General features: G+C 39.3%; 8 protein-coding genes and 1 long non-coding RNA gene across 17 annotated transcripts in view; 4 read left to right on the top strand and 5 right to left on the bottom strand.

The window, feature by feature from the left end:
- LOC145484063 (uncharacterized) overlaps positions 1-3794 on the bottom strand; it is a 9395-nt gene extending 5601 nt beyond the window's left edge. The window contains exons 1-2 of one of the 3 annotated variants that reach the window (XM_081462667.1): positions 3503-3794; positions 3371-3394 (exon numbers count right to left, since the gene is read on the bottom strand). In XM_081462667.1, the coding sequence (XP_081318793.1) occupies positions 3371-3394; positions 3503-3565 (87 nt within the window). In that variant the 5' untranslated portion in view covers positions 3566-3794. Of the gene's footprint in view, positions 1-678; positions 3332-3370; positions 3395-3502 lie in introns of those variants that run through there. The other 2 variants (XM_081462668.1, XM_081462669.1) reach the window with 2 other exon arrangements.
- Positions 3795-6802: 3008 nt separating this feature from the next.
- Positions 6803-22596, top strand: LOC145484062 (endoribonuclease Dicer-like). 2 transcript variants are annotated; one of them, XM_081462666.1, is made up of 13 exons: positions 6803-6992; positions 7099-7433; positions 7915-8610; positions 9712-9921; positions 10608-11035; positions 11564-11733; positions 12686-12818; positions 14526-14741; positions 15165-15338; positions 15774-17843; positions 18712-18883; positions 19697-19769; positions 20838-22596. In XM_081462666.1, exons 2-13 carry the CDS (start codon positions 7187-7189, stop codon positions 20983-20985), a joined length of 4737 nt encoding a protein of 1578 aa, XP_081318792.1. In that variant the 5' UTR covers positions 6803-6992; positions 7099-7186; the 3' UTR covers positions 20986-22596. The 2 variants fall into 2 exon arrangements, with proteins under 2 accessions (XP_081318792.1, XP_081318791.1); XM_081462665.1 differs by having other exon boundaries at positions 6803-7433.
- Positions 22597-31164: 8568 nt separating this feature from the next.
- Positions 31165-53978, bottom strand: LOC145484061 (putative ATP-dependent RNA helicase DHX57). Its single transcript, XM_081462664.1, has 24 exons — positions 51346-53978; positions 50771-50892; positions 49307-49502; positions 48568-48692; positions 47340-47473; positions 46238-46292; positions 45246-45448; positions 44462-44568; positions 43239-43348; positions 42361-42420; positions 41634-41747; positions 40303-40466; positions 39563-39639; positions 39075-39170; positions 37859-37908; positions 37131-37221; positions 36192-36287; positions 35396-35479; positions 35136-35273; positions 34654-34768; positions 33391-33452; positions 33095-33184; positions 32529-32672; positions 31165-31737 (listed from the first exon to the last, which is right to left on the bottom strand). The coding sequence occupies exons 1-24, from the start codon at positions 52801-52803 to the stop codon at positions 31594-31596; spliced, it is 4035 nt and encodes a 1344-aa protein (XP_081318790.1). The 5' UTR covers positions 52804-53978; the 3' UTR covers positions 31165-31593.
- Positions 53979-55647: 1669 nt separating this feature from the next.
- Positions 55648-65194, bottom strand: LOC145485712 (uncharacterized). Its single transcript, XM_081464334.1, has 5 exons — positions 65179-65194; positions 63909-64319; positions 61365-61581; positions 58458-58738; positions 55648-56895 (listed from the first exon to the last, which is right to left on the bottom strand). Exons 1-5 carry the CDS (start codon positions 65192-65194, stop codon positions 56711-56713), a joined length of 1110 nt encoding a protein of 369 aa, XP_081320460.1. The 3' UTR covers positions 55648-56710.
- Positions 65195-65320: 126 nt separating this feature from the next.
- LOC145484060 (uncharacterized) lies at positions 65321-75200 on the bottom strand. 5 transcript variants are annotated; one of them, XR_014048976.1, is made up of 4 exons: positions 74032-75200; positions 73187-73218; positions 70353-70402; positions 65321-65417 (listed from the first exon to the last, which is right to left on the bottom strand). It is a non-coding gene; the product is annotated as an uncharacterized LOC145484060 (long non-coding RNA). The 5 variants fall into 5 exon arrangements; XR_014048980.1 differs by lacking the exon at positions 74032-75200 and adding an exon at positions 73304-73593; XR_014048977.1 differs by lacking the exon at positions 74032-75200 and having other exon boundaries at positions 71614-73593.
- A 4971-nt stretch (positions 75201-80171) lies between these two features.
- On the bottom strand, positions 80172-81935 carry LOC145485448 (D(1)-like dopamine receptor). Its single transcript, XM_081464116.1, has one exon. It carries the CDS (start codon positions 81933-81935, stop codon positions 80997-80999), a length of 939 nt encoding a protein of 312 aa, XP_081320242.1. The 3' UTR covers positions 80172-80996.
- A 3340-nt stretch (positions 81936-85275) lies between these two features.
- On the top strand, positions 85276-98854 carry LOC145484059 (ZP domain-containing protein-like). Of its 2 annotated transcripts, XM_081462661.1 has the most exons (8): positions 85276-85884; positions 89393-89487; positions 89745-90037; positions 91040-91184; positions 92421-92777; positions 93486-93705; positions 94972-95270; positions 96254-98854. In XM_081462661.1, exons 2-8 carry the CDS (start codon positions 89424-89426, stop codon positions 96481-96483), a joined length of 1608 nt encoding a protein of 535 aa, XP_081318787.1. In that variant the 5' UTR covers positions 85276-85884; positions 89393-89423; the 3' UTR covers positions 96484-98854. The 2 variants fall into 2 exon arrangements, with proteins under 2 accessions (XP_081318787.1, XP_081318788.1); XM_081462662.1 differs by lacking the exon at positions 85276-85884 and having other exon boundaries at positions 88488-89487.
- A 7320-nt stretch (positions 98855-106174) lies between these two features.
- On the top strand, positions 106175-115509 carry LOC145485431 (histamine H2 receptor-like). The gene is made up of 2 exons (XM_081464099.1): positions 106175-106295; positions 113948-115509. The coding sequence occupies exon 2, from the start codon at positions 114017-114019 to the stop codon at positions 115079-115081; it is 1065 nt and encodes a 354-aa protein (XP_081320225.1). The 5' UTR covers positions 106175-106295; positions 113948-114016; the 3' UTR covers positions 115082-115509.
- A 7728-nt stretch (positions 115510-123237) lies between these two features.
- Positions 123238-144179, top strand: part of LOC145485430 (histamine H2 receptor-like) — a 22146-nt gene continuing 1204 nt past the window's right edge. Inside the window, exons 1-2 of the mRNA XM_081464098.1 lie at positions 123238-123455; positions 143567-144179. The exon at positions 143567-144179 is cut by the window's right edge and continues 1204 nt beyond it. Coding sequence (XP_081320224.1) covers positions 143607-144179 — 573 coding nt within the window. The 5' untranslated portion in view covers positions 123238-123455; positions 143567-143606. The remainder of the gene's footprint in view (positions 123456-143566) is intronic.

Raw genomic sequence — 144179 nt, 5'->3', positions numbered from 1 at the left:
TATTAAATCGGCCGGATGCACTTTGAGCACTTTCAGCATATGAGCACTTCGATCTTTTTTGGTTAAATTTTGACTAATGTGGGGGTGATGGGGTATAAACAATACATTGACTTAGCTTTGTACTAGCCAAAGCAGTGGAGACCATACTGTACGGCAATCGTTATAAAAGGAGAAGATAAGTTTTTCCTGGGATGTCCCATTTACGAACCGATGACCTTCCAACCGACACCCCTAATTATAGTAAGTACTCTAACTGCAAACCAGTTGATAGGCAACTGGAAATAAAAAAAAAAACACAACGCAGTAGCAAAGGCTTGTACGAGAATACCGACGGAAAATCGAGGCTGCGGGAAACTTGACGGATTCGATAGATGAGAAGAGTTCAGAACTCAAATGGAAGGTCTTTTCCGTGGCTATCGAAGGTCGTCCACACGAATCGGCAATTGCTAGTTACAGAGATGTTACGAAGTCTTGTCAGAGAAATGACGAAATAAATGGTTGTTTTCAAGAGCCATATTCACTTAAACTGTTTAAAATTGAAGTTATTGTGTCTAAAAGACCGCCTGCAAACGGCTGCGAATTGTTGGCAGATGGAAGCTCACGCACAGATCTGTGACGTAAATTAACTCTTAATTTCCTCAAATCAACCAAGTTTTCCAAAAAGGCTGACCCCCTTACCTCTCCTTTCCAAAATAATCTTCCATAGCAACAAAGGCAGGAACAATTTCCCATTTTAACCCATTTTGAGTTTCAATGTTCCACGGACCGACATCAATGATGCAGAACAAATATTTTTCTGTCTACGTATCTGTCTATGGGCGGGAGCAAATGTAGTGCTCAGGCTCCAACGGTAAAGAGTTGGGTAGTCCTGAGTGATCAAGAGTCCACTAGCGGCCACCGCCTCTCTGGAACAGCCACCTCTCTACAACGGCCACCTTTCCATAACGGCAACAGCCACTTAAACGCATCCCAACTGCCAAGATAATCTCTCGACAGCGGCCAAACAATTATCAACGACTGACGAACGGTGCCGATACAAGCCCTAGTTTTTATTGTAAAATATAAAATTAAAGGTCACCAAACTTGATCCGTACCGCGCGTCGTTGCTTTCTGTTTCTATTTAGTTTCTGTTTTATTGATATGGTTTGGTCGTGTTGCGTATTTGTACGCTAAAATGAGCATTTTTGTTTTGCAAAAAAAGTGGCACCCCTGAAAAAGCAGGTGTCATATTACACCCCTACCTCCCCTCAACGGCCACCTCTTTCTATCCCCATTGTAGAGGTTTGACTGTATTTTCATTTCCAGTTCGGCTAACGAGGGCACTTGACTTTGACTAAAGAAACACCAAAAATAGCGAAACTTCATAACTTAACTCTACCCTTGATCAAGAATTATTATGAGCGGTTCATGATATCGTGACATAACAGCCAGTTTAAGCCTTATGAAGCTCCCGGTGAAGCTCCTTCAAATTTTCAATGAGTATTTTCGTTGCTAATATATGTAGTTAACCCCACGGTGAGGCTCAGCCGCGCAGCAGATAATTCATCCTTCTTGGGACACGGATCTCGCGATTAGCTCCAATGAACCAAGAACTCACGCTATGACTTAAGTCAGGTCCACTTTCACACTAATGCTTTTGTTATTAATGTGCTTTCATCGATACGTTTTCCTTGACGCTTTTCGTACGTAGGCCTTCCTGGTTTTCGCACTATACGGTTCAAAACCTTTTCTCCCCCTCCTACGATTGTTGGAGAAATAAAAGGTCCGCATGTACTCCGTATTCCCTATATTTCAAGCAAGCAACAGCCCTTCTTTGCTTCGCCCTTCGTCTTTTTTATCACCTTGCGATTCGCCAAGACAATGTCTGTAAACGATCACGGAATGTGCGAGACTGAAAATTACTGGCCCTTCAACAGCCATCTTTGATCCCATTTTCAGCCGATAATCTTATACATGGAAACCACGGATACAGGAACAGCTGGAATGGCCGGCATCCGTCAAGTGGCCCGAGGGCACAAATAAACTTCTTAACTCAATAGGTCTCTATAGTCACCAATATCAACCGGACTATTAAAACAATAACCCTGCCAGACAAAGGCGACAACGGTCTGCGGAGATTTTAATTATCGTGTTGTCATCTTTTGTATTACTAAGTTCAGTATAGCATGTTACGATAGCCGAAGGCCAGGGAAAATGCTTAAACCTTTTAGAGTCTCTCGGTTTATTCATGAAAGAAGAAGAACGCGAAAATGAGATGGGAATTAATTCACGAAAGGGCAAGAGTTCATTTAGCAAGTTTCATCCTGTCTGGACCGTGCGCGCCGCGTGCACGTGGACGTTCACGTGCCGAATGTATTGAAGACAACTTTTTTTATGGAACATATTATTTCCAGTCTCGTGAGTCCAATTCCGTTATAAAACGCGGTATCGCACTTCTCGCTTTAGGATTTGTCTGGTTAGATATTATTATTTTTTTTGCCTCTAGGATATCTCTAAATACCACACAGGCCGGATAACTGCCTTATACGGTTAACCGAGGCTGCCGCTTTACTGCTACATTGCTCAAGCTATTTTAGGACTCACTGTACTAAAAGGTGTAAATGAACCATTTCGAATTTTAAATTAGTTCAGTGGAAATAATCCAGAGAAGGGCCAAAGACCAGTAAATTAGTTAGTTGCCTAAACATGGTTCCTTTAAATAGGCTTATATGCGTAACTCCAAAACGTATGTGGTTTTTAAGCCGTTTTTGTGGAAATAGGGTATAGATTTTAGTCTGGAACAGGGTTGGTTATGTGTGTGCACTCTGACCTAGAATGAGAATTTTCCTTGCAGTAAACTTATGTAATCTCGGCTATTTACACGCAAACCTCTTCCAGACATATGCCTCGCAGTTTTTTCAATCAGACACAAATTCCTTACGATAGCTTCCTCTGAAAATATGGGCGTCATGTGGAGAAGTTCAAGCATAGAATTTTCCACGAATAAGAATGTTTAACGAAAAGATTTGAGCTGCCCACAATGGCTGGTCTCTCAAGGATAATTTGCCTTGCAGATTTATGTTACACAACTATTGTTTCGCAATCGCGTTCTTTTCATGAGTTTTAGCGCAAACTTAATTTTAAAGCTGAAAAGAGCTTCTTCTGAAACATTTGCAGAAGAGGTTATAAAACGAACTTTCAATTGGTTTAAACGCGTGCGGGCCTATATCATGTTTTAGCAGCAACCAAAAAATATCTCTTAATCGTTTATACAAACATCGTGGAGTTAAACCTAAGAGTTTGAAATTTATCAGTCATCTCCTGTCTTTGTATGCCATAGCGAAGCTTAGGAAATAAAGATAAATTAAACTTACAACTTGTGCAAACTTACCTCCTTCGTGCCGTGTCGTCTTGTCTAACATGTAACAGTACCAGTAGTTTAATGTTAAGGAAAATTGAGGTAGGAAGTGGTTAACCACAAGGGGTAGTCCAAATATATATCATTTGAAGACATATAGATTACCTTAAATTCCTTAAACTTGTAGATGAGGTAGAGAGGATGATTTCGCCTCAACCAATCCTTCATGGCTTCAAATATGGAGAGAGTAAAAGGCAATTGACTTTCAAATATACTCTGTGGCGAAGACTTAATCTGTAATGTGCACGGTTTTGAAGGAGCAGGCCCTTGATCCGCTGTTCAGTATGTGTAGAATGTCCTTAGTCTAAAACCTCCAGGGCAAGACAAGCACTCATACAAGCAGGTTAAGTTGGCGTCTTTGCATGTGAAGCTCCTCTTGTATAACTAAGCTCCTAGGGAGTACTTGCATATAAATGGTAAATATATACAAGGGTCAAATCTACGGACCTAGACAGATTATCATTGGTCATGTAGTCGTCGCGGACAGTTGGAGTGCAGTTGGAGTGGAACCCAATTTTAGGTCAGACTCGCATACGCAAGCCATTTCCGGCTGAAGACAAATTGTTTTAAAGTCTTTAAATTAATTCGTCTACTTAAACTGCGAAATTTCACGGAAAGATTAGGTACACGTTCACGGCATGTCCCTTTATAAGCAAAAGTCATTTCGAGCGAGCATAATGAGCAAACTAAACAACGATAGTGGCGTACTAAGATTAATTTGTTGTCTTTTTTTACTCAGCTTACTTAATCCAATTTTCATGAGCGAAGAAAGCATATTTTTTTAACATTTCCGTTCTGGTGACAGATGCCAAACTAATATTGAACTGAATTATCGGATCTGATCAAAGACCCTCTTAACGTGGCTTGACCCCATCAGCAGCTTTCTAGAAATAATTATAATGCAGGGTACTTAACAAAGTTATATAACAGGGAAGGCCCTACCCTGAGGTCCAAAGGCTTGCCATTTTAATTTGAATACCCACTTCTGACGGCAAAAGGTGACCCTTTCGTATCAAGAGAAGATCCCTTGATCCTCTCTTGTTTCATATAAGCTTCGCTGTGGCTACATGCCCGGCAGTCAGAAAATTTCACCGAATTTCCACAATCACACGCTACCTCCTTTTTCAACCACCTTGGACAACACATCCCCTTAAAATCATAAATGACAGAGCCTCGGACAAATTTTTCCAGATAGTTAAGTGAAAGGGTTTTTTAACTAGCAAAACGGCAGCTTTGTAAAAGTTTAGCTCGTGAAGTCCCTACCGTTCTATATACTCCTCAAGTGCCTTTGAGTGAAATCCTTTCCAAAGACCAGGCTCAAGGTAGGCAGAGAAATCTGCAGAACGAATTGAAATACTCAAATAGACCTTGAAAAGTTTGTTCCTATCAGCCAGATTATACAAGAGATTTACTTTACTTTACTTTAGATCCCATATTAAACATGTTCACTTTATAAGACCATGGAGCGACAGTATCGAATTTCCATCAGTACAGAATTCTTCGGGTCGAAGTTCGCGGGAAGAATTTTTGCGCGCGAAAAGCAACGTCCTTTCTACCTCTCCCAATTCTAAGGAAAAAGCCCAAGGGACCCGTCTCTCAAACCTTATGACTTCAGAGCTGTTTTATACGGCACATATTCTTAATATGAACAGAGGTTCTCTTCATACAAGAAGTTTCAGGCGTATGCACCTCCTTGTCTTTAAATACCGGTTAACTAAAAATGGCTTTTCGGGCCCGAGAAGTTTCCGGGACTTCCGAGAAACGGGCCCCTGGGAACGAGGACTTCGCTATTTTCGTAGGTCGATTGCCGATCGACGTTTTCGAAAGTTTATTGATTTGTTCCGACGAGCCGCGGGGAGTACGATGTGATTGGTGCTTTCCTGAACATATACACGCCAACTTTAATTTCCAGCAGGAGAAATAAAACACACCTTTCTAGCCGTGTGACCACAGCGAAAATTGTCTTTGGGCTGGAGAAAATATTTGTTCGTCTTCACAACGCTCCAACCGGTGGCGAAGTGGATCTGTGAAGAGTCCCCGGCCCTCCTCTCTTCCCGCTAAAGTTCCTACGTTGTTACTTTTCTCATATTTGTATTACAATGTAATCCAACGTGCCGGGCACAAAATTGCACGAAATTTCCTCACATACCAGATTTTATTTTTCTCTCAAGCATCTGAGCGGGCCGGAATCCTAAATCCTCGAATTTGATTGGTTAATCATGCGCACGTGACCGGTCCAGCTTTTTACGATACGGCCCACCGGATTTTTTCCCGCTGCCTAAATTTCGCTCTTAAAAGTTTGCGGTAATCGTCAATCTTTTACCTTTTTTACACATCATCGATTAGTTAACGCAAGTTTATCTCTGTTCACTTTAAAATGGCAAGGAAAGTCACTGTAAGTAAATTCAGTTGAGTGTTTTGAAGTTGTGAGAGTTTGCTTAATTGTTTGTAGCTTGGCGCTGTATAATGGCGCGTAATCCTGTGTTTCGCTCGCCGTAAAATTTGAGTCAATTTCAGTCGAGTTTACCGCTCTGATCGTTGCTGTATTAAGAAGAATTTCTCTGGAATACACTTAATGAATTTCCTCGCTTTCTACCATTCAATTTACGGTAGAAAAGTGACGAAGTGATTTAAAAGCAACGACTGACAGAACTCGTTTTTGTAGTAAAACTTAAAAAACTTCGCACGAAATTTCACACCGCAAAAACAATTTTGGAGAACTTAACTGGTGAAATGAATGTAACTAGCACAAAGTAGCTCGAAAAAATCTGTCTTTTTAATACATCTTTTTTTGTCTACTATCTGAGTTACTCGCTCGTTGACAAGATTTTTTACAAATCGTTAGTAGACGGCGCGCTAGCCGATTCAGTGACAAGAGCTGCGTAAACCCATTTGTAATCTGTAGAACCAATTTACTGCAGGAAAAAAAAAAAATAAACATGTTATTTGCCGGCTTAGGGTCGGTCCGTATGGTGAAAAACTGTGACCTCGGGCTTGAAAATGCTGCCCTCGGCCGCAGGCCGAGGGTAGTATTTTCAAGACCTCGGTCACAGTTTTTCACCATACGGACCGACCCTAAGCCGGCAAATAACATATATATTTATTGAAATGCAAACGAGAAAATTTATAAACCGTTAATAGGGCTATTGAACGACTTTACAAAATCAAAATAAGATTAAAAAGTTCGCTGGCTAAAAAATTTCAAAAAAGAACGTGAGATTTCGGCTGTCAATCGTCAGCCTTCGACGGATAAAAAATGGAATGTAAAATGATAAAGTATATGAAATACGTTGGCAGACCAAATGTATCTGGCCAGTTAGAGCGTGACTTACTTTTAGCGTGACAATGGTTTGGACAAATGTTGCAACCAAAAATGAACACGTGTACAAATATTGTTTCCATCGGAGCCTTTGTTTCGCGAGCCATTCAGTGTTTTCTCGGAAATGTTTGTCAAAGGGCTGGAAATTTCTCGGAAAACGAATGATGTCATACTGAGTAGAATTTCGCTTAGCGAAGCATTTTTGTTCAACCCTTGGATGACTCCGAAGTTCGCTCGATCTTCGAAGGAAATATTGATGTTTCATGGAATGAGAAGGTGAAAAAGGTAAGAATCTTAACCCCTGTGGCTTGATAATATTCCAGACTGCCGATCGCCGATCATAGGCGTAATTTTAACATTTTTTATACGATCTTGGTTTAAGATTTCCGCGTTACGTTGATTGTATCGGAACTCGTAAAAGTACGGCCGTCTCTTCGGAACATCGTTCAGAATAGAATAAAGCGGCAATTATGGAAGAAGAGGAAAGTGAAACAATCATCGAAAGGGAAACCGAGCAAGAACAGGAAGAAAAATTTTTGGCGCGTCCTTATCAAGTAGAGTTATTGGAACGAGCCAAGGAAAGAAACACAATCGTTTGTTTGGGCACGGGAACTGGAAAGACGTTTATCAGCGTAATGCTCATAAAAGAACACGCTCACGAAGTTAGAGGAACATACAAGAAAGGGGGGAAAAGAACCTTTTTCCTTGTAAATACAGGTACGAGACTTTTGTTTATGTTTGAGCAAAATTAATGTTCGGGGGGGTTATGTTTAATGTAGGGGGAGTCGGTAAGGGCGTTTTTGCACACAACAATGCCGGTTTTTGTGGGAGCGCACTTTATGTCGGAGCTTAGATTTCTGGTACATAAGCAAAGTGAAAAAAAATAAAAATTCAAAGTACAACTTCAAACCCGGATCGATTGGCTTATTGATTGACTGGTACCTAACTCTTGTACTTAGACCTCGATTGGGTCATCCAGGATATAACATGTCATTCTCAGTACCTTTGGGTCCCGGCGTACAGAAAAGAATCGCGCGCGACGTTATCTATATCCCACGTTTATTTCATTTTGAGCTATTTGTTTGTCTAAGTCTTCTTTGACGCCGATTTCTGTCATTGGAAGAACAAACTCACCAGCCTTTTCAGAAGTCGAAAATAAATATTAAGTTAGCCTTTATCTATTTGTTTTTGTTTTCAGTTCCTCTTGCTAGCCAGCAAGCCAAGGCGATTGAGAAGCACACTGACCTGAAGGTAAAGCATTATGTTGGAGAGATGGGAGTGGATTTCTGGGACAAACCTACATGGGAAAGAGAGTTTAACGAAAGCAATGTGCTAGTCATGACTGCACAGATATTTGTCGACCTCCTGAGCCACGGTTATGTCCGTCTGTCTCAAGTGAATCTATTGATCTTTGATGAATGCCACCATGCTAAGAAAAATGATCCATACAAGCAAATAATGCAGTTCTTTGATTGCTGCCGGAGAGAGGCACACCCCAAGGTGATGGGCTTAACTGCATCCATAGTGAATGGAAAAGTAAAACCGTACAAAATTGAATCAGAAATAAGAGAACTGGAAAAAACTCTGAGGTCAACATGTGAAACAAGTCATGATGAAGATGTCGAGAAATTTGCCGCTAAACCCAAGGAAGAAGTTTTAACTTTCTCAAATCGAGCTGTTGACGATGATACAAACTTATTGATAACAATCCTAACGGATGTTTTGCGACCAGGCATTGATTTTCTTGGTGACTGTCGAGTGTCCGCCAGAGATGTCTTGGTGAAGAATGCACATTGGTATGCGAAGTTTGCTCTCAGGGAATGCCAAGACACCTTACAAGAATTGGGTCCTTGGGCTGCTTGCCAAGTGGCAGGATACCTAATCAAGGACTTAGGTATAGTACCCGTCCCATGGAGAGACGTTTAGCTGGGAAACCCCATGCCTCCAGAAATTCCAGTTTTGGTTCAAACTCTCCTTTAAAAATTTTTGGTCCTTGAGACCCTCCTTCCACTTGAAATTTTGAAAAACCCTTTTTGGGGTGGACATGGATATTTTCTGGCACCACACATTGGTAAATAATGCAAGGACCTAAAATATTCATGACCTTGCCCCCTACCACCTGTTGGTGCACTAAAGTGCCTACCTTTGCTCCAGTTCCCTTAACAACGAGTCGTTTTTACTTTAGACTCTCTACCCCACTATCATGTAATGGTAAAAGTTAAGTCTTTATACAAGCCAAGTGGCCTATCAGGCCAGAGCTTATCCCGGTTTCAGTAGCATGAAGCGACTAAGAATATTTCTATTCCCCCACCCAGATGGGATGCAAGTCCATCGCAGTTTATCTCCAGCATTAAATTCGCTGGTACCCATTTGTAAACCTGGTTAGAGAGAGGTACTGTGAGAGTAAAGTGTCTTGCCCAAGAAAACAACGCAATGTCCCCGGCCAGGGCTTCAACCTGGACCGCTCGATCTGGAGTTGAGTACATTAACCATGAGGCCACCATGCTTAGTCAAGAGTAATACCTGTTTGTTAAGAAGTATGCAGTGGTATTAAAATTCATGTTTTACATTCCTATGATATATATTTCAGGTTAAGGCACAGTAGCCTCATGGTTAGTTTGCTTGACTCCAGATAGAGTGGTCCAGGTTCAAGCCCCAATCTGGGACATTGTGTTGTGTTCTTGGGCAAGACACTTTACTCTCACAGGGCCTCTCTCCATCCAGCTGTATAAATGGGTACCAGAGAATTTTCTGTGGTTAACCCTGTGATGGACTAGCATCCCATCCAGGGGGAAGCAGAAAATTCTCCTAGTTGTTTCATGCTACAGAAATCGGAGATGAGTGCCAGCCTGATGGGTCATTTGTATGCAGTAGACCTGTTTCAAAATAACTAACCATTTCGGTATATGGGTACACTTTTACTAGAAAGGTTGTGTATTTGATTTGCACTTGTACACAAGGGCTTGAGACCAACTAAGGAGTAAATTTTTTTCAGACAGAGCATGCATGTTTCAAGATAGCCAACAGGGACGGATGTTTTGTGAGTTTAGTGCCTCCCAGCTGCGTCAACTACAAGGCGTCTATCGCAATTTTACATCTACCAGCTGCAGTGATGACTGTGAAGACAATGGACGATGCTACATCATGCCCAAGCTTCAGAAGCTTTTGAGTGTCTTAAGAGAGTCCAAGTATTCACTATCTAAAGGTGAGAAATAAACTTTAAGTTAACTCAGGGTTCAATTTTTTTCAATTTTAATTCAAAATTTTTAGACAGATTAAATTACTTTCTATAGTATTGTGGTTGTAAAATGACATAGGTCAACTTCAACCTTTGATTGAAAACTTCTGGGGTGGGAGGTACTCCCGTAAATTTCAGATACGTGTGGGCAACGAAGGGCCTTAAACCCTGGCGGTATTTAAGGATGAAGCAAATTGATACCCAAAACAAATGAATTGATACCCGAAAATGACACCCTGTTTAAGAGAAAAACAAAAACTACCAGTAAGAATGGGGTGAATGGATCAGCTCTATTTCTTTTCTGTGACATTTGAAGTTAAGCATCAAGAATAGACTTTGTTTTTCATTAAGCTGGGCATCCATGCACTGGAATTTTAGCTGATACTGACAGCTTACTATAGGTATCCTATCTAAGGATTACGCCAGGAACACAATGCCAACAGGAGCAAAAATGATACCCTATTTAAGGATCCCGAGCCTCCAAAACCATACCCTGTCCCATATGGCACATGACTATATACCCAATATATGGGAGTACCCCCCCCCCCCCCCCAGGGTGAAAAATCTATGTTGAGAAATAGAAGGTGTAATGTGTAATGTGTAACATCATTCCCTGAAAAGCGTTTTTGTATAGTACACTTATTATGTTGTAGACTCTGGTGAAGAGAATACGCTCTGTGGCATTGTGTTTGTGGAAAGACGCTACACAGCCCTAGTGCTTAGCAGACAGATTAATATTGCTGCCAAACTAGACCCTGAGCTAACATCCATCAAAAGCGATTTTGTGATTGGTCATGGAACAGGAGGGAAAGTCAACTACTCCAGTCACACTGAAATGAATTTCAAGAAACAGGAAGAGGTGCTCAGAAAGTTCAGAAGACGTGAATTTAATCTGCTGATAGCCACCTCTGTCGTCGAGGAGGGTCTGGACATTCCCAAGTGTAATGTAGTTTGCCGTTTTGATTTCCCGAAGAATTTTCGTTCCTATGTTCAGTCCAAAGGCAGAGCTCGTGCGAAAGATTCTAGATACTATATGCTGGTAGATGAAAAGTTGAAGATGGAAGCAATAGGTGAATTGGAGGTAATAAGTTATAATTTAACTAGCCTGCTTAGCAAGCATTCCAGCACAAATTAGAATTTCAGCATATTGGCTTCTTCTCCCCTCCTCCTATTTTAGGCACTGAGACACCTCAAACTGCACCCACAATGCGGAAACACTTGCGACGCAGGCCATTATAATTAAGAATACGTTCTAATTTTTGTCTATATTATTTTGCAAACTACTGTTAGTCTCAGGTAGTTAGACTAAATGATAAATGATTAATATGAGGCAAGTTTTTTGATTTAGATTACTAGCTAATACTAAGAGAAAGTATTACTCACTGGCTGCATAGCTTTACACCCCAGGAGTACCCTAGGAGTACAGTTTCTATGAGAAATTTACTATTGTGTAATCAATTCTCCATTTCTCATTTGTACTCAGGGTAAGAGAGGCAATGTAATAGCAGTCTCTTCAGTTGCCAAAAAATGATTTTTTTTGCTGATTAAGTTGAATTTTCTCCCTTTATTTGCTGAGCATTTACAATTTTTTCCAAACTTTCTTCTTCAGATGCTGCGAGAAATTGAAAATACCTTGTTGAGAATGTGTCATGATCGGACTGAACCAACAGATGAGGAGTGTAACGAGGCAGTGGACACGGACTTCTTACCTGCGTACATACCTTTGAAGGGGGGAGGAGCCCGGGTTACCATGAGTAGCAGCATTTCTCTCTTATCCAGGTAGGATTCAGGGGAGGAAAAAAATGGAAATCCAGTTGCCCAGTGGGCCAGTACATTTTAGTTTTCAGTTGCCCTCACTAAAAATGAAATATTACTTCCCCAATAGGCATGCAAGGGTCACAAGCAAAGTATAACTGGATCAGTTTTAAATTAATCCATGCTGCGTTGAACTCATCGTCTTGCTCATCTTGCAGTCATGAGTTTTTACTGGGACTAATTTCACCTGCCCACTGGACCACTAAGCTTCCATTTTCACTTGCCCAAGAGCAAAATGTTTAAATATTAACTTTCCCTGGACAATTGGACCTGGGTTTTTTTCCTGCCCTGGGATTGACGATTTCTTGGTCTTGGTCATCATGTTGTCATTTCTTGTAGAAAGTCTTTTCTAGTCCTTTTTAGGTTTAATGAGCCAGATGGCTTCTGAGTATTGAAGCTTAACTCCACAGCTGGCACTATTGCTACTACCTGCTCAAATGTGGGAAACATGGGTTATCCTGAGCAGGCAAGAATATTTGGTGCCGTCTTGCCTACTTGGGTAGCCAATCACAGCACACCTGAGTTGATTCATCTTGTCCACTCAAGGAATTAGCTTTGGAGTAATAGTTGGTACTGGCAAATTTAATGCTTGGGGTAACCCTACAATGGGCTGGCATCCCATCCAGGAGGGAGTTAGTTGGTTAGTTGCTTAATGCTGCAGAAACCGGAGTAAGCTCAGGTGGTTGGGACCCTCTGACCCTGAATGCTTATCAACTTCACAAGTTCACAATTATGGTAGTAAATAAAATTAAGTTCCCCCTGCATCATTGTGCTAGCAGTACAGAAATAGAATTTTAAAGACAATATGATATTAAGTATAATGGGAAATCTAAAACCATCCAAAGTATAATTGAGTAACATTTGGGCAAAATGTTTCCACCACTTACCCCCTTTTGTTTCCATTGTATGTCTTCAGATATTGTTCCAAGCTTCCAGGGGACCAGTTTACCCGTCCCAAACCTGTATACACAGTGGAGGAATGTGGAAAAGATTATTACACTTGCAAGCTGCAATTGCCCATTAACTGCCAGCTACGTGAAACCATCTTGGTATGTTGTAAAGGTCTTTGTCTTTTTCTTTGCACCATGAAAGCAATTGAAAAAGGCACAGCTGTTTTCATTTTAACTTGCAATTTTATTGTGGATTCTGTTTTTTCACTAGCCTCCCTGGTAATGACGTCTTGAAAAAAAATTGTTTTTTTTTAATTCTTAGTTGATAGACAATTTTTTCAGAGGATACCAAGTTTTTATGTCGTGAAAAATGGCTTAATTACTGCACGAGCAGGCTGTTAAAAAAGGGACATGATAAGAAAAGTACCTCCCTCCTTCTACACCATCACATCGTGTTTTTTTTTTCTGTTTGCGACAATAAATACTTCTTGCGGGATAAATTGCTGGCTTTGCACTGTTCTTTTTTTCTGTTTCATTTGGAAAAGATGCGATTTGTTATGGAAGGCAGAGCTCAACATTTCGTTGTCCTATAATTTGTTCCTTCTTTTTTTATGAGGGTGTCGATGAGGTTAACGTTTTAGCCTTTGATGATACGGTCGTTTTTTGCTATCGTAACTGCAGACAACAACAAAGTATGAACTGATTAACGTGTAAGAGATGATCAACTTTTTAGCGTATGAGGTACTTAACGGCCAAAGGGTGCTGACTTTCTAAGAGAACTAAATAACATTTCGCTCAAGAATTTATTTTCGGGATAACGTAGGTACTTTAAGCGCAACGTAGAGAGTGTGAAAGAGAAAGCTAGGGAGCTTGGTGTAAATTGCTTACAGTCGAAATTGTTTTGCTTGGCGAGGTCGGCTAGCCACAGGAGCAAATTATTACAGAAATTGTTCTTAGTGTTCAGTGTGCTTGTTTGTTTATAAAATTAATGGTCATAATGATCTTGAAAATCGCGTGTAGGAGTCCACAGCGGACTGATACTGATTGTGCAACACGGAGAACAAAATTCGTTAGTTTAAAAACTGCCGGATTTTGTTTTTTTCAATCATGACTTATTTTACAAACGGAGGTCATCAACAGCTCATGAGAGTCATCAGATCTAACAAACTAACAGTTTACTGACTAAATGAATTATTTTTAGCTGTTTACTGACCAGAGCTATGCCCCATTGAAACCCTTTTGTATTGCCTCGTTTTCTGATGGACAGTATAGGCCTGTCTTCCCTAGCAAACTGACCTATCTTTTATGTCATGTGTGTGAGGACTTCTTTTTTCCTCTACCTTTGCAAGAAAATGAAACTGTAAGTTGTTAGCAAATCCTTGTAAAGTGGAACCCCGTTGACACGGTCACCAACGGACCATGAAAATTTGGCCGTACTAACAGGGTGGCGGTATTAACGGGGTAGGGCCAAATTTCATGACTGGTCTATATTTTAAGTGTCATCTTGATAGATATACATCACAATTGCACTTCTACAAAACTGTTGTTTTTTTCAAAATAAAATCGGAATGCAGATACAAGTTTTTAAAAAAATGAAACTTCAATTAGTACATACAATATTAACCACAGAAAGATGAACATAACTGTTTCGAGTGGCCGTATTAACAGGGTAAAATTATGAACGATTATACCGGTTGGGATTTTAGATTGTGGCCATTAAGCGTATCACAGGGCGGCCGTGTTAACAGGGTTTTCTTTTATAAGAAAATGCATGGGCGTTTCGCCATGCCTGGAAAAAGTGGTCCTAGTAACGAGGTGACCGTAAGGCGGGGTTGCACAATAACAGGAATGATCTTTACCCAACAGAGTCCACCAATGCCGAGGAAGAACCTTGCCAAGATGGCCGCAGCTCTTTATGCCTGCGAAGAGCTTCACAAGATGGGCGAATTGGACGATAACTTACTACCTGTGTGTTCATCATCAGACGAGGAAAGTGAGTCAGAGGAGGAAGAAAGTGAATCTGGAGGGAAAAAGAAAACTAAAGCAGGAACGAAGAAAAGGCGGCGACGTTATGGGAGAAAGGTTAGGTGTTGAGCTTCAGGAGGCATCATTTCCGAATATGCCAGGAGTTTAAAATCTTGTTTTAGGTTTTGCTCATTTGGCTTGGTGTTACCGTTCCTTAGAAGAGGGGGCTCCCCTCTCGTTGATAGAATGTAAAGCCAAACGTTTTTGTGTTTTTCCGAAGCCTTTCCGAAGGCCGGCTAAACACCACCTTTTCCCTTAAGGTGGACTGAGAGAAAGGTCCTTAGTCTGAGTGTTTGGTTTTCGCAAACAGAAAAATGTTTCTCAAACGTTAATTTTGGTAAGGAAATAGAAAAATAAATCAGAAGCATTTTAGACAGACTTTCCACCATTCACTTTCATAAAAATGCTGAGAAAGTTCACCCCCTCCTTTCCCCTACACTCCCTCCTAAGGAAAATATCTGACATTTTTCTTCTACCCAGATCCCTGAGGTATTCATCGGCAGCTTGGTGCAGAAGGGTCAGCCCCATTTCCTCACGGTGATCACCATACGCATCACCAATCTCACCAGGCCCCAGGAGCTGGTTGTCAGCGAAGCAATGTTCCGGGATCACACTTGTAGGTTCGGCATGCTGACAAATAAACGTCTTCCAACGGTTAGTACTGGACTGTCTTCTAGTTTCATATCAGTGAAACTGGCATTATAATCGTAAGAATTATTTGTTCCATTTAGAGCGGTTTTCATTTGAATGTCGAAAAGTAATTGGTTTTGTATCACCACGCTACACAATTGGCTTAAAAAAACTCGTGCCACCTTTTTAACCAATCAGAAGCAAACCCAAAACCAATCGTAACACGTTCGCACACGTTTTCCCGCGCTTCGCGTCCGCCACATGTAATTACTACGAGTTTTGATTGGTTCGGTGGATTTTCTGTGTCCTTTGTGATTGGCTGGAGTGATTACTTTGGTTTTATGATACTCAATTGAAGAGCGCTCTATACGGCCAAAACTGCTTTCCTTTAAAGTAAGACACTTTGGCAAGTTACTTATCTTTTTGTAAAAATGTTACCTCATTTATTTGAATCTGCAGGTGCGATCATTTAAACTCTATCCTGATTATGGAGAAGTCAAGGTATCGCTTAGCTGCCAAGAATCTCCCACACCATTAGCCAAGAACGAGGTAGACTTTGCTACTGTACGCAAGTTTCACTGCCACCTCTTCACCCAAGTTCTACGCGTTCCTGTCGAAATAAAACCTGAAAGCGCGGATGGTTACTTCATCGTACTGGTGAAGGAAGAAGACGGAAGGAGAATTGACTTTGATCGCATGAGAGAAGAGCTTCAGAGGAATGTAGCCATTGAAGAAGACGTGGTGGTTAGAAAGAATTACGTTAAAGATCGCCGACGATATGCTGTTTTAATGGTACGGTTTGACCTTAATCCATTGTCACCGTTCCCGGACAAGTCCAAAGGCACAACGTATGAGCAGTACTTCCGGCAAAAGTATGGAGCATGCGTCACAAACATGGAACAGCCTCTCTTCGAAGCGAGAGAGATTTCTGGTCGAGTGAATTTCTTGGTGAACAGAAAACCGACAGGCAAAAGCAAACGCGATGTTATTATCCTTATTCCAGAACTGTGTGACGTGTTACCAGTATGTTCTTCTCTTCTCTGCGCGGCTCAGATTCTGCCTTCAATTCTTCAGCGTGTTAGCTCGCTTCTACTGGTTGCTGATGTCAAAGCTATGGTTGCTGGTGAGCGGGACGACAAAGATGAATCAAATCTACCGTCAATCGGTGCTGATGATGCTAACGATGAAAAGAAATTACTTGGTACTGATCAACGCAGTGGAAGAGAAGACGAATTCATGGAAATTGAAGATGACGGCACAGACGAAGAGTTCCTGGGACTTTATTCCGATCTCAAGTCGATGTTTCGTGGAAGCCGTGAGTCTGATGATCACCCTAACTCTGCCCTCGTCCTTCAGGCTCTGACCACCACCCACAGCGGAGATGCGATTAACCTTGAGAGGCTTGAGATGCTCGGAGACGCATTTTTAAAGCTTGCCGTGTCGCTTCATCTCTTCTGCACCTACAAAGACAAAGACGAGGGAAAACTGACGCATCGAAAGAAAAACCAGATCAGTAATTTGGCCCTGTTTCGTGCGGCGGCCAAGAAATCCTTAGCTGAGTATCTTCAAAGCACACAGCTCGCCCGTGATGTGTGGTGCCCCACGGGATGTCAGTTCGGCTATATTCCACAGGACAGCGACACCACCACAGCAGATGCAGCAATGGAGGTCGACAACGAAACAACCGGAGCTGGAGAGGTGGAAATGGAAATTGATGACGTGCAAGAGCGGAGCGCTGCTTACAGAGCGAATAGAAGGACGTTGAGGTCGGAGGTCGGCAAGGAAGTCTCCCAGGCGTCAGACACCAAGCAGGTGAACCTTGGTGGCAATGGAGAGGAGAGAAAGTTAAATGCTACTGAGCGTGCTCGCCAGAAATGTAACACACAGACCATAGGAGACAAGTCTGTAGCAGACAGTGTTGAAGCCCTCATCGGAGCGTATCTGATATCTTGTGGTTATCTCGGTGCGCTTAAATTCATGAGCTTTCTCGGTCTTAAAGTTCTACCTGAAGGTGATGCCCATGACGATTCTGATCCGTTTGCAGAGAATACCAGCCCGGGTTGTTACGCCAGATTTTGGCCTGATCAGGCAAATGCACCAAGACAACAGGATAGAGGAGACCTGATGTCTAGAATGATCGCTGGCTTGGAGAATTTTGAAGAAGACTCCATTAAGTACTCTTTCCACTCAAAACTACATTTGCTAGAGGCCCTAACACACGCTTCTTATCACCCAAATCGCATCACCACATCTTATCAGAGACTGGAGTTCCTTGGGGATGCTCTATTGGACTTCCTGGTCACGCAGCACTTGTACTTCCGTCACACCAAATTAACACCCGGTCAGCTGACGGACATTCGACAGGCCTTGGTGAATAACAACATCTTTGCAGCCATTGCTGTCAAGAACGACTACCACAAGTATCTCAAGCAGATGTCTCCGCAGTGGTTCAAAACTGTGGAGAATTTTATAAACAGACTGGACGATGAGGCTGAAGAGAAGAAAGAACAACATGGTCACTCTCATACGGTAGGAAGAAGTCAAAGGTGCTCAGTCTATTTTAGCCACGTACAAAACTAACTTTCAATTGAAAGAAAAATAGTAGTTAACTAAGATAGAAAAACGCCAAAGAGGTAATAACAAACCATAAAGAAACAAGGATGGTCAAGGATGGAGAAGATTAACACGGATTATAAAAAACGAACTTGAAAAATTTTAGCTAAACTTTTCAAGATGCGCGAACCGTGACGTAGTTCCTTTAATATCCGCCTTCCACGGTTGCCTTTTTTCATTTGCATTGCAATGTAATCCAGCGTGGATGCGAGGCAATTTAGGAAGAAAACTGCAAACTTGCCCAAAATTACCTCTCGTACATTTTGGATTATAATGTAATGCAAATGAGGAATGATAACCGTGAAAAGGGCATTGTGTTACTTCCGATTGTCGTTTCCTTTGTAGCTGTTATTCGAAGGACAGTGTTGCATGAAGACCCAAGCAATAGCTAGTGCGTAGCCTGTGTACATCTGGCTCCTCCCCTCAGAACAATTGGGGCGGATGTACGCAGGCTACTAGCGAGGAGACCATAGTTATTGTGACTTGCGTGACTTAGATACACGGAAATTCCCTGAATTGCGTGATTTAGACGCTCCCTTAAGAGTATTTATACCATGATGATTGGCTAAGATTACTCGGTCTCGCTTTCTGGTGAGTGCTTTATTTAAGCAACGCAAACGTTGGTATCGGTGAAAAGAGGTCGTTTTGTTAATGGTATTGGGTATAGCTGTACCTTCTGTACCCTCCCCCCGCCACCCTAACAAAAAATCACAAGGAGTACGTCCCCCACCGGAAATAATGTACACTCTGTAACAATCATGTGTCCTTACTGTTGGCTACGCAGGTCACTACAGACCCATTTATATTTGTCTCACAAGAAGACGAGGAAGGAATTGAGGCGCCTAAAGTTCTGGGCGACATCTTTGAATCCGTGGCTGGTGCGGTGTTTTTGGACAGCGGCATGAATTTGACCAAGATCTGGGGCGTGTATTACCGCATGATGAAACCTTACATTGGTAAGTCCGCAAGGAAACATGGGTAACATGTGGCCATCATTTTTTTTGTACAGTTCACTCCATTTCGACGAAAGATTCATGCACTCGACCACTGCCGATAAAAAATTCACCCAGGTTTAACGTGCCGAGAAAAAGCATGTTGCACGGAGAAGAAAATATAAGGCATACACACATCCCGAGAAAATAAATTGCCAAGTGCATAAAAGGGTTAAAAAAAATCGTGCCTCTACCAAATCACCCGCCCCCTCCCCCTCAAAAGTCAAATGGTTTACCCTTAAGAAACAGTTGACAGAAATTTATCTTAACGATTTGGTTAAAACTGATGAATCATTTTATGGAGTTTTCACTTCAGTTATGTTCTTATGGAAGGCCAGGGTGATTTGTCCAAACAAATGTCTTTAATTTAAATCACAATGATTTCCAACTTTGCAGCCCTTGATCCAAAGTCCTGAAAGTTCTTGGAATAGCGCACTATTTCATTTGCTTGCAAGTGTTGCCATCCGAGTTTTTAAAAGAGAACCAGGCAACTAAAGACAATGGCCCACATATCTGGAATAGAGAACTCCGCCATAACTTGTAGCCCGCGTACCTGGCGTGATGTTGCGCTCGAGTCCTTTTGTTTCTAAACGCGAGAGGCGAAGCTGCGAGGGGATTGGTGAGGAGTCGAGTTGAACTTCACTCGCGGCCTCTTCCCCGCAAGGGAACAAAATGGCAGCTCCATCGCCAAAACTCACTCGCTCGCGAATCTCGCCAGCTACGCAAGCTAATAACTTGAAGTAAACTGAATCTGATGTGTTATTGTTGTCCTTTCAGATCACTATTCAGTGAACATACCGCTCAATCCCATTAGGCGTGTTCATGAGGAAGATGAAAATGCTGATTTTGGGTACGTCTGCGACACTGTTCTGGAGTCATCGCTTTTGTTTTCATGTAGTGTTATTTTACCTTTATTAGCTGGATTCCATCATCGGCTGCGTGCAGTCTGTTTTATTCTGGAACTCAGGGAGGGAGTATGAGGCGAGGCATTTCAGACCAGAAGGGATTGGGGCGAGCAACTTAAAAATTTGATTTGGGACGGACCACTTTTTGAAGGGGTGGGTGGCGTGGGGGGAGGGAAGAGGTTGGGTAATTTTCTGGATATGAATTTATTTGCTCACCTTTAGATTGTGCATGATCTCTTTTTTGGTGGGCAGTAGCTTGTGGTTAGTAAAAAGCACTTACTCGATTTTTTCCAGACCTTTTTGCTGTGCGGGAATTTATTTTTTTTTGGAATTGCCGACCCCCTCCCCCTTCCCCCTCAAAGAAATAATGGTCTGTCCCTTATTCTTTGACAACTGCGACATCTTTTTTAGAACACTTCGATGGCTTCCTTTTCAAATGACCAATCAAAATACGAAAACTAAGAGGGGAAAAGTTGTCAGACTCCACATTTGCGTTCTGGCAATTGAAGAATTGACATCTCTGCCTTCCACAGAGATTTCAATCGATTTTCTTTAAGCAATAGACCACAAGTTTTTATGGTTTATAGGCTGATAAACCACGCGGGATGTTAGACGAACACGAGAAGAATTCCTGAATCACGAGCCGCAGGCAAGTGATCTACGAATTCTTCGAGTGTTCTGCCCATATCCCAAGTGGTTTATCATGCCTCTAAACCATAGAAATTTGTGGTCTATTGCTTTTATATAATAATTCAGAAGACACGCGAAAAACCATGAGTTTACTGGCACAATAGACCATAGCTGATTGACCAATCAGAGCGCGTACATTTATTTGATTATTATATAAAGTTTAATACGAAACCATCCGAATATTGTCAGGTAGATATCAAAACGTTGTCAATATTAAATTCAAAACTTATCAGTTGGCAACCGTTTGTTTCCTGATTGTTCGGCTACAGATTAATTCTTACTTCTTCAGTTTGACATGTATTTTGTTTTTTATTCTTTCGTAGTAAAGCGGAGAAGCTTCCCGATGGAAAAATCTCTTGTACGCTGGGCGTGCACTGGGGACAGTTCGTGGGTAGGGGAGCCAACTTCAAAATAGCTAAAGCTACCGCTGCCAAGTTTGCAATGAAGGCGCTGCTCGAAGAGAGAGCTTAGTGGGAGCATGCCTCGCTGAATGTGCAGGATTGAATGGCCTTCGTCGAGTGGAGCCTTGAAGCCAGCAGTAATGCTGCCGGATCAGTCTGCACCAAAGATGTCTTAATGAATTGCAATTGAAGTTTTTAATGTCTTCTTGATAAATTTAAACAAGTTTCTTATGTTATACACCCTATCATAGCAATTGCAAAGACTGCACAAATAAAATTAAGTTAGCCTGCTGTTACGAGTATCGTTGTAGAGCAGGTTTGTTTCCAGACAGAACTTAGGATCGCCGGTAACAGCAACAAACTAATTTATTTCCGTAAGATAACTTCACGAATTTACAGCACTAAGCTTCTTCAAATTTGAATCAATCTCTCTTACAGCAGAACCTCTCGCTCTAATATACGTGAGGCTTAAAGTTCTAGAAACTTCTATTTGGAACTAGATTAAGTAGTTTGACACAGTTTCTAATCTGAGTAATGACATAAGGATTAGAATGTTCTGGAATGTCCTTATACAAATTGGTCACGGCTGAATGACTTCAGGTTCTAGATTGTTCTAGAACTAGACTTAGACAATTTTTCGTAACACCTGCGAACAGGCTCCCGGCGAGCGCGAACGAAACCCCGATCGTTTCGCTCTCCGAATTCTTCAGTTTCGCTCTCGTCGGTACGCTTCGCTCGCCGAAATTTTTTTTCCGTCCTCGCTATGAGCCTGTTCGCAGGCTAAACTAAGTGCACTAGAGGCCCATGCAGCCGGATCTTATCCCACTTTCTGTATCATTAAGCGACCAGGAGTATTTCTACTTCCCCCTGGATGGGATACTAGTCCGTCGCAGGGCTACCCCCAGCATTAAATTCGCCTCACTGTGAGAGTAAAGTGTCTTGCCAAAGAACACAACACTATGTTCCCAGCCAGGGCTCGAACCCGGACCCGCGCTCAATCCTGAATCCAACACACTGACCATTAGGCTACCGTACCTCGCCAGTTTATGAAGTGGAACTTCCATGACAGCGAGAAGTGCCCCCTAAACGACCGTGTCCCCTGGATTGAGGTCAGATGAGTGTTGTAATTAATTAACTTGCGAAGGAATAACGCCTGTTTTCTTGACTTGAAAAGCAGATGCACGACTTAAATTGCAGCAGTAATCTTAGGCCGTTGACACTTGTAGATAACTGTAATAGCTCATCGTTAAGAAAATTAACAACGTAAAATGACAATGTACATTTTCAGTCCCAAGAAATTCGAGCCTGATGTATTTTTTGAATACTCTGTCTGATCCAAATAAAAATAATCACAATTTTACTCCGGGTGTATGGAATCATTTTAAGGCTTTTGCCGCGCAGCCACTATTTCTTTCAAGTCAAAGAGTTTTAGAGCTTTTGCCGCGCAGACATTTTGAGGTTGTTCAAAGCTACTATTTCTTTCAAGTCAAAGAGCTAAAATTGATCTGGTTACTGTGATCTACCCACTTTAATTTTTGGTTGTTAATTCCTATCTTCCTGCACACGACCCGGCACTGCCGAAAAAAAAATTCACGCACGTTCAGTGAGCCGAAAAAAGCAGGCAAAATTTAAGATCGTGATCAGTTTCTTAAAATTTGGTAAATCGGCAAATTGGTGGCGAAATTTAATTTTATTGATCAGTAAATGAGCGTTATCGATGCAAATTTACAGTGCGAACGCCAATTAACCAAGGCCGCCCGACAAACTTTTCTGCAAATTTAATGAATAAAAACCGTTGACGTTAACAATAGTTTTCCAACAAATTATCGATGAAATTGATCAAGCTGTACATTGCAAAAGCAACAGATTTGTGGCCATTTTGATTGGTAACTATTTTAAAATTTCAACTTAAAATTATCTACCTTGCTACGTTTGGAATGATCTTCCTTGGTTCGTTTTTAGAACATATAAATGATCAATGGTCGAATTTTTTAAGAAAAACGACCTTTAACCCTATAAAATTTTTCTGCGATAAGAGAGACGGTCATTCCAAACGCGTGAGGATGGAAATAATTGACCTGCACCTAGAATGCGTTTTTGTGGGACAATATTACTAAAAACCGCCGCCAATTCCTCAAATAATGGCTATTTTCCGCTCAACGCCACATGATATGTTACGTGACCTGTCAGAAGCACCAATTCTACTTTAAAATGTTCACGCCACGTCATGCATCGTGCGCGCGCTAAGTAATAAAATGAACAATGATAGGGCAGATGGCCATTGCTATAGCTTTGCCTGGATTTAACGATCTTGGACGTTCGGTGACCCCTGGTTTTCTTTTAATGGATCATTTTCTCTACCGATTTACTGGGTTTAGCGAAAGAATAAATAAAATGTATCGACTAGAAGTTTGCAAAATACGCCATCGAATTCCGTTCCAGTTTAGCTCTTCGTTTATCTGTGCGGCGGTTTCAAATGCCTCTTGAAGAGTTACGTTTTGTGAAAATGTTGGCAACATTTGGAATTATTAACGAAACGAATTCACTTAAACAAAATATTACGAGGAGAGTTTGTCTCCGTTGATTCATCTTTGATATTTTAAGCTAAAAACTCCGGCGGAGACCATCCTGATTTACGCGTGCTAATTTTTCAATACCAGACTAGCTTTCCACTTGCTTTATATCTGAAACGAAGTCCGTGTTTTCTCCCGACTTTGCATCACATAGGCCAGAATTTTCACTTGGAGGAGTTGAAAAGTGTGTAAGAGATTGTCTGATATTCATATAATACAGTATTTAACATCTCTGACCATTTGCAAAACGTAATTTTAAAACGATTGTGCTCAGGATCCACGGACTGCCATAAAATGTTTATGCTGTTCCAGGCTCTCCGTCAGTGGGAACGATCGGGGACGACGAACGGGTTCTGGACGCTTTTTCAATCATCCTCAATGATCGAGACGGGACCGAGAGCCTGGAACTGATAAAATTTTTATAACCTGAGTTTTACGTGCGAGACGACTCGAAACGTCGCTTTTTCCTCTTGAGACTCTTGAGAGTCCTTGGACATGCCATGGAAACGAGTTGCAAAAAATTGTCGTAAGTTAATAACATCTTTTAACGGTTTCATTAAGCACGAGACCTAGTAATTGCTATTAAACTATTTTCCGGCCCATGGAGCCCCAGATTTTTCTACCATCCAGACTCGAGCCAGATCCCAGTCCCAGCGCATAAAATTTCATCCATAGGCGTACGGGCACCTTCGGATTATGAGGGCGGTGACCTTGTTGGCCGAAAAAATTAGACAATGCTCGAAAGCGTCAGTGTTGTATAAACGCATTCAAATAGCAGTAAAAACAAAAACGTTCACAATTCTTGCGTCTAATGAAACTATTATCATTCCGAAAATATAGTGGAATCCCGAGTTTTTGAACCTCCATGGGAAACGAAAATTGTTTCGAAAAATCGGATAGTTTGCGAAATCGGGGGTAAAACTATGATGTTTGACTGAGGAGAGGAAACGACTTTTGGTTCGAGTTATCGGAAGGTTTGAAAAATGAGGGTCCGAGAAACCGGGATTCCACTGTAGTTATTTGAAACCTCGCGACCTCGATCGACAAGCAATACACCAGCTCAAAAGCAGAGTTATAACAGCAATCTTTAATAAATAAATTTGCTTTGCACAGGTTGTCCGTTGTCGAGAAAGATCTTACATATTAGAAGCTACAATTTAACTGTAAGCCGTTTATTTTTCAGGCCATGAATTCTGAAGTTGTTCTTCATTTTCAGCTGTTGATGATTTTGAAATTACCTTCACCATTCACGACGCTTGTACTAATGCTCCTTTAAGCGGCGTCCTTGACCTAAGAACGAGTGTTTACGGCAAGCTAAAGGTGACCGGTACTGGGGATTTCCCACGAGGTCTGGATCCTCATTTGCGACTGATCACTGTCGATTCTGACAACAGTCCTGGAGGAGAAGAGAAATTGATCACTAACGGGTTAGTATAGTCTGTTCATAACATTTGTCTATTTTTGCTAGCGTTCTTAATTCGGATTAAACGATTCCAAGAGAACATGAAGAGCACATGTGAGAAAGTTAATCCTTCCTCCAAGTCTTACTCCTGTGGTAATCCTTTTCAAGTTATTTGTAGATAGCCAATCAAGTCACGCGGATTTCGCTCACGTGGACAGTCCACGCGGCTTTACTTTCCCGAAACCCAACATTTGGGTTGTCTAGCAACGTTTCATCAGAGGAACCTTTGGTGACGATCGAAATAAAACGTAGTAGCTATTTTTCTTCAAGCAATAATTTCTTCAAATACGTAGTTAACAGGGTTTAATTTATATAAATAAATTTAACAACCTTTGAAGTGTTCTAACGGCTCTGCTTTCTTAACTTAGCCATGAGGTTTCGCCCATTATTACATCCACCACGTGCGACAGCGACTCTAGTGACAGATTTTATTTTGATATTTTCCGATACCCTGACCAAACAGCCAGTGATAAGGTTTACTTCAAGGCCACTGTCATTGTTTGCCTGCAAAGTAATAAGTTATCCGTCTGCCGAACTGAATGCGCTGCCTGCGGTTCACTGGATTGAAAGAGACGTGAAACTCTTAAGGAAATCCAGCAAACAGAATTTTACGTTACAGCTGGACCATTCTAGGTCCGAGATCCCGATCAAGGTTTGTGCTTAAAGAACTCCTGTGCTCAACTTGGCAAGCTTTATCAGGTCGATAGAATAATCAATCAATCAATCAATCAATCGATCGATCGATCGATCAATCAATTAATCAATCAATCAGTAAGTCAGTCAGTCAGTCAATCAATCAATCAAAACATAAATAAAACATTGGTTGAAAACGGCCGATTTTGTCCACATTCTGATAAGTCAAACGGTATTTCCCTAAACCCATTTCCTCACTGGAACACTCGGTAACTTACCTCCTATTTCTCGAACTCTTGGTAACTAGAAACAATTTTCGTTTCCCTTGGAAGAATATCACGGTATACGAATAACATATAGATTTAGCCAAGCCGAAAAGCAGAGCTCGTGGGCCGGGTTGTTCAAAGCCCGATTAAGCTAATCCAGGATCATGGCGAGAATTTTGATCTGAGGCGGTGAGGTTTTCTGTTTATATTGTTTGGCCTTCTAATTTGAGCCGGTTTGAATAACCTCAAACTATACAAAACAAAAGCAGTGAAAAACATTTGTATACAGGAAAAATTTTATACTTCGGTGAACTTTTAATCCGGGGTTAGCTTAAACCGGCTTCCGAACAAACCGGGCCTGATTACAGCAAACCCTAAACTTGGGTCCGCGATATGCTCACGTGATACTGGTCAGTGAATACCTTGTTTTGATAGGCGTCAATTGATCATAACATGGATGTCCAATATGTCTCTGTCAACCTATTAGTTGGAGATTAGCCGCAATCTTGCACGACTCTGTCGTGTGTACGCGCCCACGAGCAATACCGCAAGCCATGATAACCATGTGAAAATCAATTCATAGGTTTCCTTTTCTTTCCTATATGAGTGTGGGGCTCCGCTACGACTGTTCTATTTTTTTCTTTGTGTCCTCCAACCCAAGCTGCGCTATAGCTACACCAAGCTGAATATATTGATATCTAAAATGTGGCTTTTGCAATCAAAGTGAGATGTTAACTAATTTCTGACATGACATTTCCTTATTTTATAGAATCAGAAGCTGCTGCTGGCAAGGATGAAAGGGCACCTTTGCCTTCCTATATGATCGCCGTTGTGGCTGTCTGCGCTCTCTTGGCCGTCGCTATCGTGAACGCCGTCCTGCTCATCGTGTTTCGCCGACGCCGTCAAAACCTAACAACTTTTGAGCTGCAAAATAAAGGTTCAGTGACCGCGTAATCATCGAAGGCTACAAGTTCGGAGCAGAAACAGCTAAACTCACTATAAACTGACATAAAATAAACTGCACAAGTGAAATACCCTCTAAAAAGGGGGAACTAGTCCTCTTAAAATCTTTTTATGGCACTTAATTAATCAGCAAAGACGCCGTGTACGGCTTAGGTTTTTGGTTTCAAATGTAGCTAGTAACAGTGGAGTCTTTAACCATGAGAACAACGAGAGCTATGACCAGAGGACAGAAATATCTTCCAAGTGTTTTTACTGCTTTTTAAAGTCCTTTCAATGGGATTTTCACGCAGACTAATTATTAGAAAAGAACGTGGTGATTGAAACTAAACCACTCGCACGAAATAGTTTTCAGACGATATGAAAGGCAGTTACGAGACTATTTAGGAGAATATCTGGTCTTACAGAACCTTTCGGTTAGTTTGAGCACGGGTAAAGGAATACCTATATTTCCTCGTCGTTGGTCAGGTGTATCTTTCGTTTCTTGTTATTAACCCAGAGGGACTCTCACATGAAATTTAATCGTTTTATTAAATACAGCCAGGTTTTTGCTCCAAAAGCTCAGACCAAGACCTTATTTCTCATTAGGTCTGATTATTTGCTTAGGTCTGTTTATTTACTCGACACTTGCTGTAAGCTGCTCCATACACGAAAAGAAAATTGTCTTGTCCCTGAGATGCTCAACATGTGTCGAGTTTTTCCTTTCTCTCAGCTTCGATTGACAATCACTCCATCTCCCAAGGGTCTTTTCTAAAATTGCGATTCCCTCGATTTGAATAGAGAATAATACTTAAAAATGATCAAAAAATGAAATCCATGGATTTCAGTTCAAAGTCAAATTGAACAGTGGATTTCAGGAAAATCCATTCGGAATCGTAGTGTGTCAGTTCAGAGCGGTATATTTCTCTCTTTTCGTTTAGAACGTACCGGCTGGAAATTTCCAAATCCTTACTATTTGCAGAATTCTCCACTTCCCAGTCTCCCATCAAAACCCATTCTCGTCCCCATTGCCCTTTTCGCTTCTCTCAGCCGGTACGACCTTGGCACGAGAAACGAAGGGCTCTGGGGACATAGAATTTTCGAATTAAATCGAATTTTTTTGATCGGCTGTTTGGAAACAAAAAAATCTTGGACGAAAGTTAAAACGTTCGCGCGGATTGCTGTCGCGAAAATATGAAACAGCTGTTGTCAGCAATGTTCAAAAATGGACGACCATTAAACAGCTGACCTGCAAATCGTTTAGCTTCACGTTCTGATCCCGCATCAAGGCAGTTAAAAGCGAAACAACCAAAATAAACGATTCAGTTGCTCCTTGCTAGGAGTCAAAAACAAAATCACAATGTTCCATATCGCCTCTTTCTGTTCTACACTGACGGAAACATTTTCCAAATTGATACCATGCTACTTAAAAGGTCTGAGACAAAGATTTCTCGAATCCTGCCTCGACGGCGGCCATTGGCAATCCCATACAGTATATGGAAACATTACGACTGCATACATGAAGACCGGAAGTCCCAGAATCTTTCGTTTCTCGTGCCATGGCTGCGCCGACTAAGAGAAGCGAAAAGGGCTATGGGGACGAGAATGCGGAAAACCGAATTGTAAATGAAGGCGCCATCTTGTTCTGTTAGCGGTATTTCCTGGTCATTGCTTTTTGATCCAACAACTACTCAACACCTCATCAGTTTTGCTTTCTTCCTCACGGACTTTCGAGAAAGACCTAAGGTTGTAATTCCTGTTCGAGTAGAGAAGGCCTTCCGTTCTAAAATGGTAAACCACTCCTTGATGTTCTCATGTAAGGTTTCCAAAACCAAAGCAATTACTTTAGCCAATCATAAAGGACTCACAGAATCAATTGAACCAATCAAAATTCAATTCAAATACGTGAAGCTGATGCCAAGCGCGGGAAAACGTGTGCGCGCAAGTCACCTTTGGTCTTCGGTTTACTTCTGATTGGATGACAAAACGGCGCGAGTTTTTAAAGTCAATCTAAGGTCTTGGTGTGTAGTTCAAAAATACTCACGCCAGCTTCTCGAGCAACAAGAAGATCTGTTAGATCTTATAACCGCGCTTTTAAAATTTAACTGTTTTCTTAGTACTACAGTCGCAACGCAGTGCATATTCCAAAGCAATCTTTGATGATTCATTGATTACTGTAGACATCACAGCACTTGATCGACACAAACTCTATTATCGCACCATCAGTCGTAGCCGTTGTGACATCTCCGATGACGTAATAGTCTTAATCTGGAACTTTCTTCGGGATATGTATGGGCATGAAGATACGAACACTATTACAAAAAGCTTTCTTTCTTTAAAGTCACGATTAAATTTAATTGTTTTTTTCCCTTGAGTTAAGGGTTAGCAAAGAAGTCACACGAGTCACATAATTCAAGAATTGCGTTATCTACGGCTATCTTTAGTACGGTGGTTATTTCCCTATCAATGACGTAATCTTTGCACGTTCTGACATGTTCTTTGCTAGGCTTGCAAATATTTAATTTTCCTTCCGATCTATGAACTCGCTGCGATGAAACAGTCAAAGGATTTACTTCATTTGCCTAAAACCACAAGAAATACTCGCAAAGTTACAAATAAATTAATGACCGTCGCTTCTGCCGAAATAAACTTGCAAAGTAAACACGATCTTATTTGTCACGTAGCGGAAAGTGAAAGCTGCAACGTCAGCGCATTCCATGGCTGACGTAATACCTTTTTTCAGCCTATTTATTATTCCCTTTAAATCCAACGCTTTGATAAAACGAAAAGAAAATATATTTTACCCACAAAAAAGAAAACAATATCCGTAAAATTGTCCGTGTATTTATGTTTTAACAGCTTCTGGCGGAAAAACATCACACGTTGCGTGACTCAAAGTTTGGCCGAGCGGAAGTCTGCGTCTGGTCACCGACAAAAAAAAAATAAACAAGAAGATCTGTTAGATCTTATAACCGCGCTTTTAAAATTTAACTGTTTTCTTAGTACTACAGTCGCAACGCAGTGCATATTCCAAAGCAATCTTTGATGATCCATTGATTACTGTAGACATCACAGCACTTGATCAACACAAACTCTATTATCGCACCATCAGTCGTAGTCGTTGTGACATCTCCGATGACGTAATAGTCTTAATCTGGAACTTTCTTCGGGATATGTATGGGCATGAAGATACGAACACTATTACAAACCGCTTTCTTTCTTTAAAGTCACGATTAAATTTAACTGTTTTTTTCCCTTGAGTTAAGGGTTAGCAAAGAAGTCACACGAGTCACATAATTCAAGAATTGCGTTATCTACGGCTATCTTTAGTACGGTGGTTATTTCCCTATCAATGACGTAATCTTCGCACGTTCTGACACGTTCTTTGCTTGGCTTGCAAATATTTAATTTTGCTTCCGATCTATGAACTCGCTGCGATGAAACAGTCAAAGGATTTACTTCATTTGCCTAAAACCGCAAGAAATACTGGCAAAATTACAAATAAATTAATGACCGTCGCTTCTGCCGAAATAAACTTGCAAAGTAAACACGATCTTATTTGTCACGTAGCGAAAGTGAAAGCTGCAACGTCAGCGCATTCCATGGCTGACGTAATACCTTTTTTCACCGTATTTATTATTCCCTTTAAATCCAACGCTTTGATAAAAAAAAAAGAAAATATATTTTACCCACAAAAAAGAAAACAGTATCCGTAAAATTGTCCGTGTATTTATGTTTTAACAGCTTCTGGCGGAAAAACATCACACGTTCCGTGACTCAAAGTTTGGCCGAGCGGAGGTCTGCGTCTGGTCACCGACAAAAAAAAAAAAAATAAACCACGGGTAAACCTAGAACCGCGCTCGGCCCATGGCCGCGCGGTTAATAAATAAACCACGGGTAAACCTAGAACCGCGCTCGGCCCATGGCCGCGCGGTTAAAAAAAAATAATAAACCACGGGTAAACCTAGAACCGCGCTCGGTCCATGGCCGCGCGGTTAATAAGAAGTCTAAGTTAACACTAGCGACCTAACAACATAAACATAACGACATCAGAAGGATGTTATAGTGTGAACATCCTGGCATCATGATATAGTAGCAAAACAGCGGCATGAACATAACGACCTAACGCAAAAAACCCAGATCTTTTCCTTATGTCTTTATGCTGATGTTCACATTACCGACATAATACATACATACATACTTCATTGTTACCTCCCCAATGGGGCTTTTCAGGAACAATTACTTAAATTACTAAGTTACTAATAACTACACAATCAAAATTAATCGATTATTCCGTTACCTCATGGTATCGTTATGTCGCTAGCGTGAACAAGGCTAAAGCGTACAAATACAAAACCATCATAGAGACAAAGGGATGCGAAGAATTGTCAACAATAATTTAATATTGGGGCATCGACCGTTGATGTATTGCACTGGGAAAATATGGCGTGCTGCCTGCTCATTGAAATGTCAAGCAGCACTCAAATAAATTTATTTCTTTATCTACATATCTACCATAATAAATGAAATTATTTGCATTATCAAGCATGTGTGGGTAAAATGAGTTTTCAAAAAACCTATCTCAGCCGTTAACAGGATTTTTGAAAAGAGGGCTTAAATTCGAAATTTAGCTGATAATTATCAAAGGATTGATTTCAAGAAAAATCTCGTTCTCGGGATCGCAAGAAAGTTTCGAAATCTCAACTCACTGGTTTCTTCCTGCGCTTAAAAAATACGGAAATTATAACCATGTGTTGGAAAGGAAAGGAAAATTAGACTGCGGAATCACATTGCATCCTTTGCTGTTATTGAGTTGAAATCAAACGAACAATAGCGTCAATGATTCTGCTTCCTCTCGCACAACTCATTAAATCAAGAGAAGGATTTTCTATTTTGTTTTCTAGTAGACGGTCAAGTTCCTTCCTCAAGTCTTGAACAAGTGTGGCAATCTGCAAAGAAGGACGAAAGGCATTCAATAAACCGGATCCATTCCTCCGCGTTCTACACTCTGCACAGCCCTCGATCAAAAAGCGCGCGAAACTAAGCCATCTCCGAGTTACTTTTTACCTCTGTTTCCTAACGAATCCTGGTCTGGCACAACCTTTCATATGGAAATGAGTTTAAAATGGAAATAAAAAAATGTAAATCTTATTTATGGTGGTCATGCACTTAGCTATACAAGCACTAAGCTTAGCTAGGCATGCCACTGAAACAAAGGAAACAAATATTTCAAACAAAAGTAACATAGTTAAAAATCCCAAGTTTAAGTTTGATTTGACAATGAACGTGCAAGAAAATCCCATTTCGATATGAAAGGTTGCGCTCTAAGACTCGCTAGAGCAACTCGGGAATGACCTATTCTGTCAATAGGCCATGTTCGCATTCTTGGTGTAAGACTGGAACTAGCTTGCAATTGAGGCTAATGTGGGGAGTCTTCAAAGACAAATGACAATAATCTGTTTTTGATGATATTACCCACATGAGCCTCCACTGCATGCTAGTTCCAGTCCAATGCCGAGAATACGAACATGGTCTACTACTGCATTGCGAAAACTTAAAGCAGAAACAAAAATCGCTATTGAGGGCGATTGAGGGTCAGTTAACCAGTCTACAGAGCCCTGTTCAAATTTTGGAGACCGGATACTGACTGCTTGTTTCCCCACAAGCAAGCCAGTTTTACGACACGTTTAGAACGCTTGGGTCACCTGTGATTCCCTGACAGGTCCACTAAGTTACCTACCTCGTGCGAAGACGCTGAAAAGCGAATCCATCCATCGTCAATGGAAACGACAAAAACACCTTTTTCCAAGTTCACAGACAGACAGTCGCCACAGAACAGAAGTAAAGAGTACATCGACACCATACTGCAGTCCCGGATGTAAACCTGTCGATAAACACTTAGAAGAATGTTAGAAGAGCACGAAAGGGTATGAGAAGGCTTGGAAGATATCGCGATTTTCGCTAGAGTTGGGTTAGTGGTTTCGCTAGAGTTCGTTTCCCTGTTTTAGCTCCCCCACCCCCTCCTCCCTCCCTCGTCCTAGATATGATGACAGGAGCAGAGGACGGCGTCTTCGAAGGACCAATCAAAAGCTGTGAAAACTCCGCGACATAATCAGAAAACCTGTGTGTCTTGCGCGTATCCGTTCGCTAGACTAACTAAAAGCTGCGCGCATCCTTTCTTTTTTTTGCGCGTAATGATTTAAAGGTCCCACGAACAACGTTCTTTCCAAATTTGTAATGGCGTTGCGCGCCGAATCGTTACTGCTCATTTGTTACAAATACACGAGTGTTCGTGAGATATCATACCTTGGAAGTCTTGACTTTCTCGTGATAAACAAGGAATGGACTGTCGAAAGAGTTTACTTGAAAGTTCACCGACTTTGGATGGATAAACACCTGAAATAAACAAATAATCCCTTTAGTAAACGAAAACGAAAAGAAACAAACAAAAAAATAAATAAATAACTAAATAAATTACTAAAAAACAAACAAACAAACAAACACAAAAAAAGCTGTTCCAATCGGATATCAAAGGCCTCTCAATTCGACGATGACACACAGCGCACGAGCTATCACGTCGTACAAGATTCTTGGTAACTGACCTGGCCGTCATTCTTGGTCCAGAACTTGAGTTCAGACGCTTTAGAATCAACAGGAACAGCCCCTAGTGAAAAAAAAATTGTTTATAGTAACGTTCACCTTTTTGGAAAACAAACATCTGAGAAAAACTTTAAAGGACACTTACAGTCGAGTCTCGTTGTTCAAGGGACGCGTAACTCTATCCATCGGATAAAACACTATCCAGTGGAGAGCGTAGTTGGTTTTGTCAAAACTTTTCCACTAGATAGTGCTTCATTAATTCGTTACATTGCGTTATCGAGTAGTCTTGAAACAACTGAACCCTGTCGAATGACTTTCGCTGAATGCTTTCCACTGGAAATTTCTTAGATAAAGAAGTCTTACTGTGAGAGTGGTCTGGTATCTGATTTTAAATGGCATAAATGTTAATTTTACGATAACTGCAGAAGTTCTCACGCGTTCATTGGCTAATTTTCATTGTCAATAAGCGGACAGACACATGAATTTATAATTTATGCGATGCGTCAACGAGCGAGAGCGGAAAATTTGACAATTTGATATCTTAAAAGACAAATTGACGTCAGTTTTTCATGCCTCTAGCTCTGTCCTGTTGTTGACAATGAATTTTGTCATAACATTGTCAAAGTAGTCTACGGGTCTACTCGGCGATCCACAGCTACTTTGACAATGTTATGACGAAATTCATGATCAATAACAGGACAGACGCATGTAAAACTAACGTCAATTTCTTAACTGTTTTTTTTTTTTGCGCAGCTGTTCCTTCGTTTTCTCCTTAGCTTTAGTTCTCTTTGAGAAGACATATCAAACGCTCGTGACCGTGTTTCATCGTATTTTCAAACACCTAGAACTAAGTCAAAAATACTCTGGTGGTCGTCGTATATTCGACTCACTTTTCCCGGTGTTTGGAAAAGTGATGAAATACGCTCTCTCCCTCTCACTCTTATTTGATCCATTGTGGGAAACATGACTGAAGCACTGTTTCCATCAATGTAACGACTTCTAGCTCCTGTGTATAACAATAACGATAATGGTAACGATAACGATAATGATAACGATTATGATAATGATAACGATAATGATAACGATAATGATAACGATAATGATAATGATAATGATGATAATAATAATAATATTAATAACTTAATTAATGTGTCGAGATTGTTTAGCCGAGGGATTCTCATCGCCCTACAATCTGTGAGTTGGATGAACACTCACACAACTTACAGCTTGTATGGCGATAAGAATTTTGTTCGTCAGTTACTCACCAGCAATGGAAGCTTTGTATTTGATATCTGGTTTAACGACTTGGACGACATTTGGAAATAGAGCCGCACACACAACTCCTAACACTAACTTCTGATTCTTTGAATTGATGTTCATCTACAAGAATGGCAAAGTCACAAGTAAAACTTGATTGTAATTCTCGAAGATGTCCATCACCGTCTGCTGCTGCTGCCAAATGTCTCTTGATTTTGAATGTTAGTGCACTCCATCCCAGGACCTAACTGCATTAAAAGATCTTTACCCAACCCCGATGAGTACAAACACGTTATTTTACCGCTTTTTCGGCACTACTCCTGGTAAACATCCTTTTACCGGGAACTACGTTGAATTTGCAAGGCGAGAAACGTGCAAGTAAAACTCATTTCCATACGGCATACGCCCTGAGACTACTTTTGCAACAGACGAAAGAGAAAACTCGGAAGTGGCCTTCACAAAAGCTCCCAACCCCTCTCCAGTAAGGTACCTCTTCACCCGTCGCAGCCAACACTCCATCTCCAGTCCTAGGTACCAGTCTCCCTATCTTCCTGGCCGTCAGGTCCGTTTTTATGAAACCGATATCAGACAACAGTTCTGCGTACTGACACTTGAGGCTGGCAATCATCTACAATGACATAAAGATAACTTTGTTGAAATAACTTTATACGTAGCACATGTACGCCATTACACAAGATTACCTTTTGTTAAACTGTAAAAAGTTTTAAATAGGAGTGAGTACTTATTTACCTGAAAGGTTTTCATGGATAAGAAGTTTGAACGGCAGAAATGATACCCAGCGGCCACTCCGGTCGCCATAGCCTCGAGCCAGCCCTGGGAACGAACATTTGGAACCTTTTTTATGCCTTTACAAAATTACTAATAACATTTGCACGAGCTATATTTTTGTGCTACATCTTCAATGCTACCTCTGAATGTCAACTGATGCCAGAAGACTTCTTCACCTAAGTGTGTCTCCCTTAGAAAGATGTGGGTATAGAAGAGGTGTCCCCACTGGTTGGCATTGGAGCGCTGGTTTTAAGAGGCGTGTACCTTACAGACGTGGGCACATAAGAAACGTGTCTGACTTAAATGTGTCCTCCACCTCCACGCCCCCCTTCCCCTTTCCTTCACAGCCAAAACAAGAAACAATAGCAGTGGCGGATCTATGGGAGGGGCTCGGCCCCCCCCCCTTATTTTGGGTAAAAAAAGAAGACATCACAGAAGCAAAACAAACGCCCCCCCCCTCCCCCCGCCCCTTAGCTCAAGGTCTGGATTATGACCATACCAATCCGGGCACAAAATTAAATACAGCATCCGCAAGCTTTCAAAAAGATATTTCTAGCACTTGTACTCAAAAAGAACCGAATACAACATTTAAAAGATCAAAGCACAGTATAAAAGGGAGTGATAACTGATAACCTCACGTTTACTGCAAATCAAATGCCCCTCCCCCCCCGCCCCTTAAATTAAGATGCCCCTCCTTCCAACGTTCTTGATATACATATCCATAACTGGGGCAGGCTTCATCGAGGTTTTACGGTACCTTATAGCTATTCAGCAGAGTCATGTGGTCACTGTTACCAATTGCCATCTCTTGCCTCTTCTTGTCAGCTTCCTCTCTCTTGTCAAATGGCGCTGACTATGGAGAAATCAGAAACATCAAAATCGAGGGATAACAAGATCATTAAAGGGAGAGCGCCAGTATAGAAGAGTCAAGACGGATCCTTGGTAACTTCGACGGTTGCAAAGAAATGTTTCTAACCATGTTAGAAACTCCAAACTGAGCTTACCCCACTGAGCTGTTTGACCATATCTGTTCACTGAGGTCTCTTTCACATTTAAGAGTCAGAAATATACACAAAAGCCACTTGACCACAACACAACACACCATGAACCACAAACGTCTCCACATTAAGGGAGCTCAGTCATGGTTTGCGCATATTGAAAAGTTTAGCCTCAATTTTTCAAATTTGTCGTTTGTAATCCGTGTTAATCTTCTCCATCCTTAGCCATCCTTGTTCCTTTATGGTTTATCATTATCTCTTTGGTGTTTCTCTATCTTATTAAACTGTTATTTTCAGGTTTCCTACCATTTAAAGGTAATTTTGTATGTGGCCAAAATAACTCAAAATACTGTGACTGAGCCCCTTTTAAGACGAGGCTAATATTTAAAAACGTCCTGATTTAAAAACTGCCGTGAGGACGACTGAAATTTCATTTGATTATAAATAATATTACATTGGCATATAGATGCATCCAAATTTCCAGCTTCCTTTACTTAGTTAACTTTCAAATTATGTATTTATTTATGTATTATATATATAACTAAAGTCGAACCTCTATTTAGCGGCCCCCCGTTTAAGCGGCCAACCTTTATTTAGCGGCAAGCGGTTTAAGTCCCGGAAAAATTGTCAGCTATACACACCCCCAATTATCAGGTTAAGCTTTCTGTTGAAGAGCAAAATACAGCAGAAACACTTACAAACGGTGAACGATAGCTGAGTATCGCTCCAATGGTCAACACAGGGTCCAGACATTGAAATATGGCACCTAGCAACATTAACTTCCCAATCCTAAATTAAAAGAAAGAAAAACGAACTACTGAAAATAAACAGGCACATATCGCATAATGCGCATTCGAATGCGAGCGTTTATTTCAGAACGACACAAATTGAAAGGCCATTGCTAAATAAAACCAATTTGCTCCTTAATGTTGACAAAGATTCCTGAGTGAGGGTTAGCTTGAAGTCTATCTACCTCAGTGTGAATTCGGTCAGTGTATCACTCTGGTTAGCCTGACAATCACTCAGCTTAGCCTGAATATCACTCAGCTTAGCCTGAATATCACTCTGGTTAGCCTGCATATCACTCTGGTTAGCCTGAATATCACTCTGGTTAGCCTGCATATCACTCTGGTTAGCCTGCATATCACTCTGGTTAGCCTGAATATCACTCTGGTTAGCCTGAATATCACTCTGGTTAGCCTGCATATCACTCTGGTTAGCCTGAATATCACTCCGGTTAAGCCTGCATAACGCTCAGGTTAGCCTTTTTACGGTTAGCTCTCAATGACCGAAATGGTGACACGATTCAGTTAAAAAGTCTCCAGTCTGCATTTTACCCTGGTCTGCGGTCTGCAGTTTGCATTCCCCAGTCTGCATTTTACACTGACCGTTGTAAATTCCTTATGACAGCGTGGTCCAAACTCACCTCACATCAACAGGCAAAGCTGCCAAATGATAACCCAATGAAGTGAGATTCTGAAAACACACAATAAAGCACTTTGTTAATGTTTATTTTTCCATGATAATATTAAAGAAATAGAAAATGTCATTTTGGTGGTTTTGGTCATTCAGCTGCTCGCGTTGTGGGTATTTTGCTAGTTGTGGGTGTCATAATAGTTGTAGCTGTTGCAGCTGTTGTAGAAGTCGTTTTCCTTCACAATGTTGTCAAATAAACGCTCCCTTTGAGTTTGCTATTCCTTTGTTTCAAGTCCCCCTTTGTTTTGCACTTTTTGAGTTGAATGGTTTTATGGAAAGCAGGGACGGGGGAAACCACTTTAAAGTCATAGGGCTAAAATATCTTGCCGAGAAAACCAAGCATTAAGGGTCAATGTTCCTCCATTTATATCATGCATTTGAACGTCATCTGGAGCTTTAAAAAATCACCCCAAGCAAACAAGTGGTAGGACTTCAGCCCTACCAACCCCTCCCCCTCCGCGGTCCCTACAAAGAGGTTTACAGGTGTATGAAACAACTGGAAGTGAAGCCTGTAAACAAAATGGCGACAGCATTCATCTAAGTTCCTGGTTGTTTAGTTGGAGTCGATTGAACAGAATTGGACGTGACACTGAATTTGTTTATGCGACGAAGTAGTTCTTTTTATTATATGGCTAGCTCAGTGATTGGACAAGATGAACCAAATCCTGACCTGTGATTGGCTACACATGGAGCTCTCTTGCCCACTCGGGATTACCTGTCGTCCCACGAGAAAATAGTGTGTTTTATCCATATAATAAATCCTCATTTGGCAAAGTTTATTCCACCAAAATATATTGGTTATTGACCAAGTCTGAGGTCAAGATGGCTGGATATTGGCCAAGTTCTTTTTTTGCGTGCTTATGGACTGAGACGGAGTTGAGGTCCATAAACTCGCAAAAAAAGAAGGACAATATTAAGCCATCTTGACTGAACAAGCTTGGTTAATAAAGGATTTATTATATGGCTTTGGGGAAAATTTTTCTAGCAGGATGCGGCGGGTAGTCCCGAGCTCCATCTTACCCGCTCGGATAGCCAATCACAGCGCAGCATTTGATTCATCTTGCCCCCTCATGGAGCTAGCTATAAACTAAGACTAGTTATTGAACTTGTTAACACGCATCTTGACCTCAAGATGGTCAATAACCCATTTATCTTGATACAGATACCTCGTCGATGTCCAGTGCTCCAATATTGTGTAGTCTTTTGATGGAATCGTTGATTGATTCTTCAGATGGCGGTTCCAGGAGTTTGCCTAGAACATCCTGTGACACAGAAAAAAGGAAAAATTAAATTCATCACAAATAAGCAAGTAATGCTGTACAAACAGATGTTTGTTTTGTCAGAGACGGCATGGCCTTATGGTTAAAGCGCCGGATTTGTAAGAAGAAGCGTAAAAGTTCATATTATTTTCTAAATCAGTATGCTGCGTCTACGGGAATTGAGCGAAAAACTTAACCGCTGTAGTGATGAGTTCCGTGTAAAGCTGACATTTTCTACGTTAAGCCCTTGGCCAGAGGCCCACTTTGCAGTGACGAATTTCTGACAATCGAAAAGTGAGCTGTACAAACTCACCACTGTGGTTAGTCACTTTAAGTTGATTTCTAGGTAAGAGGAAGAGTGTAAATAGTTACAATGACAATTTTAGCTTACAAACCTTGATTTCTCGGCCGAAGAAAAGTCCCAAGACTTTTATACGAAGACACAGCTTCTCCAAAGGAACTCGCTGAATTTCTAAAAAATTAAGTCAGTATATAACAATATACATGTAGCCGTAGTAACAACAAGAAGCAAAGACACAGTACACACTGAAAAACCTTGGAAAAAATTCAAATTAAATCTCATTTTGTCAAAGTTTATTTTGCAGTCAGTTGCAAGAACAAAAACAAAAGGTGACCAAGGGTTGATATTGAAACAAAGTTTCCACCAAGTAACACCGTATTTCAACTTGTTTAACATCACTTCCAAGCACATTCTTTTCATATGTCAAACACTTTTTACACTGTGTTCACATTAGTATAGGTAATCGGATGAATGCGAATGCAATTAAGGATTAACACTACGAGTGGTATTTGAAAATTCTCTGAAAATTTGAAAGGGTTTTTCAAATATCACAAGTAGTGTACATCCTTAATTGTTCAAGATTGCATACGATTACTTTTTTATAATAATTATGACTAAGAAAATTGCGAACGCGAACACGTCAATTTGCACTGCAGGGCAAATTAGGAATTAATGATAAATTGGCCTGCTCAGCTAATCACAATAAAGCAATTTTCTCCGTCACATAATAATGAAATTAATAGGCGCATTGTAATCACTGCAAAATTTCTTCCTAGATTCCTTATTTAGCCCACCAATAGGCCTCAAAGCAATTTCTAATTAGTTATTTCATACCCGGAATCTGATGGCCGGCCATTTTGTGCTCAAATCGATGACTGGTAAACAAGTGGAAACAGACCCCGGATGTCACTCGGCCTGCTCTTCCTCGTCTCTGACGTGCATTTGCTTGAGATTCCCAGACTTCCTCGAGGCTTTCCATGCCCTTGACAGAGTCATACCTAACATATTGTGGAAAGTATATCTATCAACCAGGGAATGTTTTCTTGATGCTACCCGAAATACTCAAAATTTACGATAAAAGAAATATTTAGTGAATTAGCCACGTTAAGAGTACACATGTACTAATATTTGTTTATTTGCTTGCTTAATCACTTTCAGTTGTGTCCATTGATTTGTTTATCTACGAATTAATTCTGTTATTTCATTATCGTTAAGACCCAGAAGTGACTGATTCTTGTTATTTTCAGAGTTAACAGCTTAATTTCTAGGTAGACCCTAGTTCAACTCCTTGGTCATGCTTGTAAATAGCCAACTAGTTTGCCTCCCGCCAGTTGGTATTTTTAACCATGTTATGTTCATTTGCATTATTTGTTTCATCCTCTGGTTTCATTGGCCCTGAAAAGCCCCATTGGGGGAGTGGTCAATTAGGATATAAATATATTTTTTTCCTGACCTTACTTTTGGTGGATCGCAGCCTTAAGGGAGGGAGGGAGTGGCTACGAGCCAATGAACTTGAAAATCTATTATGAACCAGTTGCAATATTGAAGACACTTGACTAAGTTCTTGATATAAAGTGCTAGAGAAGAGAACAATACTTTATATCATAAAAGCTTACAAAAATGAAAGAAAAAAAAAAACAGTCAGAGAGGTTTTCAATTGAGTGTCGTAAAATCAAAACCAATCAAAACTTGAAGTAATTACATGCAGCTGATGCAAAGCAACGGAAAACAAGTGCGAGTGAGTCATGGTTGGTTTTGGTCTTACTTCTGATTGGATGACAAAGTGGCACGAGCTTCTTTAAGCCAATCAAGTAGCGTAGTTATGCAAAACTCAACCAAATGCGAATTACTTGTGTCCCTCATGTGAAAACCACTCTACACCCCTCCCATAGGCAAGCTGTTACCAAGGTCACTGATGCTGAAGTTCTGAGGGGTAAGCCCAAATCACATTTGACTGCAATTTGCATACTTCTGGTTGCCTTGAAGACTATGTGTGCAAAGAAAATTGTCTTACCCATTTATTTCCACACGTCAAGCATCTTTCAGAATTAGAGTAAACTAAGTAATAAGTAAATATTTAAATAAACCTGAACTTTAAGCTCCTCACTCAACAATCGGTGACACACTTGTATGGGGTTCCACCAAAACTGAACATTTATTCTTACCTGTTTTCTTTCATTCTTCCACAATCGATGACATAAACGACATCATCTATAGTAACTGAAGTCTCTGCAATGTTTGTGGACAGAACTATTTTTCGGACACCCTCTTTTGGCTTCCTAAAAGATATAACACAGTAGAAAAAGATAGCTATTTTACTATTGACGGGACATTTATTTTAAAAGCTGATGGTCTCCTTTATTCCCGATCCCTGAATTATTACCTGCAATATGCGCGTGTCGGAAACGTGCTTATGCACGTCAATGCATGCAAACTTGTACATACATAATTATGTACTGCCTTGGACTACGAGTAGTACCTCTTTCATTTAGTCCTTTGAGCATGACCGTAAATAAACTGGCCATTTTTCTTTTCTCATGGTTTTTTTCGCATCATGCACGATGGACTAAGCAGAAGAGGGACTACTTGTAGTCTAACACTGCTTCGCTTCTGGAATGAAAATAAAAAAGAGATACATACCCTAACGTTCCTGTCCCATTTACTAGAAATGTAAGCTTCCAACAAACTATTTTTCAACTCAACTGTTAAAAAATAAATTTTGCTTCAAATTGAACAAAGGTACGATGGAAAGTTGAATGTTTGTCACTTTTTAGTTTCCTCTAGCATTATTGAAATAGTAGCCCATTGGCGAACAGTTCAACATCCTCTCAAGACAAGCTTGTCTTTATCAGAGTACTAGCTGCATTAAATCAATTGATGTCTAGCACTCACTTGAAAACCATGCTCTGTTCTTCACTAGAAAGCATGGAGTGCAGAGGAATGATCCTGAACCTGTAAGCAATGACAGAGTCAAATGAGGTTTAGAGAATGTACATCAGTAGTCTGTCCGCAGGCCCACTATTCTGTCTTGAGTTCATCGAGATTGCAAGCTTTGCAAAATATTAACCCAGTGTGTGGGATACATGTGCTAAAAAGCAAGGGGGTTGGGCTGGGCAAAGATCTTCTACATTTGTAAGTCCAGTTATTGTCATTGGTATAAAGTACATACAGAGATTGGTCATAAGTCTATGGCCAGGCAATCTATCCTTATAAAATTAGTTCAGCATAATAGTTAGGCTGGTTTCTCTACATCCCAGTTTGTTAGTTTTACTTATACTTAAGTCCCAGAAGCTCACAATACTGGGTAGAGTGGACTTCACTTGCACTATGGAGAATACAGTTTTGAGCTCGAGCTGTCTTGTGAAAATCGTAGTTTCGATCAAGTATCACGCAATAACCAGAGTTTATTATATGGCTAGCTCCGTGAGCGGGCAAGATGAATCAAATCGTGTGCTGTGATTGGCTACCTGAGCAGGCAAGATGGAGCTATCTTGCCTGCCCGGGACTACCCGCTGCGTCCCGCAAGAAAAATTTTTCCAAAAGCCATATAATAAATCCTTTATTCACCAAGCTTGTTTGGTCAAGATGGCTGGATATTGGCCTCGTTCTTTTTTTGCGAGTTTATGGACCGAGACGGAGTCGAGGTCCATAAACATGCAAAAAAAGAACTTGGCCAATATCCAGCCATCTTGACCTCACACTTGGTCAATAACCCATACTTAACTCCACGTGGAAGAGAAACCATCTCTCCCTGTTCAATAATTATTTACCTGTCAGAAGTCTTTGAACTGAATGTTTTGTGATTCTGAAGTTGTTCCAGCAAAGCCATAATTTCTCCCATGCCAGGAAGAAACACCAGCATGGCGCCACTCTTGGGGTACTGCAAGATAACAAGGCACTTTGTAGTCATTTGAGTCTACAGTAGACCTTAAAGTTTCCTTTGCACAACTCTGCACTTGGGTCAAACTAGTTGACACAGTTGAAGCCTATTCCAGTTTATAATCTTTAGTTGTCTAGGGCACCCTTTGATGTGACAGCATTTGCTGATGGGTTTACCCTGGTTAAATATGTTTATATTACTATCATTATTATAATTATTATTAATAATTATTATTTTAATTAATTATTATTATAATTATAATACATAAAATTAATAATAAATAAATTAAAATAAATTATCTTCGCAGTACAGCGACATTTGGACCATTTTAGGATTTAACTTTTAAAATTTAATCTTTTAATCTTACTGTAAACAGTATACTCGCATCTCTCATAATTTTAGGTTTTTAACTTTTATTATATTATATTTTGTATTCATAGTTTTATTTTCTGAGGGCCACAAGTTTATTATCCTTTGGCTATTAAGTGTTTAACCCTCCTTAAATAAAGTCTTTATTATTATTATTATTATTATTATTACTATTATTATTATCATTATCACTATCACTATCATCATCATCATTATCATTATTATCATTATTATTATTATCAGTATTATTATTATTATTATTATTATCATTATTGTTATTATAACCCTATATCACAAAGTGGTTTACTGAGGTCCTCAATTAAGATAGCACATTCAAAATGAAAATAACCAAGGAAAATCATAGCTATGAACTTAGATGAACCTGAGACCTAAATGTGCACTGGACTGAAGTAACTATCAATAGATAGGTCAACTGTAACATGAAGCCAAGTGATAGGAGTATCTCTACAGAGTTAAAGAAATCTTGAAGCATTTTTTTTCTCCAAAGAAGCCGATATAAAATTTAAAGGAATGTCACTCTTTTTTTTTCCTCCGCTCTCTTATCTTCCTTTTCTTGCTCTCCTCTCACTATTTTTTTTCCACTACTTGAAGTGATTTAGGAGTTGTAAAATCAGAGTGCATAAAATTACGGCTATTTTGGTGCAAGGCCTTTAACATGGTTTTCATAAATTCAGTCATATATATATACATGTATACTGCACAAAGACAATGAAGAGTGGTTACCTCGTGCTCTTTGCCCACAATCCATTCTAGAATGGCAACAATCAAATCATAGTTGATTTTGTTGTGATCCATTGCACAGAGGGAAAAAATGGTACTTTTACTGTAATCTGCGAAGAACAATAAATCCACATTAATTTATATGGGTTCATGCCTACAATGTACATGACTGTATATAAAAACAAACTGCAGGTGCACTGGGATGGCCTAGAGGGCAGGAACACATCACACCAATACTGGGGTGCTCGTCAGAAATTTTGAAAAGAACCCCTAAGAGGTACCAAAATCCTGTTTGTGGGCATTGCTAGAATTTTTTTTCACCCCTAAGAGGTATCAATTCTAAAACAACACATTATCACCTATCATATTTTTTTCAGCTCAATTAAACGGCACGTGCTCCAAAGGCTTTCACTGTGGACCTTTTGAGGCTGAACACCCTAAGAGGTACCAAAACTGCTTTTTTAACCCCTTAAAGGTACAATGAGCACCCCCGTCCTCTTTATATCCATGGGAGTCTCCACTGGACAGGATGTACATTGTGATTGGGTAGCCTATGTTCAAGCATTTCTCACACTTAAAATGGCAAAATAATACAGTGTAGCAGCAAAGAACTACTAGTTTAACGGGTTATTGACTGGTGTTGGAGGGGGAAGCACTTGTTAAAAAAATTGGGGTGGCTTTTTTCCCCTTTGTCTCATTTTTCTCATGGCCTGACGCTATTTTGGACTCCATGCTCAGTCCTAAAACATGTACCATAGGTTGTTATAAATGTATTTTCATTCCTTACTTGAGTATCTCCAAGCCATTTGATCTTCAGTTAAATTTTGATCATCCATTCTTTCTTCAGGAGGTCTGAAGTCAGCAGATTTAACACAATCTGCCTGTACTTGCTGAATGTCTTTACTCAGCTGGCCCTTCTTGGAAGACGTACCAGGAATGTTCAAGCTTTTTATTGGTTTTGCACAGGGTGAGCTTGGGTCAATTTGAAACCTGAAAACAGAGATAAAAAGAGGTTTTATAAGCAAGTTATCCTACTGAAATAATGTAATGACCCAAGCTGATAATTATAATGAAGTACCTGAAGGGTAGAACAAAAGAAGTTATAGTTCAGCCAAGCCAAGGTTTAAGTAACAGTACAATGTAACATAACTAACATATATTCCTTTGAACCCTGTGGCTTTTTCTCATTCTCCCAATCTTCCACTTGTGTTTCTATGACTCGATAGAAGCACGAAAAATGTTTTCTATATCTTTTAATATACATACTGAACAAATCAGAGAAAAATAATATCAAATTATTAATTGGATGACAAAGGTAGATGCAAGACGCAAGGTTTTACTACGGAGGAAGCTCACGCCTTGCTGCAGAGGGATCAACCTGTCGATCATGTACCGTATTTACAATGCTGTCCTAAAAATGTACATCCAGCAATCCTGTAACTTGTCCATGCCTTAATTGTACTTTTAACAAACAAACAAAAAAATCACGGGCAAGAAACATCATAGCATGAAGTGCTCATGCAAATGTGAAGCAAACTGGATTTTTTGATCAAGAGAACGCTTTTCAACAAAGAACTTAAATGAACTCAACAAAAAGACAGACTTTTTAAGCTAATCAGTAGTTCCTTGTTTAGTTAAACTTCTTCAATACCTAACTTAGGATTAATTATTACTACTAATAATTAATTTATTTAAGAATTGACTCATGTATACAAGTGTACATGTACAGTATATTCTACTACAGAAGTCTGGCTGTTTCAAGTGGTATATTGCACTTGCTTTGTCATATCTAAGGAGTCTTCCAGAAAAAACTCCACGACTGGAAATGTGCGACCTGCAAAGAAATTGTACAAAAAGTACATGACAACCATGATCACGAAGAAACGCCCCTATAAAAACCATTCATAAATTATGTGATTTAAGAAATATGGTAAATGTGCAGCATGCAAAAACTGAATTATGGTCGCATGCAGAAGGGTGCTAAGTACTAAAGAACTGTAAGAATCGCTCATGCAAGGTGATAGCCAAGAGCCACTCTAGCTTCTAACAACCTAGTTCAGCTGCTCAGTTTTTTTTTCCGCTGTTTTCCCCCTGCTCCAACAACTAACCATGCACCTTTTCTGAGTTTACTAGTCATGAAGATTTAATGAAATTACAAAATACCCCGTTAAAACTCTAATATTTTAATCTTGGCCGAAGAAAGAGCAAGATAGCATTGAGAAGGACAAATTCTGAAATGTCAAGCTTTACTCTTGGCTAATAACCTCAACAAAGGGCAGGCTCTGATTTGCTGGTACATGTATGCATCGTCTATTTTCCCTTAATGTTTCAGATTTTATCCTTGGCAATTTTAACTTGCTTTTCTCCAGTCTGAATGGCCATAGGTGCACAGGCACCTTCAGGAATTGTTTTTTTCTTCTTTTTTTTTCTTTTTTTTGGAGCAGGGTGGGGGTGACCTTCTTGCCCACAAAAATTATGCAATGCCCAAATGCATGAGTGTTGAAATCAAGATGCAAATGCACTCAAATTGCATGAAAAACAAAAATGTTGACAATTCTCGCATCTAATTAAGATGAAACTGCTATAATCTCAAAAATAGTTAAACTGAATGCTTTAATACTGAATGACCTCTAATCAGCAGTCTCAATTTTTGTCAATTTTTGCCCAACTTTTTGCCCAAAAAATTAGTTACATAATTTCCATAGCTGGGGGGCTGCAGTCACCCCCCAGCTCGTACGCTTATGTGAGTTGAAAACAAATGATCATTATGAACTTTGTATCTTTAAAACTTCATTTTCCAGCCAAAAAAGGTAAGCAAGCTTTCATTAGCATGCATGTCCTAATGGCCATGAGTTAATACTATCAGTCATTGCTACAGCACCTGGTATGTGAATGACAGGGGCATCATAGAAGTACTGTGAAAAAAGTTGCGCATTCAGTGTAGCACTCATCAGTATGACCCGAATGTCAGTTCTCACAGTCAACAGGTCTTTTAGAACCATCATAAGAAAATCACTGGAAATTAGAAAAAAAAAACACAAATTTAACAAACTATATACTAGTGGTAAAAAAAATGTTTTAACGTATGTGTTTATGAAGGAGCTGAATAATAGTAAACTTAATAACATAATTATTAAGTGATACAAAAATGGGTTAGCATGGCTGGATCAAACAAGATCAATCCTCTATAAAATGCAATATTATGGCCAGAATCTCATATGGCATCCAGTTGTCAGGGGTGTGTTTTCTAAACTTACAATACATGTACAGATAATTCAGTTTTAAAAGCCTATATTCTGACTTCTGCGTTTATTTTCAGTTAGCTAAATAATTAATGGTGGTCACTGATAATCAGCTAGTTTAGCTCGATCTATGGTTATTTTTGGTTGACCAGCTACTGTGTGTACATACATTTTTAATATTTTAAGTAACATTATATTTAACCTTCTACATGTAAATTCTACAGTACAGATAAACATAATTCTCTTGTCTTGTCTTGTCTTGTCTCTTGTCCTTGTCTATTAGAATGGTGTCAGGGTCAATAGGCAGAAGGTACAAGTAGACCAAAAATGGAGGACAAAGGATGTAGAGAGATGGCAGGAAGGATGAAATGATTGCAGTGCTATCAGCCTGACTGCTGAGTACTGTTTAAAATGGTGGCAACAATGTCAAATTTTTGCTTCCTTGGAGACAAATTTCATAAGGAAAACCTGCACTTTAGAGGCTGAAACTTTGGTGAGTGGCTTTACTTTGTGTGAGGTTTTTATTAGCATTGACAAAAAATATACATTTTTTGGAGTGACTTTAAGCTTATATGAAAAAAGGAAGTTTTTTCCAGTCACCCCAAGGCAAAACTTAGTCGCCTGGAGCACCTGGGTGCTTCTAGAGCATGGGCCTGTACTAGCTTAATTGTGGTCAGCTGATATACCTTGAGCATGTCAGCACATGCAGGCTGCGTTGTGGCTGGAATTGTCTATTTGGAATCTGGTATCTTTTTTAAATTTAACCAAGTTGACAATATTGAAAAAGTCTGATGGGAGACGGCTTACATCTGTGACAAAGGGGAGGCTTATAACCCACATTTCACATATGAAGTACAAAATTCTGACCTTTCTTCAGTTCTTTCATGAACTTCATCCACAATGATATGACTCACGCCAGGCAAGCTAGATTCTCCTTCTAAACGACGCAGGAGAATCCCTGTTGTACAGTACAACAAGCGCGTTTCTGCAGACTAAAAATGAGACAAAAATCATAAAACAGTTGACGTAACAGTAACTTCATTTACTTATAACTTAACAGCAAATGGTTTAAACCAAGGAGTATCAGCCACACTCATACATGTAGATGGAGAACATTGTCACTCTTTTTAAAGGACACTACATATTCTACTCTGAAATAATGCAAATGTGCTCTGCACCACTCCATCCACCTCCTCCCCCTAAAATGTTGTCTGCAGATGTTGGGTTTCTATTCCCCAACAAAAAAGCCCAAATCCTAGATTACTATAATATTATAATACATTCTTTGAAAATACCACTAACACACCTCCACTATAAATACAATGTGTAGTTCCAGAAAATATCCCATACCTCCCCAGCCCAAGGGATTTTGTCTAACACCCTCTGGCCCACCCCCCTTGAAATTCCAACTAAGCTTCAAAGAAACATTTTTTAAATTTTTTGGTCTTACAGTGCCCCCCACCTCACCCCCAGGAAATTCTAATCCCTCCTGTGGGGGAGTATGGATATTTTCTGGAACTGCACAATGTACATGTACAGTATAACCCAGCTGGTGGGCACACATTTATACATGTACATGTACTGTACATTTAGAGTGTGCTTTTACCTGTTTATTCTCCAGTCTGACTTGATAACCCACTGACTGTCCAATCTTCTCAACTCTCTCACTAGATACTCTTTCTGCCACAGACATGGCCGAGATTCGGCGTGGCTGAGTGCAAATGATGAAGCACTCTTCCCCATGGCCACCCTTGAGATAACTATCGAGGATAAACTGTGGAATCTGTGTGGTCTTACCACATCTGTGAAAGAAGTAAATGATGAATGATCAAAGGGTTTCAGTTTGAAGTATTTTCTGTTTTCAATATAAGTGAGTTTATGCTGGTTAACGTTCAATAAAAGAATGACTGTACATGTAATTAAGCATCTTTCTTAAGGTCCCATGTTTGATTCATTACATTTATGATTTCTTTCCCAAATTTTTTTTCCCAAAATTTGAGTTGCCAAACTTGGGGTGGGGCTTATGTGCAAGTGTGGCTTATCAGCAAATGTTTACAGTAAGTAAATCAGGGAATCTTTTGGAAAAGACCTGCTGGAGTAAAATTTAATTCCCATAAGTGGCATTGGCAAAAATAACCTACAGTTCAATTTAGAGTCTCAAGTAGTATAGGAGTACAGTGTTCCATGTTTTATCAATTATCAGTATTTATGAAATAGCCATTGCAGAGACTACAAATAAATTGTTTGTATAGAAAAAAAGTACAAAAAAACAAAAACAACTGATTCAAACTGACCTCATCATTAGAACTATGCAATATTTGCTTTCCATTGGCCAAATGTAGTTTCCTCCACATTTTTCAACCTTAAATTTTCTTTGTGAGTGACCAAATGAAGCTTCTTTGATGCAAGTTTGATAAGTTCCAATTTACCCTTGAGGGTAAATTGTACTGCAACAGTTTGCCCTGAATTTTCCTTTGTAAGCTTATAATAAATATCTTGTTTTCTGTTGCAGACACTACAATTCTGTTGCAGACACTACACAAAAAGAAACAAAAATCTAAAATACTCAGTAAATTTCAGTCAGAGTGATGGGATTTGTTTATGTGACATAATTCCGTCTGACTTGACATTGGTGGAAAGGAGAAAAACCTGACGCTAACTTGGCATCCTTTACAAGGTCAGCAAACTCTAATTTTTTCCAAGCAATTATCCACTTCACTATTTTCAATGCTATCATTTCGGAGTTTGGAGGATGTTTGGCTCAAAATAATATGGCTCAAGAGCAACCAGAACCCAGAGTGGTAGTTAAAAGGCTCTTCGCAAGCCATGTGGACAAAATCTGTCGAACGGAATTACGTCACAAAAACGCGGCCTGGGTACTGCTGAGCACTGTTCAAATGGCACCAACGATGTTCAAATTTTGGGCTTCTTTAGAGGTGAATTTCACAAGGAAACCTGCACTTTAGAGGCTGAAACTTCGGTAAGTGGCTAAACTTAGTGCAAGGTTGTTATCAGGGTTGACAAAAAATATACGTTTTGTGGAATGACCTTCTGCTTAAATTATAATTACCCTGTCATTCCACTGATAACAATAACTTGATGGTCCTGGAGTTTTCCTACAATGTTATCTTGTGACTGCCAAGCAGGGAGCTTTTTTCTTTCCTCAAGCATCAACTTATATGCTGGAACAGACTAAAGTAGCAATTTAGTAATTAGTTTGAATCACAGGTTTTGTAGATCAAAAGTTGTATACATATAATGTTATTAAACTAAGCTGAGAAAAACAGACATCTAATGTACTCATTCCTACAAATGTCGTTGTATGGTTAACCCTGTAATGGGGGTAAAATTACTCAAACTGTCTTTTATGATTGGCTACCTGAGTTGTGGATGGGGCTGCCTTGCCTGCTTGGGATTACCAACCATTTCCCAAAAGAACATTGTGCACTTTAAGCAGTACAATAAATCCTTTATTGAATAAGCTTGTTCAGTCACGGAGGGTAAATATTGGCCTTTCCCTAATTCTAAGGACCAACACACTCTTGGAGCCCATAAGGATGCAAAAATATATATATATATTATTGGCCAACAGCCAGCAATCTGTGCCTCCATTACAAAATTTCTACAATGGTTCTAAGAGTTCACCTGCAATTGCTGAAACTGCTGTTTGAGTTTCCTGTTTTTCTTTTGTGTTTTGAGCACATCTGGTGATGCTTGTGGTTCTGTAATATCCACCTTCTTGTTGACTGCCCTACTTTTATCACTTGGTAGGTCTCTTTCAAATACAGTACCTTGTGAGTTAGCTAATGCAGTGACAATCTTTGTTGTTACAGGCAAGCTATACTCAGAAGGAGGCATGTTATAGCATGCCATGATTTCCACCTCGTTCTCTAAAAGGCTGGTAAGGCAAAAGATCACAGGGTTCTGAGTATCACATAAATCTTTAGACTCCCTATTGAGCCTTAATGTGACATTAAGACACCCTGATGGCGAGACTGATTCATGAGTAGAGTAAAATACAACCAGTGGAGGTTCAAAAGGGTAGAGGGATCCTTTACAGAATCGGACTTCCAGATGGAAAAGAAAGGATGGACCTGTTCTGTCATTCACAACATCTTTCACTTCAGGCTCACTCTTTGTTCCATTTGACCTTGCTTCATTATCAGATTTAGCATGACTCAGTCTGCATTTGTCACCAAATTTACAGTAACCTTGTTGAAAGAATCTACACACATTAGCAGCCTTCTCTGTAGACTTTTTGGTTGTCTTTTGCTTGTGTACATTTCCTCTACTATTCTTTAGTTCAAATTCTGCTTGTAGAAAGGGCAATTCCAACTCAATTGTCCACACACTGTCTGCAAGAACTTCTGTGAATGCTTCATTGTAAATTGATTCAAGAGCCATGGCTTCTTCTTGCCTTTGAACAGTTGCTTCTTGAAACGTTTCTTCGCTATAAGTTGGATTTTTCTTTCCAAGCTGACTTAGTTCGCAACAACCACAAAGTAAATACTCCAAAGCTGCCCCTAGATCTCCATCATTCTGCTTCAGGGCGTCTATGCACCTCTTTTTCTCAAAGCCACATTGAAGCAACTTCTTCACCGCATAGGAGCTATAGATTTCTTCGTCGACTTCAATTTGTAATTCGTTCTCGCGATCAATAGCGAAGTTAATCCCGCTTTCAACCACCAGTTTCTGATCTCCAGCCTTCTTCCAATAAGCTTCATTTCTCTCAACCTGCTTAACATCGAAATCCACGCTTTTAAAATCGTCAATGCTAGTCCTGGCAAGTTGAAGACCCCGAAGAGCTTCTTCTATCATTTCTTGGTTTTCGCCGCTCATTTGCAGTCTTTGAATCGGAGCCTTGGACCTCCATTTAGATTTTGCCGGCACTGCGCTCTTTCTGTCCGGCGAAGGTTCACGAATTGCGGCCATAGCATCGCCATACTCGAATTCTTCATCGTAGTCGTCTGTGTACTCTTCCGGGTCTTGATCTCGCTCTTGTTTTGCTGAAGAAAGAACGGCACGGTTTAAAGTTCGAGGCTTTACATTGAAACGTCCTCCCCCTCGATTTGGTCTTCGAGATCCTCCTCGTCCGCGGTTCATTCTAAAATCCCGAGGAATGTATGCTTGTATCCATTTTATCTGAATTTGATCAGGCGTTCATATCCCTGTTCCCAGGGTCTCTCTGGCGTTCAAACCTTGTTCTCAGGGCCTTCTCTACAAAACCTTCGAGGAAAAGACCCTGGGAACGAGGTTGACTCTACACTATAATTCATTGAAAAATTTGCGGAGAAATTGATTACTTTCAGAGATATCATCCCTCCTTTCTCAGTTTTAGCTTTCCTTCTCCAGCCGTCCAGTTAGTTGGGGCCACGCGACAAAATCTAAGAGCGGCGCAGAAAGGCTCTCTATCAAGGGCGGAAAAACTTGGCAAGCACCCTGCTCTCCTCTTTTCGCTCTGCCCTTCAATTCCGTGCTACACTTAATTGTCCAACTGAACGGAATGCCTACAAGAGGCTAGATTTTAGTGGGATAATTGCAATATTTTCCTCAGTCAGTCTGGACCATCTGAGGTGCTTTTCACTACAGATTCTAGTATATCGTACTCTTTGATGGAATACGCGGCTACTCAAATGTAAACTTGGTATCCGGAAGGGTTCAACTCCCGTTGGGGGCTTAGCCTCCAGTGCAGGTTCTTTTGCTGGGTAAGCTCTAGATAATCGTTCGCTTATCCGGGAGGCCATCTAGGAGTCGAAAAACACGGAGAGACCCCCTCCCTCCCACTGTCCCCTGTTACCAATCCTTAGCTAGGATCCCATAGGACCGCGCTTTTTTCCTTTACACAATGAAGTGTTTTTCTCAGCCATATAACAAGAGTTTAAGCAGCGTGATTCTGTTTTCAGTATGGCGCCGTTATGGAAAACATTAGACCATTTCCGAGTTACCTTGTGCCTCTGTTTTAAAACAAGTCCTCTTGCAAAACCTTTCACGTGAAAATGAGTTTGATTAAGATGAAAATGAACCTGTAGGCTGCACACATTTTCTTATGAATGGTTTCGAAGGAAGACTCGTTTGACAGAAAAGGAGTGGTAGTTTACAATTCCGAAAGGTATGCTGTTCCATTTGACATTTAACTGAAACTTCCGAAATTTAGTTTACTTAATTAGCTCTAACTAAATGATTAAAAGCAATATCTTGAAGGAATTCCACACTGCAGCAAGATTTTTGCAAAATTTCAACGATCATTCGAGCCAAACTTGAACCTTTGAAAAACTGACGCCCTGACGCTTTTTCAAATATCCATGTCACAATCCGTTTCTATCTTCGCCATCGTTAGCCATCCTCACTTCCTAATACGTTCTAATCGTTTGTCGAGTACTGCTCTACAAAACAAAACCATTATTGTTCAGCTTCCGAAGATCGATATACGTTTTTGAGATTTCCAAAATCATGCTAAAAATGGTGACAGTGTCCCTTTGATGAGCCATTATATCATGCTCTACAGATATGACATGCGTAATCGTAATTTTTTGGTTCGTTTTAAGTTTTATTTTAGTTTTCTATATTTTGGAGGCGTTTTTAATAAAGCAATTATTCCACTCGCGCTTGTTGGATATGAGATTTATTTGCCACTTGTATTTTCTTGGTATACACACTCGCCAGTGGCGGATCCAGACCTTTAGCTAATGGCCGGGGCTTTTTGGTTTTTGCTTGCCCTACCGCCTTTTCTTCCTTCTGTGATTTTTTCTTTTTTACCCAAAATAAGGTGGAGGGGGGGAGGGGAACTCCCTCGTCCATTGTATACCCCAGGCGTAGTCAATCGATAAAAATCGGTATCCGAAATCAATCGATATAAATTGATATAAATCGCCAATTACTATCGATTGATATCGGCAATCGATAACAATCGATAACTCACAGAAAAATTTCTTTATCGATTGCTATCGATTGGCAAAAATCGACAATAACCACCCGAGCTATTTAAAGATGGCTTTGTTATTGTGTAAAACTGAATACCTGGAACAACACGAGACGTTCATCTTCTTCAGCATGCTAGCTAGATTACATTTTCCTTTCGGTCTACTCCCGAGATTTTTCTTACGTTTGTTTCCTAATCCAAATAACTGAAATCACTAGAACACTGACTCTGTCGTTTATTTCGCTTCATCATAATGCCGACGCTACAATGAGACTGGAGGGTTTTACGCTGCTACTCTGGGTTGAGTTTTTTCCGGTGTCGTAAACTAGCAAAGAAAGCCGTGTAAAGCCCGAAATGTTTCTGCTAGTTGTTTCCGTTCTTGCTATTTTGTCAATGATTGTAAAAATACTATAAAATGTTTAAGCAAGCAACCGGAACGATGATCCTGCTGGTATACGTTGGATCAATAGTGATCTAATCGGCTTCACATATAAAATGAAGAATACAAAAGCAAAAACCGACACAACGTAGGATGATTTTTTGAAGGTGTACTGTATTTCGGCTGGCCAAACCAGCCTTCTTCAGGTACAACCTGAAGGCTGGTTTGGCCAGCCGAAATATAGCAAACCTTCAAAAAATCCTTCTACGTTGTGTCGGTTTTTGCTTTTCTGTTCTTCATTTTATATCTAAAAGATACGCAGGCTATGACAAATTGACTCAATAAAACCATTATACACAAATTTTGTCAAAGATCTTATCAATGTAACTTGTAAAAGGACAAAAATAATTTTCCATAACAATCGATGATAATCGATACCAATCGATGACTCAATGGCTATCGATTACTATCGGCAATCGAGAACTCACGACTTTTTTCCCTATCAATTTTCATCGATTACTATCGGCAATTCATATCAATCGAATGTTATCGATTAATATCGATTATCGGTTTATCAATTGACTACGCTTGATATACCTCTCGAAAGCGTTGCATAATTTTTATTTTATTTTATTAATTCGAGAGGATCATAATTAAAGACCCTTGGGAGATGGAGTGATTGTCAATCGAAGCTGAGAGGAAGGAAAAACTCGACACATGTTTAGCATCTCATGCGAAGACACGACAATTTTATTTTCGTGCATTGTGGAGCTTACAGCAAGTGTCGAGTAAATAAACAGACCTAAGCAAATAATCAGACCTAATGAGACATAAGGTCTTGGTCTGAGCTTTTGGAGCAAAAACTTGCCTGTATCTAATAAAGAGATTAAATGGAAGTGTCTTTAATTACTTGGAAACATAAATGTTTTACATATGCCTGCAATAATCCCACGTGTTACTCACATGTACAAGTGACATAGGAGATCATCGGACTTTTAAATAGGAGTTAAAAGTCGTCCTTTTAATACCGCTTCTTGTGTTTACATCACCACCAAAATGACCACAGTTAAAGTTATTCCAGTATTTTGAATCAAACTTTGAAAAACATGACAGGAAAGACCCGTCAGAAAGAATTGACATCTCTACAACGCGATTTTGATGCTTTTAGGTTTGCTTTTAAAATATCTGACAATCTTCCCGGTCCATTTCATATGGGAGTCCAAGAAACGAAAGATACACCTGACTAACGACAAGGAAATATAGGTATTCCTTTACATGTTGCTCAAATTATCGGAAAGCTTCTGTAAGACAAGATATTGTCCTAAATAGTCTCGTAACTGTCTTTTATATCGTCTGAAAACTATTTCGTGCGAGAAGTTTAGTTTCAATCACCACGTTCTTTTCTAATAATTAGTCTGCTTGAAAATCTCATTGAAACGACTTTATGAAGCAGTGAAAACACTTGGAAGATATTTCTCTCCTCTGGTCATAGCTCTCGTTGTGCTTCCTGGTCAAAGACTTCACTGTTACTAGCTACTTTTCAAACCGAAAACCTGAGCCATACACGACGTCTTTGCTGATTAATTAAGTGCCATAAAAAGATTTTAAGAGGACTAGTTCCCCCTTTTTAGAGTGTATTTCACTTGTGCAGTTCATTTTATGTTTTATGGTGAGTTCAGCTGTTTCTGCTCCGAACTTGTAGCCAGCGATGATTAGGCGGTCACTGAATCTTCATTCTTCAGTTCAACAGTTGCTACGTTTTGACGGCTTCGGCGAAACACAATAAGCACGACGGCACTCACGATAGCGACGGCCAAGAGAGCGCAGACAGCCACAACGGCGATCACATAGGAAGGCAAAGGTGTCCCCTCATCCTTGCCAGCCGCAGGGTCTGATTCTATGAAAATAATGAAACGTCATGCCAGAAATTATTTAACATCTCACTTTGATTGCATAGGTTATATTTTCGATATAAAAATCAAGCTTGGTAGCAATAACTACGGCTAAAAGACACAAAGAAAGGAAATTTAACAGTTGTATTCGTATGAAGTGGAATTCCTGGAGATTGATTGATTGAAATCGATACTGAAGGCGGTCTAGATTTTTCCATCTAGATCGGCATCTAGACCGGTAATGTTTTGCAGTGAAAAAGTTGCAAACTAAAATGAAAAATCATTGACTATATTTATTTATGGAAGTGCCAAAAAGCTTGATGAGAAAAAAAAGTAAAGAGGACTAACAAACTTTGGCAGAATTAAATTCAGCTCATCGCCGTTGGCAAGCAAAATGTCAGTTAGTACAAACCAGTTACATCTTATTAACTGAACTTAGTCGGTCTGCATGGGAGAATCTTGACCTCGGTCGTGTGTACAGACGTCACTGCGTTCGAACTGTACTTACGACCTCGGTCAAGATTCTCCCATACAGACCTCCTGCTCGGTTAATAAGAGCTAAATAATAAGCTTTGTGACGGAAATTGTAAGATTGTACTGTGCATGTGCAAGAACTAACAGTTGTTCACGACGCATTCACGTCCCCAGAGGCCGCGCTCCTTTTGGTCAGCACCAAGAATCGCGACCTCTGGATAGGTCCAGTGCGATTCAGGTTCTGATTGGCTTTGCAAACACAATAGAATGAGACTGGATCCAATCAGATTTGTCAGACTTGACTCTGAGCATGCGCACAACGACGGGAAGTACGTGAATCGCGGACTTCCGGTGTTGGACCCGGCCAGAAGTCGTGATTCTTGGTGCTGACCGAAAGTAGCGCGGCCTCTAGGGACGAGAATGTTCACGACGTTGAACACATGCAACCTCGTTCCAGCTCTCTCTCTCTCTCTCTCTCTCTCTCTCTCTCTCTCTCTCTCTTACAAGGGGGGCAGAAAAGAAAGAGAGAGCCTGGAACGGGGTTGGAACATATGGTTCATCTGAGATTAAACAGGGTTGTGTTAGGCGATCCAAGTCTTCTTAACTTATTTCTACATCGATAATTGACCGATTATAACAGTCATATTTCGAGGCAATCCAGAACTCGTTAGTGCAAAAACTTTTACCACTGACATAGACACAATATCAACATCTTAACTTGATCGCTCATAACCTTCTTGTGGGGGAAAAAAACATTTGAGAATGGCTACAAATTTGCCAATGTTGATGCGGAAAAAATAGTTCATTCTATACAAAATATCCAATGCAAAGCCAGAATGAAAAACATACCCTATATTTCAGACCAAAATCGTCAAAATCGATACCCGTTTTTCAGACCCAGATCGCTGAAAAATCATACCTTTTAGGGCCGCACATACCTATATAGCCCATATAAGGGCTTTCCCCGCACTTCCCCCCACCCCCCCTACCGAGACCTTCATCTTTGGGGTTCCTATTTCAGGAGTTTGTGAAATCATCTTATCTACTTGACAGCCTTTGCTTAGCTGAGCACAGGAGTTCTTTAAGCACAAACCTTGATCGGGTTTTCGGATTTGGAATGGACCAGCTGTCACGTAGAATTCTGTTCGCTGGATTTGCTCAAGAGTTTCACGTCTCTTTCGTACTGAACTGCAGGCAGTGCATTCAGTTTGGCAGACGGAGGCAGTATTAGATGATAGGCAAACAATGACCGCAGCCCTGAGGTAAACATAATCACCGGTACTTTGAAAAGGGTATCGGAAAATATCAAATCCAAATCTGTCCTCTGAGTCGGTGTCGCAGGTGGTGGAGGTCACAACCGGCGAAACTGCACAGCTGCGTAAAGAAAGCAGAGCCATTAGAACACTTCAAGGGTTATTAAATTCATTAAATCAAAACCTGTTAACTGCGTATTGGAGGAAATTATTGCTTGAAGAAAACAAAAATAACTACTACGTCTGTATTTTTCTTGGATCGAGCGGTCCTGGTTCGAGCCCTGGCCGAGGACATTGTGTTGTGTTCTTGGACAAGACACTTTACTCTCATAGAGCCGGCTCTCCACTCAGGTGTATAAATATGAATGGCGAATTTAATGCAGGGGGTAAACCAGCGATGGCTAGCATCGCATTCAGGGGAGAGTAGAAATACTGCTAATCGCTTCATACTACTGAAACTGAAGATAAGCGCCGGCCCGATGGGCGATTTGGTTCGCGAATGTAGACTTTTTAATACATTGGTCCCCCGCCCCTGTTGTCAGGGTAATTCCTCTTAAGTTATTTCTAGATATGCGTGTTGCGCAGACTGTTCACGTGACCTAAATCTGCGCAACAGGTTTGACTATTTTTTGACGCTTGAGATTTGCCACATTCGGGAGTTACCGTAAATCCTCGAATAAGCGCCGGGGGCACTTATTTCAAATTTAGGAGAAGACGGGGGGCGCTTATTCGAGAGGGGCGCTTAATCGAGGGGGGCAGCTAATTTAATTTTTCCTAAATCGTGCACTGACATGATCATTTTTTTAAAACATCATCTGCACGCAAACAACAACATTAGCTGTTTATCGACGTAAAAGGCTGATCCTAAAGTTTAGATCGCGGCACAATTCGAAATTCAAGTAGTCACAAACCGAAACAATATACAAATCTAATACTACAAGACGAAAACTATACATCCTTTGCTGTCTCATTACTCGTCCACAAAATGGGAGGAGGGGAGGGGGGCGCTTAGTCGAGAGGGGGGTGCTTATTTTAAAGACTCGTACACCACCAAGTCATCGATTACATTGATTCTCACTGCCTGTTAAAAGAGAATATCTCAGGCTTCAGGAAAGGACACTCAACGACTACTGTTCTATGAGGGATCAGAGATGACATTATTCGCGCCATGAAGCGAGGAGAAGTTACCCTCATGGTACTAGCCGATTTCTCTAAGGCGTTTGATACCATCAAGTACAAGACTGTTCTTGAAAAGCTCAGCCTGTTGGGCTTTTCCAAGGAATATCTTAAATGGACGATCCAATATCTTACAGGAAGGAAACACTTTGTGCAAGTCGACGACAAAACGTCAGAGCTTTGTAGGGTGAGTTTCGGCGTACCTCAAGGTTCTATCATGGAGCCACTCATTTTCAATCTCTACGTGGCTGACCTTCAGTCATATGTACGCGGAGTTAAATGTCATCAATATGCTGATGATACCACATTGTACACACACTGCAAACCAGCAGATCTTCAATCAACTCTAACTGAACTTTCTGCAAGTATAGGCAAATTGGAAGCGTGGTCACGTGAAGCAAACTTAGTCATTAATCCTTCCAAGACTAAGCTGATGTTATTATCTACTCCGCAGTTATCAAAGGTCCATCATTTAAACACTGAAAAGTTCGACATCACAATCAACAGCATCCCCTTGGAACGAGTGACCACCACTAAATTATTGGGGTCTCACATCCATGAGCATCTGAACTGGGAAGGAAATGTCAGACAAGTAGCAGCGTCCTGCTATGCTACTCTAACAACCCTAAGGAAGTTAAAGAACATCCTGCCTTTCCATATCAAAAAGAATTTGGCACAGGCACTGGTTCTAAGCAAGCTATATTATAATGACATAGTATACCACTCACTCCCAGATTATTTAATGAAACGTCTCCAGAGAGTACAAAAGGCTACAGCTAGTTTTGTGCTTGGTAGATTTGTGTCGTCCGAAGACATCCTTACGAAACTCAAATGGCTTCCCGTAAAGGAACAACGCGAATGGAACCTACTTAAGGCAACTCACAAAGCCCTTCACAACCCATATTGGCCAAGTTATCTGAAACTTAATGTATTTCAACACGAAAGATGCTTAAGATCTAGTAACAGCATTCAGTTAGAGAGATCTTTAATTAATAATACTCTACAGGACCAGACTGCAAGTTTATTTAACACGTTGCCCAGCAACGTGAGGTGCTGCCAAGACTATATTAAATTTTGTAAAGACACCAAAAACATTATTTTTAAGAGAGCTTTAGAACACCTGGCATAATTTTAATTATTTATTTATTCATTTATTTATTTTAGCATATCTTAAAACACAATTTTATCTCGTTTACATATAGATAAATTCTTAGATATCTTTTAATCTTTTTACAATTGTAAATTTAGTTAGCATCGGGCAGGCGAAGAGCCACCCTGTGGATATACTGCCCGAAATGCCATTATTATTATTATTATTATTATTATTATTATTATTATTATTATTGGCCGATAGGAAGGGCGCTTATTCGAAGGGGGCACTTATTCGAGGGGGGCGCTAATTCGAGGATTTACGGTACCTAAAATAACTTTCAAAGAGATTAACTTAAGAATAAGGCGTATATGGAGGATTAACCCTCTTACATGTACTCTTCATGCTGTCTTGGAATCGTTTAATCTGAATTAAGAACGCTAGCAAAAATGGTCAAATGTTATGAACAGATTATACTTACCCGTCGTCGATCAATACATATTCATAAGGGCCTCCAGGAGCATTATCAAGGTCCGCAACGACCTTTCGCAAATGAACATCCAGATATTCCGGTACACCAGCGTCATTAGTAATCATTACCTTGCCGTATACGTCAGTACTCAGGTCAATGACGGAAGTAACTTGAGAATCATCACTGGCGAGGTGAACGGTGAACGTAATTACAAAATCCGCAATACCTGAAAAGGAAGAACACATTCAGAATTCTATGGCCTGAAAAAAAAAAAGAAAAAAAGAACGGCTTACAGTTAAATTGTAACCTTCTAATATGTAAGATATTTCTCGACAACGGACAATTTGTGGAAAGGAAATGTGTTTGTAAAAGGTTGCTGTTACAACTCTGCTTTTGAGCTGGTGTATTGCTTGTTTTAAGAACTGCTTCATTAGACTCATTAGAACTCAGTTAAGTCCTACGTCCGCTTCTTCACTCTCAAAATTATATCTTAAAAGATCCATGATGACTTGAATGACATCTACAAATATTTCAAGAAATAGGCCGAATGTTGTAATATTGTGAAAGGTGTGTTGTTAGTTTTTATAGTTTATCTTGGCTGAGAGGGTTGTAAAGAGATAAAGTGAGAACTAGCTGGGATAAGCCTTCTATAACTGGGAGGATGGAATTTTATGCACTGAGTCTGGATGGTAAAAAAATCTGGGCATGGGTCGGAAAATAGTTTTAAAGCAATTACTAGGTCTAGTGCTTAATGAAACCGTTGAAAGATGTTATTAAGAGGGAGTACACACGAAAACACGCCATTATTTCAAACTTTTTTTCATGGCTAAGATTTAATTCCAAACCATGGCAACGTATACATTTTTAGAAAGTTTAAAGACCAAAGATTATGAAAAAAATATATTTTTGTGCCCTGGAACTGTATTGTAAACTGACACTGGCTGATTAAATCTGCCACCAGCACCTGTTGGGGAATGCCAGGGTTTACTTGAGCAAAGGTAACTCCCGTACAAGAACTGATCAAAATGACTAATTTTTGCATTTTTTAAAAGAAGACAGATAGCTTACTGTTTTAAGTATAGAGACTTTTAAAAGGAATGGTTACCAGCCAAATCTGATACAGAAAATCGATCGCGCGTACGTTTCAATGCATAACTTCGACAAAGTGCACTGCATGGATTGCAATGTTCTATGTTCAAAACACAAAACTCATACTTAGAAAAACAAATCCTGGAAATTTCAGCTCAATTGACAAACCGTTTTCAAAATATCTTTTCGCAAAGGCAACTGAAATAACTCGTTTTGAGAAAACGAGCTTTGAATTTACAGAAACAGAAATTCTTAAAATAAAACTTCAATACCTTAAGATTCAAATTCCGGTAAAAACAAAGATCTGAGTTTTTACAGAATTTTAGGTTAACCCGCGCCTTAAGTTTAGACCATTTTGTTGAGGCTCATTGCCAAGTGATGCTTATCCACTGCGTGTCTAATCGCTTCCTCTTGCTCTTCTCTACACAATTATTGTTCGGGTTTTCAGATTTGGAATTATAAAATAATGCCCACAGCAAGAAAGCAGTCAGCAAAAAAGAGATCAAACAATGAAAGGAAAAGTAGATTCTACTCGATTCTACCAGGTTATTTTAAATTAGTACTAGTTTGGGGCTATCTTCGCGAAACGTCAAACCGGCCGGGAGCGTTGACAGGCATCCGTGTTCATAACCAAAAGTTCTCGTGAATTTTTCGGTAGGCCGCCCGAAACAGTCGAGTTGCGAGATATCAATTGAGACACTGGAGCCGAAACTTTCTTGGAATTCAGTCTCAAGGGGAAAAAACGCCGTTAAAACTTGAATTTTAAGCATTTTATGACGCAATTTCTGTGGTCTACGACTACGACTAGACTACTAGCCAGATCGAGTTTTCTATTGAACAATTTGATTATGAGCTCGAGATTTCTTTCTTTTAGTATAAACCTACTAGTCGTTCGAAACTTTATCTAAATTTTCTTCACAGACACTTCGAAAACGCCAAGAAGCGGCCGTCATTTCGTTAACAAGCGCACACTGCTACGCTACTCACTATTTATAACAGAATAGATAGTGAGTATCATAGCCAATCAGAAAACGCCATTCGTGATAGAACGCTAGTAGATTCATACTAAGAGTGCATAGTCAACGAGGCGTAGCCGAGTTGTTTTAACAGACAGTCTAAAGGATTACGCCACAAAAATTACAATTTTGTGTATATTTAAGCCCAAAATTAAGAATAATTTTCAATTTTAAGACCAGCGCGCGCGCGGCCGTTGTCTACCAGCGAAAAGACCACCGATAAGAACCGATCAGATTTGCGGATTTCCAATAGAACACAGCTGAGAGACTTCTAATAGAGTGTAGATCGTGGATAAAATAGCTAAAAATGTTTTCTGTCTTGAAAATTGCAGAAATTGTAATATGGATTGAACGGAGTACCACATAGAAAGATGAAATTATGCAGGAGGGAAGCTGGAATATCACAAAAGTGGTTGGTTGCTATTCAAGTTTATTGATTTTGACTTACCTGAGCCACTGTCTGTTAATGAATGACGAGGTTCAAAAGACGCCATTATGTTTTCCTGTTCCCTGTTGTAAAAGCACTTGACGACGTAGTCGTGGTCATAAGCGAAAGTTACAGGATAGGTGGCGGAACCAGCTACTGCATCAACGGAAATTTCAAATTTGTATTCAAATTTGCTACTGTCGGGAGTTATAGACGGGTCGCCGGTAGTACAGACTGAGGCGTTAATATTGGAGTACGATACCACGCCTTGATCAAATGTCGGCTCACATGCTTCATCTGCTATACCGTTTAAACGCCAAGAACGTTCGTCAGTGGAACCTTCCCATTCGACAATATCAGGTATGAGGATCGTAAAATTGATTGATGAGGCGTCACTGCAGTCTATTCCGACGATAAATGCTTGCACTTGACCTGTATAATACGCGAAGAATTTATTTTTAGGTTATACATTAGCTTATATTTCACACATTTCGCCTTGCTCAAACGAAATGGGCGCGTTTAACCTGATTTGATCACAAAACCCCCACCAACTAACGTGGTAAAACTCGGAAGTTCCTTACAAGGAATCTGTTCCCCTCTCCTGCATGTTACTCTCTTTTTGCTATAGACAATACATTACTTTAGATTTTTCCTATTAGACGGGATTTACGAAATTGATGTTAAAGAAAAGTTCGTTCTTTTTCTACAAAGTGAGTTAAAGACTTTGAGTTTTCTCCTAGAGGTCTGAAAATCACTCCAACAAATGGGGTGAGAATAGGTAGGGTACAGAAAGGAGGATAAGAGAATTTTATATCGCCTGCTTTAGAGATATTTTTGTCGAGGAAACAAAACATTTAGACTGAGTTGCGGCCCAAAGGATGAAACTTTCATTAGAACCCTTATTTTAAGTTTACAACTGCATTACGACGAATCCGTTACCGAAAACTAAACTAATCCTTTTTTAATCCTTAATAAACCGGTTTACACGGGCCACATTAACACGCGCATTTTGTTTTTCGTTTTCTCCCCATTGAATAAAAACTGGATTTGAAACCAAAATAACATTTTTAAGGAATTAAGACATTCTGATTTTCCGTTTTAGCGTCTGCTTTTATTGGAAACGCTTTGGAGTGTGTTATCGAGTGCAAAAAATATTTCATTTTTAGTAAACGACTTTTATTATAACGACTAACGAGGTTGGTTTATTTGGCTGAATATAATGTGTAGCGATCGCGTTGTCGATTACCACCAATGTTATATTTTTGTGTATTTGTTTGTTCTTTTTATTGACTTAAAGGAGTTACCATTATTCACCTGTGAGGAGGTGAATACTATTTCAAACTAGAAACTTGTAAATGTACTAAATAGAATATTCCACTTGATACGCCACGCAGGAAATATCAAATGGCAGCTGGATATTAAGACATACCTTGGACGACAGAAGCTCCAAACAATAAAAAAACAGCAATGACCAAACAGAATGTCTGCTTCATTTTCTCGTCAGTTCTTTCTTTGTTTCTTGTCTTAAATCTGTTGCAGAGACAATAACAACCTCTATTAAAGATAAACGTTTATTTCCTGGTTTGAATGGAAGGCGGGGTTGCCAAATGGTTGAGCCAACAGATTGAGAAGGTCTGGCTCGTGCAAGCGCTGTACGGGTCAGTGAGCAGTGTTCACGGGCGAGACACTTTACTTTAACTATAGTTTTCTACAATAAGGTTTTGCCAAAGGTTTTTTTCATTATTATTATTAACAATATCTACATTACCTTTATAATACGTACAAATAATACTTACAATGCACAAGAATACAACAAAAGAAAAGAAGAATCCTGTTACATTCACTACTATAACTTGCAAAAAGTTGCGTTATATCCTACAAGGTACCGAGAAAAGTATAATACAGCCCCAAGTTACAAACTTCTTGTCAATTAAATTTTTGGTTTTGCCAAAGATAAATATATCCAGTTCTTTATCGTTTTATGAATTATACATTTACATTCGAGTATACTCAGTTCAGAAAGCGAAAGCCATTTTTTCGGCCACGTTTGTTGACAAGAGTTAAAAGATCAGCGTAATCAGACTTTTTATTACAACGGGATTGGAGAATAACAAGTCATCAAAATTATCATGAGCTAACGTTTAAAAAAACAATGTGTATTTTGATTGTGATGAGGATGATTGTTTTCAGTGAATAGTTTTCCCTGCCTGATAAAAAGCTGTCACAACTTCGTAACCTTCGTTTGAAGTCGCCTCTCACCGCCTAGGGTTACAGGTTAATTTTGTAGAGTTCACTGTTTTGCTATCACTCAGTGTAAACACGGTCTGTTAGTCAGAATCGAAGGGTTATCTTCCTTCAAATTATTACTGTTTTTGTGTTTCAAAAGGAAAGAGTTAGTTTTATTGAAAAATACACCACTCGTAAAATTCATACTATTTTACATCCGGGACCCAAGTGGTGTATTTTCCAGTCCCACTAGTGAAGATTTCGACGACGTCATTTCCACCTTTTCACAGTTGTTTGTGCATACAGTCAGTTTGTCTACATAATAAAAAGAAAATTACACGGTGGTATGGCTTGAAGACGTGAATTTTATTTTCTCGTGTTAGAAACAATTTTTTCACACTCGCTGCGCTCGTTCGTAAAATATTGCTTTTATCACTCGAAAATAAAATTATATCTTAGCGCTGCCGTGTAATATCCTCTATATATCCGACAGCATTTCTGCCCACGAATAACACGATAAACAAAAAATAATAATAATGTTTTTTTTTTTATTATTATTTAAATTTTAGGGCAATAGCAATTGCCTTAATTAGCATAAGCAACAAAAAAAGTGAAGGATTCTGGTAGTTGTAGTCGAACGAGGCCATCATGCAAATTGCCTATTCTCATAGACACGCATGCTGAATAGGCCATTTCCAAGTTGCCTTTTGTCTCTGTGTCAAAACGGGTCTTCGAGGTTCATTTTCATGCAAAACAAACTCATTTTCACATGAAAGGTTTTGCACCAGGACTCGTTTTGAAACAGAGGCACGAGGTCACTCAAAAATGACCTATTTCTTTCAATCACTTGATATTTGAAAACAAATAAAAATAGAGAGAGACAGGAGCCATAATCGGGGACGGAGACCGTAAGCGCGCGCCATTTCTAGTATTGGGGTTGTCCCCATGATATGGGACAATAATTCTATTTTTAGAACAAATTGCGCCATCGCCGGAGGCACACGCGCGTACATGCTGCGAGGATTTTTGCGGATGTCGCGCGGAAGAAATGGCGTCCGAAATTCCTGAAATTTTTCGTGTTTTTGGCCCACAACTCAACGCGTTTACGTCTGTTGGAATTTTGCTTAAGTATTTTCGTCGTAAGCTGCTCCAGTTTGAGTGAAGTAAGACAGTGTCGAATTTAGGTATGTTCCGCTTTAAGCTTAGATATATATCGCTGACCAAGTTGTGTTCTGACGGATGCTTCTTTTACATGAGCTGTACATTACTCCACTTTAAATCTCACATATGTTGAAGATTAACAGCTTTTCCATTACACAGCAAAAAACAGCTGGATATGTTGAGATATAGCAGAGCTTCAGGACTTCATAGTTTCCTAGCTCCACTTGCCACACGCTTGCGAGGAATTTGCCAGTCTATCACGACCGAAAGGTAAAACAAAATAATTGCTAGTTGGAGTTTCGCCTGAATTGTGAGCAACGCTTGACGTTTCATCAAGGCCCAAAAACTTTACGTCCGTAGAGACTGCTCAGTTTTATTCGTGTAAAAATCCAGTAAATTTTCTGTTGTCGATGAATGAGAGCGCCCGCCGATGCATGTTTTGTTTTTGTACAGTCAGTAAACATGACAAATTGTACTTCCGCCGCACTTTCGTGTGAAAACGTACATCGAACTCAAACAATGACTGTATAGTTTTAAATATGTTTAAGATTGATAAATGTTTGAGAACATATTAAAAGCTAAGCTGAAAATATGCGAATAAAGCAGAAATAATCAGCAAAGTTACGATGACGCTTTCTTTAATCAACTTCGAATAACGATTTCGACTTTGTTGATCGAGTTTAAAATATCAAAACTCCTTGTCTATTTTCATTTTCGCAATGTAAAACTTCACTATGCTTATGCTGAAGAAACACACATGATGTTAGTAGCCTTTTTTGCGTTCGTGAAATTTGTTGCAGCATCTCAGCACAAAAGATAACTAAAGAAATCTTTGTCAAGATTTGCTGACAATTGAAAAACCGACTCGGACTTGAAAGTGCACGAGCTGCAGTATGCAAATGAGCTAATTGTACGCGTCAGACTTTCCTTTCAAAAACTTTTGCAAACTCACCAAAGAAGCAGAAACAATAAGAAACCATCAAAACAGGTTTTGGTTATGATTAACCATTGTCCGAGAAACTCACAAATTAACTCGATACCAGAGTAGAGAGTTTTCTTGCTATATTCTTAAGTCAGAACAAACGCAAAAACATACGCGTAAGCTTACAACTAGCGCGAGCAGATCTTATTATTCATTCCCAGCGCGAGATTGAAGTATTGTTTTCGACCCTGAAAAACCCACCTTTTCCGTTGGCTCAGAGCATAAAACTACATATAAGCGCCCTGGTTCTTAGTCCCTGCCTTATTCCCTGCCATCGCTGTGAAAAATACGCAAGAGAATCTCTCAACTCTCACCATTTGATCATGCAACGTGACAACATCCACGCGAGAACCCCGGACATGTGCGTGGATCCGCGCGGGTATATGACGTCAGGATGGCGCAATTTGTTCTAAAAATAGAAAAATTGTCCCATATCATAGGTACGCGCGGATCCCAAGACTTACGGTCTCCGTCCCCGATTATGGCTCCTGAGAGAGAGGAATCCTAGAAGTAAAAATGTGGTTATGCTCAAACTCTCTCTCTCCTCCATGGTAGGGTTGCGCGATCTTCTAAGATTTCCCAAGTTGAAATGCGTTCTTCGAGTTTTGTCCTTTGTTTACTAATCAATAACAAGGCATGCATCGATAGGAATAAGTGAATTCGGCTGCATTAGAATATTCCATTAGTAAACGCAAGTGAACCGCGGCCCGCTGGTGGCTTCACTTTTGAGGGTAGGTCGCGCAAATTAAAATCAAGCCTCGTTTCGTGATATATAAAAATCACTTTGGAATCAAAACACGATTACATCAAAGCAGGGGTTTTCTAAGGCAGACAAAACACAGAGAAGTGAAAACGAATTGTTCATGAACTGTCTTCTACAGATGTAACTTAATTTGAATGCATTCCTGTCCCTAAAAATCCGGAGGTGTTTGAACTTGTTAGCAACTGCCTATTGCAGCATTTCACTGGGTTAATCCGGCAGCTGCATTTAAACATAAAACCTTGTTACTTGAGTGATTGTTTTTCTCAGCTAGGCCATCAAAGCACACTGAGTCCCACCTGTTTAGCATTAGTTGAATTAATTGGATTTTCATTGACGAAGACACCCCAACTTGCCTATCTTACTGGGGTATTTAATCACGTAGACCGTTCCTGTTCTCTAAACATTGTTCAAGTTTCTTTCAGGTCGTTTATCAGTTACTGGAGATCAAAACTTAAATCTCAGCGGCGCTCTCATATGTGTTCTCTGTAAAAGTCAGTCTTTTAAACGCTTGAATGGCAATCACGCAGATTAAAAGTTAACAAATGTTTCATATTCTTCTAGGACTCTAAGTTTCGCTGCTCTTCTGAGTTACAGTTTACGATTTGACATTCCAAAGTAAATTGACGAACGGACAAATAAAAAGATCAGCCGGAAGCACAGAGGAAGATGCCAACCAATGGTTGGACTTTTATGAGCGCATCACAACCATAAATAATTGAACTGCGGAATTACAACTGCGCGCTTTTCAGTCCTCTCTACTTAAAAGCGTAGCGGGAAGTTGGTTTCTGACATTAAGCAATGCTATCATCAATGATCTTCCACACCTCAAAACTGCTTTTAAAGAGCGATTTGCCTCAGGTCCTCACGAGTATACTGGATCAGCTAAAGCCTGCTTGGATGTCGAGCCACTTGGCCTAGAGTGATGTCAATTTACTATTGCAGCCCTCGACAATTTTGATTTAACACACGCTTTACAGTTTATGCACTGAAATTTATTGAAAGGTCACCAAAACTAAAAGGTCGTAGCTACATACCGATAAAATCTTGTACGCACTTGGAAGTTAAATTACTAGGTCCATGGTAACTCTTCAAACAGAACAACACGAAACAAAACGTGCAAGATTTGGTTCGTTAGTTCACGCAAGAACATGTACTAACCAAAAAATGGCAGCTCATGGATTGTCTTTGGAAAACAGTTCACCTGTTCACCACTCTTTGCTGAAGGAAATGGGAGGGGTGTGTTAAGAATCCGGCCCTATCTGAAATGTGGGTTTCCTTTTTTTTTCTTTTTTTGCTCTTTCAACTAATTTAAGCAAAAAAACTTAACACTTACCAGTGTTGAGACTCACTTCTGCTTGGGAGGCTTAGCCAAACTGCCGGTTACTGAAAGCAAAGAAAAAGAGAGAATTACAAGCCGTAAAAACTTTGATTCACGCGCATCACAAAGGCAGTTACCTATCGGAGGTCCTTGCTGAAGTGCCCTGAATGGGCCCGTATTGCCGTGATAAGTATTTGTCACAAACAATGGTCCTTGAACTTTTCAGCATTGTGGAATTCTCTATTCACAGCTATTAGTAGATTTATTTGTTACCGCTGGAATGTTCTTATTAGTGATGTGTACAAAAGGACAAGAAAATAATGCTAGCACGGGTCACTGAAGACGGCAGGATGCAAGTTCCTCCAGGCACAATTGTATTCTTTTGCATTCCGCTGAAATCACGAGAATCTGCATGAATAGGCCTGTTAGAGGCAAAAAAAATCGTTTACCATGATACCGGCTAGATGGGAAACCGGCCTGATGTTATAAGATAATTTTTCTTGCTATTACAAAACAATTTCGCCAAATTTGACAAGCCACGCCGAAAATTAAAAGTGGCGACAATAATTTCATCCGCTCGGTTAAAACTCGTCTTAAGTTTTAAGTGTTTTTACAAGTAAGGACAGAATATGGCGGCTTGTCTTAGACTGTCTTGTGTTGTTGATGGGATCGTTAACAGACAACATCGTATTTAAAAATTTGGATTTTATTTGGAAAAACAAAAGAAAATACTATTTACAACCATCAAGTTTACAAATGACGTCTGACAAAAACTTTGCTGTGTTGTTTGTTGCGCTTACATTCCGTTGCCATATAAACATGACGGAAATTTCTATGTACTATCGTTTGCTGTTAATTGCACTTCAATCTCTCACTATGAATCAAGTAAGTGTACGAATGAAATAGAAAGATTTTATAATTATTTGACTGACAGCAACAAAAGCTTCGTGGGCACAGCGAGGGAAGCAACATGGCGTCAGTGAAATTATATTTTCTTTAAATTTACTCGCGTTGTTTCTTTGCAGCCTTAGGGTAATTGATTCTTTCCTAGAATCTTCGTGGATTTGTTGTGTTTTGGCAACGGTTTTACAATCAACACCAGAACAAGGGAAACAGTTGAAGTATTTCAGTTCAGCTCAGTCGACGATGTTGATTCCAACGTGCCAGGAAGCTTAAACTGAAATGAAACCTTCTGTTGTTTATTTTGATAATGTTTTTTGAGTTCAGTTTTAAGGAACACTTTTCTAGAATGCTAGACTCAAAGAGCCTTGTTTACCTCCTCTCCAGGACCTTTGGAACCCCGGGGAGATGACGTCCTTGCTAACCACTATTTGCAGCCTTTATTCCGCAAACTGACTAAACAAGAAAATATTTGAGGAAAAACTTGTTTATCTATTTCTATTTTCATTTGGTAGTAAAAGTCATCTTTCGTCAGGCCAAAAATCTATACAACATAGAGCAAGAAAGGTGATTGCACTTGCTGTATAACTGAGTCGCAGTCTTTCCCTGTGTATTTATTGACGGAATATTTGGAAATTTGTTCCCAGCGTAGCAAAAACAAGTCGAGAGCTGTTCAAGCTGATTTTTTATCTATCACGGCATCATTAGTCCTTTTGTTGCGTTATAAATGCCATAACATTAAGGAAAGTTTGTTTTGGACTAGTTTATCATGGAGTTGGTTTTCGCATTAAATACATAACGTCTTCTGACACTCTGAACACTGACAGTCTGCCCTTAGGGCAAAATAACAGTCTAAGACCAAAAAGCAACGACAAAAAAAAGTCCTAAACAAATCACAATAATTCACCACAACAAAGTATTTTGTGGTTATAAAATACGTGTACTATTTTAGCAGTCACTATAGCACCTCTTTAAGTATGCGCTCAATTCCTATGTGCCGAGCTTACTAAGTCGAACATTGATTTAATCTCTGTGAGATACTCTGTGAGATACGATTAACTGTCATATTTGATTTGAGGTCCAGGCAAAAAGCTAGTTCAAATGTAGCTCACAGACAAATTAAGATGTCAAGTTCAGGGCCACTTCTAAATTTGTTGGTCAGGAGCGTCAATCAACCTGATTAATTAAAACTCCATTTTCTTTTTTCAGTAAAAATTTCAACGGATGACCAGTAGTTTTTCTCAAAGTTTGTCAACGGTTCTGGGTACTTACTCACGTTTAACAAGTTGGACGCTCTCATGTTTCACGAGCTGTGATCGTATGATCGCAACGAATCGAGCTCCCTGAATTGTATCGTCATTACTATCTCAATGATATTTTCCGCTAGTTTTCCCAGTTCTGAAGAATTAAATGAATGTGCAAAGTATTTCTAGGCAAGCGAATTTGCACTCGCATTCTCTTTCTTTCCACTAACTATGCCTTGATAGAAAAAATTGCATTATGATAGAACATTACTTTGATGGTGTGTTTAAATGGATTCGCTTGGTTGAACAATGAAGACCATATATTTTAATTTTCTGATCATCGAATGCGTTGCGGACAAAATTTCCAACACTTTTGTTGCGTTCAAGCGCAATATTTGCAGATAATATTACGTCGCCTCATCCTATTTACGCCAAACAGCAAACCATCAGTGTACAAATCATATATGCATATTAGCGGTTAGGTCATTACGAAATCATTTTCATCAGAGACAAGGCCATGAAACCTTAAAGCATGAGCCAAGGCAACGGAATGACCTTGTACTGAGGAACAAAACTACACAACATCAAAACACATTCGATGAGAAAAGTTATATAATTTGTGTTCATTTCGCAATAACGATTAGGGAACAGAACAGAGAACGAAACAAAAGGAGTTTAAAGTGATCTGAAACGACACTGACTTACCACGGAGCAATGAACTCAGGACTAGCTGGCTACTGTCAAAAAGAGGGAAAAAAAAGGAAGTTAAATCCTACTGAGAAACTTTTGAAAAGACTCATCACAAAAGTTACGTGCACATACCTCTCTGAGGGTCAACTGAGCATTGAAAGCTCTTTTGATTAACTTTACAATAGTGTCCCCCGAAAACAAAAGGAATTGAAACCGTGATCCAACAACAAAAACGGACATTGTTTATGAAATATAGAAACATTTCATCTTCCTAATTTGAACGATGCTATCCATCGGATAAATCGCTATCTGGTAGAGAAATGTTGATAAAACAAACCACACTATCCACTGGATAGTGATTTATCCGTTGGATAGCGTTATCCACCTTTCGAACAATCTGGGCCTGTTGTAAATATAGTAACATAAAAAACATTCTTCATTCTCTTATTGCAAGTGTTTGGTATTTCACTGGAACTGAGGTTTTGACGTCAAAGTGTGGTTTTGGCTGCATAGCAACATAAAGTCACCATGTCGTGAGTTAATGCCTGAAGTCATGTCTTAAAAATAAGAACAAAGCACCCCATTCTCCTTCTTACGTCAACTGAACCCAATTGCACCCACGCTTTCTCGTCAGTCAGAGTTTCCTGCGCTTTCTAGATGAGAAATAATGTGAACGATGAGTTTACATAACTTTAAAGACAGTTTGCAGCTGCGGTGCAGTCAGAAAGTGAAAGAATTCTTTTTGTAATGACTCCAGCAGTCATGTAATGTGTAAATGCGTGGGTGCATGTTGTTGTGTAGGTTTCAAAACGAGAAAACATCACGTGTATCTTAAATGATTGAAAATGCAATACACACACCTCTTCACTCTCCTTACATAAAACTCAGGAGTAAATGAAGTTTTCTTTTTTTTTTTTCGATAACGAAAGGTCATGTGGTCTGCGCTCGAAATAACCCAACACGCCATGACTTGTCTCGGAATGAGTTACTGAATATTATTTTTAGCAAACGTTTTTGTATCGTTCTTCAGAGTTATGACAGCTAAATGATGAAGAACCAATCAGGCTGTAAAGTAGAAATATCTGAAACAAATACCAGTTTTGACAGCACCATGGTAACGATCGAAAGATTTGACTTTGTTATGTTTGTTTCAGGACCCCCTCTAAGTTTATGAGAAAACTAAGTTTCCATTGTGGGAAGCAAACAATGAATGAACAAGGCAATTTGTTTGTTTTGTTACGGAAGAGGGAATTTCTTTTTTTCTACCATAACTGGCAAGAGAGTAGTTACAATAAGATACGATGTTTTAACGAAGAGTTTAAAACTAAATTGAGCAATGGGATAAATAATACACTCATTAACAGCATTAAAACAATTCAGTTTCTATAACATTTGCGTTTTGATAGTTAGGCGCCTGAATTCCTCAGCTGGGTTTACGACTCCCGGTGCTTTATTTACGCATACTTATTTCTGAAGTGTTGTTAACAAAAAATCCGGCATCCACTTCTCTTTGATATATATGTATACCATACTGCATGTTTTTAATAGTTTTTGATTCACACAGCTGGCATTAATGTACATGTTTCTTTGGATCGATCCCTGAGTTAAATCACCGTAGCTTTAAGATAAGTTTAAGTCCACGCCGCTTTCAATGAAAGAAGAAAGATGTTGTGACGGGAAAAAGATTGAATAATGAGCACTTTCAAGAGTCATCTATCGAGTTATTTTATTTTCTACACAGTCCTTGTAATCTTTGTATTAAAGATGTGTAACAACCCGGTCGTTACCTATTTTCGCTGTTTACAATACTCGGCAAACTAAGCCCAACCAATACTGCACGCGCCTAACATCGTAAATATATCTAGCTTTATGAATAAGAGAGCATAAAGTGGTTTTATGGAAACAACAAACCTGGGTGCTCGGCATATTCGCTTGGCTGAATACCAATTGGCGCCACCAATCCGTACGAAAATTAGTCAAATGAACAGTTTTGTGTAAGTTGAGGCAAACAGACACATTTAATGTTTCATATGCTGTATCGCGCCTGACTGTATTTGCTAAACATTGCTGAAGAAAAATATACTACAATAATATCACTAATAATGAAAGAGAAATTGACTCTGAATGGCAAAGCACTCATCAGGTATTCAGACTTAAGGCATCAATTTGTTATTGGAATTCAAGATTTCTTTGCATAATTAGTGCAGCCGACTTGCAGAGCACTGATGGTTTCCGAGTTTTTGTCACTTAAATGGACTTGGCTAGATGTAAGGAAAAAGGAAAATTTTGTTAGAAAAAGTTAGTTGACTGAAAGACCCAGCAAAAAGTTTCACTTTGGGCTCGTTAATTTGAATATTTCTCAAAGCAACCTTTCATGTGTTATTTTGTTTGCCCCAATAAAAAATGTTTAAAGGCACTTGAAGAAGCGGACGTTGTTTATGAAGCCCGCCAAAACAGTGAATAAGTCAAGATCTCAACTGCTATCATAAACAAACTATTTTCTGCTTGTAGCAAACAATTTCAACCAAAAAAACTTTGTGTTTGTTCCTTCAGCCAATGAATTGACACTTTATAAGAAACACCTTTCGCGCACCATCGAGTTTGCTTGGTTTGATACCAAATGCTTTATGAGCGACACGTGAGAAACTCTTGTTGAGTGGAACTATTAAAATTATAGCAGTCTCACGTTTCGTTGTTGCTAACCGAACAGGTCTTCTTTGGGAGCACTTTTTAGGCACACAGATTATTTTCACAGTTTCAAGGTGCATGAACTAATCACGTGCGAGTGGAAAGTTCGAGATGTTGTTTCGCAAGTGAGTGTTGTTCGCCTTAAAGAGTTAAACTACTGATAACTTTGAAAACGCAACTTTATTTCTACAGTTATGCCTCCCCTCTACAATAATCCGTCACGAAAATGGAGCTGGTTCGAAAACGCCTTCAAACCTTCAAACGCCGCCGGCTTTGCGTTTTATTGTGGACGGAAAACATTTTGAAAACGAAGCTTTTCAAAAAATAACGATGACGTCACGATAATCACGTGATTTTCCTCAAACACAAATCCAAAATGACCGGTGACCGTTGCGTTTTTAAATTCCTGCAACATAGTGTGGACGGAAAACATTCGTTGCTCTTTCTGAGTGAAAACGCTGTTTTCAAATTTCCCTGGCGTAGTATGATAGACCAATTTCGATATATTAATATTCAGCTTGATAGAGAGGCCTGGAGGACACAAACAAAAGAAATGAATAAACATGCTCACTCAATTTCCTTTGTTTGTGTCTTCTAAGCCTTATTGCCACGCTGAATTTTAATATATCGAAAACGGTCCATTACGTCGATGGGGCCTTAGTCGCTCATGACTCGTGACACGTTCTGCACCAATTGGGAGATAAGTTAATAAACGTCATTTACATTTTGTGTGTTTGTGTGCAAATGTATGAGAAGTATTGAATGTGAAAACCTCAAAAAGTGCCGAAACAAGTCCGAGTGTTTCAGTTACGAAATACTGATAATCAATCAAAGAACGCCGAGCGATTTTGCAATACCGGCCCACTCATGCGATTAACACATCTCTCAACGCTTTTGAGAATGAAGCATGTAGAAACAAAAGGAACCATTCAAATTCAATTCAATGGCCCGGTATCCTACAGTCTGGCCTTTTGTTTTTCAAGATCACTTTGTGAAATTCTTATGTCGCCTCGATATTTTCATTCATGCCTTGAAAAAGATGAAACGAACATCGAAACGTCGGACTACAATAATTTTAATATTCGTTGGGTTAAGCGAACTAACAGTTTGCAAAAATTGATGCCAGTACCTCGCCTAATCATGCACAAAAAAATGCCCGTGGAAACAGTATGAAAAGTCGATGGATTGAAATCGATGTATATTATAAAATTTCAGGTTAAAAAAAAACAAAAAAAACAAGCAAACAAGCAGATCATGAGCTCAGCTACAACCTGGTTTGATAGCCATAGTTTTTTTTTTATTGATTCTCAAAGAAGTATTTGTCTAATTGTCCGTGTTTAATTTACGTGGGCAGGGAAAAAAATGCATCTCAGACGAATAATTAACAAAAAGACCGACACCCCAAGGGTTTGACGCTTACGTCTACAGCAAACTTCAGTGGCAAACATTATCTCTGATTTTATGTTCTTTTCTTCTCTAATCAAATTCATGTACGACGCATAACTTAAAAGCAAGTTGATCATGGGTTCGGCTTCAACCTGGTTTGATATCCATGGTTCAGTTTTGATTCTCAAAGAGGTATTTGTCTAATTGTCCGCATCATGACGTGGGCTGAAAAACTTGTATTTCAGACGAATATTAGCAAAAAAAGGATGGTTGAGGCAGCGTGGCCGAGTGGTTAGGGCGCCGGACTTGAAATCCGGAGGTCGTGGGTTCAAGTCCCTCTCTGATCACTTAGCTGGAATTGTTTCTCAGTAGACCCTAGTTCAACTCCTCGGTCATGCTTGTAAATAGCCAACAGGTTTGCCTCCCGCCGGTTGGGATTTTTAAGCCTATTACGTTTAGTTCATTATATTTGTTTCCTCCATTTTTTTTTTTGAAGGGTTTTACTATAACAATAGGACACGTTCTTAGAATGGACCATCATTTCCCGGGGGCACTCCCATTAGAAAAGGCCGGGGTTACCCGTCGGAAAATTTGAATTAAGCATCCGAGACCAGTCTGGGCGGGGCTCAAGCTTTATTTGACCCCTAAAAGATACCACTTGAAACGGAACAGGCTCGGTTACCAGCCACTGTTGAAGAAAAATGCCCGCGCTAGTAGACCAGACTCGCGATTATTATAAGTCCTTTAATCTTGCCGCTTTTAACTTATGGTGCCGAGTTCAATCCGTGAGCCTAGGGCAGTCATAAGTCTGCTGAATTACTTGATGGATAGAGTCCTCCTAAGTATGTGAGCAGTTCCAAGGGGGACGGTCTTCTGTAGCTCTGTTATTCTAATATTGCCTGGGATCTTGCCGATGTAGTTTTCTGTTCCCTTCTTGACAAGCCCGAAAGCTCCAATGATCACTGGGACAGTTGTTGTTCTCATTCCCCACGTTTTCTCGATTTCAATCTCAAGATCTTATTATTATTATTATTATTATTATTATTATTATTAAAAGCTGCTTCGACAGCTAAAAATAGTGGCGTTTTATCATGAACACCCTATGTAAGTCCAGAATCCTTGATTTAAACAACTAAGCGAGACGACGAGCGCTAATTCGCGACCTTTCATAGGGTAGCCCCCCCCCCGGGCATCGACATCCTCGAATCGCCCTCACATGGGTACTAGAAGGTAAAAGGAATCAGAGTCGATTGCGAGAGAGGGGGTCATTGGCCCGTTTCTCGAAGGTCCCGGGAAAGTTTTCGTGCCCGGAAAGCAGTAGCAAAATCTCAAACCTTATGATTACAGAGCTGTTTTACTCACATATTCTTAATATGAACAGATCGAAGTTTCCATCATACAAGAAGTTTTAGGTGTATACACCTTTCTGTTTTTAGATACAGATTAATTAAAAATAGCTTTGCGGGCACGTGAAGTTTCCGGGGCTTTCGAGAAACAAGCCCCAGCCTGCCCAAGGCACCAAACCCTCTCTTCATGAGCGTGGACTTCATCCCACTAAAACGACTGCATCGAGCATCACCTGTTAGAATGCAGGTTTAGTGATCAGAATGGTTGAAATTAGAACTAAGTAAATTTATTAAATACGAATTATTGACATGGCGTGAGGTCTATTGACCATTTCTTTTTTTGCGTACGTGCTTATGGACCGAGACGGAGTGGACGTCCATAAACGCAATCCAGCCATCTTGACCGAACTGGCTTGGTCAATAATTAAAGGATTTATTCTCACACAGGACGGGATTCGGTTCATCTATTGTTTCACGGAGCTAGCCATTTGATAAGCAAGGTAACTAAATAACTGGAGGTTTAGTCCTTACGCCCTGGGGTTAGATAATTTTGTAAGAGGGTATGGTCGAGGTTATAACTGGGAAAACTTACTAATTTACAGCCGGGGGGGCCCATAGAAAAAGGACGGGGGTACTCGTCGTGCCTTTTAGGGCTTAAAAAAGCAGTTTTGATACTTCTGAGGGTGTTCATGCTCAAAAGGTCCACAGCGCAGGATTTGATTCATCTTGCCCGCTCGGGCAGCCAATCACAGCGCAGGATTTGATTCATCCTGCCCGCTCACGGAGCTAGCCATATAATAAATTGTGTTACAAAACAGTTCTGAGCGGAAGTTTAATCTCCAAAACTTGTTTACTGCTTATGTCCTTTCGAGGTACATTGTTCTGCGAGGACAATAGTAATTTTACATAAAAAAGTTGGTTGGCGGGAGGATTAACCCTCAGATGTATAAGCGAACTCATACCCCCACCATGGTACAAGGGAGGGGGGAAAGGAGGCTGTGAATAGAACCCCTTGCTCGGGTTTTCGTTCTGAAAAGGCATAGCGCTGTACACCTTGTAAACTTACATTGAGTAGACTTAATCCTGCGCCGTGATTGGCTACCCGAGCGGGCAAGATGGAGCTATCTTGCCCGCTCGGGACCTACCCGCCGTGTCCCGCAAGAAAAATTTCCGCGAAAGCCATATAATAAATCCTTTATTGACCAAGCTTGTTCGGTCAAGATGGCTGGATATTTGCGTGTTTATTGTCCATAAACACGCAAAAAAAGAACTTGGCCAATATCCAGCGATCTTGCCCAAACAAGCTTGGTCAACAACCCATACAGCACTAGCTTGCTCTACAAGACGATACCGTCACATGACGTCATTTGACCCGCCATTTCGGATTTCACTATTTTCTTAAAAAGTCAAGAAATAACGGAAGTTAATTTAAAATTGATCCAGAATGCTTATGGAATGTAAAAATTCACCAATTTCTGCAATTTTACGACGAAAACTAGAAAAAAATTGAGAATTGTGTCATTTTTGGCCAGATCTACATGACATTGCGGTTGCCATGACAACGTCAAAAATCATGGACACACAACAGACCGTAATTCAGCGTAGCTGTGAAGCTTAGAGGATATAAACATAGGAAATTGAATGACCATGTTTATTCATTTCTTTTGTTTGGGTCCTCTAGGTCTCACTATCAAGATGAATTTTAATGTATCGAAAGTGGCCTGTTGTCATACTAAAATTTCCGCGGAGGATGAATGAATAGCTACTGAAAGTTTCATCCCCTTAGAGTAAAACACCTTATGGACGGTGGCATCCACCCCCCTCCCTTGGACGTCCGAGGGTTAAAGACTTGAGAGGGGTGGGGGGAGAAAGACATGTAAGATTTAGACATACACTTTTTTTAGGCACGGTTTAGAAGATTGAGAAGATTTAGAAGATTGAGATCTAAAAAAAACTTAGTTACATCTTTGCCGTGTGGAAGTACGAGGAAGACAGTTGGCGATTTATCTCATTTCTAAAGTTAATAAAAGATCAAATGGCTCTAACGTTATATGGAAGGCTTTTCCACAAATGTGCCACACTGTAGCAGAAACTACGTTTTAAAAAATCGGTACGGGCCTTAGGCAGAGCCAATATGTTTTCAATATTTCTGAGTCCATAGTCCGTGCTGAAGGTTTTAAATAGGCCTTTCAGGTACTCCGGAGACTAATCATTCAAAGATTTAAACATTAATTTCAATTTTGCTTTTTCCTTCTGATATAGAGATTATCCCATCCTAGCTTACCGCGGAGGGCGGTAGCGCTAGAATAGTAATCACACGTAAGATAGAGGGAGTTATAATTACCACTTCTCAAGAGCAGAGAATCACGTACATTTTTTTACAGCACCATGAAGGTTTTTGTTCTTTAGCTTGTTAATGTCGACGTCGCTGCAATACTTGACCGAAAGGTTGCGTACGGTTGGACGAAATTCCAGCAACCACTCACCAGCGACGAAATAGTCTTGCTTATCTCGGCATCGCGAAACGCGAACAGAAAGGGGTTGAGTGCGCTGTTGCTGTACTGCATGCATTTGACAAATGCACCAACACGGCCTATATCCACCGGGGCCAAATCACAGGGGAAACAGAACGTGAACACGAGCACGCCTATCACGTGAGGAAGCCAGGTCACGAAAAACGCGCCACAGAACATTGCCAACGTCGTAGCTGTTCTTCGCTCGCGACGAATTTGACTTCTCAAGCTTCCTCTGGTTCGGTCCTCTTCAACTGCTGGTGCAGGCTCCACTGTGTTACGAACCAGCGACCTGGCGATCTTGAAAATTAGCACGTTTAACAAAGAAATGACAAGCAACGCCAAGAAAAACACTGTTAAAAGAACGTAGAAGGGATATTTCCCGCTGGCGCTTGGCGTTAGAGTGAAATTGAGGCAGGAAAGGGACAGAGACAATACCCACACCACGCCCAAAACACGGTAATAAAAGTTGAGGGGAAGACGCCGATGCAGGAATGGTTTCGAAATGGCCATGTACCTTTCCACTGTGACGGATACCAAATGGAAGACTGAGGCAGTGCCACTAAAAATATCCAGTGATATGTAGAACCTGATGAAGAGTGCACTGGAGCTCTCTGTCCTCAAATTCACAATGTACAAGGGAACAGCAATAGCGCCCACAAGCCAATCTGATAAGGCTAAACCGACTATGAACACATTTGCACTCGTCCGCAACCTGAAGTTTTTTATGTATGCGGCAATTGTCAGGGTGTTTCCCACCACAATGAAAACCATCAAGATTAATATGAAAGCGTCTCGAAGGATCTGCTCTCCTGTCGACGGCTCATACATCTTGCGCTGTTAGGCTCTGTGTATCGCATGTGTAAAGGTTGATACGTGATTGAATGTTACAGCAGGAAAGGCTTTTGCACACTAAGAAGGAATCATCATCTCGATTGCTATTTATCTATTGAAAGCAATGCGGAAATTTAAAAGCCTGATAGAGTTTCCATACATTAAATTGGGAGAGATTGCTATATTTGCTAGCCATCACTCACGCCACTCGACGTTAAAGAGAGGTATTTAAGGGGGGTCGCACCCTTGCTCGGTGAAATATGTTGGCTTTGGTAAAAGGTACTGTCAACACGTATTTTTTTTAGAGTGCGATCTGAAAAAAAATAGGCTATTTCGGTGAATTAGGATCAAAGAATCCGATGGGTATTTTTGGAAGAAGATTCTTGACAAATGGCCTAATGATAACAAATATGCATTAAAAATTGCCAAAATCTTGTTTTTGTAGAAGAAAGAAAAGCTCAAAGTCATTTAAAGCTATTTTCCAAAATACAATAGAAAGTGAATTATTTTTAGCATCGAAAGAAAATCAAAAAATGGATCGGCTGTAAACTCAATTGAGAAAGGTAGGTAGTATTCGAAAAGAACTTTCAAGTAAAAGAACGTGACCGCGTCGACGGCTGGCAGGAGTTCCTAATTACCCCCAATTAATCGGAAAATAGAAACACGCTAGGAACACATGTGAATATATTTCTTCGACAACTCATGCTCAAGATTGTAGTTTCTGGGGAGCACGAATGGCGTAGTGGTGTCAGTGAGCGCTCGCCTCCCACCAATGTCACTGTGGCCCGGTTTTTTCGATTCTGGTCCGGTGCCATATGTGGGTTGAGTTTGTTATTGGTTCTCGCCTTGCTTCGAGGGTTTTTCTCTGGGTAAGTTCTCCGGTTTTCCTCCCTCCACAAAAACCAACGTCTTCAAATTTGAATTCGACCAGGATAGAGGACCTGCATGAACACCAGGTAAGACTGACGTGGCTTCCTCTCTATTTCTTTTATGTTGAAGAACACTTAAGATTGTACAAAAAAGAAAAAGAAAACTCCGGAGGAAAAAGGCATCTTCCCCTTGTCCCTTTCAAAGCACTGTCAGACGGTCAGTTTATTATCAAGAAAACCTTTATTAAATAATACTAGACTAAACACAAAGAACTAATTTGATCATTTACACGATAGCGGCGAACCTTTTTTGCGTACTGCAATCTGAAAACAGCTTAGCGGCCTGTCAATAAAATACAAAAAGTGCGCGATATACCGATATGTCATTTTACGACATCATTGTCAACTATGGACTTTCTCTATGATAATGATTTACTCTGTCATCAATTTTTTTTCCCCGAGGAGTCTGAAATGTAATTTGCTTTCCTGTGGCTCGCTCTCGAAAGGTCTCGCATGGATGGCTTGCTACCCTTTGAGAGAACAATAGAACAAACAACAGAAACAATGCCCCTAGCCCTAAAACAATAACAGCTGCTAACAATGTTATGTTATTCATCACTTTACTGCGAGTTTTGCGATATGCCGTGAGCGAAAAGAACACACATTATTCATACACGGCACGAATCACCAAACTTCTAAAGAACTTCTGAAAGGAAATTTGAAACCTTTTCACAAATATTTTTACCATTTTGAGGTACTTTAACAACACCCAGACACCTGAATTTTAATGAATATTCTTTTCGTTTTGCGCCCAACGGAACTTGAACTGATACATGTATGAATTCAGCTACTTTCAAGTTAAATTGTCTCCAGTAATTGTAAGGTAGATATCAAGTTTGTTTCCTTTCCGGTGCTTTGAAATTCTCTGACAGCCATCTTTGCCTAATGAAGTGTAATGACGTTTTATTATTTCATGAAAGCACAAATTATTGACGTGTGTGTTATTCCAGAAACCTCTCAGAGCCAGCTGTTGCATTTGGTAATTTTGACCGGAGGGGAGGTACTACCAGAAAAACTGGGTGGGGGTGTACGGGGCGCTTCCCAAAACTCTTACCCTCTTTTAAGACCAAATTCTGTGATTTTCCCTACCCTATTTATGACCTGACCTAAAATTCGATACTCTTTTTAAGATCTGACCCTTAAATCTAGACCCTGTTTTTGAGGCCTTCCGTGTAAATAGTTCCCTTAATCAGACCGATGTTAAAGGCATTGTGAAGGGCTTTTGTTGATGGTCTTATCGATAATGATGAAAAAGTAGCTTCTTCTAAAAAAAACTGTATACCCATTGAAGACCAGAGTGCAAAAACCATACCCTATTTGAGACCGAAATAGTCAAAATCGATACCCTATTTAAGACCAAAACGGCTAAAAAACCATACCCTTTGAGGCCGCACATACCCATATAGCCCATATGAGGGAATGCACCCCTCCCCCCCCCCGGGGGGGCTTTGACATGGAACTTCGATATTTAAAGTAGCAGAAGAGAAGTTAAGATGGATCAAAATTCTAGCTAGATAACGAGGTTGCACTGAATTAGTTCTGAATTGTTTTAACCCCCATCAAGGACCTAATTAGTGGGAACAGAATTTAACTTGAAACAAAACTGACTTTCAAAGGTGATTGTTTAAGTAAATTCCTGATTTTCTTTTAAATATGGTAAGCCATTATAAATATATGATTCTGATTTATTTTCTATTTAAATAGAGGAGAGAGTAGATGGAATTCTAACGCTATGACTGCGAGTTCTGAACGTTACCTTCTATGTCCATTGGCCTGACGAAACATTGGAATCTTACCATTATTTTTGCCATTATTCGATAGGATATTGAAAGGTTTAAAAATCACAGGTTTTTTTTTCGATCTTGAGTCTAATCCTTTCTTAAACGTGAAAAAAACCCTAGAAAATAAGTATTTGCTCAGAGCAGTTTTTAATGATAACAACTAGATAACTAGCTTGGGAAGCAGGGATGGTGTAGTGATGAGAGCGTTCGCCTCCCACCATGCCAAATGGCTCGAGTTCGATTCTGGCCTGGTGTTGCATGGGCTGAGTTTGTCGTTGGTTTTCGCCTTGCTTCGAGGGTTTTTCTCCGGGTTCTCCGGTTTTCCTCCCTCAGACAAAAACCAACAAACCAACACTCCAAATTCCAATTCGACCAGGATAGAGGACCAGCTAAGGCTTCTCTAAACATTATACTTTATTTATTTTTACGCTCTATGGCCAACTTCCTCTATTATTTTGCTTGATATACTGTTCGGATCATTTTTGAATCCCTTCAAGTCTTCCAAAGGTAAAAGTTCAAAAAACAAGTTTACGCTACCGCCTACCTCAACAAAATTTCATCTCTGATGTATGCATTTACCTACCTACCTAGTAAGATGTTTATTGCGACTCGTTTGCTCACAGCGGGTTTGATTCTCTCGCTACTTTGAGTACTAGCAGCGCGTAATACCGATTCAAAATACACAGTTGTGTAGCAGTTACTCAGCTGATCAGGAATCAAGATCTAAATGACCCTTGGTGAGTGAAGCAATGTTAAACTCCAAAGAAACAAATCATTTTGACTTCCTATTGTTCGCTTTAGTTGCGAAGAGCTACAACCGTGACAATGGTGCTGCATGTTGAATTTTGTTGTCGTTCGTTTGTCTGAAGCCCTCCTCCCCCTGCTGGATTTCCTGCTTTCTCAACTATATATTTTCAAAAAGCTAATATGCTTTCTTCTTGTTAAGTGCTCATTGAACAGTACTTGAAAATTCACACTGATTTCAATGATTGTTTTAGTCTCGACCTGGGTTGGAAAAATGCCTGATACCACTGAAGATGATTATTTTAAAGTCTAATTAATCATCGCTAGCGAAGCATAGCGGCTTTTGTGTGTCACTGGACGTTTTGAACTGCGAACACGCATCTCAAATATTTCCATAAGAAAACACTAACAGCTCCAAGTTCTGTTTGCTGTAAAGGACGTTAAAACGTATTCCCGGCGCGGGAGAAGTAAGCGAGACTCCGTCAAAGACAGGCAAGTGAGAAAAGCTTTCGATTCATGTAAAAGCCAAACGAGATGTGTTTTAGCTAACATTAATATTCAGAAATAAGAGTGTCGTGCACAACAGACTTATTTGATTGACTCAAAGGAATGTAATGGCTAGGATTTCTTAAATATTCTATAAATGTAATCAGTATCTAATAAGTTTTGTGATTGAATCTCGAAAATGCAAAGCCCTGAATACTTCGTTATCACATCCGAAAGTTGCGAAAATCCTAACGCAAAAAGCAATGAATGATCAATTCTCAACTCATCAATTGTTGTGTTGTTAATTGTCAGGCTTTAATTTAAGCAATGATGGGATACATTGGTCTTGAAATGTTCCCCTGAAATACTAGAGTCGTTGAAAGAACAAGAAATTTAGACTAACGAAAGACGGATAGCCTTCACTGAGAGAAAGTTGAGTAAATTTTCATCAAGAACAAGTTAGAACCTGAGTCAAAGGTGTTAACCACTAGTTTCCAATGTAGCGATGCCTTGAAGAGCCGGTAAGAATATCAAGTAGTAGATATTAATTATGGCGAATAATATTAGCCATATGATATTATTGTGGGTCAGAACAAATGACCAAGACTTTTGAGTAGGCTGCTTAAATATTTCAAGTAATGATTGAGTTTTGTTGACGCGTTTTCGCCACAAATTGGTGCGATCAAACACGATCATCGTTTTCACCGATTGAAAACGCCGCATACATTCGAAAACGCTATCCAGAGTGTGGAAGTTTAAAAATGGAACCTTCTCGTATCACTGTGTAAGATGGGCGAAAACGCATCGACGAAAACCCACCAACAGAGCTGCACTTGCGTGGAAGGGACCATTCGCCTCAGTTCAGTTCTACTGACGAGGAAATAACACTGTTTTGACAATATACGAGCTAAAAAAAACAGTTTGCTTTCAGCATTCTGATAAATTTACGATTACTTTCAAATGATACTTTTGACCTGGTATGAAACTGATTGGTGAAAACTCGAAATTATACTGAATTTCTCTAGAACCTTAAAGTTGTATTTAGAGCCGTGTGCAGTTTGCAACACTCCACTGACCATGTCAGTGAACCGGACCTCAATCGTGTCAGGTTTTTTTTAGGCTTATAATGCGTTGGCAACCTGTTTATCCCTTAACACTTTAGCAGCTGTCCAAAGAGTAGTGTCTGTTTTTCGGAGGAGACTGTGAACTTGAATGCGGTGAACATAACGTGGTCATTCAAAAATGCTGGTTGACGCTTGTGAATGTAACGTTGATCTGTGAAGGACTGAAACGTTTTATGAAAGGCGAAATGCGATAGTGGTTAACTGTTCAATTTTACTTTAAGATACATGTATCTGTGTTCGAGAAAACTGGGACAGAAGATGTAATTCAGTTAATAAAGCATCTCTGACAGCCTTCATGGGTCAACACGACGTATGACCTCATGATTTATTTTCCCGAGGGACAATGATTCTATTGAATTTGTCTCACCAACACCTCCAAGATCCTGCTGTGACAACGAGAAGATTTCAAAAGAATTCAAATGTTTATATTTGAATGCAGATTTTATTTTTGTTTTCGGAAAAATAATTACGAACACAAATCTGTAAAACGTACCTGACTACAAAGTGTGTTGATTTTAATGAAAATTCATCAAAATTCTGAATCATGTGTACACATTCGATCAACAGAAGGCTCATATCTCATAGTTTTTATCATGGCTAAGGAAAAGTAATTATAAAATTTAATAAACGATCTTGATAGCAAAGCCTGGAAGTTGAAAGGTCAATTTTCAGAGACCATGTGGAAGATACAGACTGTATATAAATTGTTAGTTAAAATGGTGAAACTTTTATGTCAGTGGTCCTTTGTTTGTACATAATTTCAGGTTAGTGCCACTAAGAGGATGCCGAGGAGACCAAAAATTGAAGCTACAATTTGGACTGATTTGTTTCAGTAAAAAAAATGAGGCAACAGATATTCGTTTCCGCCATAGCTTCAAGGCCCTCGTATAAAGATTTTGTTTATTTTTGTATCCGCTGAATTATTGCGGGAATAACTTTGAGATGATTACAGTACGCTGTGGGCAGCCTGCATTTTAGTGCAGTTCTTTGTCTTCTCTGAATTTGGTGGTAGATTCTACGATTAAAATCATTTACTTTCACAATATCTCTCCTAAGTTACTTTCGGTTCCGAAAATAGAAAAATGAAATAACATTATCTGTTTTTACACAGTTTAGAGTGGTTTTCAATTGAGTGTCGTAAAAACAAAACCAACCCAATTTCTTACCAGTTAGACTACTCAGCCAACAATCTCAAACCGCAGTCAAACCAAAACCAAATTGCTTGCCAGATAACTTTCGACACTCACTTGAAAATCGCTCTATCCGGCAAGGGATAAATTTTAAACTCTTTTAATTCCGAAACGAACCTTTGAATCAACACTAAAATTTTCATAGAGGTTAAGATATGTAAATGTTTAGAATATGTGAAAAGAATAGCTCTGTAGACTAAGAGTTTATTTAATTTTGATGCCTTCTTATTAAGCCACAAAATTTAAAAGTTTTGTAGTCCTGGAGCAAGGTTTGAAAAGCTGATAAAAAAAAAAAAAAAAAAGACCGCCAACAGTCGGCTTAAAATATTCAGTTTTTAAATGGAAATTAAAATACCTTGTACGCATCTCTTAGTGGGGTAACTTTAATTAAGCTAAAAATATCATTTCAAGATGAATGCCAATGCAGTCGGCCCATCTAGTCCTCAGAACTATTTCCTTGACCATAAGCACTGAGATTAAAACCTCATTCTTTAGATTTGGCACATGGAAGCATGTTGGTGTATTAAATGTTGGATTACTTAAGCGTTAAGTTGTCCTTTTGAAATTTACTTCGAACTTTCGCGAAAATCTTTGCCATAAACAAAGATGAATAACATCGTACTGTGGAACGGAAAAACAAATATTATTTTTGTCCTTGAAATGTTCGTTATTCATCCAAATTATCAGTCGCACAGTTTTTTGCTTTATTCTTCGCAATCGTCTGTTTGACAATGTAATGATACTGCAAGGAAAATGTCCGGGTTTGAAAATGCTATAAGGAAATCAATTAACTGCTGTCATTACCTCGAGGTGAGCGAGGTAAAATGTATCTTAGAAATTTGCAGTGCCAGCTTGCCTTGTTGAAGTCGAGCCTATTAACGCAGGCTTTCTGAACCGCTTACCTGAAGAACTACACCAGGTCAGGAGCTAAAAGCTAAATTTAAGCCCCACGTCAGTGGTTCCACTGACCCCGTGTATTTCTTGTCCATTTCGCGGGGATACCCGCAGTCATGATCGCAAGTAAAATCTGGAGGGGTGGGGGGGAATAGCCCTTAGTTAAAAAAGAAATCGGAATTTCTGGGGGAACTAAAATTCAGACAAACACGGAATTTTGACTAATATACCAATAGCCTATAGTAATACCTTTTCTGTAGAAATAACCGTTTAAAATGTATATATAACGATTTCTTTTCATGATAGCTGGCAAGTCATATGAGATAGACATTGAACGATGGCAAAACTGGCTTTGATGGTGATTTTTACGATGCTGGCAGAGAAAGGCATCCTGGTAAAAGGTAAGGAAAAAAGTATTTTAAAACTGATTCAATGAAATGTGAAAGACAGAAAACCCTTTCGATGATGCCCCGCTATGTAGAGTGACGTCATCGTTTTTGTCAAAGGCAAACATGATGACGTTAGGAAATGTTCTAGGCTCGAGGAATCCTTTTTAAGTCAGAAGAGAGTACAGAAAACATGAAAAATTTCATTGATTCATTTATTTGTTACTTTAACAAGCAAAATCGACTACAAGAACCGTTATTTCTTTTTACAGGAAATTGCTTTGATAATATAATCAGTGATGTTACATACGAAGCTACGTCAACCGATCCAGGTCACTCACCAAGCGACGCGGTTTTAGATAATGACAGAGCCTGGTGCACTAGTCAGCCTCCACCCAACGAGTATCTCGAAGTGTATTTAGGCCATCTTTATGACGTGTGTGGGATCGTAATTCAAGGCTTCAAGAACGATTCGGTAGATTTCTTTACGACGAACTACAGTCTGTCTTTTTCCAAAAGGAGACCCGCGTGGTCTTTCCTCCTGGACAACGACAAGTCGCCCAAGGTAAACAAATCTATTTTCTATATATTAACTATGGAACGCTTTCGCGTGGTACAACATCAAATATCGCACGAGTCACTTGTATTTTCTCGATGTACACGAGTGTGTCAACATCAAGAAAATACAAGTGACAAGTAGGATATTCCATGGTACAATTTATACCACGGGAGAGCGTGGCATAACTATGTTATACCATGCCATAGAAAATGCATGCAGCGTCTAACACAATCATTGCGATATACACGCGGTCCACGAGGGAAAGGTTTCCCTGTATTCTGATTGTCTGTATTTTCTATGACATGTCTGTAATGCTTCTCAAGACTACTCGCCGGAGTTTTTGTTCTAGGAAGGTTTAGTTCCCAAACTCTGCACCCCCCTCGCCTTTTGCACCCTTGTTCAAACGAAGCATCAACCCTGGGCCTGGTCACAAGTTGTTGGAAAACTTCATTCCCTGTACATTTTGCCCTCCCCTCTCCACCTCCTACCCCGTGTTATGGTAACCAGACACTTTTCATCCGTTTTAATTGGAAATTAACCGTTAAACACTGTCTAACATTGAAAGAGATGACGGGGAATACTGACACCTATTCTGCTGTTCTTCCGGTCACGCTTGACTCCCCTATTTGGCAAATTTTCCAACACCGATTGTCCACGGCTCTGTTGTAGCTTCCATAATATGAAACAAGAAACCGAAGCAGAGTCAATGTTTTAGCGATCACAAGGTTTCGACGCTCTCATAGCGTCTTTCTCAAGTGTCGGAATATGGCTGGAATCTATTTGTCACTTGAGCTTGAACCAAACCACGTGCCACAACATCCCCTTCCGGCCTCATACGGGGATGTTTATGTACGTGACTTGGTTCACCCAAGCTAACCTGACAAATAGAATCCCGCCACATTCACTCGAGAAAGACGCTGTGACAGCGTCAAAACCTTGTGATCGCTAAAACATTGACTCTACTTCGGTATCTTGTTTCTCAGTTTTTTTTCGGTTTTTTTTTTTCAGGAATTCCCAATCGCACCCGCCAATGGTAACAGTTCCATTGAAAATGAACTTGTTACTCCTAGATTAACATTAGCAGTCCGTATCCATCCGATAGAAACAAACGGCCCGCCCATGTGCCTCAGAGTTGGTGTGTACGGGACTAAAGGTATGGATAGAAATACATTATGAGGAAACAAATCGTCAGGTGACAACAAAACCCTGATATAACGAACAGGGAACGCCCTGTCCCCCGTAGGGGGTCGGGGAATCTCGCCGTTCAAAAATTTGTGAGGTCCTCGGAAATGGGATTTCCCGCATTTTGAGGCCAAGTCTGCGTGTTTTAATGTCTCAATTTTTTTTTAATTCAGGGAACTCGCCCGAACCCCCCTATATCCGTCCTAAGCCTAGTAGGTGTCTTGCTGACTGGGAAAATGATGCTCAGTGACATGCGGAATTTGGGTATTTACTTAGCGTCATATCTCTTGCAAGTTAAATGTTGTTTGTATTTTTTAATTTCTCCCCCTGACTCCCCACCCCCCGTCTCCCCCAAATTGAAGTTGTAGTTATGGCCTCGGAGTTGCGGCCATCATATCCTATCTGTCCCAACTAACGATGTCGCTTGGGCCTTGAACCCCCCCCCCCCCCGCCCCTCCCAAGGATCGATCTTTGCTGGGAAGAAGAGGTTGACACATTTGTGCTGGGAAAAAGGAAAGGATGTAAATTTGCCACTCCGTCTCGATCCATAAACGTGCAAAAAAAGAACTTGGCCAATATCCAGCCATCTTGACCTCACACTTGGTCAATAACCCATATTTATAAAGAGGTTTCTGGATTAACGGTGTCCTCCATGATCTTCATCGCATTTAAAGTTATTGACTCGTCGTACTAACGAGACCTCACTGAGTGTAGGCTATTGTAAAGTAGCTCATTCGACAGATAAAACGAACAAATTATTGCATATGTAACCAAGATAGTCGTAAAATCTCCAATTTCCAAACTTGGCCAAAGTGAAATTTCGGTGGGAATACAGCCAGAAGAGGAACTCTATGGCTAAGTTCATTTAGATTTTTCTTTTACAAAAAAGGCATCACAGTTCCGCACTTTAGTTTCTCGGGGTTCATACAAGTTATAAGATAAAAATCACCCGCAAATGATTGAGACGGGCACAATCAAAATTCGAGTTAATAAAATTGGGATAAAATATGCTAAATGCATTATTTTACCCAGTTCGACAAGATAAATTTCAAAATAAGAACTGGCGCAGGATTGTAGTGTTTCAAACATTTATAACCTTACAAAAGGGCAATGTCCCTTTCTCCGCTGTCAAAACTACAAATTGTGACAGCCGACTTAATATGGGACTCCTGTTTACATTGCTTGATTATTATTACTTTTTTTTCAGCTTTGAACGTGGCATGTGATGTGCATCTTCTGACCATCACTATCTCCAAATCAAGCCTAGGACCAGCGGTGAAGCAACTGTACGTGGGTCAGCGGATTGAGGGATGCACGTTTGACGTGGATCCAAGCACAGAAACGACTTTCAGCATACATGTTGACACTTGTGGAACGAAACGATGGACTCGTGGCAATTATTTGTTTTACAATAACATTGTGTACGGAAAGGCTGAGAGTGACGGTGACTCGCCGGTGGTTTACTCGGAAGACGTAACATTCAATGCGACGTGTGTATTTAACAGGAACGTAAATGTCACTGCCGCCTTTTTGCCAAACGCCAATTTCACCGTTGATGTGACAGGTAATGAGTCAGCCAACCTTTAAGGTTACCGTATACCTTTAAAGGTGTCTCACGCCGAAGAGATTGGGACGCTCACATTTAGAAGTCGTGGAATATTCGTCAATCCACGCACACAACACAAGCATAAGCACTTGAGTACGCGCAGTATGGATAATTGCCTTATTTTCGGTCCCATACCTCCTCGACACAGTACTGACAAGATGGCGAACGATGTTTATGCTTGTGCTTATGCGTAAAGCAGCGCGTTCTCTCTTGACATAAGCATACGCACAAACACAAGAAGAACAAATATATTTGTTCTACTTGTGCTCATTCTCGTATTGTGGGACTCCTCACTGCTTTGCTGTGCTTATGCTTGTTCCAGCTCATGTCGTGTAGTGAAAACCACGCTTTAATCTTAACATAAATATATATGTGGCGCAAAACACAATTGATGCAAGTATACAATTTAACTTCTTCTTGTCGACCCTTCCTTATTTCCCTTATTCCCATAGGCCATTTAGGTCATTCCAAAGCTAGCCTGCGCTGCAGACGTAAATTTAACCCTGTAGGTCTGCGAAGCAGGTTATCCAAACCTTGGGGTGACTGATTTTTCAGTCTCAATATATTCGTCCATATTTTTAAAATCACAATTTCGAAACTGACCTATCAACACGTTTTTGTGTGGCCGTTACATATGATGTGTTTTATTTTTGTTTTTTCTCTCAGAATACGGCGAGTTGAACTTTTCAATGGCTGCGTTCAAAGATAGTGAACATAACGATAAAATTACAGCGGATGATCAGCCATTAGCCGTTGGAACAAGGTTATACATCAAAGTGGAGGTCAGATCAAGTAATGAAGAACTGGACTTGCTGTTGGAAAGATGTTATGCGACTCCCTCAACTAACAGACAAGATAACAATCAGCGACAATTCATCGTTGGAGGGTAGGAATAGCAGTACCTCCTGAGGAAGTCCTCTTGCGCAGACGCTCTTTAGGCTCGTCGTGCAATCTTACTATCCCACTGGGGAAAAGGAAGATTGCGTGACGCCCAAACAGCCTCTGCGTGCGAGGCTACAGAGTTTCCGGAAAAAAATAACATTCGAACTGCGGATAAAAGATTTAGAGACTAAAAGTTCGCAGTTTTGCTCTTTTCAGGGCAAATTTGTTTCTAACAAGACAAGGGCGTGGCCTTACGGTTAGCCCATTGTTCTTCAGATCAAGCGGTCCGTTGTTCGAGCCCTGGGACCCGTTTCTCGAAAGCCCCGGAAACCTTTCGGGCCCGTAAAGCCATTTTTAGTCCATCTGTATCTAAAAACCGAGAAGTGTACGCACCTGAAACTTCTTGTATGAAGGGAACTTCTCTGCATATTAAGAATATGTGAATAAAACAGCTCTGTAATCGTAAGGTTCGAGATTTTGCTATGGCTTTACGGGCCCGAAAAGTTTCCGGGGCTTTCGAGAAACGGGCCCCCGGTCAGGGTCACTGCGCCTTCCTTCACCCTGATGTAGAAATGGGTACCAGTGAGTTTAATGTAACCATGGTAACATTAGGATGGATAAGCACCTCATCAAGGGGAGTATTTACACTCCTAGCAACTTAATGTTACAGAAACCGGAGTATGGAGCACCTAACTCCACGCTGACCTTACGAACATCGGAAATTTTCCAACAAAGATATTAATTTTTTACCTGTTACTTGATATAATTGTTACGTTTATCAAAAGTGATAAATTAATCCCAATACCACGAGTGTAGTAATTGTCACAGTTGTAACTTTTACTATCGTTATCTATAAAGCGTAGGTTAATTGAGGTTTTTAAAAGTCTGTTAATCCAGTTGATTGAGGAAGAGAAACTGCTTCATCCTGCTGACGTATAACTCCAAATATTGCTGCTCGCTCTCCCCCCCTTAGCAGTTCCCCCCCTCCCGCCCCGCTCCTCGGAAGTTTTTTTCAAACCGGTATCTATTTATTCTCCTGGTTGAGGAGAGATGCTCTGGGAGTTTTGAGCGTATTTTTATCGACACAACACAAAGATCTTGGCCGCGACTAGGGCTTAAACCCGGACCACTAGATCAGTCCAGCGTACTAACCAATGGCCTACCGACCTTTCCACTGTTGAAAAGATTCAATTATAACAGTTCTTTTTATCTAAACAAGCATATCTTTATTACTATTTAATCCCACTCTATACCTTTTTTTCTAATTCAGATGTCCAGACCTAGAGGATGATAACACCACTGTTCATAACTGTAGGAATTCTTCGGTCCAGGCGTTTGAAGTCGACGTGTTCCGTTTCGAGGACGCTGGCAATCGTATTTATTTCTACTGTGACGTGATTGTGTGTTTCGCTGGAGTATCACGCTCGATATGTAATGACCACTGCGAGGCTTGTAGCGTGAACGCGAGAAGAAGACGCGCAGAAGGCTTATATGACAAAGGATCGTCACCATATTATCTGAAGATCGGTCCATTTCAGATCCAAAAGGCAACAACACAGAAAGAACAAGGTATTTAAATGTTTCCATATTTAGCGATACCTTATCAATACGTTACCAATACCTATATCTATCATGCCATATGGCACATAAGGCTTTGACATTCTCTTTCCTCCCTCTTCGATTTGCTGCTAGAGCCATGACAGTAGTCGCCCATGACTGCTACCCTGTTGCACGCCTTTCTTCTTCACTCATTCTCCTCGATGTTGCTTTGGGTCGACCTGGTCTTCTCCTCCCCTCTGACCTCCACTCCAGTGCTGTAAGCAGTGCTCTTTCTGTCCTTTCCCATTATATGTCCAATCCAGTTCCATCTTCGACGTCTGATCTCATCACCTGCTCTGTTCACTCCTGTGATCTCCTGGATTTGTTGGTGCGAGATGGTTTGGGGCCACCTATTCTTTATCAGTATAAATCTACTAGCGTTCTATCACGAATGCCGTTCTCTTATTGACTAGTGAGTACGCTACTCGCTATCTATTCTGTGATAGATAGTGAATAGCGTAGCAGTGTGCGCTTGTTAACAAAATGACGGACGCTTCTTAGCGTTTTCGAAGTGTCTGTGAAGAGGATTTAGATAAAGTTTTGAACGGCTAGTAGATTTATACTAAAACAATGAGATTATTCGTTCTCGATTTCTATTCGTGATAGTTGATAGTTGACTCGGGCTGCGCCCTCATCAACTATCACGCGATAAAAATCTCGAGCTCATAATCTAATTGTTTAATAGAATGGGCTTCAGTTAATGTATTTGTATTGGAAGGTGTCCAGTTTCTTCGCTTCCGCTATCATGTTTAACAATTCACATCGCTCTTAAGGTGGCCTAAAACAGTTTACAGCCCTTTCCAAGACTTACTGAGTTACCTTTTCGAAGATGAATAATTTTATAATGCTAAGCTTTATTTGAGAAGGATCTCGACAAAGTTATGCCTTTTCAATATGTAGTTTCCGTACCTTATAGGCCATTTCTGATTGAAATTGCTTTGTCTCTTTTTCAGACATATTTGGAGATCAGAGCAATCAAGGTGATACAACTGAGCAGATGGTGATTGTCCTTACGCTTGGCGGTGTAGCGCTAATCACCTTAGTCGTCGCTATTGTAACAGTGGTGGTTCTGATGCGCAAAAGATCTCCATCTAACAGCGACCATACCAAGATTCTTGCTCCTGGCACGCCTACAAGAACCCACGCTTGGCTTGATGTCGGCGGCACGCACACTGAAACATAATTAGACATTAGTTTGGTATATTTTCTTCCCTGATCTTATCAGTTTTAGGTGAAATTCGTTTTGATCACGTGAGCATATGTCAGGCACGTGAGACACAATATGACTGCGCATGTTACAAAATTTGAGGAAAAACAATTTTAGATGCACCCTTCGCAATACGCTCCTCGTAACCAGGGGAAACCTGAATTTTTTGGAATTCCTTTTGCGCGGAAAACAAGGTGTACTAGCGATTTTGTTGACTACGCATAAACCATTGATTTATCAGCTTCCTTGTGAACACATATCCTTTAGTCTCTCTCCTTATTCACTGTTTTGGCAGGCTTCATAAACAACGACCGCTTCTTCAAGTGCCTTTTAACATTCTTTGTTAGGGCAAAAAAATAACAAATGAAAGGCTGCTTTGAGAATTATTCAAATTAAAGAGCCCCAAGTGGCAACGAAACGTGACACCGCTATAATTTCAGTTAATAGTTCCACTCAACAAGAGTTTCTCACGTGTCGTTCATAAAGTATTTGGTAACAAACCAAGCAAAACCAATGATGCGCGAAAGGTATTCCTTATAAAGTGTCAATTGAAGGAACGAACACAAAATTTTTTGGTTGAAATTATTTGCTACTAGCAGAAAATAGTTTGTTTATGATAGCAGTTGAGATTTTTCGCTGTTTTGGCGGGCTTCGTAAACAACGCCCGCTTCTTCAAGTGCCTGTTAACATTCTTTGTCAGGGCAAACAAAATAACAAATGAAATGTTGCTTTCAAATTAAAGAGCCCAAAGTGAAGCTTTTTGACTGAGTCTTTCTGTCAACTAACTTTTCCGAACAAAATTTTCCTTTTTCCTTACATCTAGCCAAGTCCATTTAAGTGACAAAAACTCGGAAACCATCAGTGCTCTGCAAGTCGGCTGCAAGAATTTTGCAAAAAAATCTTGACTTCCAATAACAAATTGATGCCTTAACTCTGAATACCTGATGAGTGCTTTGTCATTCAGAGTCAATTTCTCTTTCGTTATTAGTGATATTATTGTAATATATTTTTCTTCAGCAATCTTTAGCAAATACAGTCAGGCGCGATACAGCATATGAAACGTTAAATGTGTCTGTTTGCCTCAACTTACACAAAACTGATCATTTGACTAATTTTCGTTCGGATTGGTGGCGCCAATTGGCATTCAACCAAGCGAATATGGCAGCGCTCAAGTTTATTGTTTCCATAAAACTACTTTATGCTCTCTTATTCATAAAGCTGGATATATTTTCGATGTTAAGCGTGTGCCGAGTATTGGTTGAGCTTGGTTTGCCGAGTATTGTAAACAGCGAAAATAGGTAACGACCGGGTTGTTACACATCTTTAGTACAAAGATTACAAGGACTGTATAGAAAATAAAATAACTCGATAGATGTCTCTTGAAAGCGCTCATTATTCAATCTTTTTCTCGTCACAACATCTTTCTTCTTTCATTGAAAGCGGCGTGGGCTTTAACTTATCTGAAAGCTACTATCAACTAACTCAGGGATCGATCCGAGAAAACATGTACAATGCCAGCTGTCTGCATCAAAAACTATTAAAAACATGCAGTATGGTATACAGATATATATCAAAGAGAAGTGGATGCCGGATTTTTTTTTTTTTTAAACAACACTTCAGAAATAAGTATGTGTAAATATATGACGGGACGCAGGGAAGTTCCACTGTAAGTACCGCAGAGTAATGGTAGGAAATTTTCCTAGCATTCCATACATACTCTCACTAGGGTTCTTCGTCTTGCGGCAAGGGAAGGCGTCATAACCTGTTTCAGTGACATGTCGATGATATTAAATAAAAAATAAACCAGAAAGGGCCGATGGAATATGAGACAAGCTTTAAAATGAAGTCACGATATTAATAGTGCTTTAAAAGTAAAAAGTGGGTTCGAGTCATTCCCGATGCTTTCAAATGATGGCGGACTCCACCGACGCCAATAATCTGGAACAAAACAAAGTTATTATATATCGGATCACGTCTAAACACACGTGAAGAGGGACTTGGGCAGGAAAAAAACGTGAGCGGACAAAACCGGGAAATGCCGATAAATCAAGTAATCCCGCAATGATGAACGAATTACACAACATGAACCTTCCTCTGGTTCTCCCCCTGAACCAAGTTCAGATTTACGAACTGAACTTAAAGATACCAAAGTGCCAACGAATGGATGTTGAGCGCGGCGAACAGACGTAAATGTCTTGTTTAGCCAATGAAAGCCATCACAATTAACTCTGAGCTTGCATCGAGATGCTTGTCCGGGCGTAAAGGAGCGTTTGATTAATCAATCTAACACAGATCTTAAGGAATAAAAACCCAGATGATCTGGAATACTTGTTTGAGTATGTCGTTGGCAGTGGGAGCCACGTGTAGGAAATATCGCACAATTACACAGCGGGGGGCAAAAAGAAAAAAAAGCAAACCGCGAGGAAAAACTTAGAACATGGAGCTAAGATAGATTGTCAGTGCTTTAGTAGACCATGCACGGCTACCAATGTTTGGCCAATCGCTTGCCCAATGGCTCGCACACGCAACGAATCGTAAAAGTTCGTAAGTAACGACCTCCGAAAGAAGTGAGCCCACCCCCATCCCCTGAAAATAGAGGAACTAAGGTTCAAAAGTATAATTATTTTTTCAATCAATAACCTGAATAACGTACAATAAACTGATGACGATTCAACTAGGGAAGGTATAGCTTATTCCAGGAGGCGTCGTGAAGCGCCTTAGTAAAACAAACCCCGCAAAATTTTCGTCAAGTAACAAGAAGGTACTAACAGGACCTTGTCTTCAAATTAAAATTACTAAAATTGACAACTCGGCATCATTATTAACAGGAACGCACAAAAGAACGTTTAATTATATTGAAATTAAAAGCTCGACCAGAGCAGTTAAATATTTATAAAGCAGACTAACGTAGCAGTACATCATGAACAGTGAAAATAGTTTAAGGTATCTTACATCACGTGCTACATATAAAGTGCCCACCCATGTGCCAGCAACATAAATTTGAACTGGATTAAAGAATTTCGAAACGATTTACAAGAACGTAGTGTTTTTACGAATTACACCCACAACCTTAAAGGAATACAGCCCTGTTCTCATAGAATTTAAATTAAACAAAAAAAAAAAAACGCAAGTAAGAGATAATTACAGTAGAAGTCATTTGCGTCCCCTCAACAAATGCTCACCTAACTTTTTAAAGATGCTACTTTTAGCCCACCCCGAAATCTACACACGTTGATTTCACTTGTGGAAGTCTATCGATTTGAACAGTGCTTGGGTGAGAGATTCCCGCCACTATCAAAAGAAGAAAAGAAAAATTCATTTACTTTGTCGGTAGACTGTAAATGCAAATTGTCTTTTAAAAATAACTCTTACAGTAATCCGACACGTTTACCTATGGTGGCTGAAGCTTATATAAAGTTTCTAGCTGGGATTTTTGGTCTCCTGAGTTTTAGGCACCAACCTAAGGTGGTTTACGGGAACGGGGCCCTGAACCGATGTTACAGGGACCAACTGAAATATGTTTGCTACAAACTTGGTCATGCAGTCTTGAGTCTGCTTGTACACTACACACAAACCATTGAAATTTTACCGTGATATCGACGACAACACCATTTCTAAAATCTGGGGACATGCACGCACTGATTTACGACATATTAAATTTCTAAACTGAAAACTTTTGAATATTGCATTGCTTGAATTAGACTCAACAATTTCTATTAGAAATCAAAACGGATTTGACCAAATATTTTTACCGAATTAAGAATAGATCTTGTATTATAGTTTTGTGGAATGGAATCGAATGGGAACAACAGTTGATAAATGTTTCCTGTCTCCATAAACGTACTCAACTACTCCTGTATGTAACTGTCACTGATTCGTAACGCTGAATGGCTTCACTTTGAAGCACCTCGCTCTGAGATAGAGCTTAGACATGTTTCTGTACTAAATTTTAAAAATAAAAATTTCAGTCTTGGCAGCTTTTTGTGGTAGATTTTGAAACAGAAAAATAGAGGTTTCCACTGAGCTCAATTTTCGTCAGCAGCTTTGCTAAGCAACATAACTATCTGTATGACGTCATGCTGACGCAAGGAACTATTCGTGGCGTGTTCTAAGTTTTGCCACAAATGTCTAGACTATCACTTGATTCATATTTTTAAATATGGCTTGTTGTTATATTCCTTGTTATCCTGATTTGAAGAAGAAATTGCCGTTTCAGTATTTTTTTTTTCTTATCAACGTTTTTTATCACTGTTTTTTTTTTGTTTTTGTTTTGTACACTAAAGAAGGCCAATTGTAATAGTTAAAGGCGTCCTCAATTCTCTATTTTCCAATTTCCAATAATTCACTCTGTTTGTCCCCCAAATTTTGCATAAACTATTGTTGTGAAATGCTCTTGGGAATATGCAGACCTCCCAAGAGTATTTCACAACAATAGTTTATGCAAAATTTGCCGGGGGGGCAAACAGAGTGATTTATGGGCAAATGGAAAATAGAGAATGAAAAATAAAACTATTTCAATGTGTACTGTGTCTGGCATCTCACACCGTTATCTACTGAGCGGCTCATAACTTTGCTCAGACGATTCCAGTTGAAAGCATAGAGGGGTCCGATCAATTTCTTACTTGTATTTCCTTCTCTGAAAAATAAAAGATAAAAAATAAATCAAAAATGCACTGCAGGATCATTTGCAAGTAGTGGTTTTGAAAATTGTTAAAATTTGGTCAAAAAGTATTTAAGGCAAAGTACAAAGCATAAACAGTTTCCTTCTTCGTTTAAGCGGGAGAATAGTCGCACCATTGTCAGATATTGTAAAGATAACATGATTTCCCGTGTTTTTTTTTTGTAACTCGCGAAATTTTGACAAAAATTAGCGCGCATTAAAAAGCGGTCGAACTTAGTAGCCAAGGCAGAATATGCCATTTTTAAATGGTTTGACAATACTGTTGGCCTGGTTCAAAGCTCTTGCATATGCATGACTGCATGCTTTGCTCAAAGATCAGTCATGGAAATCATGTTAACTTCTGTTATATTTCAGTTTTGTTTACCCCTGGGTTCAACTTGAAACACGAGTAAAAGCTTTCTCTGACCAATATTATGCTTATGACAAATTTTATCAGTCAATTTTAAATTTCTAGAGAGTAGTTTCTTCGAAACACATTTTAGGATAAAAATTAGGGTTAAAAAACGACGGTTCAAGTTTAAAAAAAGGGATTGTTTTTAAAAAAAATTAAATTTGGCCAATTTAATTAATGAGAAATTTCCTCACCGCTCTCATTCTTCCGTGCGTTCTCTTCCAGCCAAAGAGAAGAAAGAACAGACAAATTGAAAATAAGCCTCCCAAACAGACACTCTTTTGAGTTGTTAATTCGCCACAGGGACTACAGAGGTATTTATTCGGACATTGGAATAGACATATTCTCACAAAGAAGGGCGTAGGATCTTGCACTCATAGTCATACTTAAAGAGGATTGTAAAAAAGCATCATTAAACTTGGAAGCTCTGACAGAGGCAAAGTATAGTTTGAATGAAACCTCTGCTATCGAGTTATTTTGAACAAGACGAGGAAAAGCTATCAGCGCCTTTAATGTCCCCCAGAAACAAAAATATAGGCGCCTTGGAATTGTTTTTCTCTCAGTGGAAAACCCTAACGTCGTTTTCATCACATGAGTTTTCAGTGCGAAAACGTATCATTGTAAAGGCATTGTTTCGAAAACGCTTTGTTGTGGACGGGGTCAGAATCTGTTTAGAAAAATAGAACATTTCCTTCAACCTCTTCCTACGGGTCGTCCTGAGGGTCGTCCTGAGGGTTGTCCCGAGGGCCGTACCGAGGGTCTTTCAGTTGTGAATGTGATGGCTGTGGGATCAGCCCAAGAAATAAGTACATGGTAACAGAGTATCTCTTAAATTAGATTAATTTGCACTTGAAACAAAAAAAAGTACCTCTGTTGCTACCTAAGTGTGTTTTGACACCTGCTGGGTAATCAGCCGGATAAATAGACATGTAAATGGTCACAGAAGCTTTAAAGGCTTGGTTACCATGGTTACCAAGACGTCTCTCTTGTTACTGACGATATCGGCTTAAAGAGCCAATAACTAAAATGAGTCAACCAGAAGTATTCTTAAGTATTCACTGCTCAGCTTGGCAGCGTCTTTTCGCACCTCGTTGCGCTTAATCAGTTGAATGAATAGGACTGCACCATCCAAAATATGTTAGGCGACTTTATTATATCTCTTAATTGCCACGCGCACTGCGATTGGTCAATTTAGCGGGCTGTTCGATCTCTACTGTATGGCCTGCTAAACTTTTAAGCTGTTTTTGTTGTCGAAATCTCTCGCGACTAATCGCCAAGTTTCCTCAACGTTCATGGCAAGTGTAAGTGGAGGACTTTCACTTTCTTTAAATTGAGTGTTAAAACACAGCTTCAAAAAACTCAATTGAATTTACTTACAGTCATTCTCCTTGCCATTTAAAGGTAAACAGAGATAAACTTGCGTTGATTAATCGTCTATGGAAGTGTAAAAAGGGCGAAAGAATGACGAGTACCGCTAATTCGTTCACGAAAATAGATCAACTCGACGGATTCCACCCGCTGTGGCGATCTGGATGAGAACATTCCGCCCCGGCGCTCCAGGAACCAATCAGCTTGCAGGATTTGTTGAATTGCGCCCGCTCACGAGGTGAGAAAAAGATAACTTGAAATACCGTGACTGAGCTCCTCTAATATTTTGTACCGAAAGGGATCTTCAGATATATATCGGAAAGATATCTACCAAGACAAAGTTATTTCAATATGAATGAAATTATACACAAGCTTTAGATTATATTGATTATTCTTTTCAAATCATTGTGCTGACGCCACTTTTGAAGTGACCGACGACTATGCATGGCACTCAGCTCCCTATTTTTCGTCAGCTCTTACCCTTTTTTTGCTGATGCTGAATGTTTTACTTTTCAGAGTGTTCGAATGTAAAAATGGACTTCGTGTTCTTAATTTTTTCAGTTTCAATCATAAGGTACTTTCGCAGTGTGTATTCACCTCAGTTCCGTGCAATATCATTTAATATTGTCTGCGTCGGTACATCAATCGCAGGTAATTTAAATTTTTGATGTTACTTAGCCGTAGTCTCTTTCCTGGCCTCGATGTTCTTATCTCCATCAAAATGATAATCTGCAAGGGGACTAACCCATCACCTCAGATATAGAGAAAGAAGAAAAAATAGGAAATAAACGTATCACTAAATCACTATTGGGATAAAAAAGAAAACAAGAAACGAGACTGGGCCTAAACGCCTCAACACTCGGTCGGTCTATCACTTAAGCAAGAAATGTGTTCCACTCAAGTATCTTGCGTAAAACCTGAATTTGTAAGTATTGCTCGCAGGGGTTAAATGTGCGAATTTTGTGGGATGGTCAGAAATGTCTAGTTATTCTCTGCTTGACTTTAACATATTCAGGAATCTGGAGGAATATCTTCCCATTGACAGCTTTATAATGATCATGGTGACTCTGCCTTCCTTTTGATTCTGTTCTATGGAGGGACACTGTGGTTCATTCAAGAGTTTAGTGACGCCTCTCAGACGGACCCTGGTGGGCCATAATAACAACTTTTAACAAAGAGAGCGGCACGTCGTCGCACACCCGAATATTATTAAAAATTTATCATGTATATAAGTGCGCCTTTTAGCAACCGAAATGTCCCTTAATCTAGTTCCAACTGGTCAGTAAGTGCGAAACTATTGTTATTATAAAAACGGCCATCGATGAGTCATTCAATTTTTAAGTGGGTCTTTAAAATAATCTGCATATTACATACAGTTGAATGTTGATCCGTTCAAAAGTCGTTAATTGTCATATCTGTTTCTTCAGGTATATGACTTTAGATCGTTTGTTTCTTTACTTATTTGTTATTACCATTTTTGGTGGAATATTTTTTCCTCGAATGCAAACAAATTCAAAGGATCAGTTATCTTGCACAAGTTGACGTGGGGACCGCAAGACTCAACTGCACAAAATTCAAATGTTGTCCGGCCTTTCTTGAGAAATCCGTGACTTATTTCTCGGTAAGTCCTTCTCATTCAGCACATTTGAAACTCTGTCGTATTTGTATAACGTAGTTTTTTGAAAGTATATATATCAATTTCAGAGCGTCCTGTTTCGAAAGAAATTTCCTGGCCCGGCGTTGAGAATGCCTTATCGAACCCTTTATGTTAAATAGCGCTATCAATGTTTATAAATTAACCCAATGACGGTAAAATAACGCTAACCGAAGTTAACTGTAACACGAAAGGCGAAAGAGAGTACCGCACCGACAGTAAATACACTAGAAGGCGTGAAACAAAACGGTTCTGGAAAGGCGCGGACTGATTACTGAGTTTGACTTTGTCGCACAGAAGAAACAAGTCCGTAGGTTTAATACTAAACGAAAAAAAAGCTAAATTGCGGTTCGAGGTTTTGGCATCAAAAAACCATTTTAAGGTTTTAAGGTTACTATAGCAACAGAATAAAAAATGGCTTTTTTGCGAAGTTTGCTGAAGATTTGACCACCGGAAACCGTTAGTATAGCGGTAAAAAGGCGAACGTGAAAAGTCATTAGGATGGTACCGTGATAATGCTCAGAAATTAGCGTGGGCTTATTTCGTGGTGAAATGTGTGATTTAGACGAGCACATAAATAGATCCTACAAAAGCCAAAACGTACATTTCTGTTGATGGAAAAAAAAACCTTATCCAAGGTGTAATGAGGAGGTTTATCACGTCGGCTGGTCTGGAATAAACCCCAGGGAGGTCTTTATCACGTGATCCCGATAGTGCAACGTTCCTTGCCTGTGAACCCTTTACAAAGGCCAGACTCTGCAGCATCACTTGAACCCAGACATCTCACCATCGCGACCGGCAGTCGAACTGACATCATATCTTTGGGGAGATAAACAGATCTTAACTTCGGTCTTTTTGGCTCAGTATTTTGATTCTTTCATTTCCCGAAAAGCAAATGATATTAGGTTTTGGCTACAAAAGCTCTAATTCAGACATAATAGTTCACCGCTAATAATCGTCATTTTGCGAAAGAAAAATGGACAAAGCGCCGGAAATCTAAACTTAGATTGACTATGACATCTGCCGCAGACTAAAGAGAGATCAGAGCCTAAAAGAAAACACATTTTAAAGACTTTTTGCTTATAATTCTAACAGAGTCTGACGTGAAAAAAAAATCCGAAATTTTTATAAGAAACATCGCAAGTTTGTTTAGGCAGCTGCCGCTTTTAATTCTTCTTTCTATCTTGTTTGAAATATCAATTCTTTTTTCTTATTGTACAGATTATTACTAGCTCCATTCAATCTCAACACAGTCGCCTATGTTCGCTCTTTTTAATAACGAACTTGAGATAGACTGGCTTTAAGTTCATTTAGTTCAGTTACGATATTTGATTTGGTTCACTCGAAGACCTTGTTTAAATCTTGTTTAAACAAAGTTTCATTCTAATATTTCGTTCTGTCATCTTGTTTGTTCAGTGCCTTTGTAGTTCATGACACAATGCATTGCGGTTCTTAAGAAACCAGCTCGTTTTGAATAATTGATGTCAACAATGTAAACTGTGAGTTACACAAGAAATTTCTCATGAGACATTTTAATCATGCGCTCTTGAAGTATCGTAGCTTCAGTCGTCGAGAGTAAGGATCTGCCGAAGGAGCAACCACTTGAACTCGTTTTCAGACAAACACGTATTCAGAACGTTATTCAAAACGGTGAAAAGAACAGCTCTTGCGAAATCAAGAGTTCGAATCTGCAGGTAAGGCTCTTTACCTGTTAAGACTTTCAACATAACCTGAAGTACACTGGTCTATGATAATATTCTTAGTTTACCAGGGGAAAATGTATGTTTTGGCGCGTAAGGGTTACTAACATTCTGTGACAACAAATGCCAGACAATTATAGGCATTATACCTCGGAAGTTTTTTCTTTGGCTTATCCGCAAAGAACATGCAAACCAAACATTTAAATCCGCTGGCATAGGTCTCTGATTAGAACGATAAATCTTGATCATTATAAGACAGAGATTTATTACTTAAATCGAAACTTGAATATTTCGGCTGTTTTGTCATTTACTTGGGAAGATATTCCGTTTCAGGTTCAAAGAGCTGGTTAACTTGCCTTCTTCGCCATTGTTTCGCGAGAGTTCACAGTTAAATCCATCCATTTGTTTTACTTGTGTTCTCAATTAATTATCGCCATTCACAAACCTGAACAACTAGACTCCAATAAAAGCGGTGCCAAACTCAGAAAGCCCTTTCATTGGCTGTTACCGGGCCCCACTAAATATTGAAAAAACCTCTGTCGTTTGTATTTGTGTTTGAAAAGACTTACAATAGAAATTGCATTATCTTTTTAATCCCCGAGTATCACTCACAGAAGCAGGTTGTGGTTTTTGAAAAGACGGTTAACTCTTTCATGATGCACAGAATAAATCAGTATTTCCAAAGGATAGCTTAGTTGGTTTTATTGTCAATCCAGTAGAAAGTGATTTATCTAAAGTCAGATAAGTTAAGCACTGTTTGAATAACCAAGGTATCGGAAGGGTGGTCAAAATACGTGAGTACATCTGCACTAATGGTACACTCTTTTTAGAGACACTTCTTTGTGTTAATTTCGCTACTTTTCAAAGTCCCTTCTTCTCAAAAGGATTCGAACTTTTTCAGACAGAGTTATTGCCTGTTCTGGCTAAATTATAATATCTTTATTCACGTAGTGAAACTAGATGTTAGCGGTAAGGCCCAAGACTGGCCCAGTGAGATTGCAAAAATCACTTTGGAGGGGTGGGAGAAGGTGTTTAAGTTTTCCTGTACTGTATTTTATTTAGTGTTTATCTTACATTCAAATGGTAAACGGGAAAGCATCTAAAATGTGTTGAAAACGATCGATGAAGAGTCGATTCGATAAAAACTTGTTACCAAAAACACACTCCAGACTGTGGTTAACTGCGTTTCATGTGGTTCGATGTGTATTAACTTTGTGGTTTATTTTTTGGCTTTTTGCCATATGAATGGTTAGAAATATCACAATGAAAACTTCAAATTTTGCACTCAGTGATGTTTCCTACTTTTTCCTACTTGTAAATATTAGCGAACACTTGATCCGTGTACATCGTGTGGTTATGCGTTTTGTACACCTTAATTCTATTATTTCGAAAGAAAATTTTGGAAAACCGTGCCATGTGATAACCACATTATCATAGAATAATTTACATTACAGTTACCTCGCTGTTAATGTGTTTTATCGCGTGTATCTTGTTACGTATTGTAAATGATTTTTGGAGGTGTTTTATGCATTTTGCTATTTTCTTGACAAGGTTGAAGGTGGAAAATGCCTGGCAAGAATCGAATAAACATGCTTTAAGAAAATCGCGCGCGAGCAAAGAGAATCCACATTCAATTTTGATATTCAAAAAAATGGAGTAATATTAAATAAATACAGAGAGAGCCTAGTGGAAACACTCGCCTGTGGCTCTGTTTCCACAGCATTTCTCGTTCTCCCAAACTTACAGTCATGTAACTCGATTAGAACACGGAAAATGTTTTTTCAGAAATATCATGATTGTTATTCAGCGTCAGTGTTTCTCCAAATTGTCTTTTGAGATCTTTTTTTGACTTGTTCCTGGCCTGCTAACAGTGTTTTGCGTTGCGCGCGCGAAATCGATACACCTAGCTAAGCTGCGCCACAATTATTCATTGAAACAGGTTTCTTCAGCACAAATATCGAGGAAAAGGCCATGGAAAATCTTACAGCATATAATTAACAATCTTTGCGTTCTCACGAAAGAAAAATGGTTTTCAGTTAGCGGTCAAAGGTTCATATTTTTTGTCTTAAATTGGACTAATTGGTTATGGATCGCGTTGTATTCCAGAGCTCTTAATCCTATGTGATCTCTATGGTTTAAAAATCGTTTTGTTAGAGTATGACTGAATTCGATTTGATGCAGTCACAATTAGCAGCTGAATGCATGGTATTGAAGAGGGCATGATAGTTTATACAAACTAGATGCGTAGAGAAAACTGGATTGATGATCGCGAAATGTTTACAATACCAAGTCTTACATCACAGAAAATAGCGAATCTCAAATTCAGGCTCGACTATGTACTTAAGGTGGCTCCCTATAGTTTTACCATCGCACTCGTGCTGAGGACGAAAGCTCGAAGGAAAACGTCAGTGTTTTTCGATATTTTATGACGTTAAGATGAGTACAAAAAGCAAAACTGACAGTGAATTTTCACGCATTTCCTTCAGTGAAATTCCCTAAAATTTGGCAGACTGGTAGTAAATATTTTAATGTAGTCGGAGTTCGTTTTTCAGGGAAATCTATATGACCAGTTTTTTCGCAGTGGTAAAAGACAAAACTTCCCCAAAATCGACTAAACTGCCTTTACAAATCCTGCTTTAATTTTCGTGTTTAAAATTCGTATCCCGCTGGTGCGATGTACTTTGAAAATTTTGGAAGATTTCACCGAAGGAAATTCAAGAAAATCGTAAATAAAGCATAAAAAAATGTAAAAAACACATTTGTTTGGGCACTTATAATTCAAGACAGGAGCATATGACCTAGCTCTACGTGATATGCTTCTGTTCAAGACTAAAACCCAAAATTTTAACAGAGATGATAGAAAAACACTATTAATCATTGCTTATTACATGTAATAAGTTTGAGAGGACTGAGTGTAAAAGCGAATGCAAAAAACAGCATTCCAAACACTTGCACGCGGAACGGCATAAATGAGTACCCTATGGAGACACCTTAAAGACGTTCACTTCCATTGTTTATGCGCATCCTTTCTGAGCACGTCAAGTTCGTGTCGCAACGTCACGCCGTTAATGTTTTGCTGTTGTTTTTGTTGTTGTTGTTGTTGTCGGTTGTTGTTGTTTTTTTTTTTCACTTTTTCGCAAAAGTTGTTTTTTGCCGTACTGCATAGAAAGTTTAAAAATATATTTACGTGGAAACATTTTGGGAGTCCTTAATGTCCTTGAACGTCCTTAACTTGCGTGAAATAATAAGGACTCATAGTGTATTTGCAGTCAGCCTAACGGCACGTGATACTTTCAGGAACAAGAGCGGGGAAAGAAAATAACTCTCAAGATCGTACACAGAATGTAACACTGAAACATGGCAAGGTCTGACGGATTCATTCAGCTTACATTAGGGAGTTTAAGAAACACACGACGGCAACGGCAACGCTAAACAAAAGGTTTAATGAACGGAAAATGGCTGTGCACGTGCATTACAATTCTTGGTACATTTCTTTGCCGTCCTCTGAAAAACAACAACGTGAAATGACCAAATTCTGCGTTGTCTGGAGAACGTAAACCACGACGGATAATTATTTCAGACTTATCTCTGTGTTCCAGGTTCAGTTTCGTCGTAGTTTTGACATGTACACAAACAAATAAAATGACTTTAGGGTATTGCGAGATTCTTAGTCAAGTCCAGTCAAGTCAAACTTTATTTAGGCAGGGTGGCCCCATCAGCCATTGGCTGGTATCAACAGGCGCCCTGCGTAAGTTATGACTGCTAAATAATACTGGTGAAATCATAGCCGAAAATATAAATTCATTTTTTAATCGACATTGTCCTCGGTATCGCCACCTCGGTTACTTAAACTCCCTGTTGAAGCATGAGCACGCGATGAAGTCAGGTTTCGCGCGTGAGACTGCTGCGGTTTGAACTGTCAATGAATAAGATCAGGCTACGATTGACTGCTGAGAGAATTAAATGAGCCACTTGAAAAACAATTAGTGCCACAGTATGTCTTTTCACTTCGAGACACACCAGTTGGCTAGTGTTCTTTAAGCAATTTTTTAAGATGCCGTTTAAATTGCAAATGTTGGCCATGCTAACCATGGTTGAGTCTCATCATTTCTGATTTCAAAATTTTCTTAAGGATGGACCGGTTTATTTCTGAGGGTAGGGGTGCTGGGAATTGTATTGCAGCCCCAGAGTAGACTGCTACTTGTAATCTTGTAAGATTGGACTCGCAAAATTTCACTTCCGGTTACTTACGTCAGCCTGAGCGCGGAAAATAAAAACAACTCAATAACTTCCAAATTCGCTTACATTTTAGATGTTTTTCTTTGTGTTTCACAAAATGCAAAGTAAAACAAGTACAAACAGAGACAAAATAAGAAAAAGACAGAACAACAAGAGCAATAGAAAGAGAAAAACTAACTCCGTGTGGCTTTGTTTGATCTTACCAAAGTGCACTGGTAGTGTAAATTGCGCACGCGCTGATAGGGTAACTTCCAATATATATCGGGCGTACTTCCGGTTTCTTTAAATGCTAAAGGAAACGCGCTTTTTCATTAAATCGAGCCTTTTTCGACGGATTTCGATCAAAGCCAACGTTGAAAAGATAGCTATGCATTCCTTTTACAAAATCATGCTTTTTTCAGAAAATTACGAATTTTTTAATCTTTTGAAATTCTCTCAAAATCTGACCTTTTAGAAATGAAACAAAATCTATGCATAGCGTAATTAGGATTTAAATTATAATATTAAAGCAATGAAAAAAATCTCGATAAAGTAATTTGCCTGGGAGCCTTTGCGTTTTTCCAGTGTTAGTCACATGACCATGGGCGTGGCCTGATGACGTCATCACTAGTGTTACTAATCATGAAAAAGTTAAAACACATGAAATAACTCTGAACTAACTAAAAATGATGAGGTTATATGAGAATAAATTTTCTTTAACAACGGCTCGAAAAGATCGGTTAATAGGCCCTTAATGCGTTAATTGACTTTCATTTAGTAATTGTTTTGCACTCACTGACACCCTTGAGCGATTTTATTAATGCCGGGACCAGATTGTTTAGATGCAAATCTCTTTATGTCCAATACACAATGAAACGCAGCAGGTTGCGTGCAAAAGAGCAAAGAAGCTGCCACCAGAGAGCGTAATCAACGACGCAAAATGACCATGACATTAGTTTAGCATAAATTTGAAAGAGCACTTAATAGACTTAACTCAGAATTTGACGAGGCAGCAACTGGTGTGGATCTGCCAGATGTTGTGGTGACAGTATACCAGCGCCACCCATCTTGAAAGTATTGTTCAAGGTTTAGTTTCTGGCAAAGAAGTAACTCTTCGCTGACAGACATTTCCAGGCCTAAATCTGTTGATGTTCGCTCTAGACGTTCAGACGTTTTGGAACCCTGCAGGTACACGACATAAGCTGTAGCCATGTTATTTACACTTTTTCACCCATCCTTAGCTTAGTAGCCGTTTACGTTGAGTTCTTAATTTTTAACCAAAGCAAATGCCGGCAGACATTACTTTCTATGTTTTCACTTTTCAAAACTGAAAGAAAGCGTTTGAACTCGGCGATAACTACGTGTTTGTTTTGACCCCGCAGATAAAGATAAATCAAATGTACCTCATTGGAGTTGTGCTTATGGCAAGAATTTGCGAGGACAAGTTAATTTCAGTGCTTAAAGCTCTGAAGACTTGCTAATTGATCAACTGTTTACCCACAATTTGTAAAGATTGCCTGCGTGGATCTTACACGTTTGTAGAAATTTTTAAAACAAACAAATTCTTAAGCAAGTCAAAACCAAATTATCAATACAAACGACGTCACAACGTGGCCGTGGATTAAGTTAATCAATGCTTGTTTCTGTTACATTGGCAACCAAATAGCTTAAAAACTCGGCTTTGTGCGATGAAATGTAGGGGCACGTATGTCTAAACCACGTCATAAACAGGCGAACAAACATTATTTGAACAATGTCTTTTCCTCAATTAAGTAAATACACCCGCTTTGCACCAGTCAATTGCTGAGAGATAACGGTCGCAGACCATTGCAAAAAATTGAGATTGCATTGATGTGAGATGGGAAAAAGAACATTTAACTAACGGGAAGAACGCGCTTGCTTTGTAGATTCATGTTACGTCTGTTAATAGAAGTACTTCTGTAAAGGTTGATAAGCGTCAGCATAAGCCGCTAATGATCTCGTAATGCGTCTGTGTGGCACACAGACGCATTACGAGATTATTAGCGATTAAGATTATCAGATCGGATTATTAGCACCTTTTGGTTCAGTTGTTAGGAAAATATGCTAACAAAAGAGCTACTTAACAGCACGTTGTTTCTGTGTATGTCGCTTATGCAAAGCGCCAGAGCAAAAAAAATGTTGAGCGTTTATAGTGGTCAATGGGCTAAGCTACATCTAGTTAGTTCGCAGGCATGCCACTTAAACTGAAATAAAGAAATATATCAATTGAACGCAATAGCCTTAAACATCCCAGCTGGCGGGAGGCAGACCAGTCGTACAACCATGACCAAGGAGTTGAACTAGGGTCTACTAAAAAAATACTCCAGCGTAATGGTCACAGCGGGACTTCAATCCGCGACCTCCGGATTTCAAGTCCGGCGCCCTAACTACTGACTCCGCGGAAATGCATAAAATCACAGGCGGCCCAGACGTTGAATACGATTAATACGTGACATTATTCTGTTGGCGATTGCGTTACAATTTAGCCGTTTATAAGACAACGTATGAGAATGCTTCGAAAATTACTCTAAATGCAACGTGTAGAAAACAATTTGGATAAAATGGCTTACCTTGTGTTTGCATTGCGTTATTTTGATGTCTCTGAGTTCCTGGAGGTGGTTTAGAGCCATTTAGGCGAGTTTTACTTTCTGGCGGTTTGCTTCCCCTAAAGAGAAACGAAAGGCGGGCGACCCACTGGCCCGACGGCACGCACTCAAAGCTCCGTAAATTCCACTAAAATGGTCTAATCTCGTAAAAATTGCCTCATGGCAGCCCTTGATAACTCTTCTTCCCATTCGCTTTCTCCCAAGGTTCCAAAGTTTATCTTAATAACCCGAGAATCGCTGGTTTTCCAGCCCTTGCTTTCCATGTCTGCTCCGTCTCGATCCGTAACCGATTATCTTGGGCACAGGATTTGAATTTTAGCTTAACGACCGCGCCATCGTGACAAAGTTGCCTCCAACCGTCGAGTGGCACGGGCCATTTTTTGATCATGCAAATTGCACCGTGCCGCAGTGTTAACTGAAATTAGCACCTAAAAGCACTGTTAATTGCAAAAATACAAGAAGTAAACAATGTTCAGCTGAATTTAGCGCCTAAAAGCACTGTTAACTGCAGCGAGAGATGGCAACGAGTAACTGACCAATTCCCCATGCCTCTCGACGGTTGGAGGCGACTTTGTCGCGATGGCGCGGTCGTTAAGCTAGAAATTCAAATCCTGAGAAGCGGCTGGTAATCAAGCTTATTCCGTTTCAAGTGGTATCTTTTAGGGGTCAAATAAAGCTCGAACCACACCCAGATTGGTCTCCTTCAGGCGTTTAATTCAAACTTTTTCGACGAGCATCCCCAACCCTGGGCTTACAACTAGGTTCAATTTCATCCTAATCTTTTGCCCGTTATTTCTTTAGAATTGGGCAAGCGTTGTAGCCATCAAAACAGCACAAGAAAAGAAACGTCGACAACAGAGCTAATTTGAAATGGAAGGACAGAACGGTACTGGGGGTACAAACACAACCCCAGTGGCGACTGCAAAAATGAAAGTGGCCGAGCTTGTTATCATAACAGTGTTGTATTGCTTACTTGTGGTAACAATCATAATCGGAAATGGACTCATTCTGACTTCCTTTGCAATCAACCGGAAGTTGAGGACCGTGACTAACACATTCATTGTCAGCCTCTCCCTGAGTGACACGCTGGTGGGGTTGGTTTCCATTCCTTGTTGGATTTACATCTTTCTGTGTCAGTACATGGAGCGTCCTTATACCAAAGCAGGATATCAGTTCTACATCACATTCGATATCTTTATCGGAAGCGCTTCCATTTTGCAACTGACTTCGATCAGTATCGAACGCTGTCACGCAATCGTCAGGCCGTTACGTCACAGAACACTCCCTATGAGAGTCTTTTACGCCATGATTGCAATACCGTGGATGTACGCGGCCCTCATGGCGAGCTTACAACCCGTGCAATTCGAACGCTGGACCGCGGTTTACACTCTCCTCATGACCACCACGTGCTTTTTCATTCCTTTTTTAATCATTCTCGTTGCCTACGTCACCATTTACTTATTTGCTCGATCAAAACCAACGAGCATGCTTACTCGACACCGCATGCCCAAGAAAGCTTACAAGAACGAAATCAGATTGTCCGCCACTGTTGCCCTGATCACGGTGCTGTTTGTCATAGCTTGGTTGCCTCTGTTCGTGGTCAGTGTCCTGGCAACCTACTACCCGGAGCAACTCCCCTCCCCGCTGGGGATAGACCGTCTCCTGAAGTTTGTCAAGTTCTGTCACTATAGCAACAGTGCACTTAACCCCTTCGTGTATGCCTACAGGAACCGAGACATGATAAACACTTTTCGTTACATTGGTTACAAGCTTCTTTGCAAGGAACATAAGCTTCAGATTCCACTGGTGAGGGCAGGCACTTCACTTGTGAGGTCTCCATCCTACAGGAGTAACTGGCAACGGTCGTCCAGGAATGGAAAGCCTTCGGAAAATAACCGCAAAGCCGAGGACTCTTTTATGATCTCGGATGTGTGAACTTCATCGACAACACAAGCAACAGAACGTTAATCACGATTAGATTGAGATAACCAAAGTTAGTATTTGACCGATTAGTAAAAAGTCGTTTAACTGGAAGCGATAAAGAGACAGTTGTTTATATTCATACTTTTCATACGGACGTAGGTCCACATAAGACTTTTTAGTGGGATGTGCCTCAAATATCATTTAGCTACATAATTGCACTATTGTCAAAATTGGTCCCGTTTCTAGTACTCAATTGGGAGAGGGGAATCAGCAACAATAGTGTACATTTAAGGACATACGGACTATCGCTCATGAGCGTTATTTTGAGAGCGACGTTTCTGCAGTTTGTCCAAGGGTGATTAACATATGATTTCTCCTGACAAAATCAGTAAATTGTCAACCATTTAGGTGATGAGAATATAGGAAGTAAAATACCTACGAGATTTGTCATCAAATTTTTACTAGCATTGAAAGATTGCCTGAAAAACAGGAAGGAGAAATCAGTTTCTATCTTCGAGACAGAAAACAAATGTATCCCGCAATCTTTTAGTAAATAAATATTGCTATGTAATATAATAATGATAATAGTAATAATAATAATAATAATAATAATAGTCTTCTACTATGAAGAATTAAAAAGTAAAAGACACGAAACATAAGGCGCCAGATGACACCGCCATACTCCAGCTAATTGGTTGACAGAGACATCTTTGATATTGGATGTTATGATCAATTAACACCTGTCAAAACAAGGTATTCGCTGGCCAGTATCACGTGATCATATAGCGGGCTCAACTTGAGAGCTCATTGCGGTTGTCTATTGTTTTTTGAAGTTGACCGTTACCCAGATACTGGTTTTTGATTGGATCGCAGGCTCGACTAGGTTAATTTATTGTAATCAGGAGCTCCTCTTTCAGGCTTGGCGAAATGTATATGTTAACTAAATATAGTGCTATGTAGCTTTTCTACACACTGAGCCAAGTTTCAAGTTCAAGTTTATTATTCAAGTTTATTATTGCACACTATTTACAGAAAACAACTTAACATAAGATGGTTTACAATGAGACATAAAAAAAAATTACAAATAGTGATTAACTAGGAGCGATGAACAATATTTAGTTGTGTACAGTGACCAAAGTAGCCAATGAGCTTTCGAGTTGGTCACTGTCATGCAGGTATAAGTTGGCGATGTCCGCATGTTAAGTAAATTGTGGAAGATCTCAGATCTGCTGCATAATTTCAGATTTTGGGATTTTGGGATTTTGGGATTTTCAATTGTTTTGCACTATTTACATGGCTTAGAAAAAGCAACGACAATGAATCTGGCGCAGCGCCAAAAAAACGTGCAGTGTCCACACGAACGCGTGGAATACCAATCGGGAAGAAACACACCGAAAGTACAAACGAACAAACTAAAAATTAACGGGGGTGGTTTAGATTGGAAAAAATTGCGGCGGACCAATTTTAATTAAGCGCCGAAAAGAGGGTTTAATGTTTTCAGACTAGCAGTCACGAAACAGCACAAGCATAACCTTGAAATGCAAATTTTATCAACTTTTTTATCAGCAGCGTCTTCGAGCTTTTGTTTGAGGCCATTAGCAAACCCACGCTCTATTCTTAACTCGTCATTACTGTTTCTTCTATTCATCTTTCGGAAGCTCGCGGTCACGGTCAAGGACAGTTACCGTCTCAAGGGCAGAGAGTGAGAGACGTGCACGAGACGAATAAATCCAATTTTCGATATTCAATTATATTTGTAATCAAACACACCCTCAGACCAATATAGGGGGGAAATCGTCAAATAATCCGCCATTTGAAGATACTTCTTAGCAAACTATATCGGATAAAAGCTTGTTTGCTTTTCACCTGTGTGAGACGCAATCGGAAAGCACAGAAGTGGCGGTATCTTTTTGATCTTTCACTGATTGACAGAAAACCAATTAGTCGACGCTTTCAAGGAGGCTTGCGATTTTCAAATTATGACTTTTTAATGGATATTTTAGTCGATTTATGATTGATTTTGGTGGTTTTCTTCCCAACCAAAGAAACGTGTTTGCTGAATATTTTTCAATTTGGAAAACAAAGTTGACATCGTGGTAAAAACTAGAAAAAGCTACAAACGTAGAGATAAGATATGTCGCGCGGAGGACAGACGGGTTTTTTTTATTTAAATAAGGTTAAATTCAATTCTTAAGCAGCTATTTCCTTTGGCACTTTATATTTATTTGGTTTCTCAGTCTTTCTCTTAGGACTTCACACTTAACATCGACTAGATTTATCCTGATAAACGTATTTGATATTTCATCTTTTAGGAAAACATTTTCTAATTTATATTCTTCAGTTCAACCTTGGTTAAGACAGAGTCATGTACTGTTTTGAAAAGCGACCGTGCCCTAAAAAAAAGATGACTCCACTTTCTAAGTTGTAGTAAATAAATCACTGTTTGGTAAATACGAAAGAGAGTTTCATGAGCCGTTGATCCGGCCTTGAATCGAGACAGCCTGTATTATTAAACAACAGTACGCAAGGAATATACGTTATGTAGGTATTAATAAATAAATCACTGTTTATTCCGGCTCACCAAACGGTTTAATTTATTTAGTTCAGACACATAATTTTTCGCTTTTGTTACGGGCTATTTTTATTTCTTAGCCTGCAGGCAGCCTGTGTTTTAAGATTCAACTGAAATTCTGTAATATTTCTGAATTAATGGTGAAGCATTATACATGAACAGACAATTGCTGAACTCTGATTGGTCAATCCTGAGTGGTCTATAATTTTCAATACTAACAGCGAAGATGGACTGTAAGCTCTCAAAAATAAGTTTCCGTGCACTGTTTTAATCTTCCAAAACACTGTACAAAAAAACAATTTGTTTGACAATGTTAGTTTTGAGAGACAGTGGCGGTCCGCTTAAGACTTTTGTATTTTAATCATTTGTGTGAATATGTATTCAAAGGCTTGTCCGCCTGTCTGTTAGACAGCGTAATAATGTTCTGCGAGGGAAATCTTTGCCTTTGATCAATCTTTTGACAGAATCAATTTATTATCAGATCAGACGATTGGAAATGGTCCGTTTGATTTTTTTTTTTATCAATTGCTCGCCGCTGCTTCCGATTGTAATCAAATTTGTTTTAGGAGTTTCACAGGGATGTTTATCCCATTGGACTTTTCGCTTTCTTCTTATCCTTTCTATGCCACGAGATAAGTCTTACAACGATTTATTTTAGCGGCTAGGTGGTGAAAAAAAGAAAGAGCAATCACGCAATGAGTTTGCCTTGACATAGACGAGAGAGGTAGGTACGTAGATTATTTCATTTATAAGTAGAACTAGACAAGGACTTCCACGCTTTCGTCTAGTCTTTCTGATACGCCGTTCGCAAGATGTTAGCAATATAAATCGTAAAATTTCGTTTCGTCAAATACTTAACGAGGTCTTGGCGGCACAACTCCCTTGAAAAAGGCGTGAATTTACTGCAAGCACGGTAATTTTCAGAAAGTAATCTCTTCAGCAAGTCGACCACACTGTACGAAATAAGTTACTCAGATCAAACAGCAACCCCAACCATAACCCAAACAAATGGCGGAATGTTTTGAAAACTTGCGCATGACAAGCTCCGGCTCTTTTTTTTTTTTTGCGTGAATTTACTACAAAGACGGTTTTGTCAGCAAGTAATCTCCACGGCAAGTCGACCAGACTGTACGAAATTTTAAAAGATACTCAAATCAAACAAATACAGGATATTTTGACAGCTTGTGCATGGCAAGGTCAGATTTTTATTCTTTTGAAAATGAATAATCTTAAAATCAGTAAAAACTAGAAAAAGGTTATCAAAAACTAGTCCACTAAGATTTAACGATATAACAGAAGTAACTGCATGAAATTTACGTCTTATTTTTAATTTCTGCACCTAAGTTGAATTTCATTCTGAATTTAATACGAAATTGAAAGCTAGAAACAGACTTCCTGCCATATTCCAATCTAATAATAATAATAATAATAATAATAATAATAATAATAATAAAATAATAATACATAATATTTTAAGAGGACGCCTCCAATCACCATAAGGTGGTTTTCAGGAGGGTCCTCTGAGAAAATAAATGTTAAACCTTTAAAATACATTAAAATCTAAAATACAATAAAAAGGACAAAAACCTATGGGGTAAGCTAACTAAGATTAAAAACTAAAACAAGAATTAAAATACTACTATCCAATTTTTTTGATATGAAAAACAATTTTTTGGCAATGCGACATCCAATGGTTGCAAAGAACTTGTTAAATTTAGAGGCGACAGCTTTAGGTTCTGATATAATACGTTTGCCTTCCTGCAATTGAAATGTCAAATTTTCAACTTTCTCATTTCCCAAAGCTGAATTCAATGCGCGCCACATCTGTTAGGGCCTTGGGCGGATTCAATTAGTTTCTTGTAATACAAAGCCTCAGCCGCCTTCATTTTCCTGTTAGTTAAGTTCTTTAACTTGCGATAATTGTCCCACATTTCTTGTTTACCTCCCGATCTTTTGGCGATTTTATACGCATAGTCTCTCTCAGCCATAACATCTTTCAGTTCCTTTGTGATCCACGGCTTTATTGCACGCTTCGTTCTCAGCTTTTTGATAGGTGCAAGTTCTTAAACTGTTAATAATTTCCTCCAGGTGCTATTTCAAATTTCCTTTTAGTCAAGACTGTCGCCTAAAGCTATGCCGGAAAACATACAAAGTGCCGAACCTCACAAAGTTCGTTTTAAAGTTAATAGAGATTTTAAGCACGGCGTACAAGGCAGACGGTAAACGGCAAAGATCATCTCTGATTTTTTCAGTGTTCTTTTTCTTGTAATCCTTCAATAAATCACACAAAAATAGAAAAAATTCTCCTGCTATTCACCAGAAATACAACTATTTTCACTATGCTGTAAAAACAGCTGAAAACAGACGGCAAAAGTTTCATTTTTCCCGTTTGCTGTCACGTCGTGGTTAATCTCTCTAATATTAAGAGTCCTCCGTAGAATTTTGCAGAATTAGTGATCTAAGCACATTACTGAACGAAAACAATAACTTTGTAACCATTATTATTGCTTTTAATTTGTCAAATACCACTGGTCAAGTTACAGAGAATATTCCTGGTTGACCCTTGCTGGAGTATTGTAAGATTTTTAAGTGGGGCTTGTTCTATGGAATAATCTAATGCTGTGATTTCAAGGTACCCGTTCCTTTTCGTTCCGCACACAGAAACAAGAATCAATGCAAACAGTACAGTTCATCGCTTACAAGTTATTTTCAATTGATTAAGTTAAGCGTAATTCTTTATAAGATCAGACTCTTCCACGAGGCAGTAGGCAAAATTAAATTGGTTTAACTGAGCAGTTGTTTGTTATTAAACTAGAATTCATTTTTGGAATTGCAATCCTTATATGTATTTTTTTTACTATCAAGTGTGAATAAAGGTGAGAAAAAGAACCGTCACTACAGGAGAATTAGAAGAATGTTCTAACACTTAACATTATTTTACGATTATACTAAGAAATATCTCATTGATTCAGATACAATGCACATAAAGAGGGCGACACTGCCTTGGGGTATGTCTGTTAACAAAACACGCTTTTATTTACTGGCCACAACCAACTGAACCAGTTACTTACCAATTAGACTACTCAGCCAATCTCAAAACGCAGTTAAACCAAAACCAAGACCAAAGTAGTTGCCTGATTATTTTCGACACTCAATTGCAAACCGCTCGAAGCAAGAAATATTTCACAGGGCTTATTCTGAAGTTACCATAATTGCCTGAGAATCGGTTTCAGTCCATCGCAATCGTTATGGAAAGTGGAAACCGGATAACGAAACAATGATTTTTTAAATATTTTCTTCCCAACTTTACCAGAGAGCTGGAAAGTATTCTAACCACCACTTTGTATCACTGACTTTCCGCACATTCAGTGAGTCCCTTTGGGCCAATTTACACGGTACAACTTTGTCGCATGCGACAAGCTTACGACAGGCCTACGACATGACTTAGGACCATTTGCACGTGCACGACATTTTCACTTACGACATGCCAAAATCGCATACAATTCCACTGTTCATTTTGTGTGGCATTCTTTTTAAAATAGTCCTTATAGCGGCAATTGAAAAGGACTTTTTCCTCACTCTAGAGCGATATTAATTCTTCAGTCTCCTCTTCAGAAAAAGTTGTCTTCGCTTTTTTACTCGTCGGTGACTTGCCAATAACAACTTCGTCCGCTGTTTTGACGCAAGAAAACTTAACCTATCTCCGATCCCCTTCTTTGTAGGAATTGGTCACAAAATAGGTCATTTTCTATAGATTTCGGCTACGATTGTCGCAGCGTTTAAAAACATGTTTTAAAATCCCACGAAATTTTTTGTGACGTACACGACAGTCGTAAGCATTTACACGAAACAGTTCGGGTCGTAGGCTTGTCGTAAGCTTGTCGCAAGTCGTGCCTTGAAAATCGGCCCTTTGAAATATCAGTCAAATCAAACAGCACTCTGCTTTGAATTCCTTGTGATGGTTTCCCAGAAGCACCGCTATGTTCCATTATACCACATATTTTTTTGGCTCCAAGTAAACGGTAGTAAACTACATATACGAAAACAAAACATGGACTCGCGAATCAAATACATTTCGTTTTTTTGTTACTCCGCCGTTGTGAACTCGGCCAGTGTAGCTGGCTTTATCATTGAAAAAGAAACAGTAAGTTTTCCAGGAGTTTCTGAGCTAGAGCCTTTAAAAAAAATTGTTCAATGTCTTCATCATGCATGTTTATATTCACCGAGGCTTGCGTGCTTCAGGCCATGAGCATGATCTAGGGTCTAAGCGTTATGAATGATAGAAAACCACATTGTGACATTTGTTTAATTTTTAATTTTCAAAGCATACCGTCACTAATTTTGGTTAATTTAAATGAGTTGAACTCATCAACATTTGAATTTTGAGGCCTCCAATAAATATCCTGAAAATAATCATTCTCGCATTGTGTTTTTATCTGTTTGTTTTTTTGTTTTTTTAACTATTTTATACCTGACAAATAGTTTCTGCTTAGGAAGCAAAAACGAGTGGCTGAAAATAAGCAGTTAACCTGTTTAGTCTCAAGTTTGTAACACTATTTCCCTTCACCTGCGTTCATTTCCATAAAGCAAGAGTTCCCTGTAATGTAGGAAGGTATAGAATTAAATTGATCGTCGGAACATATATGCAGCTAGAATTTATTTTCTTAAAATATTGCTGATGGTCAGTTTCAAATCGCTCAGTACCGGGTGATGAAGACGGAGAAAAAGCTTTCAAAGCGAGAAAACAAACGAAAAACATTCACAAAAACTTAGAATAATTTGTTATTATATCTCTTTCAAAAAAGCTATTAGTCGGCCGCAGAACCGTAAAAGCCATTAGCCATTGAGGAAACTTTTTAAAGCGCTATCAATTTAAATAATCGTCTGGAATGATTATGGGTTATAATTTATTCAGGCTAAATTTATACTTTGAAATAATTTTTCAAAGGGGCTTTAAATCTCGTTCTCCAGAGCAAATTGTCAAATTACAACTGAAAGTTACACGGTAAGGATTTTGTACATATCTTAACTTTTACAGCTTTTCACAAACCATGAAAATTAATCTTTTATGACTGGTAGAATAGTTGGTTAGGCTGACATTGTTTTTGCGGTTAAAATGTTGATTTGAACTAGTATCTTTATCAAATTAGACATTAGACACATTTCATCAGGCCCAACACGGAGATGAAAAACACTGAAGGAAAATCAAAAAACACATTGGCTTGCAGGAAGCATTCTGTTTTGAAACCGGTCTTGTGCGATTGATTCAAGCATTCTGAGTCAGATTCATGGTACGAAAGCTGTATGGAAATATTGTTCCCAGTTGTTGATATTTTTCGATGATTTTTTTTGTTAACTCGATGAACAACGATCGATATCGATAAAAACAGTGAAAGCAACTGAATAGAGTCTGACAGGGCTCTAGCTATCTGTCAACATTACTCAAGGAAACTGTCTTTTAGCGAAATTACAAACGCTCGAGGGCTTGGAAGTAAACACAACACTGACAACAGAACCTGATATGAAATCAGTTTCCGCCAGTGATAGAGCTATTGGAGTGCTTCACAGATCTGCACGCTCTTAGATGTTTTTGTGCCAAATCATATAATCTTTACCAGAAACATATACGGCCTGTGATGCTTTTTTAAATATTTGTTTCACGGTTCAGATTGTTTACCATTCAATCCACAGGACTCGGCAAACAAACGATGTCCTGAGAAAGGAACCCATTAGAGAGCCATTCACAAGCGGATCCTCTGTGATAATTCCTTGAATTGAAGCGACGGCTGTAGAACTTGTCAGGACTAAGCTCAGGTACCGTGGGGTTTTCTCTGATACTTGGAGGGCTGTTGTGCTGATTATAGGTAACGTTCTATATGCAATTTTTTTTTTGCCTTGTTTCATTTTCTTGCCCTAACTCATTATGGAAGCCATTTCTTTGAATCTGAAGTACTGAAACAAATCTTTATCCTGGCCATGCCAGACAAATGATATATAGTTGCAACGCAGTACAATTAATGTGTTTTACTGGCCTTTGAAGTCTTGTTTGATGGTTGCGAGGTAAGATAGTCGGGTCATTTCTTGTTCATAATAAGTACATGCCAGTTTCAAAGTATTCATGTACCGGCGGTAGATAACAAACCGTAAGTTCTACAACCAAAAACAGAGAAAAGTAAGAAGGTTGCTGTTTCAGTCAAATATAAACAAAAACCTATGTGGATAGCACTAAAGCGAGATATTTTCTCTCGCGATAGCCACTCGCTAAACGTTATTGCCAACTTAGCCACAGATAGCAGCGCGAGAAAAAACCCTTGGCGCACAACCAAAATTGTTATTGCCTGTGCATGTCGCGCGCGAAGGCGCGATAGCCGGCCAAATAAGGAAAGTATCAGTGTTGACTTATTGTGAAGGTCATGTGTGCTTGTGTAAGTTCCTTTAAAATCGACTTTTTAAATTAACCTCAATTTTTGAAATCAATCTTCGCCGGCTTTCCAATTTCCTTCTCCTCTGATTCAATCTGTGAGCTATTTGATAAAAAAATTTCGTTAATGCTTTTTTGTTCTCTTTCCCTTTTGCTAAAATATGTCTAATGGATTAATGGATGGCCCTGAAGATAAATAATGCTAGTGACTGAGTCTCGATATATTACAGCTTAGATGCTTGTTCTTTTTATTTTGCAAAAGCCCAGTTACTATGGTAACACAATCTGTTTAAAGAAAAATAAGAAAAAAGGTCTATAGCACATTATTGGCCTCGAACATCAATAAACTATTAGTCTATAAAACTGAGGTCGTTGCTGTAAAATGGCATTTGCTTTAATTTAAGAAATGCCAAGACTTGTCAGTTTCGTAATTTCTTCAATATTTCAGTATCTTTGAGGGAGAACCTTTGTTATCCGTAAAAGGCCAATTTCGATATATTAAAATTCTTCCTTGGCTCCGAGGCTTAGGGGAAGAAAACAAAAGAAATCACATCGCGGTCAAGTGATGAATAATTAGTTTCTTTTGTTTTATTCCCTTAAGCCTCGGAGCCAAGTAAAAAAAATTAATACATCGATATTGACGAATTCTTTCACTTATCTCTGTTTTATAAATAATCAGACTGCCAAATTTATTGGAAAAATTAAAACTTTCCGTCAACTCAACAGATTTGATTTAAATATGGCGGATGTTATGAGTCGGAGTAGTTCACTTCAGTGGAAAGGATTGCTGGTTTTTCACCGGTCCACTGTGTTCAAAACTAAAAATCATAAAATAAAGTCAAGAATATGATATGGTAGATGATTGATACTTAAAGAAGTAAACAACCTCACTAAGAATTAGGTCTCTGTGGCTTTTCATTCGCACGTTATTCAGAAAAGTGTTTTATCTTCATTTATAGAGCTTTGTATGGAGACGCCATGTTGGTGCCCCTCCAGTGACACAATCGCATGGCCACCTTAAAGTAACAGAAACATCTGTCATTGAGTTATTCTATTGAAACGAAAATTTATTACTCTAGAGCTCCGACACGTTGAAATTAATACTTCTTGTAGAGCAAGAACTGTTCAGCTCTTGACCATCAGTTCTTGTCGTGTAGATCAAAAGATGAGCGATGGCTCATCTTTTGACCTACACGACAGCCTTCTCTGGCCGCCATTTAATGTCACGCAACGCATCAACTTGGAAACTCAAACGTCTTCTATTACAATGCTAACACGTTGCAAAACTTCAAGTTCCAGGGTCCTATATCTGATAAAACTAAAACCTCAGAAGGAGAGGTAATTTCTAATTTTGGAATATGACTACGAAACATGAAAACCGTCAATAGCAGAAACTAATTGCTCCAAGAGCGTTTACTCGGGCTTCGTATCGCAATACCAAATCGTGCTTTACAAGTGAGCTTACTAAACACAATAAAAACAAATGAAAGAATCAAATAAGCTTAGATATTCACTATTCAAGTTGCTTTGTTGAGTATCCTCTTTATCCAGTTGTTTGCCTCAGGCTCACCTTCGAAGTTCTGTTCAGGAAGATTCTTGATTTTTTCCAACATCTGATGTGTTCGTCTCGGCATCATAGTTTGTATTCATAGTTTCTTTTGTCAGTGTTTTTCGTAGTTTGAAGTCATATATGGCTCTTTTGTTATCTCGTGAGAACGAGCCTGACCTTTGCTAAAATTCGGCTGGCTTTCACGCCAAACCGGTTCCGAAAACACTCGACATCATTGAATGTGAGATGAGCGTATAAGGCATGATTCTTTCCAAAGTTTTCTTCACAAAACACAGCATTCTGTAAATTGTGCTGTCCACGCAGACCGAGCACACGATTGGCAAGCTGTCGCAATTCTTATCGCCAGTTTTCACGGTCTCCGCTAGAAACACCTGGAGGCTGGAACCACGATCCCCCGCTCCATTTTGGCACCCAAGAGAAAATGGCTTACATTTCAAGACTCGGGATTTCTTACAGATGCCCAAGTAATAACAGCAATAGCAAAGGATAAAAATGATTGAAGTTATGATGATCGATTAACATATAGAACAAGCCAAGAGTAGCATTAAACAATACTCAGCAAAATCGTCAACCAATTTAAAACAATGTACTCTATCAAACCAGAATGTTTTAAAAAATTGCGTGACTTATAATATTGTTTTAAAACAGTTCTCAATACATCGCCAGCTGTAGGTTCCATCATCAGACTTCTTCTGAAGTCTGAACATATTACCATGAAAACAGTAACCACATGTGCGTATTGTGCACCTGTTTTTATTGCATCCCTATCGCGACATTTTCCTTGCATAGTATTGACCGCCCCGAAAATGAAAATGAAAGCGAATGAAAAAACATTAAATGGTTGAACGACATTTACAAAAGAAGTTCTCTTTTAAATGGCCCGGTTTATATTCAAACTTATCTGGCTATATAATGTAATTGAAGTGGTTTGGCTTGACTGCTCATGCGATAAGAGAAATTACGGCACTGCTTTAGTACAATCCACCAATGGCTTAAATTGATACTAAACTTGACTGTCTATTGGCCAAAAACAAACTGTTATATCTTTACTGTCGTTATTAGCAATCAGTTGTATGCAATGTTGGATTTCAGAAATCCTTGCAAAACATTTCAAGGCGTATTGAAATACCTCCTACAGTACGTATTCGGAAAATCGATTTTATAGTCTTTAAAACTTCCCACATATTATTTATCGACTTTAATTTCTGGTGCTTTGTTTACATGTCAAGAAAAGAAAAAATAATAAATAAACCCCTTGTTTGGTTTAACCAGTGCCCGGCGGAAGGAACATAAATTTCCACATCTCTCACGTTAGCCAACAATTCAATTCTCTTTACCCTTGATTAACGTAAGGCGTATTTTGTTTTTCTATTCCCTTCGTAGCTAACATTCCTTCCAGTAAAAAACTAAACACTACACAGAATAAGCTTTATAAAAATGCCTCGTTTCATAATAGGTTGATTTATTTTGCTTACAGAATGTTATTTGGTTTATTGACGTTATTTTCTACTCTGTCGAATTCGGCAGTGAGTATTCATTTCAACTGAACTACGCAATTTCCCGGTGCAAACCTCGAGCCTGTTTACGAGACTAGTACATTTTGCAGGGTTTATTGTCGGTTTTCTTTATCTGGATTTATGTAGACTGCATACGTTTACTGACTGAATCCATCGGTGATTCAGTAATGGCTGGGTTGTTACTTGAACAGTTCGGTAACTGCCGTTACATTCAAATTTTCGTTTTCTGGCCGCTTTGGCTTCTCTGAAAGAAATTTCATTCCACACCACATGAAATTGCACTGTTAAATTGTTACAGTACTTTTCAAAGTGAACTACCTAAAGAACTCGCGGGAGCCTAGAAATCACCATAAACGATTACTCGTCATTCTGAACCCGGTTACCGATAGCCTCTCTTGAAGGCGATGTTAAACTGAAGTTATGACTTCATGCTTAAGAGAAAAAGTGTTTTATTTTTGCCCACTTCATGATCAAAAACAAGGCCGCCAAATGTAAACTCTTATTTTTTCCTTTGTTCTGGCTTGCTTGCACTATATGCTATTTTTAAAAGGTAAGGCTCTACAGGGGGTCATAAGATAATTTTAAATTGTTTACGGACATCAACGACTTGTACCAAAGCTTAAAGCGTCATCTGAACTACATGCACATCAACAAGGTTATTTAATATGTTACGGGCATAATTTATTTTTAAGTAAGACAAAACGTCTCGTTGCCAACATGCAATCTATCTTACAATAATGTCTGGTTGGGAAAGGTTAGAATTTTAGAACATGCTAGGAAGGATATCAAGGTGTAAATTTTTATAAGGCTCCCCCAATTTTCGTGTGAAGAAAAATAACCACATATCGGCGCAGAATTAATCAACCTTTATTTAAACTCCAACTGAAACCAACATTGTCATCAACTGATAAAAATACTAGTGGCAAAGAATTAAAGCATTTTACTTTAACATTTTTCAAGCTTAAATCGTCTAAAAATTAACAACGTTTATTGCCAATCAAAATATTAGACGTCTTAAAAACGAATGAAGGAATTTTCGTTTGCAAATGCACCGGGATCGGTACAATAAAGCGTGCTGCACATAAGAAGTAATATATCAAACACGAAAGACCGTGTTTGACCACATGTTGGACCAGGTTTTCGTAGGGAATTAGCTTCCCAGTCCAACACTCTTCAGGATGGTTACTAATCAACACTCACCAAGTATGGTTGGCTCTGGATTTAATGTTTAACTTCAGCTTCACATCATTTTTCAACACCAGCTTTCAGCAATCTCTAAAACTCTCTCCCTCTTTTTACAGTTTTACAACTCTTTTTGTTAGCTAGTTTACAGGAGGTTATCTAACGCTTTACATCAGTGCTAAATTAAGCTAAATCTACCACTCTAGGTGTGGATTTCCAGGCACAGAACCAATGGAGGGTATCGGTGGTTACCTCAGTAAAACTTCAGTAATAATTAAACGTGCTTTTGACTAGACGGATTGGTTATGGGAATGAATAGCTAATGAGATAGACGAGAAAGGGACATTTTGGGCTAGGTCGAAATCTAGCGAAGCGTTCAAAGGTCTGAGTAATGAAAATAAGATCATAGCCTTGTCTAGTGACGCGCAACGCGCGGGCGACTAAAACAACAGGTGGAAAGCTAAAACTGGCAGGTGCCTAAAAAGTACTAGTGAAAGGTAACGGATATCTAGCATTGGTTCTCGCTGTTCGATAGATATATTTTACTTCTACTTAAATTATAGTTCTACAATTAATTAGCGTATGAGAGAACTAAGACAATATCGAGAATCCTAATTGGATTACGGTCGCGCTTACAAAAATAACCGACAGGTAGGTGAGTTACGGGTGGCCGTAACGCCCAACTTAGTTTCCAGTTTACCAACGTTATCTTTTTCCATGATAAACCCTCGAATTCGTTTTAAAAATATCCCAAGACAATAATTTATATCTGTAAGTATTATAAGTTTCCAACACCAAAAATGAGTTTCCCTTATTGTTCAAAGTAGGAAATAAATAAATATGTGTAACGCATCATTGCTTGCATTTTTATTGTTTAACACACATTCCCAAACACCGAGAAGAGGGTTGAAAATACGACGCGAAGCGGAGTATTTTAGATGAACTTCGAGGAGTTTGGAAAAGTGGTCAAACACTGTCTTAATTGTTTGATATATCTCCTCAATCGAGACTAAGACTAAGGAGAAAACGGAACAAAAATGAAATCGAAAAATCTGTGCTAATTTAGATCAGATATCCAAACGCTGTCATAGTCATGACTTCTTTTGTTTAAACTGGAGGAGTTATTTATGAGTTTCCCGGGACTCCAAAGCTGCAGTGCAGAACTACAGAAAAATTAAAATTTCATTTTATTATTGCCCAACAAAAAGCTAAAAAAAGAAAGGAAATCATGTGAAGAAGAGTACTGACTACCTCGACTATCCACAGGGGTCAACTGGCACAAAATTAAAAGGATCGAATAATGTAGAGATAAACAATAGATTTTTTTATGCGCATGATTTGATTAAACTAATAAAAACGTAGACTAAAGCACGAGTTCCTGCCACACTCTCATGCACAATGGCGCAACTAGTGGCACAATGGCACAGTAAATTTGCAAACACTTTTAGAATGCCATTAGAATAGTGCTATAGTAGTAAATAGCGGAGAGGCCAACGCGCATCCAAAGCCGTTGCTTGCGGAGCCCAGTGCGCTTGGCTGACCATCCATCCCACATATCAGGACGTACACTTCCACAGCACCTGTGCACTTGTTTTGAAAACAAATCAAGAATTTAAAGCGGCCTTTCAACGCTTCAGAAAACAAAATGTAATGAACAAGTGCAGTGTTCCTTCGAATTTAGAGTGCAATTTTGAAAGGAGAAATGTTGGCAATGTCATTACCAAGTTCCTTGGTTTCATCTTGAATGAACTTGATTTTTTTATTCAAGTTTCCTTAACGATTCTTTCATCTGGTCTCTTTATTGTGGCAACTTTTGGCTCATTCATACATGATTTTCCCATCTTTTTGTGTTTTTTTTTAACAAAAACATTTGAACACCAATTTATCGTAGTGGAAATGCTTTGTGAGGTGCTATAAACAAATTAAGGACTGTGCAGCTACACTTTTAGGCCTGCGTAAATCTAAATATATAAAGTAATTTTAACAATCGATAAATAACCCTTTGTGTACTTAAATTCCGTATAAGAAAAACAGAATTATCCGAGGTCCAAAGTCTACAATGCGAAAATACGGAATTCGTGCACTCTTACACGGATAACATGTGCGGAAATTTTACCCGCGGTGTCGGTGCATTAGCTAAAATGCCTCCATCCGGGAAAATGACTCTTATTCGGAAAAAGGTAGGCATATAGCCCTTTTTTTCTACAAAAAAATCATTAGTTCAAGAGGTGATCCAGTTACCCTGAAGATAATGCCTCAGGCACTCACGTAGCGACATAATGTTCAAAATTCGTGCATAAAATCAGTTTCCATTTTATGAAGTAAAATTAACAATTTCTCCACTAGCTAGCGCCCGATACTGTTTGTTTTTTTTTTCAAAAAGGCATCAAGAGAAAAGCGCCAGACTTGCCACTTTGCGATCTCTTTAATCTCATTTGTTATGCCTTTAGTTAGCATGTTCATAGTTTTTCCCTAGCCAAGGTGTGATAAACAATTGACACGGTATTCTGTGGATAACATTTTTTTACGAAAAATAACCAAGAAGTTGTTCGTAGCAGAACTAGTAATGAGTGCAAAAATGTTCATAACCTATAGTTTTGCAACGATATTTCTATTTAGGATTAAAACTTTTTTCATTTTCTTTAGTTACTCCTTTTGCGAAAACGTATTGCGAAAACTGCCCCTGGTTGTTTTCAATTTTAGATTTCTCGCTTACAGTGTGCATTATTTTATCTTTTTTTTAATTTTTTTTTATTTTTAAAACAACACGATACTTAGGCATTCCAAAACACATTTCAAGTTATCGCCATGTATATGTTGTGTTTCAATAAAAAATACTCTTTGTAGAATTTTAGTATTTTCCTTTGTTCTTACATATACTTTATTGTATATTACCATACGCTAGAACAAACAAAAATGCTAAATTGTACCATGCAAGGGTAAAACGTTAGCTGTTGGGTGATGTGAATTTGGGTAGCAGTGACTACGCAGTGGTGAGAGCGCTCGCCTCCCACGAATGTGGCCCGGGTTCGATTCTGGCCTGGTGTCATATGTGAGTTGAGTTTGCCGTTGGTCCTCGCCTTGGTCCGAGGGCTATTCTTCAGGTTGTCCGGTTTTCCTCACTCCACAAAAACCAACATCTTCAAATTGCAATTCGAGCAGGACAGAGGACCCGCGTGAAAACCAGATGTATTTAACAAATATATATTGCTGCTTTAATTTGCTGTATTGAAATCGCGAAGATCAAAGAGAGAAGAAGGTATTAGCAAAACACAAAAACATCTGGCATGTATAGAAAAATTTATGTTTAATTAATATTCTTTGACCGATAGGCAGCATGAACAGATTAATTCGATTGTTTCTTCAAGCTCATTTTCGGATTGGAAAATAAAAAACGATATAGCATTACCTTTTGAATATGGCAAAATTTGTTTTAATAATAACAATTTTTTTCCTTCGACTACAACAGCAATTATAAGGCCAGAGTAATTTTCTCAAAGAAAACACCAAAAATTATCAACTGATCAATCATAAAAACCGTCAGGGAATCAATCTTTTCATTTTTCAATGTGAAGCAAAAGTTTCAAGAAGAGTTCTGTTTAAACGAAAAAGGAAGTTTGAGGAAACTGGCCTATTAACTTCGGACCGTTTAATTCATTTGACTGAATGCGGATTTCAGTTGTCAATTCTAAATTACCTCCACCTGTCATAAAGTCCCGGATGTAGTTATCACGTAAAAGAAAGGATAAATACTGATATAGTGCACGATCGTCTTGATACTGTTATACGGCTTTTGAGGACAGCCTGTTCAAGACGAACTGACAGCGGGAGACTCAAATCTCTGTGAAAACGGTAGGAAACACTAAGATTAGAGCTTTGTCAAAACTAGCACCTCGGTGCAATATTCATTAATCTCGTAGGTTTTTGACTCCAGTTTACGAATATCTTAAGCGTATATATTTTAGGTGTTTCTACATCCTATGTTAAATGTATTCCTCATCATTTTTTCGTTTTGTTTAGCTTTCTCGGCGAAACCGCGTTAAATCAGAACTAATACTCTGAATAGCGAAAGTGACAGACATAACACCATTTTACACTTCCGAAACGGAGAAATATGTGTCTCAAAAAATGACTTGTGAACTTTTGGAAATTTATCATCATGTCACTTGCTCCAGGGAAAATTTCAGTCGGTAGTGAAACTGAAAATAAGAAGAAACACAAAAATGTTACTTTCAGTCAGTCGTTGAAAAGCCGAATATAATATTCTGGATCACTTAAATTCAGCAAGAAAGAAAGATAAATGTATTGTAAGAAATTAGCTAAGGCGAGATTGAAATATTTAGAGAGATACATTGTAAAGACAATAACTTATTCTAGCACACTAACAATATATATGGCACCAGTAAATATATATCATCGGAGAACAAATTTTGTTCTGCAACAGTCTGAGTATAGAGGCATTGTTTTAATGTTCCATATATACAACATTTATTCATTTCTCGTGGCTTTTCTTCGATACCATTTTCTGTATACAATTGGTAGCAAAGCCCGAATTTTTTAAAAAAATCGAGATTTATTGCGCGATTAAATATATGTCATATTTTACTCAAGGAAATTAAAAAGTCTAGCCCGCCTCTGTCTGTATTTTTAATAACTGCAGAAAGCTCACGCCGTGTGAAACAAAGAATCGAAATATAAGTTTAAAACAGGCGGCGTTTTTGTTAAAGAAACCAGCCGTTGCCTATGTTTAAGTTAATAATACAAAAGTAACCCTTCGCTGGTTTTTTATTACTTTTCGGTTGTTGTTTACTCTGGTTTTGCATCTTTTGTAGTTTTTTGGGAGATACCAAGGCGTATTTTCGGAACACTTCAGATCTTTATCTTTCCTGCTCGACTAGACAAAGCCCTTTAAGAACTTTCTCGAACTTTAATAATAATTGTGTTCATGCATAAACCTATAAACCAGACCCCGTTCACAAAAAAATGATCCAGAATCGATTTTGAAAACTTTATTAATAGTCTCATACGAAACTGTTTTTTTTTCTTTTGTTCTTTTTTTCCTCAACAGTGAACTCAAAAACGTCGTTCAGTTTCAGCTTTATTTAGACTGAACTGAGGAACTGATTTGTCTTTGTTAGCTATTTCCACAAGTTTCCGGATATTTTGGGGGATATCTAGAAGTTTCTGCGATATTTAGAACATATACTTTAAGGATATTTAAAAACATTTATAGCTTGTTTGGCTTAGCCCTGTAGTTTTCCTCGCTATTTTCCTGAAACAATACTCAGTGTTATGCTACAAAAAATCCAGTTCAGCAGCTTCACTTAAAAATTTGTATTCCGACCACTAAAAGCACTAAAGCATTTTTCCAAAATGGCGGATGCTGGTAACATCAAAGTGCGTGAATCTTCTCCCTCTAATCTTTCTACTACTGCAGGAAACTTTTGAAAATTTTTGGCTTAAGTGTTTCAAAATCGGTTTATTTTTCAAACAAAAATAAGAGATATTTAGGGAGTTTTCGCGATATTTCGACTTTTTGGAGAATTTCTGGAAAGTTATTTAGACGTCAATCAATCTTAAAAGACATTTGTTCTGTGGTGTTTGGAAGTTTGCTGGTCCGCTCCTTTTATTTCAAAGCTAGAAGCTCTTTTCAGGCTATCTACAGAATTATAAACACACAAGCGTTTTGATTTTAAAGAACAAAGAGGCGGCACAGGAAATATTTCCTCAACTGTATTGCGTTCTCTAACATTGTCAAAAGTCTTTCCTCCACTGAGAAACACACACGATGATGCATCGATAGCTAAAATTACTCCCAGTGTCGTAAATAGTTTGGCCTTTCCACAAATATGACGTAAAATCGTCAAAATACCTTACGGAAATTCCCAAAACATTTTCTAAATATCACAAAAAACGTTCCAAAATATCTCGAAAGACCCGATTGTGTGCTCGAGTTAAAACAATGGACTAGAATGAAGTGCAATTCAGTGACTCTTAACGCTGCAATTTCCAAGTGGACGTTAAGAAGGGGAACAGTGTGGGAGGTCTGACCTAAACATCCAGTTGACGTTAAGCGGACAAGTGAATTTGTAAGAGAGGCTCGAGAAATTGCATTCTATGTCGTTCTCACGCGCCTCCGGTCTCAATCTTAATTCTTTTTTAAGTCCTGCTTTGTTTTGGTTCATTACTGCGGAACTCCTTTGATGTTTTTCAACCATAAACTGTTATCTGGAGGATGTTTCCCATTTAAAGTTGATTTGCATATCTGATATCTCTAAAACAGGCCTTAAATATATCACAGTGAGATAGCCCTGTTAGTTATTTTAAGTCTGTTGTGGTTTAAAGTACCACATTGCAGGCAAAACATTCAAATTTAAAAGCCTTAAGCTCTGTGTCAACAAGGATACATTGTTACAAAAACATTGTTGCGGAGGCAAATGTTTCCCAGTTTAGCTGCGTGGGAAACATGTTGCGGAAACGAATTTTGCATCTCGGAAACAAAAATGTTTTTGCCTCAGGTCAAAAACATCTTTGCTTCCCGTACTCACATTTGGCTACCGACACATGTGCTTCTCAATTTAGCCGCCATGAAAACAATGCTGATGACTAGTTTCCAGTGCTGCTCATGAAAAATGTTTCCCAGCAATGACGACGGCGACGCCAAGGACGACGCCCTTTAACAAATTAATTTGTACTTTACCTTCGAATTTCTCAATTACCTAGATCTGTCCAGCATGCTGATCGGTCGAAGAACCTGCTCGAACAGGCTAAATATATAATGTCCAAGGTCAATTCCAAAAGGAAATACGAAAAAATAGCTGTGCAGCTGACTGACATTCAGGAGCTTAAGAAACCACGACGGCGACGCCGAGGACAACGTCGATTAAAAAATTTATATTTTACCGACGAATCTCGCGGCACCCTCAAGTCACCTACTTTGTTTATCACTGCCAAAGCTATCACAAAACTAAATCAGGACAAATCGATATTCGAAATTAAAATTTAAAGAATTAGCTCTCGTGGTTTAAGTTCTCCAGACAACGCAGAATTTGGTCATTTCACGTTGTTGTTTTGCAGAGGACGGTAAAGAAATGTACCAAGAATTAAATAAAGGTACTCTTTGGACGATTTCGAGAGCCTAAACAAACTTAGGAAGTCTCATAGGAAGCCCGACAATAATGGATTGTCTTTGTGAAACGACACGCGACAAATAGCAGGAACCATTTAGCAAGCGAGGGTGCCTTTCCAAAGCGGACACATTTTTCTACGAATCTCGTTATTCCTTAAATTGGGAGCCAATACTTCCAACAGTTGTTGCAGTCTACGTTTTGCCTCACCAAAATATATACAGTGTTATAGATTATCGAGTTAGACCCACGCACAACGGTATTGAGTGGCTTCCATATCGTAACTATAGAGTAATTTCTGTCAAGTCGGTTTCGCATCCCCTTTAGTTTCCTATCTGCATGATTGATGAGAGATCAAAGTTGTATGCAGTGCGCAGGTGTGTGTATCCTTAGGTATGACATATGACGGGAGAATGATTGATCGCACCGCATTAAATTGCGCTTGATAGTTTGTTTTTCTAAGCTAAAAAAAGGAAACCCCAATCTAAAGAACTGCTAAATCAAACAATATTCTGTACGCAGCTGATGAGGGTGAGTGCTCTCTACATGTTATACTCAATAGCAGTATTTCACGGACTTCATCTCAAGGTAAGATTTTAAATCTCAAGGCAACAGGCAAATTGACAATTCAATCGCGCCCTGGGAAATCGTCGCAAGTTTTGCAGCCAGAACGGAAGCGTTTGTGGCAAGATAAAATATTTACCTCTGATATTCTCTGTGCTTCCGAATATCGACTACAAATTTCGTACAGTACGTATCTTTTGGATTAATTTTCTTCTTTTCCGTATCACCTGCCCGGTTGGTTCCTTGTTGGGTTGTTTCGGTACTCGCCACTGCAATTTTTAGAACCTTCGCATTGAAAACCTTAAGAGTAAAGAATTGGGAAAGTTAAGTACCAAAATTTTGAAATAGAACTGATTCTCTCCGCGTATGTATATTTTTATTTTATTTGAAATATCGGCGAGATGGACGACATTCCAAATTGCTTTTGATCCGAAGGTCAATGTCTCATGGAACAACTGCATTAATTCTACTTAACAACCGGTTAACGCGAAACACAGCTTGCAATATTTCGGCGACTATTACACTCAGCACGTACCTGAACTAAAACTGTCAAAAACAAATTTGCGTACTGTCATCTCTAAATCTGAACAGGAAATCCCAAATTTAATTTCGCAAATTGTTAAACTGAGAACAAAGCAAGAAAATAGCTCCATGTGGAAACATCGTCTTCTGACTCAAAAGCTTTCATGTGTCGAGTGAATGATCACAAGCTTCTTCGTCTTCTTCTTCTTCTTCTTCTTCTTTTTCGTCGTCGTCTTCTTCTTCTTCGTGGCAAGGTAGTCTTGAGGTACATCCGATTAGCTCTTTCTTGATTGGGATTTTTCTATATGGACTGTTTCCATGGAAACGATCATAAGCTGTGCATTTTTTGTTTTTGTTCCGTATAATAAACTACTCAAGCTTGCTTGAGCCGTACTGGGAAACATTTGCCATTGATTGTTTCTGTTCGGACCTTGTTTCGCTCCCCAGTACAGCCCTTGCGCTTGGTAACCGTCGCGGCCAGTATGAGGTTAATTTTGATAATTGATAACTTATAGTACAATTGCCGTGCCTAAAGGGTGATCTTTCGTGTTGTAGTTCAGACATATTTCACCCGACTTTAGGGTCACTTCAAAAAAGGCCACCCAGCTGTGTAACTGGGATTTATACAGTTTGCTGTCTGTTTCCCTATTGTAAACATGATCCGAAGCTCGTATATTTTAACTTCATGCCTCTGCAACTTGAAATGGTTTCCATTTATCTCATGAAAGCTCAATGGTCAAAGGGCACATATATTGGTTGAACGTCACAACTTTTGCATGAAGAACTCGGTAAAGTTGCCGGACAAATTGCAACATCTATTTCTCAGAAAACAAACAAGAACACAGCTCTCTGGTGTTCTGAATATACTAACTTCAATAGATTTGCTAGGAATGCTTCGAATAAATCAACCCATCTTCACTAACCTCTGGTATAAAAAAAGCGCCAAAATCTAAATGCAAATCGACACTTACGAGCCTGCAATATTTTCTCCACCCACATGGGCGCACGCGCTCATCCGTACCATATCACCGAGCAATGAACCTTTTCACGGTTTCTGAACGCCATCTTATCTGAGGGGCAAACACGGTAAAAATTACAGTAAATATATGGGGAAAACGGAGAATCTAACGACTAACAACTCACGGAAAATTCTAGTTCAGAAGTACTTATTAATTAAAAACAAAAAATACTGGGTAATGGAATATACTAATCGCATTTGAGGGAAATAGCCTCGCTATAAAAGCCACAATTAAGGTTTTCATTTTCCGATACATTTGTCTGTAAAATAGAGTCGCAATTCGCAGGAAAATTTAGAGACATTTATGTAAACTATTAAAAGTGCAATTCCTCTTCTTACAGCAAATCTAAGTTCTTCAAATTTGATCAACTCAGAACGTCAATCACACTCAACTTATTGGGCATCGAACTTTTTACTCTTCCCATACATTTACTGTAATTTTTGCTGTGTTAGTTCTCCCCCCAAGTAAGATGGCGTCAGAAACCGTGAAAAGGTCTATTGTCACATGACATAGAGGCGATGTGCCAGCCAGTCAGTCCAAGATGGCGTCCAAAGCACGAAATCGTCTGGCATCGCGGACAATACCCGCGGGACGCGATTAGTATGCGTTCTCCTATCGTCGAACGCAATTAGCTGGTTTTATAGCAGGTAGAGCGTTCTAGATAAGTTTCAATATTTTGTAAGGAGATGTTCATATTTGATGCATGTGTTTTTTCAATTTATTATTTTTTATTACATTACATTTATTTCATTACATTTAAAAGGAGAAACCTTTACACGCATACTTGATTACATTACATGACATACAGGTAAAACATCCCAGATAAGTTTCAACATTTTGTAAGCGGATATGTGCACTACAGTACTTCTTGATCCAGCCATACACTTTGGCCCTTGGCTTTTCTTTCATGCAAGCTCGGTTTTTAAAGATCGTTCGCTCTGAAATATCTTTCACCACATAGTTTTTAAATTTCTCCAACGGTCATTAATGAGGGTTTATTTTTCACAGTTGGCACAAAAATTGCGATCACCAGCTTCCTTTCAGACATAAAGCATTTGAGAAAATATCCTGATTTTGGCGGAAACATTGACGCGCCAAATTTAACCCAGAAAGTAGCCTGTGTACATCCGCTCCCTCCCCTCAAAAAAATCTCCAAAACACGCAGAACTTAGTTATTTCACGTTGTTGCCGTGCAAAGGACGGCTAAGAAATGTACAAAGATTTATAACGCACGTACGCAGCCATTGTTCTACTCAGGAAACCTTTTGTTTGGTGGCGTTCTCGTTGCCGTTGCCATCGTGGTTTGCTTAAGCTCTCTACCCCAACGTCCTTGATCGAATCCCCATGGTGAAAACTTTTAAATTATACTTTTAAAATGTTTAAATAAAAACAATCAGCACTGCTTGAAAGTAATTGCCGATAGCTTCCGTTTGGCTGTGCACACACTTGGGTTTCAGTCACGAACGACCTTGTACAGTACAGCAACCAGTATCACATAAAAATATTGTTCAATAATTTTCATTTGAGTATCCGCACATCACAGACTGTCCTAACATCCACAGAATCCATGTAAAAACCACAATAATTCACTTGGCTGTTTAGTTTCGGAACTAAAAAGGCCTGTGGGTTTGCACTGACCTTCAGAGATATCGTAAACAGACCTTCAGACGCGGCCTTTCAAAGCTACATTATTTTAGAAATAAACATCCTTGAATTCATCAAATAAAATGTTTAACCCTCTCAAGGTTTTGTCTGACAGACACCAATTTTGGGTAATGCATGCATTTATTCTTGTCTGATATCAGTGTGATATCGATCACTATAACTCGCAAACATTTTTTCATGTCGATTTTGTGGTTTTTAACGAACTTGTGAAAAGAGCTTAATTAATGATGTAGTTGTAGAGGGGATTTTTGATTATAATTTTTTTATTGCGAAATCTTTTTCCATTCTACCAGTGTGCTAGACCAAAAAAATATTTGCCGGGAAGTGTTATATTGCTGTTTGTCCATGGTTGAAATGACAACTGCACAATTAAAGGGCGTCAGTTTTCTCAAAGCCTCCGTATATTCCAAATTGCATTGTTTGCCAATCACTAATGACAACATTTAACTTCAAAGCCTTACTCGGTGTTTCTCTTTAGTCTGAATGCGCTAGAAAAAATAAATCAAATTTGTCACATTTAATGGTGTACAGTTTGAAGTGACTATATGATTGATTATCAGCAGCACTTCAAATTCTGTTTACGACCAAGGAAACAAGAACATCGCCATCAATACGATGTGGGCAGCTGGTTAATTTAATTGCTCTCTACATTTCTACTCGTACACTGGTGTTTCATGATCAAGCTGCGAGATTAAAAGGTAAGGCTGGTCTGAACATTGAAGATATGTAACTGAAAATATCGTATGCATGCGCTTGAAAATGTTTGCTCTGGGACCGAAACAACACTTGATCAGCCAAACGAGGGCTGCTCTTAATGAAAATGAGATGCTCAATATGTACTCTGGATACCGCTTTGCAATTCTGATTCCGAAGATAACATGAAGACTTGCAAATCTGAGTTTCTCTTAAACGCTTTTTCGGAGAGACTGACCAAAAAGATAACATTTGTAAGGATCGCAACTCTACCAAATTTTCCGGCCTTCGTGCAAATTAAGATGCCTTGAACAACGTTCAGCTGTGCAGCATTCACTGCAGATGTTTTTTCATGCAAAAGAAGCTTCATTTCTACACTTGAGCATAATGCAAAATTTTGCATCTTTGCCCGATGTTCGAAATCGTTATTTAGTAACTCTCCTATATTTGATCAAGATCACCATCACGAAAGACCACACACTTCAAGATTTGTTGGCGCCAAAACGGTCAAGAATGCTAAGAAAAAGGGGCCATGAATTCCTACTCCCCCAGATAAGAACTGAGAGATTAATGAACAAATGTCTTTTTAAAATTGTGCAGATTTTAAATTGTATTCATCTTATTGTTACACATAGATTTTAAATTGCAGATTTTAAATTGGATTCATCTTACTTTCATTCAGGATTTGATTGTAAAGACTCGCGGTTTCTGAGTCTGACGTTTTTCAACAAGAAATAGACTTAATTCATATTATATAAGAAAGCCTGGGATTTAAAATCAATCAAGTCACAACAGCACCCTGAGACTTTTTTAAAGCGTTGAGATGTGTTAACAGCAAAAGAGTTCGCTTGCAGCTTTCAAACATCACACAAATGCTTCTAAGAGTGAAATGTGATAAGGATCGGACAGAATACGTAATTCAACGCGGAATTTCAACAATTTTTTCCACATTTTATGGTGGACTTATACCAGTAAACTAATTTGCAACTGCGAAGGAACAGTGCAGGTTTCGAAATAATGCAAGGCCGAGCTATATGCCCGAGTCGAAACCTTTGCGTATTACTTATCCACTTTTACTGAACTGAAGTAGTTTGGAAGTAATATTTCAAACACGAAAGACCGTGTTTGACCACGTTCGAAACAAAGAGAAGAGCGTTGAAAATTTCAACGCGTGGCAGATTGTTTTTGACGAGCTTCGGGGTGATTACTTGATATATCTTCTCAATCGAAACTAAAGCTAAGAAGAAAACGGAGAAATAAAATCGTTATAATCTACGCTAATTAAGATCAGATATCCAAACACCGACAAGGTCATGATTTCCTTTGTTTACACTTGATGAATTATTAATGAGTTTGAGAAGCTTTCTTAAAGAAACATATATTTAGTCGTTTTGAGAGCTGACAAGACGTACGGTCCAAAGGCATTCCGTTCCATTTCATCGACCCTCATTTTTGCGCGAAATTTCATGACGTCAACGAATGAAAAACAAATTCGTTCTCAGGTTTGTACCAACCACTTAATCCCCGAGAGAAAGAGAGCGATAAGGGACTGGGTCAATCATTTTTATCGCCTTTTGAACTTTCTCAGAAAACATAGGTGATTCGATTTTGATATTTGCGGCGTAAATAACTAACCAAATGACATAAACACGTTTTCTTCTCTATCTAGCCAGCAGGTCTGTTCTTGTTAAAATTGTATGGGACTAACTGGTCACCAACGAGAGGTATCGGGACTCTGAGATTAAGATTATCAGAGTTTAATCCACGACTACTACTACTTCTACTTCTTTTTCCTGTTCTACTGCTATGCTTCTACTTAATACAACTTTACAATTCGCCTATTTTTATGCTAATTCTAGCTGCGCCTAGGATTCAAGCCAAGGGTAAACCAGGTGGTACAAAATAAAGTACTCGGATGTAAATACTAAACGAACGCAGCTGACTTGATAAGGCAAGCAGACATTAACCAATTGAAAACTAGAAAAACAGAATAATCTTTAGCGACAGCCTACCCTGGATCTATCGAGGGGAGGTAGAAACCAAGGCCGCAAGAACGACACAGTCATGTACAAAGGTGAACGAACGAACACAAAGTTTTACAGTGAAAAGTTTCTAAGGCAAACGGAAGAGGCGTTTCACAATATTATTGAGTGTTCCACATTTGTGAGTTAACCTTAGCTCGACAAATCTAAGCTTTCTCAAAAGCATAATTTCTAAATATTTGGCCCCACAACAAAATCTTCGCTTATTGTGTATGTCCTTCAAACTGATCACCTGTTTGTAGACCAAAATAACGTCATTATACCAAATAACAACTTTTAAAACGTGTTCTGCTTTAGCCGACATATGATCAATAGAGGTAAGTTCGTTCAAAAATTTGCAAAATATATGTGTTATTCATTTTGTTGTTCGGTAAACAAGACGTGAGAGAAAACGCTTAAATCAACTAAAATTATTGTGAAAGCGAGCATCACTTTCTTATATTTTATCTTAGTCTGTTTAAAATTTGGCGGATTGTTAGTTTTGAAATATGATTGTTATGTATAAATAATTCAAAAACTCGGCTAGACTTCCTTAGAGTAAGATTAAAAATTTCTTTTGTAGGTCTGTTTATAACATTAGCTTTACAATGGGCATTTTAGTTGAGTTTTTTCAGGCCATGTTCTCTTCATAAATAACTTTTAACAAGAGAACGTGCCAACACCAGAAATTAGAGATAACCAACCAACCAACCACATGCTGGATTTAGTTTAATTTGAATTTGAATTATGAATATTGTGCACGGCAACTTTGCGTGCTACTCGCTGAAGAAATTGCCATCAAATTTGTCTGGATGACTTCCAGTTCAATTTGAAAAGAATCGTCTGCTACCCATTGCGTTCAGTGGCGCTTGTAAACGGTTAAAAGGTTTAATTTCTATTTTAATTATAAGTATTGTGAACGACGACTTTGCTTATTGTCCGTGAAACAAATTGTTATCACTGATTTTTGTCTGGATGACTTCTAGTTGAGTCAAAGATCAAATTTAAAGAGATAAATCTGCCACTATATTTTCGGTTAAAATTTCTTCAATAGAAATCACGAAAAAAACCGTCTATTATTTAAAGGGGTTGGCAACCTTCGTTATCTCTTTTCTTTTTTCATGATTTCCATTTCTTATGAATTATCTAGGTCGGCTCGTTTTCCTTGAACGAAACCAACAGTCTTTCTGAAATTGTGTTCAGTCAAAATTTACTTGTGGTAAAATCATACAAAATAGGAGAAACTTACTATTTACTTTTCCCATGGTCGTCAAGTACGTACACCCTTAAAAAAATTGCCTCAATGTTTCTTTAGTCGCAGTTTTTGTGCAATAATGGGCGCACTGACATGATTAATTGATGTTTTCGAACGAAATTAGTGTGGAGGTTTGTGTATAGATAAGAGTTCTCTGGCAGTTATTCAACATTAACCGAGTCGTGGGAAATCAGCACGCTATTTAGACTTGTGCACGAGTGTTTTTGACCAGTTTCACACATTCCAGCTCAGAGCCAAGACTTCGATTCTGCAGTCATCTAACTGGATGATTTCCCAGTCGGGTAACTTTTTCGTTAGATGGTATTTCTTATTTTGCCTTGAAATAATCGTAATTTGTATCTGTTGCAGGTTTTATCAACACAAGCTCGGCGATCATATTCCCCGAAAAATGAGTCTGGAAAACAAGACGGAGGTCCAGGCCGGAAATTCGTCCGTATATTTGACTAAAATGTCAAATATAGAACTGGGGATAATGGTTGCACTTTATGTGCTTCTTTTGGTGGCCATCATAACTGGAAATGGACTCGTTCTGTCAGCGTTTTCCATCAACAAACGCCTGCGCACTGCCACCAACACGCTTATAATGGGTCTGGCAGTCAGTGATATTCTTGTAGGCTTTGTCTCCATTCCCTGCTGGTTGTACATTTTCACATTGTCCCACAAGCAATCCCCAGTGAACCCAACAACGTATCAGTTCTACATCACGTTTGATATCTTCATTGGCGCGGCCTCTATACTTCAACTTACAGCGCTCAGTGTGGAGCGCTGTCACGCAATCGTCCGACCGATACGTCACAGAACACTCTCCATGAAGGTTTTCTATGTTATGATAGCGGTTCCTTGGTTGTACGCCACCGTGATGGCAAGCTTACAACCGGTGCAGTTTCACCGCTGGCAGGAGGTTTACACGCCTCTCGTAACTTCTACCTGCTTCTTCGTGCCATTTGTTATAATTTTCTTC

The sequence above is a fragment of the Orbicella franksi genome, chromosome 4 (assembly GCF_964199315.1).
Source record: "Orbicella franksi chromosome 4, jaOrbFran1.1, whole genome shotgun sequence".
In the NCBI taxonomy this organism is placed as follows: Eukaryota; Metazoa; Cnidaria; class Anthozoa; order Scleractinia; family Merulinidae; genus Orbicella; species Orbicella franksi.
This window is presented reverse-complemented; position numbering and strand designations above follow the sequence as displayed.

Coding starts and splice junctions, on each gene's coding strand:
- LOC145484059 (XM_081462661.1), top strand. CDS start 89,424: ATGGCAAAACTGGCTTTGATGGTGATTTTTACGATGCTGGCAGAGAAA. Junction 93,706..94,971: donor CGACAATTCATCGTTGGAGG/GTAGGAATAGCA, acceptor TTTCTAATTCAG/ATGTCCAGACCTAGAGGATG. Junction 95,271..96,253: donor AACAACACAGAAAGAACAAG/GTATTTAAATGT, acceptor TCTCTTTTTCAG/ACATATTTGGAGATCAGAGC.
- LOC145484061 (XM_081462664.1), bottom strand. CDS start 52,803: ATGAACCGCGGACGAGGAGGATCTCGAAGACCAAATCGAGGGGGAGGA. Junction 39,640..40,302: donor GGCCGGCCATCAGATTCCGG/GTATGAAATAAC, acceptor TTAATTTTTTAG/AAATTCAGCGAGTTCCTTTG. Junction 39,171..39,562: donor TCTTCGGCCGAGAAATCAAG/GTTTGTAAGCTA, acceptor TCTGTGTCACAG/GATGTTCTAGGCAAACTCCT.
- LOC145485431 (XM_081464099.1), top strand. CDS start 114,017: ATGGAAGGACAGAACGGTACTGGGGGTACAAACACAACCCCAGTGGCG.
- LOC145485712 (XM_081464334.1), bottom strand. Junction 58,739..61,364: donor TATGTATTGATCGACGACGG/GTAAGTATAATC, acceptor TTCTTTACGCAG/CTGTGCAGTTTCGCCGGTTG. Junction 56,896..58,457: donor AATCCGAAAACCCGATCAAG/GTTTGTGCTTAA, acceptor TTATTTTCATAG/AATCAGACCCTGCGGCTGGC.
- LOC145485448 (XM_081464116.1), bottom strand. CDS start 81,935: ATGTATGAGCCGTCGACAGGAGAGCAGATCCTTCGAGACGCTTTCATA.
- LOC145484062 (XM_081462666.1), top strand. CDS start 7,187: ATGGAAGAAGAGGAAAGTGAAACAATCATCGAAAGGGAAACCGAGCAA. Junction 8,611..9,711: donor ATACCTAATCAAGGACTTAG/GTATAGTACCCG, acceptor AATTTTTTTCAG/ACAGAGCATGCATGTTTCAA. Junction 19,770..20,837: donor GATGAAAATGCTGATTTTGG/GTACGTCTGCGA, acceptor ATTCTTTCGTAG/TAAAGCGGAGAAGCTTCCCG.